This window comes from Neomonachus schauinslandi, chromosome 7 (assembly GCF_002201575.2).
Source record: "Neomonachus schauinslandi chromosome 7, ASM220157v2, whole genome shotgun sequence".
Lineage (NCBI taxonomy): Eukaryota > Metazoa > Chordata > Mammalia > Carnivora > Phocidae > Neomonachus > Neomonachus schauinslandi.
Genome location: NC_058409.1, coordinates 64,484,558 through 64,628,736, shown reverse-complemented (window position 1 = coordinate 64,628,736; position 144,179 = coordinate 64,484,558). Strand labels below are relative to the sequence as shown.

At 35.6% G+C, this 144,179-nt stretch overlaps 2 protein-coding genes and 1 long non-coding RNA gene across 4 annotated transcripts; 1 reads left to right on the top strand and 2 right to left on the bottom strand.

Annotated features, from left to right (window-relative positions):
- Positions 1 to 56,910: 56,910 nt before the first annotated feature.
- On the bottom strand, positions 56,911 to 57,409 carry LOC110589033. Its single transcript, XR_002480863.2, has 2 exons — positions 57,378 to 57,409; positions 56,911 to 57,183 (listed from the first exon to the last, which is right to left on the bottom strand). It is a non-coding gene; the product is annotated as an uncharacterized LOC110589033 (long non-coding RNA).
- A 235-nt stretch (positions 57,410 to 57,644) lies between these two features.
- Positions 57,645 to 125,644, top strand: TMEM161B (transmembrane protein 161B). 2 transcript variants are annotated; one of them, XM_021699420.1, is made up of 12 exons: positions 57,645 to 57,727; positions 80,259 to 80,362; positions 92,330 to 92,413; positions 94,448 to 94,545; positions 98,604 to 98,760; positions 115,411 to 115,562; positions 116,072 to 116,132; positions 116,636 to 116,776; positions 119,405 to 119,518; positions 121,617 to 121,791; positions 123,093 to 123,189; positions 124,558 to 125,644. In XM_021699420.1, the coding sequence occupies exons 1-12, from the start codon at positions 57,725 to 57,727 to the stop codon at positions 124,830 to 124,832; spliced, it is 1,461 nt and encodes a 486-aa protein (XP_021555095.1). In that variant the 5' UTR covers positions 57,645 to 57,724; the 3' UTR covers positions 124,833 to 125,644. The 2 variants fall into 2 exon arrangements, with proteins under 2 accessions (XP_021555095.1, XP_021555090.1); XM_021699415.1 differs by lacking the exons at positions 57,645 to 57,727; positions 80,259 to 80,362; positions 92,330 to 92,413; positions 94,448 to 94,545 and having other exon boundaries at positions 98,750 to 98,760; positions 115,449 to 115,562; positions 124,558 to 125,603.
- Positions 125,645 to 133,672: 8,028 nt separating this feature from the next.
- Positions 133,673 to 133,977, bottom strand: LOC110589053 (non-histone chromosomal protein HMG-14-like). The gene is given in 2 exon segments (XM_021699432.2): positions 133,673 to 133,713; positions 133,716 to 133,977. Coding segments are annotated over 2 exon segments (303 nt in total).
- Between the last annotated feature and the right edge of the window lie 10,202 nt (positions 133,978 to 144,179).

The window sequence follows — 144,179 nt, the reverse complement described above, 5'->3', positions numbered from 1 at the left end:
TGTACTTTTGTGTGCTGCCGCCCCGTTCTAGGAATGTACCACATAGTTCAGAAATGAAACATCTGGAAGCTATCTATACATTTTAATTAATTTTAAATGTAATCAAAGTAGTAAATGTACACAGTTTAGAAAGTCATTGTCCTGACCTCCCTCCTATTAACCTCTGTTTTCTTGCTCTACTCTGGATCCATACCTTAGTTCCCATTCTAGGACTTCTCTTTTGATGAATTCCATGTTTTTTGGATGAAATATCTCCTTTCTTGGTTTACTTTCTCATATAGATGCAGCACATTCTCTAGTATCTTTTTTCTCCCATTTTTTCTTTCTTTAAGATTCTATTTTAATGAACATCATGTATGCACCTAGTCAAAAAGAAATATAGCTTTATAGGTATGTTAAGAAAAACTATAATCTGTTGCTTGGGATCCATAGATAATAGGGTTCAAGGGAAAAACTTATGTTCTGTATATATATATATATAGGTGTGATCCCAGAAATCTAAGAGTGAGGGAAAAATGAAGTAAAGGAAAGGAAAGAAACATGGGGAACAAATAACAGTGTGTTCATTACCTAGCTGGTCTTGGCTTCGTGGTAAGTGCAGCAGTTGACTCCACTGAATATCAACTCCTCAGCATTTCCAGATTGTGCCATCCAGCAGCTGCTGGAGAAGCCAGAACCTAGGCATGCAGTGGTAACATTCAAGATTTAAGCCACAGTGCACAGTCAGCCAGTGAGTAGTTCTATGCTAATGGCACTTGCCTACCAGCAAACTGTACTTTGCAAGCCCTACCAAGCTGTAAGCTTCTGAGGACAGGTGGGTGCTGAGTAGATCCAGTGGATTTTTGCACTTCATTGGTGACAGAGATGAGTCCAGGGGAAAGAGGTTAGAGGCTCCTTCCCTCAAGGCATGAGGCAAGGAACTTTGAGGTTGCTCCTGTGTGCAACAAAAGGAACCAGGACTGAACACTGGCCCCAATTCTTAGAAGTGGAGTAGGCAGAATGGCACAATGACATGATTCTTGCCATGGAGCTCAACAGGAACTTCTCCGTCATCATCAAAATCTTCTCTCTGTGGCCTATAAGAATGCATTTGGTGTCAGATGATCTAACTAAAGCATCATCACCAGCATCAAGCAGACTGCTGGTGATCTATCTCATACCTGCATCCTAGCCTCTCTGTTGCCTCTCACAAAATGCTACCATTTTACCTTTTTAAGCTGATTAATTAATTTAGATATGTATGTGTACACATATTTATTTATTTATTAAAAGTTCTTGGTTTATTAATCCTCTCATGAAAAAACTGCACAATCACCACAGATAAGGTCACTGCAGAATCTTTACTCCTTCTGTTGTCCAATCTCCAGCTCACTTTTTGCCAGCATCAGCATTGGCTTTTGCAGTCCCTCTACTTTCTTCATTCTGTTCTTGTGTTTCTTTTGCTGTTTTCTTTTTTTTTTTTTTTAAGATTTTATTTATTTATTTGACCTAGAGAAACACAGCGAGAGAGGGAACACAAGCAGGGAAAGTGGGAGAGGGTGAAGCAAGCTTCCCACTGAGCAAGAAGCCCAATGCGGGGCTCGAACCCAGGACCCTGGGATCATGACCTGAGCTGAAGGCAGACGCTTAATGACTGAGCCACCCAGGCACCCTCTTTTGCTCTTTTGATCTTTTTCTTCTCATACAGGCCATGCCTTGCAAGTCTATGTTTGGGTTCTTTTTTCTTTTTTCTTTTTTTTTTTTTCATAATCCAAGGAATCATAAATCATGCCAAAGCCAGTTGTCTTGCCACCACCAAAATAGGTTCTGACTCCAAATACAAAGATGACATCTGGCTTGGTCTTGTACATTTTAGCAAGTTTTTCCTGAATTTCTGTCTTAGGTATTGTAGCCGTTCTGGTGTAATGAACATCAGTGATGTTTTACTACTTCTGCTGAAGTAGTTGGTTAGTCATGAACTTCCTGGCCCAGATAGTTACTGTGTCATTCATGACGGGGCCTGAGCTTCAAGCAGCCAGGGAGAAAAAGACTTAAGCTGGTCAATTTAGTATTTACTTGTGTTGTCTCTAAATGATGTTATTGAAATGCCAGCTTCTGGATTTTTTAGTTTGGGGCATTTTCTATTAACTTCCCACTGAAGAAGATGAAGATTGAGTTTTCTCTCTACCCCTGTTTGTATCACATTAAAGCACCCTTCAAACATTTATCCCCCTCCCCCCCCATCCTGCCAATACAATATAATTTTGGTTAAAACAACAATCAGTGTTTACCTTATCATTTAAACGCTTTTGGGGAGTGGGACTTCCAGAATGGTGGAGTTAAGGACCTCTGAAAATTCACTCCTCCATAAAAGCAATCAGAACACAGGCAAAAATTGTCAAAATCAACTTTTTCAGAACTTCGAAAATTAATTTGAAGGAATCCAAGGAGTGTTTCAAGAAACACTGCTGAAACTTGATAAGAACAGTGAGCATTTTAACTTGCCCTATTCCCATCCTTTTCTCATCATCTGCACAGTAGCCTTGAAAACCAGCATCCTAGCAGACATGGAAAGGGGCTGACCAGGTTTGAAGCCCCTTAAAATGTTCCATCCCCAAAGAATTGTCATTTTTTGACATGTCTGGAATTTGCTAGAAAATCCTTTTTCATAGGACTCATCATTATTTGACTAGACTTACAAGTTATTCAGTGGGAAAAGCCCTATTCTAAGAGTGTTTATCAAAAACAATCACAGGAAACTGTTTAACCTTGAAGCCACTTGAGGCAGGAATACCAGCTGGGGTAAACAAAATGATGGCCAAAAGACTTTAAAAGAATATCTGGGAAATGAGATGTTAACAGGGGAATGTGAAAAGCTCCAACATATCTCTGGGAATCTAGAGGGACATGCCTGTGCAGGACTATGTGCATGTCCAGAAAAAAAAAAAACCTGAGAACACCCTGATGTCTCATCTCTGTCTAACCAAGAGGCTCTGTGCAATCAGGAAGTGAAGGCTAAAGCAGGATGGTAACTGTCAGAGTCCCAATATATACCTAGAGATTTAGGCAAAAGGTGGAAGACATTTAAAAAAATCTGTGTCCAAACATTAGCTGACTACAAAGACAACCAAGGAAAGATAAAAGTAGCAAAACATAACAGGGCATACAGACTTCACAGAATTAGTCCAGAAAAGTCACTAAAAACAACAAAAAAGAGCAACAAAACAAAATTCAGCAATCATAGTAAGCCATGGATTGGGTAGGTACCTGACTTCCAGAATTGCCACATTATATCTTTTAAAATGTCCACGTTTCAATTAAAATTATGAGGCATGCAAAAAAACAAAACGAAACAAAAACCCCCAAAACAAAACAAAACAAAAACCAGAAAGTATGTCTATATATACAGCAGAAATATTCCTTGAAAAAGCCCAGATGTTGGGCACCTGGGTGGCTCAGTCAGTTAAGCATTCTGCCTTTGGCTCAGGTTATGATCCCAGGGTCCTGGGATCGAGTCCTGCACTGGGCTCCCTACTCAGTGGGGAGTCTTCTTCTCCCTCTGTTCCTCTCCCTGCTAATGCTCTCTCTCTCTCTCAAAAATAAATACAAATAAAATCTTAAAAAAAAAAAGAAAAAACCCCGATGTTGAACTACTAGACAAAGACTTTAAATCATCTATTATGAATATGTTTAAAGAACCAAAGGAAATCATGCCTAAATAATTAAAAGAAAGTCTGAGAATGATGTCTTGTCAAATAAAGACTATCAACAAAGGGAGAGAAATTATAAAAAGATCCAAATAGAGATTTTGGAGTTGAGAAATATAATAGATGGAATGAAAAATTCACTAGAGGGGCTCAACAGCAGATTGAATTTGCATAAGAAAGAATCAATGAACTTATAGATAAATCAGTTGAGATTATTTAGTCTAAGGAATAAGAAAAAAGAAGGAAGAAAAATTAATAGAGTCTAAGAGACCTATGGGACACCATCAAGCATCTAACATATGTATAATGGGAGTTTCAGAAGAAGAGGAGGAAGATAAAGAGGTAGAGGGAATATTTGAAGAAGGAATGACCAGAAATATCTTCATTAAATAAAAAAAAAAAGATTTTATTTATTTGAGGGAAAGGCAGAGAAAGGAGGGGGGGGGGGGGGGGGGGCATGCAGAAAGTGAGGGACAAGCAGACTCCCCGCTGAGTGGGGAGTCAGATGTGGAGCTTGATCCTAGGAACCTGAGATCATGACCTAAGCTGAAGTCAGATGCTTAACCAACTGAGCCACCCAGGCGCCCTGAAACATCTTCAATTTGATGAAAAGAATTAATTTTTACATCTGAGAAGCTCAACAAACTCCAAGGAGGATAAACCCAAATTTATGCACACTTAGATATAACATAGTCAAATTGTCAAAAGACAAAGACAAAAAGAGACTCTTGAATTCAGAAAGGAAAAACATAACTCATCATTTCAGGGGATCTTCAATAGGATATCTGATTTCTCACAGGAAACTATGGAAGCCAGAAGGGATTACATATTTAAAGTGCTGAAAGAAAAAGACTGTCATTTAAGAATTTTGTATGCAGCAATACCATCCTTCAAAAATGAAGGTGAAACTAAGACATTCCCAGATAAACAAAACCTAGAAGTATCTGTGAATAGAAGGCCTAAACTACAAGAAATAATAGAGTATTTCAGGCTGAAATGAAGGGACACTAGAGAGTAACTCAAGTTCACACACAAAAATAGAGACTTATAAAGGTAACTACATAAATAAATATGTTTTTGTCTGTAACCCTTTTCTTCTGACTTAATAGACAACTACAAAAGCAATAATTATAAAACTAGTGTTATGAGATTAAAATGTATAAAATGTAATTTATATAAAAATAAAAGCACAAAGAAGGGAGGAGGGAACAGAGTTATATTGGAGCAAAGTTTTTGTGTACTATTGAAATTAAATTGCTATTCAAGATGACACAAAGAAATGGAAAGACATTCCATGCTCATGGTTTAGAGGAAAAAATACTGTTAAAATGTCTATATTACCCAAAGCAGTCTACAGATTTAATGCACTCCCTATCAAAATACCAACACCATTTTTCACAGAACTAGAACAAACAATCCTAAAAATTTTATGGAACCACAAAAGACCCCAAATAGTCAAAGCAATCCTGAAAAAAAATAACAATACTGGATGTTTTACAGTTCTAGACTTCAAGTTATCTTACAAAGCTGTAGTAATCAAAACAGTATGGTACTGGCATAAAACTATACACATAGATCAATGGAACAGAATATAAAACCCGGAAATAAACCCACAGTTATATGGTCAATTAAAGGAGGAATGAATATATCAGGGGAAAATGCAGTGTCTTCAAGAAATGCTGTGGGGAAAACTGGATAGCTACATGCAAAAGAATGAAACTGGACCACTTTATTTCACCATATACAAAAATAAACTCAAAAAAGGATTAAAGACCTAAATGTGAGATCTGAAACCGTAAAAATCCTAGAAGAGAGCACAGGCCGTAATATGTCTGACATCAGCCATAGCAGCATTTTTCTAGGTATGTCTCCTGAAGCAAGAAAAATAAAAGCAAAAATAAACTATTGGGACTTCATCAAAATAAAAAGCTTCTGCACAGCAAAGGAAACAATCAATAGAACTAAAAGACAACCTACTGAATGGGAGAAGATATTTGCAAATGACATATCCAATAAAGGGTTAGTATCCAAAATTTATAAAGAATTTATACAACTCAATACCCAAAAAACAAATAATCCAATTAAAAAATGAGCAGAAGATATTAACAGAAGAAGAAGACATCCAGATGACCAACAGACACATGAAAAGATGCTCAACATCAACCATTATCAGGAAAATGCAAATCAAAACCACAGTGAGATATCACCTCACACCTGTCAGAATGGCTAACATCAAAACCACAAGAAAAAACAAGTTTTGGCAAGGATATGGAGAAATAGGAACCCTGGTGCACTGTTGGTAGGAATGCAAACTGGTGCAGCCACTGTGGAAAACAGTATGGAGTTAAAAAGAGAGCTACCCTACAATCCAGTAATCACATTACTGGGTACTTACCCCAAAAATACAAAAACACTAATTTAAAAGGATATATGCACCCCTATGTTCATTGCAAAATTATTTACAATAGCGAAACTATGGAAGCAGCCCAAGTATCTATCAAATAATGAATAGATAAAGATGTGATATATATATATATATATATATATATATATATATATACATACAATGGAATATTATTCAACCATAAAGAAGAAGGTAATTTTTGCATTTGCAACAACATGGATGGATCTAGAGGGTATAATACGAAGTGAAATAAGTCAGTCAGAGAAAGACAAATATATATCACTCATATGTGAAACTTAAGAAACAAGCAAAAGAAATGGAAAAAGGGAGAGACAAATCAAGAAACAGATTTTTAAGTATAGAGAAAAACTGAGGGTTACCAGAGGGAAGATGGGTAGGGAGATGTGTGAAATAGATGATGGGGATTAAAAGTACACTTAATCATGATGAACACTGAGTAATGTTTAGAATTGTTGAATCAACATATTGTATACTTGAAATCAATATAACATTGTATGTTAACTGTACTGGAGTTAAAATTAAAAACTTAGTAATAAAAAAGAGAATGGAGAAACTTAAAAAAATTAAATTGGTATTAATCCAAATTAGATTAAGTTGTTTATTGGAATCTTGAGGGCAACCACTAATAAAATAACTCAAAAAGAATAATAAATAAATGACAAATGAATAAAATGGTATACTAAAAAGATCTATTTAAGATACAAAATAAAGCTAGTAGTGGAAGAATAAAGGAACAAAGAAGACATAAAAAACAAATATCAAAGTAATAGACAAATCCTACCTTATCAGTAATTACATTAACTGTAAATGTATTAAATATTCTGATCAAAAGACAAAGATCAGTGGAATAGTTCAAAAAAATTTACTCATATGCTATATAAAGAGACACCCTCACAAAGATACCAATATGTTGAAAGTAAAATAATAGAAAACAGATACACCATGGAAACAATAACTAATAGAGAGCTGGAGTGGCTATATAAATATAATTGAACCCAGTTGAACCAGGGAAGGAAATCATGATTATTCTTTTGCTGCTTAAATCTATTTGTTTAGAACTAATAACTGTATTTTCTTACTTGCTTAACTTTCCATGTATTTATCAACAATTCCATCCAAACTTTTCACAGTTTATCTAAATCTCTCAAAATGCTCAAGTGTATCAGATATTCCATCATTTCATCTTCCTAATGGAGTTTCTTACAGAGCCTCTGCCATGTTCCACTATAGATGAATTATCCACTATGCCTGCATTTTTTTGTCCTGTGATCTCTCTTCATGAGCATCATGGTTATTAACTTTATCTCTCTGTTGGGTTGGAACTACTATTTTTGGTTTGTCAGTTCTTTCTTGAATTATTCCCTCATTTTAAAGAATTCAGCTTTCAGTAGCTTCTTGAGCAAAGGAACATGGAAAATATCTTTCTTAAAACTTGCCTGGCTAGAGTTTATTTATCCCACCCTAAATCTTGATTAAACTTTTTCTTGGTATAGAATTTTAGGTTGGAAGTAATTTTTCTTCAGAATTTTGAAGGTGAACCACAAATAACCTTGAATTCCTCTATTCCAGTGAGTAGTATGCAACAATTTTGACTTTTGATTCTGTTATGTAAACTGTTATTTTCTTTCTAGAACACCATTTCCAGTATACCAAAATTTTGCAATGGTATGTCTTGGTATGAGTCTATTCTATCTATTTTATGGGGCAACTGGGGCTCTTTTCTTTCTCACTTTCCTAAGGATATATGGTAAAGATTTAGCTTACATATAGTATTTAGTGACCAGTGCAAAGTACACAGGAATAAAATACAATTAGCAATTAGCAAAAACTAAGCAGTTCTTAATCACCTATCTACAGGCAGCATACCGTTGGTAATTCTTCTTAACTCATGAAAGAGAAGGCAGAGGTGTTTGAAGCAAATGAATGGGCTTTTTTTTTCCTTAACAACCCCAATTTAGTGACTAAGGCAATAAAACAGAGAGCATAGTGAAGTTTTTATGTGTAATGTTGGTAATTCTGGGTAATTGTAAAGAAAGGTTACCTCTGATCAAGATATAACAGACATTTTAGCTTTAATCAAATGTCCTAATGTGAGATAGTCTTTCAGACTCAGAATGCCTTTTATTTTTCTTATGTTTCAAACTTTGCCACTTTCACCTCGAACATATATAAACATATTTTTGTGAAGTGTAAATACTTTGTAAAATTATGTTAAATCTAAATAAGATTGGAATAAAATTTAAGGAAATGTGTTCTATTATCAAAATTCTATTGCTTGATTTTTTCTTCTTCTTTTTTTTTTTTTTTCTGAAGCTGAAATCAGAGCATTCATCCTAAGGTATACTACTATGAATACATAACACAGAGTGACTTTTAGAGGCTACACTGTAAAAGTAAAAGGAGATGATGGAGGAAGGGAAGGGGATATGTTTAACTTGAGAATGTGGCAAATATTTTGTTTGAATGTTATTTTATTTGCAGTATTTTATCTCTTTAAATCCTACAAATAAAGATAAATAAGGTGGGCAGTAAAATAATGTCAACTTTTCCAAAGTACACTTTCTCTTTTTCCAATCTGTGAAGATTGATAAAGTGCATTTAATAAAGAAGCTATTTTTTAATTTTTAAAAAATTATTATTAAGATATAATTGACATAACAAGTTTTATTCTTTCTTATCTTGGGAGATGAACCTGGTAGACACACTTATATTTAACTGTCCTATTCTCAAGTAACTTTAAATATTTAATTTATTTATTGAGAGAGAGAGTGAGCAAGTATGAGCAGGGGTAGGGGCAAAGAGAGAGGGAGAGAGAGAATCTTAAGCAGGCTCCATGCTCAGTGCGAGCCCAACATGGGGCTTGATCTCACAACCCTGAGATCATGACCTGAGCTGAAATCAAGAGTTGGACACCTAACCCAGGTGCCCCTCAAGTTACTTTAATTGTTTGGGTAAAAAATGTTAATTCCTAGAAACAGTAATACTTCAACAGCTTATTGAACTTCACCAGATGGAAAACACTTCTAAGGATATGGTTCATTAGGTCCATACTCTCAACCATTGAATTTAGACATTTATCTAGAAATTAGATAAATGACACAAACAAAAAAACTGTAAAGTGAGAAATTTAACATGTCTATGATTACCTTTCATTATCTTGATTTTATTAGTGAAAGCCTAGTAAATTCTGAGTGAGCCTTGTAAATTAGATCTTTAAAATCATATACTCTTTGAAAAATAATTTTTGGTTACAAGATTTAAGATGGTCATATTTCTGGACTCTCAAAAGATATTCTTGAACTCTCCCTTATTACTATTTAAAAATGTTATAATTGCATAATGAGTTGTTTGGTTGAAATAGGAAGGAAAAACAAAACAATAAAGTGGTAACTGCTACAGACATTTGAGAAAAAGGCAGAAATTACCAAATATTTGGGAATTGCATTTTAACACTGACCAACTCAAGGAACGGGTATGAGACTGGAAATCCGACTGAAAACTGTTTATCTGAATCACTAGTGGTAACAATGTGCTGTTTTGAATTGAGACAGTGCTCATCTCTTAAAATTCTGATGTAGTTTTATTAGTTATTCTCACATCTAAAAATTAAAAAGTCAAAAAAATAAAAATAAAAAAGTCAAGTTGTTCTGATCTTTTGAATATAGCATTTAAATCCTGTATTCTCACAAAAGGGTACATGTTCTTCCAAGTAGAATTTCTAAAGGTTTAAAGTTTTAATTCTATCAAAAAGCAAAACTCTGGTATTTTTCTTCCCACTTAATTCCACTTCTCCATTACAGGGTAGTCTGCCATGATGTGCTGAGTGACAAATAATGTACAACCTAAAGTAATGCATGAGCCTTTTATTTTTATTTTTTATTATTTTTGGGTTTTTATTTTTTTATTTTAAGTTCTATTAACATATAGTGTGTTAGTTTCAGAGGTAGAGTTCAGTGATTCATCAGTCTTATGTAATACCCAGTGCTCATTACATCATGTGCCCTCCTTAATGTCCATAACCCAGTTTCCCCATTCTCCCATCCCCTCCCCTCCAGCAACCCTCAGTTTGTTTCCTATGGTTAAGAGTTTCTTATGGTTTGTCTCCCTCTCTGATTTCATCTTGTTTTATTTTTCCCTCCCTTCCTCTATGATCCTCAGTTTTGTTTCTTAAATTCCACGTATGAATAAAATCATATGATAATTGTCTCTCTCTGACTGACTTATTTCACTTAGCATAGTACCCTCTAGTTCCATCCATGTCATTGCAAATGGCAAGATTTCTTTTTTTTTTAATGGTTGAATAATATTTCATTGTGTATATATACCACATCTTCTTTATCCATTCATCTGTCGATGGACATCTTGGCTCTTTCCGCAGTTTGGCTACTGTGGACATTGCTGCTATAAACATTGGGGTGCAGGTGCCCCTTCGGATCACTACATTTGTATCTTTGGGGTAAATACCCAGTAGTGCAATTGCTGGGTCATAGGGTAGCTCTATTTTCAACTTTTTGAGGAACCTCCATACTGTTTTCCAGAGTGGCTACACCAGCTTGCATTCCCACCAACAGTGTAAGAGGGTTCCCCTTTCTCCACATCCTTGCCAACATCTGTTTTTTCCTGACTTGTTAATTTTAGCTATTATGATTGATGTGAGGTGGTATCTCATTGTGGTTTTGATTTGAATTTCCCTGATGCCAAGTGATGTTGAGCATTTCTTCATGTGTCTGTTGGCCATTTGTATGTCTTTTTTGAGAAATGTCTGTTCATATCTTCTCCACAAGTGTTGATTAGATTATTTGTTTTTTGGGTGTTGAGTTTGATAAGTTCTTTATAGATTTTGGATACTAGCCCTTTATCTGGTAAGACATTTGCAAATATCTTCTCCCATTTTGTCAGTTGTCTTTTGGTTTGGTCAACTGTTTCCTTTGCTATGCAAAAGCTTTTTATTTTGATGGAGTCTCAAATAGTTCATTTTGTTTTTGTTTCCCTTGCCTTTGGAGACATGTCTAGCAAGTAGTTGCTGTGGCTAAGGTCACAGAGGTTGCTGCCTGTGTTTTCCTCTAGGATTTTGATGGATTCCTGTCTCATATTTAGGTCTTTCATCCATTTTGTCTATTTTTGTGTATGGTGTAAGAAAATGGTCCAGTTTCATTCTTCTGCATGTGGCTGTCCAATTTTCCCAACACCATGTGTTGAAGAGACTGTCTTTTTTTCCATTGGGTATTCTTTCCTGCTGGTTGAAGATTAGTTGACCATAGAGTTGAGGGTCTATTTCTGGGTTCTCTGTTCTGTTCATTGATCTATGTGTCTGTTTTTGTGCCAGTACCATACTGTCTTGATGATGACAGCTTTGTAATAGTGCTTGAAGTCCAGCATTATGATGCCACCAGCTTTGGTTTTCAACATTCCTCTGACTATTCAGGGTCTTTTCTGGTTCCATACAAATTTTAGGATTATTTGTTCCAGGTCTGTGAAAAAAGTTGATGGTATTTTGATAGGGATTGCATTGAATGTATAGATTGCTCTAGGTAGCATAGACATTTTAGCAATATTTGTTCTTCCAATCCATGAGCATGGAAAGTTTTTCCATTTCTTTGCACCTTCCTCATTTTTTTTCATGAGTATTCTATAGTTTTCTGAGTACAGATCCTTTGCCTCTCTTGTTAGGTTTATTCCTAGGCATCTTATGGTTTTTGGTGCAATTGTAAATGGGATTGACTCCTTAATTTCTCTTTCTTTTGTCTCATTGCCAGTGTATAGAAATGCAACTGATTTCTGTGCCTTGATTTTATATCCTGCCACTTTGCTGAATTCCTGTATGAATTCTAGCAATTTTGGGGTAGAGTTTTTTGGGTTTTCCACATAGAGTATCATGTACATGAGCCTTTTTCATGTTGACTTCTAACTCACAAAAGCACACTCTCATACAAGAGGATTATACTACCAGAGTTCAAATAAGCACCTGAATAACTCTATTGTGGTGACTGTATTAACATATGTAAGTGGTTTGAATGCCCACGTGCTTGTGAAGGTCATATACCTTGTGAGCATAAATTAGTTAAAAGAAAAAAATCTTCAAGGCTCCAATAGGAGTGGTCTTCCAAACTATTTCAAAACACGTAATTCCTTCCAGGTGGTATTCACCATGAAAGTAGTTCTCATCATGGCAAATGCCAAAGTCTTCCACAAAAATCTTCCCTTTACACATTCAAAGCAAAGAAGATGGAATGAGAGAGTACTCAAACTTATGTTGTTCTCACATTGTATGTAGTTTTCCAAACTTTACTATGAAAATCTTCAAACCTAAAAAAAAAAAAAAAAAGAAAGAAAATCTTCAAACCTATTGAAAAATTTAAAGAACAGCATGTTTATATTTATTTTAAAATGTTTTATAATTATATTTTTGATATTCTTTTAATCCAATAATTATGATATGTTATATATTCAAGTATTTGAATATTAATTTTACATTTTATTGCTTTATAACAAAAGAATATAAGATCTATATAATTTTCACTTTTTAAAATTGTCAGTGTTTTCTCTGTGGTCTAATTTATGATCAATTTGTACAGAGTACTCTAGATTCTTTTTTTTTTTAAGATTTTATTTATTCATTTGAGAGAGAGAGAGAGAGCACAAGCAGGGGCAGTGGCAGGCAGAGGGAGAAGCAGGCTCCCTGCTGAGCAAGAAGCCCAATGCAGGACTCAATGCCAGGACCCTGGCATTGTGACCTTAGCCAAAGGCAGACGCTTAGCCGACTGGGCCACCCAGGTGTCCCCAGAGTGCTCTAGATTCTTGAAAGATAATTTATCCTCTATTCATGGGGTACCAAGTTAAAAATATTTATATCTAACAATTAGGCCTTAAAAATTATGCTGTTGGGATACTATATAAACTTACTAATGTTTTACCAACTTAACATATCAAATACTAATAGAATTGTTAATGTCCATTACTTTTATAATTTTGTTTTATATATTTTGATATGTTATATACATAATCACTTATCTCTGTTTTAAAGTTACCTTTATAAAAATAAAATAATCATCATCTTTGTCCTGTTTAGTGCTCTTTCCTTGCCTTGGGTTCTACTCTAACCATCATCAATAATATACGTGTGCTTTTCTCCTTTATCCTTTTATTTTTTTTTTACTTTGAAATCGTTTAACTATCATACTTTAAAATACTCTTATTTTGTTTGACAATGTGTCTTTTTGTAAAGAACACATAAGTGACTTTGTATTTTGACATAGTCTGAGAATATTTATGTATTTTTTTAAAGATTTTATTTATTTATTTGACAGAGAGACACAGCGAGAGAGGGAACACAAGCAGAGGGAGTGGGAGAGGGAGAAGCAGGCTTCCCGCTGAGCAGGGAGCCCGATGTGGGACTCGATCTCAGAACCCTGGGATCATGACCTGAGCCAAAGGCAGATGCTTAACGCTGAGCCAGCCAGGTGCCCCAATATTTATGTGTTTTATTTGAAAATTTTAACCCACTGATAGTTATTGTCATAGCTGACATCTTCATGCATTTTAAAATGTGTCATTTTTGTTTTATGCTTCTTTGATAATTCTACTGATTTCTAGTTTTGCTGTAAGAAAACTGAAATTTAACTACTTATCCTAGTGATGTTGGTAATATCTGTTTTTATCATTCTACTAAAGATTACCATCATATTACATAAATAAATCCATGTTTCTTTAATGACTAATGTACCAAATAAAATAAAACAAAATATGTAGTACAAAAGAATTAGTACCCCCTGCATCCAACATCCAGATTATCGTTAAATATTTTTATACTGTGTCGTTTTAAAGTGATCTTTGCCTCTTGTTTTGAAATCATTCAAAAAAATCATTTTATTAATTTAACTCTACATTTCATTGTCTAAATTGTTTATAACTAATTAATTTGTAATGCATCATTGAGTTTTCTATTTGCTTTGTTTCTCATTTACCCGAAATAGGTCTTCACAGTTTATTTAAGGATAGATGAATGGCGCATGTTCTAAGGCCTTCCATACCTGAGACTTATTTCTGCTGCTTTCAAACATAAATGACAAATTTGGTTTTGGTTGAAATTCTTGAGTCTCAATCTTGTTTTCCCTTAGAACTATAGATGTTGCTCTATTTTCTTCTATTTATTGAGATGCTATTTTGTTTGTTATAAGTTGTCTAAGACAAGTTCAATTCTTATTCTAGGATAGGAACTGTTTTGTTTTGTTTTGTTTTGTTTTGTTTTGTTTTTCCCTAATGCCTCTAGGATCATTTCTTTTGCTTGTAATTCCCTACAGTCCTGGAGGTATATTTAAATAGTAGTGATGTCTTTTCATTAATTTTGACACCTACAGATGAGCCTGTTCCATCTATATAGACCAGTCTTTCCTCAGACTAGAAACTTTCTTCTGCTCAGTCTAAAGTTTCACTTTGCTTTCATTAGTCAACTCTCTGTTTTCTGCATTCTCTTTCTATGATCTTCTCTTTCAAAATTTCATTTTTTTCTTTTTTTATTATAATAGAATTATCCAAGTGTATCATCCTAATTGCCAAAATACTTTTCTACATCTGTAATTTATTACTTACGACAGTGTTTCCACTTTTGCAGATGACTTTTCTTTTTGTTTCTTTCTGATCTGTCTATAATTCACTTCATTTCGTTTTTAGCCAGCTCCCTTTCATCCAAGTCTGTTATCTCATCTTTTAGTTCTTGATCCATAGAATCTAAATTTTTCTGGATTTGGGGGGATACAGAGAAAAGCTCTCTAAAATTTCTCATGGTAAATGTTCTTTGAAACTGAGGTATCTATTCATATCATAAAAGTGAAATACTTGAATTTGACATCACAGAATATTTTCATAGGCTTCATATTGGTTTTTTTTTCTATACCTTTATGCATTAGGAAAAAATATCTATCCAGTTCAGTCTTTCCCCATTGACTACTTGGTTGTTCTTGGATCCATTGTCTTAGACATTAGGTTGGAGGGATAGTTGATATGTATTTTTTGCATACGGTTTTCTGGATATTTAAAACTGGAAGCAACCCAGATATTCTTCATCAGGTTTATGGTAGAACAAACCAATACACCCATACCATGGAATACTACTCAGCAATAAAAAGGAGAAAAGGCTTGATACACACAACACCCTGGAATAATATCATCAGAGAATTATGCTGAGTGAAAAAAAGAAAGCAAATGACAAAAGGCTACACACTATATGATTTCATTTATTACATAGTATTCTTGAAATGACAAAATTATAAAATGGAAAACCGATTAGTGGTTACTAGGGTTCAAGGAAGGGGTGGGAGTGAGTGCAAGATGAGGGCAGTTATAAAAGGGCAAAAGAGGGATCCTTGTTTTGATGGAAATGTTCTGTATCTCGACTGTATCAATGTCAATATTCTGGTTGTGATGCTGTATTATCCTGTACTAGTACTATGTTACCACTGGGGGAAATGATGGGTAAAGTGTACCCTGGATCTTTGTATTATTACTTACAACTGCATGCCAGTCTGCAATTACGTCAAAGCAAAAGGTTTAATTTAATTTTTATTTTTTTTATTTTTAAAGATTTTATTTATTTATTTTAGAGATAGAGAGAGGGAGAGAAAGCACGAGTGGGGGAAGGAGCAGAGGGAGACGGACAAGCAGACCCTGCGCTGACAGCGGAGCCCGTTGTGGGGCTTGATTTCAGGACCCCAAGATCATGACCTAAGCCGAAACCAAGAGTCACACGCTTAACCAACTGAGCCGCCAAGTGCCCCCGAAAGGCTTAATTTTAAAAGGATTTTTTATATGTTATACGCAAACAATGAATCATGGAACACTACATCAAAAACTAATGATGTAATGTATGGTGATGAACATAACATTAAACAAAAAGAATGAAAAAGGATTTTTTATAGAAAGGATATTTGGATATTTACCAAGAAACCACAAAAGTGACAAAGTGAAAAGATATTTGACAGGCATGAGGACAAAGCAACAAAAGAGAGAAAAGGAAGTGAACCTTCCAAAAATAAATACTCATGGGCAATATTCATGCTTACGCTATATATACATAAAGTACAGTCGAGTACTTGCTCAGGTGCAATGAGCTCGTGCGGATCCTCTGGCTGTGACCTACTAAAAGATTTTACCCTGAGAGAGGGAAGGAGAGAAAGTCAATCTCAAATTGATAAGCACTCTTTCTCCAAGGCATGGATTACTTACCTCAATATGAGAGCTTTGGAAAAAGACCCCATCCGAACCTTCTAGGATTTACCTTGACTGCAGTGCCATCTGATTTGCTCAGAGGTCATTTATTTTGGAGTTCTAAACATATAAACTGAAATTTGCTGTGATTTGGGAATGTTGCCTCTTTCACCTCTTAGTTGGTTGGTGCTAAGCAACTGTAACAAAGCAGAATTTTCTGTAATTATTCATATAGCTTAGTGGACAAATCGATGGCTTTTTCCTCCTCTGGCCTCTGCTGCTGTCTGTCTACATTTCACGTTATTTAATGCCCGCTCTGTCACTAAATTGCTACAGTCCTAATATGATAGTTTTAATATGATCATAATGGCTAATCCTCACTGAGTACTTACTACATGCCAGACACATGCCAGGCACTGTTTAAACACTTTACATTTAAACTCACTTAATCTTGCTAACAGTCCTGTGGTTGGCTTTTGTTATTATCACCATTTTACAGATGAGGCTCAGGGAGGTGATTTAATTTATCCTAGGTGACACCTGTGCTTCAAACCCTGAAGCCAAGAAACAAATCCAAGTGATTTTTAACTCTAGAGCTCATGCTTTCAACCACTGTGCTTTACTGCCTTCCATGAAACTGTACTATATAGTAAAGTATAAGAAAGTCCTCTAAAAATTGTGTGATACAAACATAAGGTGTGACAGATTCTGACTAGTTAGACCTTACATTTTGGTGCAGCAGGAGGACTGAATTTTGATACGTGAGCAGTAGTGATACACATCACTTCCAGGGCTGACCCATAAAACCTCCCTCCCATGATTTTCCATTTGCTTTTTCCATCCTTTGACTGAACAGTATAGACTTAAAGGACCTGGAGGACTCTGAATCCCTTCACTGCTGCTGATAGAAGAGCCGCCTAAGCAGGAATCCATGTTGGGCTCTTGCTTGAGTGAGAGAAAAAATTGTATTGTTTGAAACCACTTAAATTTGGCATTGTTTATTGTTAGCCAATATTGAGTAAATACAAGATGTTAGCAGTATTATTTCTATCCATGTTCTCTTCTGTCTTTCACTGTTTTTCTTGTCTCACCCCAAACCAAGCCCTTAACCCCCCAAGTTTTTGTTCTCAGCCCTCTTATCTTTTTTCTTTTTACTCACCCACCTGCTCGGCAATTTTGCACTTCACTGATTAGTTCCATATGAGTAAGTCCCAAGTTGCTTTCTTTTCCCATTCCTCTCTTTTATAGAGCAACAATACTTTCCTGTCTTTTGGTCACCTCTACGTAGACGCTCTCCTTCTTGACTGTCATAGCCAAAACCTACTTTGCCTTCTTCACTAATCTAGATCCTACCACCCCTGCTTCTGTGTGCCCAGACTGAAAACAAAATCTTGAATTTATCTTTGACTTTCTCTGTCCTCTTTCTCTCTCCTCACACTTCAAGCAATTGTTCCAGTATTCTCCCTGTTCCCTAGTCTTTCTTTTCCATGTCTAATGTCACCATTCTTTTCTAGATTACCTCTTCTGAACTTTGTACTGCCCTCCTAATTGGAATTTGGACTCAGATCTGCTTCATTCCAGTCTTTCTCTTTCCCCTGTAATCAGAGATTTAATCAAATCATGCTCAAGTCACCAATGGCTATTAACTGCAGTAATAATTTTAATCATCATAATTTAATATTTAGTCATCAAAACAGTAATAATACAAATAATTTTAGTTGTATCACATTTAGTTGTATCATACTACTTTAGTTGTATCACACTACTTTATGTTCTAAGTAGTACAGTTTTGAATCTAAATAGTCCCAGGCTTTTCAACTACATGTCGGGATCTTGCTGTTTCTACCCTCACTTCTTGGTTTATCAAAATAGTGCCCTTTTGTCAAGGTCTATCTTAAATGCCACTTCATTCATGAAGGCTTTTTTATTTAAGAGACTTTTTATTATGAAAAAAATTAAATGGACAAAATACTGTAATGAACCTTCATGCACCCATTATACAGCTTCAGTAGTTACCAATTTTTGCCCAGTCTAGTTTTATCTCTACCCCTACCTACTACCCTCCCTTTTATCGGGCATCAAGCTACATATAATCACTCTCTCCTCTTTTTGTAGCACTAACATTGCTGTGAGCGTTTTATAACTATTGAGATATATTTTATAACCTCTCCTAGATTTAAAGTCCCTTGAAGGTAAAATGTGTGTGTTGCTGCCCTTCAGCACCTATCCAGCACAACCCAGTGTCCTAAGACTACTAGGAAAAACAATAAAAATTTTTCATTTGAATTGAAATACCTAATGTTATTTGAAAAGGAGTTATTTTCCCCAGAGTTAATAATTGTGTCTTTTGACAAAATTATTTCTATCCAAAGCCAACATGAGTACCAATCTTATTTTTATATTTTCTGAGAAGGAGATCCATGTGCTTCTTTAGTAATCCAATGCCCTATTTAGATTATCTCAATAATCACTCAATTCTATGCTGAACCTTAGCTCAGGGTGACATTGGATAAATCATTTGGAATTAGCATAGTGAATATATTCTCTTTGCCTGTTTCCTTATTAGCAAATTGCATCTTCCCATTCTAGCTCACAAGAGAATTACAAGATTAAATAAGGTAGTCACCTATTTATTATACAAGTTATGAACCATTCAGAATTTCTTTTTTGTCCTTTCTAGATCTGTTGTCCAATTTTGTGTTTTTATTATTCATTAGCTCTCCCTTTAAAGGATGATGTAAAGGGAGAAAGAGGATGTTAGGCTTAAATTATTTAGCAGTAGGGTCAGTAAAAAATTTGGCAGGGTAGAAAATTAAAGCCATTAACTAAAATGAAGATCATCTGCCCTTCATTAACATGAATGACAAAGAATCATCTGTGAAGCATTTTGAATTCCTTAGAGAAAGTCTTTATTTATGCTTATTTATCTCTGTGCATTTTTATCATGGACATCCTTAATTTCCTCAATTCTGATATTTCATTGATTCAAGAATTTCATCATGCCTTAAGAGTATATATAGAATTGAAACATGAACTTCACAAAATCATTTACTATATTACCACAATAATTTCTAATGTTGAGAATGAGATTGTGGGTTGTATTTAGTTTCTGTTATGCTTACGTATACTTTGGACTGACATACTAAATCCAACATTAAACCAAAAAAATGGTATTATATGAAAGATGATGCAAAAGGCTCTATCTGAACAGTTAGATTATTTTGCAAGGTTGATGTGTGGGAACAAGTCATATAGGTAACAAGTGAGCCTGGGAATTACCCAGCCTGTCATTTCAGAATGTTTTTGTAGTTTTTTATGCAGTGCATGTGTGGTTACTCTGATTAAATTATGCCATATTGGGGAAGGTAGGGATAAGTATATACTTTAGTGGTATTAATTTGGAGATTTGCAAAAATCTAAGGATGCATCTTTATAAAGGCCAGGCTGTTTTATCATTGATCAAGGGATGTAGAGGACCTGGAGAAGTCATCTGGTCCTCTTTACTTTCGTTGGGTAGTGCCCTGAAATTGTGCAGAGAAGCCTCAGGCCCATACTGAGATGTGTTGAGTGCCCCTCTCTCCCATGCCCATCCCCACGTCAACCAGAGCAATTCTGCATTCATTGGTCTAAATGAAATGTAAATGGTTGCTTCTTTTTTATTTTTAAATTCAAGTACTCACTGTTAAAAAATGTTTGAAAACCATTGATCAGACTTACCACCACCCGCACTCACTGCTACATAAGATTTTACTTGCACCTAAAGAATCTCTGACATATCTGTTAGGATCCCATTTTTAAAGTCCAGTTATACATTATGTGATTATTAGTCCATGCCTGAGTTAGAGTCTGTCTTTTGAAATCTTCATTTCAAATTTTTTTAGTTATCAGATCTTTACATTAGGTAAATTACTGAGTTCTTTCCTTAAGAATTTGTTTTTAACTATAACCTTCCTCCACCCCTTACCTCTTAATCTCTAGTTGTTCTTTACTGCTTACCAAATTATGGGCAATCTCTGTATCCTGGCATTGTAGTCCTCAATCACAGGGCACCAGAACTGTCTACACTGCATACTTCCATGTGCCTTGAAGTACAGTAGAGCCGAGGGGCCAGAGCAAGGTCTCACACATGCTGGGTTGAATTCAGTCTCATAGCAACAACATCAAGCAACCAAATCTCTGCTATTTTTGGTTGTGCTTCTCATTGTTAGGCCCAAGTAACTAATTTTTTAAAAACTCTGGGAAAGAAAAATGTTTTATTTTTCTTCTCTCTCTAAATAGAAACTGCTGCTTAAGCTTTATGGCAAGTGAACATGTATTTTTCTTTCTTCTTTTTTTAAAAGATTTTATTTATTTATTTGACAGAGAGCACAAGTGGTGATTGCCTAGTGACTATATTTATGTATATTATATCTATATTTATGTATGTTATATATAAATACGTATATACAGATAAGCTGAATGATATGTGTCTTTAATTGTAGAATATGCTTTTCTTTTTTCTTAAATGGCTCTTCTCAGTTTTCTGTATGAATCAGCTCTACTAATCACAGTAAAACTTAAAAACTGCCATTGCTTTTACATTGTTTATACAGATTGGATTGGAGGAAGTGGCAGAAGGGAGGGAGGTGCAGAGGTTCTGGAAGCACTGAGAATAGTGAGGAAGTGCAGTGGCTGAGTCTAGTAGTTTCTTTACAAATTATAATCCAGTGCAATTCTCCTTAGCTTTGCATTTGCAATTATTTCAGCTTATGTAAATATTTTCATTTGTTCAACATAGTAACTTGTCTTTACCATGCTCATGTTCTCTATGAATGTGTTGAAATTAAATAAATATATATATATATATATATATATATATATATATATATATATATATAAATAATTTGGTGCTTTCACTTGGGGTTCCTGTCCCTTAGAAACCATCACTTGTTTACTGCTTCCATTGCATCTTGTTGCCTGTGGCATGCCTCTCCCAGTTGAGTAGTCACATGGGCTCCTGATTGTGCCTCAGTTTCAGCTGCCCTGAGGGATTATCAAGTTTTCCAATCTTTAGTTTCTGTCATACTATCCCAAACATAACCTCAAATTTAGTGACTTGTCAGTCCTGGACTTCCCACAAAAGGTGATAACAAACAAATAGAATGCCTTCCAGCACAGAGCTAAAGGTATATGACAGAAGAAAAGACAGTAGACATGTTTTATTTCAACATTAGCAAACTTAAATGCTGTGCTGTTTGTCACAAAATGGAAACATTTTATTTATGTTCTTTCATTCACTTTAGTTATTCCTTAGTACAACCCTATGAGGAAGGTATTCTTATTATTCCCATTTTACACAAGAAGAAACTGAAGCCTAGAGAGGTTCATCATTTTCTCAAGGGCTAGGAATCTCACTAGCTCTATCAACCTTCAACCTTCAGAGTTTAAGCTTTTAAGCAGTGCATGGTATTTATCGGGCCCTTGAGGTACTCAAAATCTAATTAAGAGATAAAGAAATAAAAAAATGAGAGAACATGGAACAATTAGAAAGCAGTTATACCCCATTACATAAAATTGTTACATGGTAATAACTAGCTGTCTTGTTTATAATCCAGGCCATTATTTTTAAAAATTATATACATTGGGGAAGTAGTGCCCATCTAACTATACTTCTAAGAGAAGAAGAGTAATTGCAGCCTCAAAATGTGGGTTTGCTCTATAACTGAAAAGCTGAAAGTTACCTAAAGATCATTTTTAAATGTTATTCATGAGTTTACTCCCCTTTGTCCAACAGTCCTTATTCTTTTTTTTTTTTAAGATTTTATTATTTATCTGTCAGAGAGAGAGAGAGTACATTAGCAGGGGGGCACCAGACAGAGGGAGAAGCAGGCTCCCCACTGAGCAGGGAGCCTGCTGAAGGACTCAATCCCAGGACTCTGGGATCATGACCTGAGCTGAAGGCAGACGCCCAACGGACTGAACCACTCAGGTACCCCAATGATTCTTCTTCTTCTCCCACAGGAGATTGTCTTTCTCATCCTAACCTTACCAGTCTAGGGACCACCCATCACTCAGACCTCAGCACTTGATCTCTTTCAGTTTTGCACATAGCTCATCCATTCAGCACTCTTACTGTGCAGATGATCTTACTGTGTTTGATTCAGTGTGACTGTCTCTCTTCAAGAGGGCACAAGAGTTCTTTCTTAAATCAGATATTGAAGTTACTACTCTTGTCTATATTTCTTTGTTTTTCTTCTTTCTTTTTCATCTTAAACTAACACTTGATAAATACTGTCTCATTGAACTTTGCTATTCTATACCACAGAGAAGGCTTCTCTGGAGGAAATCTGAGCCCAATGCAAGATTCCATACCCTATTCCAGATCTGGCATAGTCCACTTTCCCTGATGCCATTCAGCCAGTTCCTGAACTTGGAATGCCTTTCCTTGACCATTCTTCAGGCTGTCACCTCAGACTGCTGCTAGGAGGCCATTATGTTCTTTGTTGTCTATTTTTCTTGGTCTATCAGCATAGTTTTCCTGTGTAGCCCTGTATCATTTGCCTAGTTTCCTTTTAAGTCAACTGATAAAGAACCATGTCCCATTTTACTTATGTTCAGAATTTTGCATTGTGTTTCAGATACTTATATCTGCTTCTAGCTAATGAGACTCTCCAGGGGAAATTACAGTCTTCAGAGAGAAATGCTTCTTCTCAATTGTGGTATCAGTTTTATAGTTTTGTGTAAGTTTAACCACTGGAGGGAAAAGGATAGAGGTATTTTGAACCAATGATCCCATTTCTACAAGAGAATTTATTTTAGAATTTCCTGAGTAGGCAAAGTTACTTAAGTAAAGTTAAGAATTGAAGACTAGATACCAAGTGTCCTGCTTTTCTTTTGCTTTCAGGCAAATATCCCTAACATCAGATTCATTGTGACATCACATCTGCGGAATAAGTCTTTATTGTACATACTGAACATAAAGTAGTGCCTATGATTAAAACAGACCTTTTTTTTACCTCAAACTGTAAAATCTGCAGCAAGAAAACATTTATAGGTGTTAGAGTCAAGCTTTGCTACTATATATATATATATATATGCTCAAAATTACTATTCTAAGAAAGACCAATTAAAGTAAGATACAATCAAAAGTGAAAAATAGTAGTACCTCCCTTTTAAGTGAAAAAAGATCCCTGGTCCAACTAGGGAGTGCTGACTTGGAAAAATTGGTAGTTTGACACTGTGAAAGAAATAAAATTGTCATGAACAAAGGTGAAAAGGGATTATATTTGTCAAGAAGGGACTCCTACTGCATGAACTGTCTGAGGGCTGTGGCACGTCACATCTAGTCTTGGAGAGTTAATGACTGGTAATGTTGAAGGAATCGGTCTTTTGTCAGATCATTACAGCAGTCCTAGTTACAAAGGCCTCAAGATGTAATGACTGGTTCAGATAAGGGGCCAAAATACTTCAGGTGAAATATGACTCAATCCAACCACCTTTTCCCTGATTAGGAGAGGGAAGCCAAGGCAGTTTTACCTAGAAAGCACTGAGGGTAAGCCCTAGGGCAAGAACACAGAAGCTGCTTTTGGTCCTTAGGAAATGAGGGCTGAAGAGTTTGCTTCGCCTCCAATCCTGTGCTTGTTGTAGACTATACTTTGCTCAGTCTCGCTCTACTACAGAATATTCTCTTTTTACTTAATCATTCTGAAAGAGTGAGAATTAATAATTAAAACTGGTAAATTAAATGAGCCTGGATGAAAAATGTTATTGTTCCTTAGAAGAAGGACAAAATCCTACACAGTTAAGGTACCTCAAGAATATCAGGAAAACAAAGGGGAAATTGTCTCTTTCCAAGGTTGCAAGAGGTCAAATTTATGCCTGGTTATAATGAAGGAGCATTGGTTTTTCTCAACTATTACTACATCCCAGATATTGATGAGTTTCTAGAACTCATCTACTAATCTTAACCTAAGGAGGACACAGAAAGACTCCTAATGAAAAAGACACCAAAGGACATCATTAGGATGGGAAATAATCCTCTAAACTGCACACCTTAACAGTTAGTTTTGAAGATATTTTCTTATGGTTTAAAAAAATATCAAAGAAGTGTAAAATGGAAGAGTGCCTAGTTCACTACCCAGCTCATGGTAGGTGATCAGCAGATATTAGTGTCCTCTTATTCCCTTATTCAAAAAGAATTAATATCCTTCATTCCAATTATAGAGTAAGTCAGTTATAGAAATTTGGACAATTCTAAAGATCCTGAAGGAGAAAAAAATCACCTTATAATCCAACCATTCGAAGGTAAACACTTAAGATATTGTTTATTCATTTTCTTACCAACATTTTAAATACTTCACACACACACATAGAAATCATTGAGCAAATTTCTTTTTATGATTCCTCCAATAGTTAGATTTCAGGGCTAACAGTGATCCATTAAAGAAATACAGATCTACTAGTGAATTATTTCAACCCCTAGATTCATCAGACACTGTATAAGTGAAGGGCATTGTAACAGAGTTGATAAGAACTTTAAAAATTAGGTTCTACCCCTGGCAAAGGGAGAATATCTCCTATTAAGCAAACTGGGGATAACAATAATACATATGGAGAAAATATAAAAAACAATTATCTCAAGGGATGGGAATATGACCAAAAGCAGTAAAAAGCTGGAAGGGAGTGGAAACATTAATTGATAGAGTTAATGACACTAAGTGAATTTCCGGTTTCTGTGGGGTTTTTTGGCCATGTGACTAAAAACTAGATAGAAACCTGCTGTCTTACTGCCTTAAAGAACTAATATTCAATTAGCCTAAAATTTGTGAATAAGTAGATACAGAGGAACAAAAAAAGCTGATGGGACAAACAGAAAGCAAGAAGATCATAAAATTAAACACCACCAGAATAACAGTTACATTAAATATAAATTGGTTAAAAACTCCAGAAAAGCAGCAAACAAAACCCCAAAAAGCTCTTTGAAAGGATTAACAAAAGTGATAAACATCTAGCTAGACTGATCAAGCAAAAATAAAGAGAAAACACAAGTTATCAGTATCAAGAATAAAAGGTGTGTCACTACAGATTTTAAAGACAGTAAATGGATAGTAAGGAAATATATGAGTATCTTTTTGCCAACAAATATAACAATTTAGATGACATAGGCAAATTCTTTAAAATATAACTTATTCTAATAACAAAAAAATGAAGAAGGAAATCTGAATAGCTCTTCAATTAAAGAAATTGAATTTTTTTTATGAAAAACCCTCCCACAAAGAAAGCTCTAGGCTTAGATAATTTCATTGGTGAATCCTATCAAACGTTTAAAGAAGAAATAACACCGGTCATATATAAACTCTTAGAAAAGGTAGCAGGAGGGAGCACTTCCCAAATAAAATAAATGGTAGCTATTTTAAAAGCACTGCAATATAATTTTAAACAGAGAAAACATTAAACGTTTGAGCCTATAACAGTAAAAAAAAAGTATCTTAGTTCATTTGGGCTGCTATAACAAAGTACCACAGACTAAGTGTCCTATAAATAACAGAAACTTCTTATAGTTCTAGGGGCTAGGGAGTCCAACATCGAGACACCAGGATGGTTGCATTCTGGTGAAGATTCTCTTCCTGATTCAGAGCCAGTGCCTTCTCACTGTGCCCTCACAAGGTAGAAGGGGCAAGGAATCCCGTGGCATCTTTTATAAGAACACCAATTTCATTCATGAGGACTCCACCCTCATGATCTAGGCACCTCCCCAAAGACCTAGCTCCTAATTTGCAGGGGGGCGTTTGGGGGGGGCAGCTAGGATTTCAATATATGAATTTGTGGGGGAAACAAACATTCAGACCATAGCAGTATCAGCAACAGGTATAAGGAGAGTTCACTACATGGTTTAATAGTTTGTGTTTTCCTTCTGGATTTTAAAAGACAGACTTATTATTTTTTGTTTCATAAGTTGAATAAATAATAAATGTACATAGAAAAGAAAAACAAGCGGCGTCTGGGTAGCTCAGTCGGTTAAGCGTCTGATGCTTGATTTCAGCTCAGGTCATGATCTCAGGGTGATGAGATCCAGCCCTGTGTCGGGCTCTGTGCTGGGCATGGAGTCTGCTTAAGATTCTCTCTCTCCCTCTCCCTCTGCCCCTCCCCCTGCTCACGTGCTCTCTCTCTCTAAATAAAGAAAAGAAAAACAAAGTTACAAGAATGTAGACAGTGAAAGGGAAAATCTCCTTTTCCTTCACCTGCCATCTTCCCTTTCCCCAGAGGCAACCAGTTTTTAAATTTCTTCTCAGTTGTTATGATGATACCTGCTGCATACATAAGTATATATGTGTGTATTAATATATATATGCCTATGTTTTTAAGAAACTTCTTTAAAATATAAAAGAGTTGGAAATTTTAAAATATATTTGTTAAAATAATCATTGACCACTTTATTTTCTCTCTGTATTCTCTGCTAATCTTCTCAAGACAGGTGGCATTGGATAGTCCTGGATACTTTGGGAATTTGGCAAGGGGACAGTTGAGTTGAGGAAATTATTTGATTTGTATTTAGGGGAATATATTTGGGTAGTTCATAGTCAATTTGTGAAGTTAACTTTTCTTACTAGCATGCCCCCGTGTAGGAAGGGTCTTAGGAATTTTCCTTCTCACTGTCCTGACTCCAGGAAAACTGTAGAGCCTAGAGTTGTATCATGATGTGAGTATGTCCCATCTACCCAGCACTACAGGTTATATAGATGGGGGTGGAGGTGGTGGTAGGGGAATAAGCTTGATATATACATAGCTAGAAGATAATTTGTGGATTAGTCTTCCAATAATCAGAAATGCAAAATTATAAAAAAAGAAAATATAGGGGAAAAAGTACTCTAGAAATTCTAGGCAATTAATAAAACTATTATATTACTTTTCTGAATTCTGTTATGTTCGTAGAACTATCTTTATTTAAGATTTATAAATTTGAGGAGTGCCTGGGTGGCTCAGTCTGTTAAGTGTCCAACTCTTGATTGCGGCTCAGGTCATGATCTCAGTCAGGGTCGTGAGATCGAGCCCAGCCTCAGGCTCCATGCTCAGCATAGAGTTTGCTTGAGTTTCTCTCTCCCTCTGCCTCTGCCCCTCCCCCACTTGGGCATCCCACTCTCTCTCTCTCTCTCTTGAAATAAATAAATAAAGTCTTTAAAAAAATTTGTGGGGTGCCTTGCTGGCTTAGTTCATAGAGCATGTTGATCTTGGGGTCATGAATTTGAGCCTCACAATCGGTATAGAGATTACCTAAAAAAAGTTGAAGATTTATAAATTTGTAAAACTTAAAATTTTATAATTTGTTCTGATTTCTTTTCTCATCCTAAACATTCACTTTCTTATCCAACTTTTAATTTTAGAACTTCAAGTTGTTTTAAAGAGGAATCTCAAAATTTTATAAGCTACAGGCTGTACAAAAACTGGATCTGCCCTGTTTAAGTTGTAGGACAAACTGAAGGAGAAAGATGTGAAATTGATCAAGGGCAGGATACAGATGCTCCTTAATTCTAGACTTTAGGAGGGAAAAAAAAAAATATATATATGTATATATATATAATGGGGGTTAAAATTTAAATATCTAGGAGTAGAATAAAAGAAGATATATAATTTCTAAACTGCTAAAATGAGAATGCACAATGAATCATGGAACACTATATCAAAAACTAATGATGTAATGTATGGTGATTAACATAACATAATAAAATTTAAAAAAATAAATAAAAATAAAACGGGAATGCAAGCTTGATTAATTCCACAGAAGATACGAAAGAAAAAAAAGGTAGTAAATAATATAAAATAAAATGGCAGGAAGAAATATAATCACAGGGGTGCCTGGGTGGCTCAGTCAGTTAAGCATCTGCCTTTGGCTCAGGTCATGATCCCAGGGTCCTGGGATGGAGCCCCATGTTGGACTCTGCTCAGTGGGGAGCCTGCTTCTCCCTCTTCTTCTGTCTACCACTGTGCCTACTTGTGCTCTCTCTGTCAAGTAAATAAATAAAATCTTAAAAAAAAAATAATCACAATAAATATAAATAAGTTAAATCCTGCTAATAAAATAAAGCCCTTGTCTAATGGGGCTTTCAAAACTCCAGCTATATGCTTTTTAAAAGAGTGAAGGAAAATGGACTTTAAAATTATGTTGGAATATAATATCAGAACCACCTAGAAACTTTTTTTTTTAAAGATTTTAAATTTATTTGTCAGAGAGAGAGAGTACAAGCAGGGGAAGCGGCAAGCAGAGGGAGAGGCAGGCTCCCCACTGAGCAAGGAGCCCGATGCGGGACTTGATCCCAGGACTCTGGGATCATGACCTAAGCCAAAGGCAGATGCTTAACTGACTGAGCCACCCAGGTGTCCCCCACTTAGAAACTTACTATCAGAATCACATAGAGAAGTCTTTACATTAGAATCAGGGAGTAGACTTTGGGATAAAGGGATTTCTTTTTTCAGGATTCTAGGAATTAAGTAGATATGTTTGGTATATCTGGGCACTGACATGATGACTGCTTGTGGAGAAAGAAATGCGGTACTGGTGAGCAGGGTAGAAGGTACATTTACTTCTACTTTTCACCATATGCTTTTTTGGGCCCTTTTAAACTTAGTTTCTTCATTTATTTGGATTTAAAAAATTTTTTTTACCAGTTAAAAAATTGTTCACCAATCAAACAATCGTATTGTTCACTCAAATAATTAACAGGTTCAATAGAATATTTGGGGGAGGTCATCACCCAAATGCAATTATGTGCTTTGCAATTATGCAAAAATGTGATTTATGACAAAGGTGCAAGTCAGTGGTGGAAAGGATGATCTTTTGAATAAATGATTCTGGATCAATTGGTGACCCATATGAAAAATATGAACCCTGACCCCTTCCTCACATTATATATAAAATTAACTCAAAATGGATAAAAATCTAATGTGAAGGGTAAAACAAAGAAACTTCTAAAAGAAAATATAGGAGAATAGCTTCATGACCTTAAGGTAGGCAATGTTTTCTTAAATAGAAAAAGCACTAACCATAGAGGAAGAGACTGATAAAATAGACTTCATTAAAATGAAGACCCTGTGTTTATCAAAAGACACCTTTAATAAAATGCGAGAACAATCCACAGAGTTGAAGAAAAATGTAGAACAACTACTGACAAAGGACTTATATCCAAAATCAGCAAAAGAAAGACAACTCAATGTTTTGAAAAATATGCAAGACTTGAACAATCACTTCAAAAATGTAGATATCTAGGGGCACCTGGGTGGCTCAATCAGTTAAGCATCTGCTTTAGGCTCAGGTCATGATCCCAGGGTCTTGGGATTGAGCCCCAAGCCCCTCCCCCCCATACACTTTGTCGGGCTCCCTGCTCAGCTTCTCTCTCTCCCTCTGCCTCTCCCCACTGCTTGGCGCACTCTCTCTCAAATAAATAAATAAAATCTTTTTAAAAATGTAGATATCTAGGGGCGCCTGGGTGGCTCAGTCGTTAAGTGTCTGCCTTCGGCTCAGGTCATGATCCCAGAGTCCTGGGATCGAGCCCCGCATCGGGCTCCCTGCTCCGCGGGAAGCCTGCTTCTCCCTCTCCCACTCCCTCTGCTTGTGTTCCCTTTCTGGCTGTGTCTCTCTCTGTCAAATAAATAAAATCTTTAAAAAAAAAAGTAAAAAATAAAAATAAATAAATAAATAAATAAAAATGTAGATATCTAAATGGTCAATAAGCAGGTGAAAAATGTTGCAATATCATTATTTTTTAGGGAAATACAAATTAAAACCATAATCAGATACCGCTATACATGAAAGTTTTCAAAATCAGATACTATGACTCTTGTACATTGCTGGTGAGTTGTAAATCGGGGTACAGCCCCTCTGCTCCTACCATTTCTATCTCCCCTACACCCGCTAGCAAATTATCATGCCACAAAATTCCTTTGCTCATCACAAGGTGATAGTTTTTCCTTTATAGTTCAATTAGCAAATATCTGGCACATAAGAATAGTTAAGCGTATAAATCTGTACACCTTCCTTTCTTATTCATTCATCCTGCCTTTACTTTCTGCATGCTCCTTGGTTCCTTTTTATAAGACAAAGGGACCTGTGTGTCCTCACTTATTCATAGAGGGATTCTCAATCTATCATAGTCAGCTTAACAGGTAAATTGATGTTATTAGGAGAGAGGGCATGTGGAATAGCTCCTTAAAGACAGAAAACTTAAAATTTTGTATTACCCTCAAGGGGCTCTGTGTATACTAATCACCCTATAAGGAGGTAATAAATTTAGCATGATTATGGTCAGAAAAAAATGACCAGGATATTATGGAAGTGAGGTTGCTCTCACACTCTTGGCATGACAGTGGAATAACCCTCCTATTTTATCTGAGCATTACTTTCATTCTCATTATCTAGTAACATATTTTTTTCTTTTTTAAAAAACTTATTTACTTGTCAGAGAGAGAGAGAGCGAGAGAGCGCACAAGCAGGGGTGAGCTGCAGAGGGAGAGGGAGAAGCAGGCTTCCCGCTGTGCAAGGAGCCTGATGCAGGGCTCCATCCCAGGACCCTGGGATCATGACCTGAGCCAAAGGCAGACACTTAACCAACTGAGTTACTCAGGTGCCCCTCATATTTTTTTTTTCTATTGTAGATGCCCAGAGAAGCAAATGAAAACAAAAAAGCCCACTTCTTTTTCTTTCTCCTTATAGTCTTCACACATTTAAATCACTGTTTTCTGTGGCCAGAGATTTCCCTCTAGTCTCTCTTCAAATGTAGTCTGTGCTCTTCCAGCCTTTTCTCTCCACAGCACTCCTACAGTCAAATCAGAGCTTTCAGGAGCTAGTTTCTTCTTGATCCTAGTACTTTCAAAATTCACTTTCAGGAAAAGGAATTGATAGAGAATTCACTTTTTTCCACAGGTAACTGCTTCAAGGAATTATCTTTTAAAATACAAACAAATACATTTCTTTTTTTTTTTTTAAGATTTTATTTATTTGACAGAGAGAGACACAGCAAGAGAGGGAACACAAGCAGGGGGAGTGGGAGAGGGAGAAGCAGGCCTCTCATGGAGCAATCCCAGGGCCCCAGGACCACGACCTGAGCCGAAGGCAGACGCTTAACGACTGAGCCACCCAGGCACACCAAACAAATACATTTCTAATGGTGGAATTTTAAGGTCTAACAAACTGGTAAAGGGATGGAGGTTGGTTTTTTTCAGGCTAGTAATCTTCCCTCTAACCTTTCTTCTGCTCCTTATAACTATAAATGACCTCTTTTCCAGGAAGGCTAGTTCTGTTTTCAACAGACTATAAAGTATAGTATCTGATCTGCTGTTAGTCCCATGTAAATTTAATCTATTTTCTTTCAGAGGCATTTCCTCAAAAAGCCAGGAGGAACTGTCAATGAGTTGAAGTTGAAAAAAGTTTTGGTTTTTTTTTTTTTTTTTTTCCTTACCAGACTAAAACAACCTAAGCTGTAAGGACTAGGTGATCTCAGTTTTTTGGAAAGTGCAAAGTGTTCTTTTTCATGGTTGGTAGTAAACAAAGAACAGAATGCATCATTGGCAACACTTATCTAAATCGACCCTTTGGTTTATGGCAGCTTACAATGGACCTGTTTGTAGATAGGGCCCTGAATATAATAAAAGACCAGCATTCACAACTTCTGTACAAAACATCAGCAGCTAACCAAGGTCCAACCATTGCTGCCTTTGTACTGAGCATGCAAAATGCTTCCACTGTCAAAAAGAGATATCATTTCAATAGTTTATAAACATATGGTGTTTAAAAGTTACAGACCTGCAGCTTTAACATTTTAAAGTCAGTGCCTCAGAGTATGGGAGGTCCATAATCCAGAGTGATCAGTGGTATGTGTGTGTTATATATTACACACACACACACACAAACATATCCATATATATATATACTGTTAATAACTTGTCATTATTTGAAGTAAGTAAACAATGCAAAAACTCAGAAAAAGATTGTGGGCTCATTTCTTTTAAGTGTGTTAACTGTGCCCTAGTAAAGGGTATAGAACTCTTTGAGGTTCTCATTTAATTCAAACTCTTCTTCCTTGGTCTTTTTTATAAATAGTAAATATACATTTTTTTAATAAATAGTAAATTAATAAATAAACACCTGTGATATGGGAGTTAACATTAGTCTCCTCACACCTTATTTAAAACTTGATAATGCAAAAAAATTTATAAACTCTGCCTTTGATTTGTGTCTTTGACATAGCTTCTTGTTTTTACATAGACATTTGAAATTGGGTATCTATACAAAAAGAATGAAGTTATCCAAGGAACTAGTGGCTGTGGCCTACGGAACTAGCAGGACAAAATGATTAAATATATTAATGATAATAATAATTGCAGCTACCATATGTAGTACTTACCATGAAAGGAATGGCTTTAAGCCCTTAATGTATACTAACTCATTTAATCCTTGCAAAACACTATAAAGTAATTATTATTCCCAATTTACAGAGGATAAATCTAAGGCAAAATTGTTTCTAACATAAGCCTAGTTAGGAACTGTCAGATTTGAATCTAGGTGATCTGGCTCTGAAGCAACATTCATAACTATCCAAATTCATTCAATTAGCTAATCAGTTATTCAGTCTTTAATCAAATACTTATCAAATTTGTATTATATTCTCAGCACTGTGGTAGGCTCCAGGGCATACATGAATGAGAGTTTAAGCGGATATGGTACCTGTTCTTATGGAACATATGGTCTAGAAATAAACACAAACATTAATCAAACAATTATACAAACAAATGTAAAATTGCAAGGTGAGTGGTGTACAAAGGAGATGTGTATGATGCTATAAGGGTTAGGGAGATTGGGAAAAGTTTTGCTGCAGAACCGATATATGCACTAGATATGAAGGATAGGTAGACTTAAATTAGACAAAAAAGAAAAGGAAGAGATTTCAAGGCAGAGGGAAGACCACATACAAATCCTCTATGGTGAGGAGGAACAAGAAGAGTTCTAGTAATTGAAGAAAAACCAATGAGATGGGATCACAGTGGGTAAGAGGGAGAAGAGTGCAAGACAAGACTTGAAAGATTGGTAAGTCTAGACCTGGCATTGAAAGATGTTAAACCAGGGCAGGGATGGTGGTAGAATTACATGAATAGATTTGTGTTTTAAAAGGATCATTCTGACTTTAATATTGACAGTGGAGTAGAAGAGGACCAGTAGATAATGAATATGAATAAATGAGTAGGAAGATTATTGTAGTGGCCCAGGTGAGAGATGAAGGTAGCCCGGACTGGATTGATGGTGGTGATAAAGAGAAGTGGATAGAATCAAGTTAGGGTTGGCTATAGTAGGCAGAAAAATCAACAGGACTCTCTAGCAAAATGATCTAAGCCAATTTGGTCACACACAACTATTCTGTTCTCTCTCTTTTTTTTTTTTTAGGTAGGCTCCATGACCAATATGGAACCCGAACTCGCAATCCTGAGATCAAGAGCCACATGTTCCACTGACTGAGCCAGCCAGGTGCCCCTATTTTGTTCTTTTTGACAGAAAAAAGTACCCACCAATTTTTGAGATAAGTGTGTGGGGTACTTCGACACACCTTGATACTAAGTTAAAAGCAAGTCTCAGGGGGTGCCTGGGTGGCTCAGTCATTAAGCGTCTGCCTTTGGCTCAGGTCATGATCCCAGGGCCCTGGGATCGAGCCCCACATCAGGCTCCCTGCTCTGCGGGAAGCCTGTTTCTCCCTCTCCCTCTCCCCCTGCTTGTGTTCCTGCTTTCACTAACTCTCTCTCTGTCAAATAAATAAATAAAATCTTAAAAAAAAAAGCAAGTCTCAGACCAAATTCTGGCATATAAATAAACATTTTGAAAATAAACAGTTATTAGTAAGGAGGCTTTTATACAACAGTTCATACAGTCTCTTCTGTAAGCTCAGTTAAGTTTCAGCTCTCCATCCTTTTATGTACTGTCATGTTGCAGTTATCTGTTGCTCCATAATAAAGGACCCGCAAATTTAGTGACTTAACACAACAATAAATATTTATTATCTCATAGTTTCTATAGATCAAGGCTAAGTCAATTTGGCTGGGTTGTTTTGGTTCAGGGTTTCTCATGAGTCAAAAAGTTGGCTGGTGCTGTTATTACCTGAAGGCTTGACTAGGCCTGGAAGACCTACTTGTAAGATAGCTGACTCACATGCCTGGCAAGTTAGTGTGGGGTATTGGCAGGAGACCTGTGGACTTCCCCATATGCATCTCCATTAGGTTGCTTGAACGGCTTCACAACATGGTGGTTGTCTTCCTCCGAAATAGATAATCCAAGAGGACAAGGCAGAATTGCAATGTCTTTTTTTTTTTTTTTTAAAGATTTTATTTATTTGACAGAGAGAGACACAGCAAAAGAGGGAACACAAGCAGGGGGAGTGGAGAGGGAGAAGCAGGCTTCCCACGAAGCAGGGAGCCTGATGCAGGGCTTGGTACCAGGACCCTGGGATCATGACCTGAGCCGAAGGCAGACGTTTAACGACTGAGCCAGCCAGGTGCCCCAGAATTGCAATGTCTTTTAAGACTTAGCTTTGGAACAAGGGGGGTGAGGGGATGGGGTAACTGGGTGATGGACATTAAGGAGGGCAGGTGATGTAATGAGCAGTAGGTATTATATAAGACTGATGAATGAACTCTACTTGTAAAACTAATACTACATTATATGTTAATTGATTGAATTTAAATTTTTAAAAAAGCAAAAGAAAAGAAACTCTAAAAAAAAAAAACTTATGATGTCATTTAGGTATATACTCCCAATTGTAACCTACATTCTGTTTTACATATGATACACTTATAGCCTACTGAGTAAAGTAGGCAATTCTCTTAATTATGGATAAGATTTATGCTTGTAAATCTATTTAAATTAAACTGAAAAAAATACCTTTAAAGTGTTTTTTCTGATTGGAATATTTTGATTATCTTGCTAGAAAATAATCTTGAACGAATCATATTGAAAAATCTTAAATTATGGGTTAAAATGTGTTTTTTCAAAGCAGTGGTTAAGATCTTTTACATGAGTTACTATGTTTTTCTCTTTGGAAATTTAATAAAGCATTTCCAGAGCCAAAAAAAAAAAAAAAGAAGACTTAGCTTTGGAAGTCATGTATCTTCATTTACAGAATATCTTATTGGTTACACAGGTTACCTCTATTCAGTGTGGGAGGGAACTACACAAAAGGTTGAATAGTAAGGATTATTCGTATTAAGGTCAATGAGGGCCAATTTGAAGACTGGCTACCACATATGACTACAACATACATGAAACGTTCACTTAAGGTAGATGCAGCAATACTTAGAATCCTTTCAAGTGGCCAGAATCCATTGAATCAAGAGCTGGATACAGGATGTTTCAGGGATCAAATCTTGGTGCCTTTCCTAAGGATACAGATTATGGTGCTTGTTAGATTTTGATTGCCTATTCTGAAAAAGTGGAATGTCTAAAATATATTAGCCAATTCACATACCTAGACCAACTTCAATTTCATCAGTGAAAACCCACTGCTAATATTCATTATGTTAATTAGTAAAATTCTGGTGTTCAAGATAAGTATGACTAAAATGTGTGTCATAGCTTCCTCTGGATTGTGGCCTTTTGGACTAAATATTAGCTGGCCATACCTGGGAGTATGAGTTCCCAATGATGGCAAACAACAGCACTTATGATGTAGCCTAAGTTAACACACATATACAATCACAAATAATATCACATTGTCTATGTTCAATTATTTTAAAGTAAATTAGACATCATAATACATTCTATAATTTAGAGAGTGAAACCCATGAAAAAAGTAACTATATGGCCAATGAGTTACTGAATGGGGCTGCTTATACTGGATAAAGTAACTTACAGTGGAAATTACTAAATGATCATTAGCAAATCATTTCTGGCACTATGGGATGTTGTAGAAAGCACTTATATTGACTTTTATTTTCGAAGATGAATCATTTGAAAGTATATTATAGAGTTACTTTGAGATTTACATGAGTTAATAATTTCAAACACTTAGAACAAGTGCCTGGCACATAGTAAAGTTGTCGGTAAATGTGATGATGATGATGATGATGGTGGTGGTAGTGATCATCTAAAAATTTCAGATAGATACATGCCTCTATGATTAACAGGTGTACTGGATACTGAGGCAGATTCCACTGATACGAGATTCCTCTTCAGGACTAAAGGACTTGTTTATCCAACTGCTGGGAGTGCTGTTGGCTCAAGATGTCAGCTCTGTCCATGAATTGCCTTACCCAAGGTCATACCTACTCCCTGGGGGCAGTCTTTATCCAATGAATGGCCATTGATGAGTATAAAAAGGCCCAGGCCCTCTACCTCATGTAAATTTTCCTGCATGCAAATCTCTATCTCAGGTTCTGCTACCCAGGAAACATGACAAGAAATATCAATTGTTACTTAGTGAATTAAACATCTGCATTAACAGACATATCCTGGGGGATGCCTGGCTGGCTCAGTTAGTAGAATGTGTGACTCTTGATCTCAGGGTTTTAGGTTTGAGCCCCACATTGGGTGTAGAGATCACTTACAAAAAAAATCTTTGAAAAAAAAACCAAATGTATCCCTTTTTTATTGGTTGGTAATGATTAACACAAGGTGTATGTTCTATATATATATATATATATATATATATACACACACACACATATATATATACACATATATATGTAATTAAAAGTATTATTTAGAGTAGACATTTGAGATCTAAAATTGGTGGTAGAGGCTAGCAGAATAAGTTATCAATTGAAATGTTTATCATATTAAATATATTCTTATTAGAAAAGCTGGCAACTTACATATAATTATTTATCTGATATATAGAAAGCACAAAAGGCCATGAAAACTTTGTTTGTTTTGTTTTTTGAAAACTTTTAACACAGGCAATGTTACTATGCAGAATTTATTTGACAGGACAGGCTAGGTAATACTGTAGTAATAAACTATAACAAAATCTCAGGGGCTTATCACATAAAAGTTCTTACTCAGGCTAATCTGCTAAGAGTCTAGGAATTTCTCCATGGCAGCCCCTCGTGTAGTAGCTCAACATTCAAGATCACTTTCTTCTTCTGATATCTCCATCTCATTTTGATGCTTCATTCTTTGTGCCAGGATAGACAGCATAGTGAATCATGCACTGGAAGTGACACAGCAGCTCTGGCCATTGTCTATCAATAGAACTAAGAAATATAACATTTTACATATCCAGAAAAGGGAAGAGAATGGAAAGTATTGGTGACCATTGGTAGTATCAGTCACAGGGACAGTCTTAGATACTATCTAAGAGAGGCTAATATTTTAGTATCCATAAGGGTCATCTTATAAGAAAATTTCACTCCTGAGACAGACTCTATGTATAGATTTTATCCTAGCACAGGAATTAATTTTAAGCTCCTGTGTTTATCAGGAAATTTGAATGGAAATAAATTTAGTTAAGTATAAAAAGAATCAGCAGCGAAAATAGAACCTGGTAAGGTATGGATAGTCTCTTTAGTCATAAGATAAATAGTAAAAAAGTATATCACAATTGAGTGAGCTGTGAAAATTTATGTAAAAATCTTTTCCAGAGGCTTCTTTGAAAATGTGATTGTAAAATTTAAAAAACAAGAATAAAATATAAATAAAAATGGGCTTTGCCTGAATTTACTTTCGCATTGACCATTTACTCCTTTAAAGAAAAGGAGTAAAATTACCCTCAAGTAAGTACACCTCACACCCTTTTTGCTATGGCATTCTTCAACACGAAACATGTTTCGTATGAGAAACATTTCACAGTATTGATTACAAGACAGCTAAACATAAAAAAGTCAATGAAAACAAAAAGTGAATGTAGATACAAATTTCCTTGCTTTCCAGAAACTTGAAGATAAACATAGATTCCTGTGTTTGTCTAGTTCTATAAAATTTATCACATGTACTAGATTAATGTAGTGATCACCACAATTAGGATATAAAACTATCCCATTCCCCCAAAGTAACTCCCTCCTGCTATCCCTTTATAGTCACACCTTCCCTCCAACTCTAACCCCTGGCACCACTGATGTGTTCTACATCACTATAATTTTGCCATTTTGAGGATGTTGTAGAAATGGAATTATATCATATATATTCTTTTGATATTGGCTTTTTTTCAGTCGGTATAATGGCCTTGAGATACATGTAAGTTGTTTTGTGTGTGTTGATAGTTTGTTCCTTTTTATTGCTGAATAGTATTCCATGATATAGATGTACCACAGTGTATTCATTTACCCATCAGAGGACATCTGAGTGGTTTCCAGTTTTGGGCTGTCACATAGAGTTGATATGAAAATCTATACATAGATTTTTGTGCAAACTTACATTTTCATTTTTCTAGAATAAATACCCAGTAGTTAGATTACTGGGTCTTTTGGTAAATGTATGTTTAACTTTGTGAGAAACTGCCAAACTGTTTTCTAGAGTAACTGTATTATTTTACATTTCCACCAGCAAAGAGATACAGTTGCTCCACATCTTGTCAATACTTGGTATCATAAATATTTTGAATTTTAGCTGGCCATTCTAACAGGTGTGTGGTGGTATCTCATTTTGGTGTTAATTTGCGTTTTCCCAATGGCCAATGATGTTGGACTGTAAGGATGTCTTACATGGTGTTTTGCATTTTAACAAATATTCAATTAATTCTCACAAGTGTGGTGTGATGTATTTCAAGTGATAAAAGGCTGATATTATGTAAATCTGGAAAAGACAGACAAAATGTAATTACACCAATGGAGACTCAAACGATTTAAAACTCAAAAGGCACTGAAGGTATTTCAGTTGAACTTCTCCATTTTACAGAGAATGGTGTATCAGAGAGGTTAAATGATTTCTCACACAGCAGGAATCATACAAAAACCACACTTCTGATGTTTGAACCTCTTCTATAATGTCCAATCAAGTAGGTGACAATTTATGCTTGAATCCTTCAAGTGAATGTGAACTCACTCTCTCTCTCTCTCTTTTTTTTTGGCAGTTCTGTTACAAAGTTTCTTGACATTGGGCTGAAATGGTCTATAAACAAGTGAACAAGTCTGTAAATATTTTGACATTGAACTAAAATGGCTTATTATTGCTCCTGCCACTGGGTCTAGTTTCATCCTCTGAGACTTTCCTGAGGAAGTGTGGTCCCTTTTCTGCATACTTCAGATACTTGAAGACAGCCATCATGGTCTCTAGGCTAAACATTTACATTTTCCTCTAGCCATGTCTTACATGAGGTCCTTTATCATTCTTCTTGCTTGTATGTAAACTGGTTCTAGATTTCTTACAGTGCAAAATACTGAACAAAATATTTCTAGTAACACAGAGTGTATACATTTTCCAATTATACATATTCACTGCAGGGAGTAATGAAATTTCCTTACCTTTCACTTAGTGTGATTATTAAAAAAATTTAAGCCAAATAATTTATTTTTAAAATTGCATTTTTTTTTGGATGTGTTACATGCACATGGCACAAAATTCAAAACGTTCAAGAGAGTTTACAGTGAAAAGTCATGATCCTTAGTCTTCTGGTTTACTATAGTATAATATAATATAAAATATAGCAGAAATTCTCTTTTTAAGACACATAATACTGATTATGATTATGACATCCCATCAAATAGGCTGTACATATCTTTTAAATCATTCATCTTAAATTTTTTTGCTAATATACATAATCTGTTATGGACTTCCTTATGTATCCTTTTATGTATATGTTTTAGGTTATTTCTTAAAGCAGTTTCCTAGAAAAAAAATAGCTGCATTGCATAGTATGACTTGTATACAATAACTTTCCAAAAACTTACCATTTTATATTTACTCCAGTGGTAGGTAAGTGTCCATTTCACCACATCTTTGCAAACATGGAATACTATTATTTATTTTCTTTAAATTTGTTGTCTCAATTTGCTTGTAGTCGAGAATGCATTTTTAAAATTTGTTTTTATATCTTTATTGGCTATTTGTATTTCCTCCTTTGGGTGCTTAAGCCCTTGTTAATTTTTTGACAATTTATGAGCTAGAAGAAGAATATCAGCACACTGTCATATTCTTGAAAAAAATTTTTTTTCAGTTTATTAAGCTCCTGAAGGTGTTTTACACATGCTAGGGTCAGTCCATCCCAAGCAGTTGTATGTAGTTAATTTTTAAAAAATTTTTACTAAATATGAGGCTTTACAATGAACACTTATGTTGTGATATAGTTTATTTCTTTATAAGTCTGTTTCACTCACCAGATTTTAAACTGCTGCAATCCAAGGGCAATACTTTAATCATCTTTCTAAAGCCTAACATAGACATTTATACAGAGTAGATGTTCCATAAATTTGTGACATCTAAATGAGTGAATAAACTTTAAAATCCCTATTAGTTGGTTGGACTCTGCATTTATGGTTACAGACTCCCCAAATTTTATGAATTTTAATTATGACTCCATTCTTTATCATTGGAACCCCTTTAGTTGTCCATAATTGTTTCTATTTCTGAAGGTTTGTGATGCCAGGTAATATTGAAAAAGTACTTTTTCCAAGAGTAGTTTGGACAGGATTGAGTAAAGTATTGGCAGAGATGGCTACCGATACTGCTACAGATCAAGAGCGGGGGGAATGGAAAACATTTGTCAATCAAACAGAAGCTCTCTCTGATGACATAAAATACTCTTTGGGGAAACTGGCCTTGGCTTCCTGGTTTTGGCAATGCATAGGGTAACCCTGTCAAGTCTCTTTCAAACCCTGACGATCTCTGTCCAAGCAGAGACTGTATGATCTGTATTTTGCTAACGCCAGTCTGGTTCACATATTCCCTCCATGGAGTGAGTCCCTCAGACTTTCTCCACCGTACACCATCCATTTCACAACCACCACCCCCACCCCCTGTGCATTCCTTCCAACCCAAGAAAACCTAAGCTACGTAAAGTTGTTACTGGATTCTTTTAAAACTCTGTGCACTAACTTTATAGGGCTGCCATAACAAATTACCATAGATTGGTGGCTTAACACAACAGAAATTTATTATTTTATAGTTCTGAGGCCAGAAGTCTGAAATCAAGATGTTAGCAGGGCTGCACTTCTTCTGAAAGATCTAGGATAAAACCTAATTTTTTGCCTCTTCCAGCTTCTACTAGCTGTCACCATTCCTTCACTTGTGGCCACATTAGTCCAATCTTAAGCTCTGTGGTCACACTGCCTCCTCTTCTCTGTATCTTCTCTGTCACATAAAGATACTTGTCATTGAATTTACAGCCTGAGATAAGCCAGGGCAATTGATACCCTCATCTCAAGACTTTTAACTTAATTACATCTGCAAAAGACCCTTTTCCCAAAAAAAGGTGACATTCACAGTTTCCACAGATGTGGGACATGGACATCTTTTTCGGGTGCCACCATTCAGCTCACTACATCTTGCCTAAGGATACAATTTTTTCCTTCTTCTTTCAAGCTATACCTCTTGAAGCTTTGAAGAAATCCAAGAGGACTCTTCTTTCATCATCACCTTAGTTTTCAAGACTTGTGTCTTCACTTTAAGCACTTCTTTGGGAAATTCAGTCTATTTCTTTGTTTTAGTGGCTTTCTTTTGGAATTCTCCCTTCCCTGGGCAAATGAATACTACACCAGTGGAAGGAATATCACTAAGTCAAAAAGCAAATAATTCCAGGTTTTAAATTTCCACTTCTTACCTTGAAGGCAGACATTTGTCCATGTTTCGTGTTCTAGCACCTGTTGTTTCCCATAATTCCTCAATGATGGGGATAGTTGTTCTCAGGCCTCATTTGTGCTCCCCCACTAGCATTCTGCTCCAAAGCCTGGAATAAGCCCTGTTCATATCAGATGACATAATATAAATTGGAGCTGTTAGGTACTTTTTTAGAATTTCTTCCCCAATTTGGGAAGAGTATTGCTTCCTGCTCATATTTATACTACTCTTTTGAATATTAATAAATTGCTATTTATTGTCACTACTGTGAGCCTAGCTTAACGTTTTGAATGTGTTACTTCTGTTACTCAGAACAATGCTATGAAAAAGATATGGTTGTCTCCGTTTTACAGAAAATGGGCAGAAAAGGGGAAAAGGAGATGTAGGGTTATATAACTACAAAGTGTTGAAACAGAGAATTAAACTCGGATTTCCCTGACCCCACAAACACACATAATTCTTTCTACTACATCAACCTTCTTCTCATGTTTCCTTTGTAGAGAATGAAGCAAAATAATATTTAGGGAGTTCTGCTTTCTCTGTCAGCTCTAACCTTACACCAGAAGCTGCAAAGTGGGCTTTTCCCTTCCTTGATCATCTTCTGGCTCTGAATAGAATTTTAAAAAGCCCGTTCTTTGTCCTTTCTTAGCATTTTTTTGCAAGTCTCACCTCATTTGGGGGTTTCAGTTTCCTTGACACTATTCTTTTGGGCCATGTTACCTTCTTATAATTATCCTTGGTATGTGGTTGCTTTCTCCCAAGGTTTCTGTCACTTCCAATTAGCCAGGCAATTCCTCCTTGTTGGTCAGAATTAGGTTCTCCAGTTGCTCTGCTGGGACATCAAATCATGAGAAAGACAAATCAAAAACTTGTCAAATGTTTTGCTTTTAGCTCAATGAAGCTTTTAAAGGGTGTCCAGTATTTGAATTTTCTTTTTTGATTGGTGCATTGCTACACCTATTGACAAATAGTATATTATAGGGCACTGTGGTATCAATAATGAATTCTTTTATAAATAATTACATGTGGCAGTATATATTTGGAACCAGTTTTAAACCTCTCAAATAAAACATTCTAAAGCACTTCCAAGCTTCCCATATATACCTGGTTATTCTAACACATTCTTGTTTCTCATCCCCCACTCAAGTTCACCACATGGAGAAATATATATATTATTTTTAATGAACTGACTTTTTGTGCATCTCATTTTTACTATAATCCCAAACCAGAAACTGCAAGGTGGGGTAGGGGAAAATGACCTTTCTGAAGTGAAATATATGTCAGAAAGTCTATGAACTAGTTTTAACACAGAGGGCTATGAATTTCAATGGGAAAATATTATACCTTAATTGTTGCTACCCTCTAAGAGAAAGATAGCATTTCTTTCAATTGTAACATATACAATCAATGACAGTGTTATTAGAAGTACTGGTGACATTTTCACCAATAAAAATCACAGATATTTTCCCATCACATTACTATCGTAGTTTGGTGGGTTTTTTTTTTTTTTTTTGGTGTTTACTACTTTTAAATTTTAGACATTATTAGATCCTCTGCTAGATTTTGTTATTTGGTGCATTAATGAAGAAGAACATATATAGCACACTTTTTGTTGAATATCTTGATTATTGTATTTTAATATAATTTTTTCCATTAATGATTCTATGCATATATTATGCATTTAAAAACACAATTCTAAAAAGGGCTTTATAGACTTCACCAGACTGCCAAAGGGATCCATGACACAAAAAAGATTAAGAATATCTTTTATGGACTCTGGTATTGTGGTTAAGAGCATGGAGTTTGGTCTAACAGTGCTTGGGTTCAAATTCTGCTCTGTCACTTACGGTATGACTTTGGCTAAGCTATATATACTCTTTGTGCCTGAGATTCTTCATGTGTAAGATGGAGATAATACTTACCTAAAAGTCTTGCTGTGAAAATGAAGTAGTATCTATAAAGACCTAAACATGATGCCAGGCACACAGTATGTTATTTATTTTATATCCACCCAGATAAGGTTTCATTCAAATCCTATTTACATTTATCCTGTATACAGATTTTTTTTCACTATGTAGTCACTCTCTAAAATTTAAAATTATATTAGTAAATATTGGCTAGTTTCAAATGAATATTTGTAAAATATATGTGTGATATAAGGAAGAATGATACAATGAACATTAATATGCTTTCTACCCAGATTAAAAGGAAAAAAGTTGCTTTAGAAAGGATGAACGTATAATTTATTTCCTAAACCAGAGCACATTTGAGAGTGAAAGTGCTATTAATTATAACACCAGGAAAATAGGTAAACCAGGACTGTTTTGGCTAAACCAAAATGTAAAATCACACTACTTTTATGTTCTTGTGTGCCTTTCCTTATTCTATTCCCTTCCTTCTACAGCTAGAGAAAAATCACTATTTTGATTTTGTGGTTATCATTCATTCATTTTAATTTATAGATTTATGTCTTATGTTTGTACTCTCTGTCTCAAATGAATAAATAAAAAATTCTTTTTTTATTTACTTTATTTTATTTTATTATTTATTTGACAGAGAGAGAGAGACAGTGAGAGAGGGAACACGAGCAGGGGCAGTGGGAGAGGGAGAAGCAGGCTTCCCACTGAGCAGGGAGCCCGATGCGGGGCTCGATCCCAGGACCATGGGGTCATGACCTGAGCCGAAGGCAGACGCCCAATGACTGAGCCACCCAGGTGCCCCTAAATAAAAAATTCTTAAAAAAAAGTTTGTTTGAATCATGATCCAGACAAAATTCTGTGGTAGGTAGGCTCCAAAGTGGCACCCAATGATTCCCACTCCCTGGTATTCACACCCTTGGATAATTCCCTCTCACACTGTATCTTGGTTTATATGTGTGATCAACCTGTTGGTCACATATCTGTGTGATGGTATTGACATACCATGTTGAGGCTAGGTCAAAAGAGCCATAAAAGCCATGGTACCCTCTGCCCCTCTCTCTTGAATCACTTGCATTAGGGGAAGCCAGACAGCTCTTCGGTGTGCTAAGGAACTAAAGTATTATGCCAAGCAGCCAACAAAGAACTGAGGCATCTTGGCAGTGGCCACAAGAGTAAGCCATCTTGGAAGTGAATCCTCTAGCACCAGTTAAACCATCAGATGATTGTAGCCCGGCTGACAGTTTGATTGCTACTTCATGAGACACCCTGAGCTAGAACCATTCAGCTAAGCTGCTTCTGGATTTCTGACTCTCAGGCACTGCCTGAAATAAGAACTGTCTGTTGCTTTAAATATTATATTTTGAGGTAGTTTGTTATAAAGCAAAACAAATTAATAAAGATTTTGGTACCTGGAATAGGGGTACTGCCATAACAAATAAGCTAAAATGGAAGAGTGCCTCTGAAAGTGGCAGTGGGCAGAAGTGGAAGGACTTGGAGGAGAGTGTTAGCGAAAGTTTGAAAAGCCTTGAAGAAATTTGTTTGTAGATGCTTGATAACTTTGAGGAGGTGGCAGATGAGGTCTTAACAGATCAGAAAAGTCTTATTGAAAATTGGAGGAAAGTGGCAGAAAGTTTAGCAAATTTGTCAGCTGAAGTTATATGTAAAGTAGAAAATGTGCCTAATAAACTGGTGATTTCCAGCAAGAATGTTAAAGATGTCACCTAGTTTCTTCTTGTTGCCTATAGTAAAATGAGAGGAGGGAGATAAGTTAAAGGAAGGACTGATAAACAACAAGGAGCCAGAACTTGCAGAGTTGAAGATTCCCAACCTTTCCAGGTGATGAATGATGCTAAAATTAGAAAATGGCTCTGAACAAAGAACAAATCCAGGGAGTAACAGGAAAATATGAAGTTGAGGGTATAGTTAGTAAAGCCCTATACACCTCAGAAAGCTCTAACATGGCACCTCAGAGTAATTTCATACAGACAAAAAGGGTGTGCCTCATAGAACCTCTCAACCAAATTACAGGACTTCTAAGTTCAAGGGTGTGGTGCATCTTCCCAAGGCAGAGAAGGGTTTATATGGAAGAGAGTTATGGGTGTTGCTTTGTCTCATGGCATGAACTCAACTAAAATTCACAGGAAAGCCACAAAGTTTATAAGAGAATTATATTAGCAGAAGATACTTTTTTTTTTTTTAAGATTTTATTTATTTAGGGGCGCCTGGGTGGCTCAGTCGGTTGAGCGTCTGCCTTCGGCTCGGATTGTGATCCCAGAATCCTGGGATCGAGCCCCACGTCAGGCTCCCTGCTCTGCGGGAAGCCTGCTTCTCCCTCTCGCACTCCCTATTTGTGTTCCCTCTCTCGCTGTGTCTCTGTCAAATAAATAAATAAAATCTTTAAAAAAAAGATTTTATTTATTTATTTGACACAGAGAGAGAAAGCACAAGTAGGCAGAGCAGCAGGCAGAGGGAGAGGGAGAAGCAGGCTCTCCACCGAGCAGGGAGCCGGACGTGGGGCTCGATCCCAGGACCCAGGGATCATGACCTGAGCCGAAGGCAGCCGCCCAACCCACTGAGCCACCCAGGCGCCCCAGAATATACTTTTTTAAAAGAGACTTTTTATTTTTTTTTAAGATTTATTTATTATCAGAGAGAGAGACAGAGACAGAGAGAGCACAAACAGGGGGAGCTGCAGGCAGAGGGAGAAACAGGCTCCTCACTGAGCAGGGAGTCCGATGTGGGTCTCGATCCCAGGACCCTGGGATCATGACCTCAGCTGAAAGCATATGCTTAACCAACTGAGCCACCCAGGCATCCTTAAAAGAGACTTTTAAAAGAGAATTATATTGCCAGGCTGTTTTCCAGCCTATACTGAAAGGAACAGAATACCAAATGAAATGAGGTTTTTGGACATCCAACTTTCTATAGGCAGAAAGCAAGCAGACAACCATAGTGCTGTAAACATGGACAAAGAAGGATAACTCAGTGAGTGGATCCAAGAGACCATGAAGGCAGAGTGAAGAGTCATAGAAAATTACTCTCAGGCCTTGAATCCTTATCAAGGAACTGCCAACCTGTTCCCAGGTGGATTTTGTTATTTCTGTCAACCTGTGTGCTCATTTCCCTCCCTTTGAATACACATGTCTATAGTATAGGAGATAGTTATCCTATCCATTTTACATTACATGTGTGGAGCCAGATATTTTGAGTCTTTAGTTTACAGATCTTTAGATCAAGAGGAACTCCATTTAAGGAGCTGTGCTTAAGGAAGTATACCTGAAAAGCCTCATCCACTCCTGAACTTGATTTATATTTCTAGGATTTGAGCTAGTGCTGTAATGGAATGAGAGTTTTAAGGGATTTGGGGACAAGATGAGTGTATTTTGAATATTCGAAGAATGAATCTTTGGAGCCCAGATTGTGGTAGTTCCCTTCCACACTACATCAGGGATCATCTGTGGGATTAATAGAATACAGGAGAAGTAATGGTATATCATTTTGAGTGGCTTTGACTTCTTCTGTCTCTTTCTTGGATCACTTGCTCTGGGAAAAGCCAGGTGCCATGTTGTGAGGACACTTAGGCAGCCCTGTGAGTGAGCCATCTTGGGAGTGGATCTTCCATCACCAGTCAAGCCTTCAGAACACTGCAGCTCAGCCAACAGCTTGACTGCAAACTCATGAGAAACTCTGGGCCAGAACACCTAGCTAAGCCATTCCTGAATTCCTGACCCTTAGAAACTATAAGACATAAGTATTTTCAGTTTTAAGCTATTAAGTCTTGGGGTAATTTGTTGTACAGCAGTAGATAACTAATGGAAGTTCACATATTGCTTTATATGTCTTATTTTATTTTATTTTTAAATTATTTAAGTAAGCTCTATGCCCAACGTGGGGCTTAAACTCATGACCCTGAGATAAAAAATCATATGCTCTACCAGCTGAGCCAGCCAAACGCCCCACTTTATATGTCTTTTTGTTTTGTTTTACTTTTAAGTATGCTCCATGCCCAACATGGGGCTTGACTCATGACCCTGAGATTTAAGAGTCATGTGCTTTCCTGACTGAGCCAGTCAGGCACCACTTTATATGTCTTTTATTTATTTATTTTTTAAAAAAGATTCATTTATTTATTTGAGAGAGAAAGAGAGCACATGTGTGAGGACAAAGGGGGAGGGGCAGAGGGAGAGAGAGAGAGTCTCAAGCAGACTCCTCACTGAGTGCGGAGCCTGATGTGGGTTTTGATCTCACACCTCTGAGACCACAACTTGAGCTGAAATCAAGAGTCGGTGGCTCAACCAACTGTGCCACCCAAGCACCCCTATATGTCTTTTAAATAAGTCTCTTAATCTGTCATTTTCTCTATCCTCTCTCTTTCCTGCATAAAAAGTTAATTTGTCCCATGATTTTCCATAGATTGGATTTTCCTGATTGTATAGTCATGGTGTTTAACATGTTCTCTGTATTTCCCAGTACTAGGTTCAATTTTTTTTGTCAAGATTTTTTTAGTAGGTGATGATGTGTTTTTCCATTAAGAGGCATATAAAGCTTCCTTTTTCATCATGTTAGTAGCTGTTGATGTACAATGAATAAATCTATTTATTCATTAGGAATCTCAAAATGGCAACTTTCTAATTCCATCCTTCTATTGTCATTAATACATGTATATAGAGAAACTTAACCTCATTTATTATGTGGTTACCTGTGGTACATTGAACATCAAAAAGGCAGGACAAATGCTTGATTAATTTTATAATATATACTTTTTTTTATTGGTTTTTGAAATAATGGATTGATTTCAGAGCATCCCCCAGTGTCAACCAAGTAGATGTTTTTGTTAGTTTTTCTATCATTATGAAATCATGGATTTAAAGACATTTGATAACTTGATGTGTTCCAATCCACTGCTTTGATATGTTCCAACCTGTGCTCAGGGGGATATCAGAATTTCTATAAACCTGTATGTCCTTATTGACAGTAAAATTGTCCCATCTTTGGCCAGTGGGATGCTTTTCAGTTATCTCCTAAATCCATTTGACATGATTCTAGGATAGCTTACTTGCTATCTTGCAAAACAAAATGTTCCAGGCTCATCTTCTACATTTCCTGTGCTTAACTGAAATCAACTGCTACTCCATGAGCTTATAGTGTCTTTTAAACAGAGGTTTTAATGCATTTGAATATAATTTTTTTCTTTATTGAGTTTGCATTTCCCTACCATAAGATCATAAAGATAATCTTGCTATCTTATCTTCTGAAGGTTTAATAGGTTTTCCTTTCACATTTAAATTTTAATTCACCTTGAACTGATTTTTCTGCATGATGTTAAATAAGGAGTTCCAATTTCATTTTCTTCCATATAGATATCCGGCACCATTTATTGAATTGCTCTTGCTTTTCCTGCTGGACTGCAATGCCATCTCTGTCTTAAATCAAGGTTACTTATAAGAGTACATCTCTTTCCAGAGTTGTATTCCAGTATAAGTAATTTTTTCCATCCCTAAGACAGTGTCATATTATCCTAATTACTGTAGTTTTAACAGATTTATTGAGATATAATTCACATAGCATATAGTTCACCCATTTAAAGTATTAAGATGGGATGCTTTTTAGGATATATACAGATATGTGCAACAATCACCATAGTTAATTTTAGAACATTTTCATCACCTCAAAAAGAAACCCCATTTCCTTTAGCTATTACTACCCTGTGCTCCCATTTCCTTAAACCTCGTCATCCCTAATCAATTACTAATGTACTGTCTCTATAGATTGCCTATTACAGAAATGTCATATGAATGCAATCATATAATGTGGTCTTTTGTGATTGGCTTCTTTCACTTAGCATATTATTTACAAGCTTCATCCATGTTATAGCAGGTATCAGTACTTCATTTCTTTTCTATAGCCAAATAATATTCCACTGTATGGATATACCACATTTTGTTTCTCTTTTGGTAAGCTGATAGACATTTGTGTTGTTTCTACCTTTTGGCTATTATGAACACGTAACTAGTATAATTTTATAATTCTTGCTATCTGACAAGTTAACTCTCTCCATCTTAAATCTGCTCCTGGAGTATCTTGAAATTCTTGATCCTTTGTGCTTTCATAGAAACTTCAGAATTAGCTTATCAAGTTTCTAGAAAAACTCAGCTGGGATTTGTAATGCAATTGCTTTCATTGTAGGGGAGATTTGCCATCTTAACTCTAGAGTCTCTAAATACTTGAACATGGTATATTTTTCTTATTAGACATTCTTTGATGTCTTTTAATAATATTTTATGATTTTTTTTCCCTTGAAGGAAAAAAATTTAAAATCATAAATTTACTCCTATGTAATTCATATTTTCAAAATGATATGGTGAATGGTATCTTTAAAAAAAATCATTTTCTTTTTTTTTTTTTTTAAAGATTTTATTTATTTATTTGAGAGGGAGAGTGAGAGAGAGAAAGAGCACAAGAGGGGGGAGCGGGAGAGGGAGAAGCAGACTCCCTGCTGAGCAGGTAGCCCGATGCGGGACTCGATCCCGGGACTCCAGGATCATGACCTGAGCCGAAGGCAGTCGCTTAACCAACTGAGCCACCCAGGCGCCCTAAAAAAAATCATTTTCTAACAGTTCATTTCTGCTGGAGAGAAATGCAATTCACTTTTGGATATTAATATTATATCCAGAATCATTATAAAGTCTTATTTTAAAATTTATATGTAAATTGTTTCTTCATTTTCAATCTTTTTATCTTTTTATTTGCTTTTACTGTCATTCAATGTTGGCTGGGATCTCCAATATGGTACTTGTTCCTGATTCTAAGGGTCTGTTCCAAAAATTTCATTGTTAAATATATTTGTTGTAGGTTTTCTTCTAATTTGGCAGAAGGTTTTATCCATGTCTATGTTAATTTTTCCAAGTCTTTTTCTGGGCAATATGTTTTCTTTTTTGAAAAATTTCTACTGATTCAATCTCTTACATAGTAATCAGACCATATTTTCTATTTCTTTTTGAATAATTTTTGAAAAGTTACATTTTTCTGGGAACCATCTAGTTCAATTATATTTTCCCATTATGATATCTCCTCAATCTCTACAGCATTTGTAATAATGTCCCCATTTTCATTTCTAATATTCTTTGTGTTTGCTTTCTTTCTTGGGTAATCTTGTCCAAGATTTGTCAATATTATTATTAAAAGGTAAAACTTCTGACTTCGTTGCCTCTCTGTATTGAATATTTGCTTTTTGTTTTATTCATTAATTTTATTTCCATTACTCTTTTCCTAATCCCTCAGGTTTAGGACAGATTATTAGATCTATAATTTTTAGTCTTCCCTAATTTAGTATTTAAATTTTTCAATTTCCTTTTAAGTACTGTTTTAGCTACATTCTATAGGTGTTAATATGTAGTATTTCTGTAATTGATCAGTTCTGAATGTGCATTTTCTATTTTTCATTGAGAATCCTATTTGAATTTGATCCAGCTTATATAGGAATGAATTTATTTTCCAAATATATGAGGTTTCCTAGATTTCTGTAAAAATAACTATACTGTGATTAGAAAATGTGATCTAATAATACCAATTCTTTTAAAATTTAAAAGATTTTTGATGATTAAATTTCATAAATGTTTCATATGGACTTAAAATATTTTTTATTTCTACTTTTTGTAATGATGGACTTGGTAATTTAGAATAGTCCTTCTTCTGTAAACAACTAGAAAAGCTGGACATAATATAAAACAAACATCTGACAACATTAGAGAGCTAATGAGGCAGTGGAAAATCCAGAAGAAAAAAAGTTGTTGAATCCAGCATTCATGATAGCTTTTCCTCTGAGGTATCTGCTGATTCCTGAGAAGATGCCCAAGAAGCTTGAATAGAGCTTCTGACTAAATCATGGAGTTAAAAAGATGAAAATTGGGAGTTCAGGGCCTGCTCTGGTAAACTCTACAGGCTTCAAGTTGAGATCCCAAAGTTCTATACCCTGGGAAAAAGTATGAACTAGAGGTAGACCTGCTCAGAGTCCAATCATCTCAATCACTGACTCGATTAAAGTGATTTTAGCTTACTAGTGCCCAAAACCCCTGCCAAGAAACATAAATCCTTTCTGCCGAAAATATCATTTTAGATCTCAAAGTATAATTTCTTCCCATACTAGTTCTGGCATTCAATCAAAAATAACAACATAACTTAACAAAATGTTATAAATAAAAATAAACATAAATAAATAAAAGTCACATAAGTAATACAGAATAAAAAATACAACTAACAGAGGCACCTGGCTGGCTTAATCAGAAGAGCATGTGATGCCTGTTCTTGGGGTCGTGAGTTTGAGCCCCACGTTGAGTGTAGAGTACTTAAATAATTAAACTGAAAAATATATAGGAGACATATAACTAAATGAGACAATATGATAAACAACCACAACAAGAAACAAAGGAGCCTCACATAATAGCAGACCCCATAGTTACTAGACACAGGTTTTAAAATGATTAATGTGTTTGAGAAAATAAAAGATCAGACTGTAATAGATAACTGTTAGACAACTGGAAGCCATTAAAATAGAAACAAACAGGGGCGCCTGGGTGGCTCAGTCGTTAAACGTCTGCCTTCGGCTCAGGTCATGATCCCAGGGTCCTGGAATCGAGCCCCGCATCCGGCTCCCTGCTCAGCGGGAAGCCTGCTTCTCCCTCTCCTGCTCCCGCTGCTTGTGTTCCCTCTCTCGCTGTCTGTCAAATAAATAAATAAAATCTTAAAAAAACAAACAAACAAAAAAAACAAACAGAAATGCCCAAATTCACAACCAAAAAATAACTGAAATAAATGATTCAACAGATAGATTTAACAGGAGATTAGAGACTATTCAAAAGGAAACAGTAAAGTCAAAGAAAGGTAAGAATTATCCAGAATGAACCATGAGAGACAAATGAACGGATACCTAAGGGATAATGTAAAATGATCTAACATACATTTAAGTGGAGTATCAGAAGGAGAGAAAGGGGAAGAATGGGGGAGAAGCAGTATCTAAGAGCTGGGAATTTTCCAAAACAGAATAAGAACATCATACCCAGATTCAACAAGCATTACAAATCTCAAAAAGAAAACCAAGAAAACCCAAAGCATTTAGTTAGATCATAATAAAACTGCTTCAAATTTAAGACAAGCATCTTAAAAGCAGCCAGAGCCAAAAAGATTACTTTTATAGGGACAAAAATAAAACTGAAATTATTTCTCAAAAAAATTATGGAAGCCAGAAGCAATGAATGTATCTTCAAAATGATAAAATAGCTGCTCATTCAGTAAACATGTTCTTTGAAAATGAGGGTGAAATAAATAGTTTCAGGATACAAAAACTGAATTTATCACCAGCAGACATTTACAAAAGGAAACACTAAAGCATGACAGCAGCTCAGAAACTCAAGGAGTCATAAAGCACAAGAGACAAAGGTAAATGGTTGAATAAAGATAAATGCACAGTAATTGTATAAAAATGATGTCTTGAGGAATTTAAGACATTAAGTAAGAGATTAAGTATACATTATGTATATAACATGAAGTGGGGTGGTAAATGAAGTTGATGTGTTCTTAGGTTGTTGTATCATCCAGGAAGAGGTACAATACAAACTACTAAAAGAATATTTAACTCTCAAGCTGATGGGGTGGGAGAAATAAAGTAAAAATTAATCTAAAAGAATGCAAAAAAGGACAAAATCAACATAGGAGAGATAGGACAAATAAAGAGCAAATAATATCTTAATAGATTCAAATCCAACCATATTAGTAACTGTGTTACATGTAAGTAGATTAAATACTTCAATTAAAAAAATATTATCAGAGTAGATTTAAAAATATATATATTATTTCATCCCACTCCTCAGGTTAAATGCCTTTCTCATCACACTCCGAATAAAATCCAAATCCTTTCCTGGCTTTCAATGCCAATATAACTTAGCTCTTACATACCCCTCTAAACTTACTCTTAGTCACCATGCTCCAACAGGTAAGCTTCTTTGGTTCCTGAAATATTCCAAATTAGTTCACGCCTTAAGGTTTTGTGTTATTGTCCCCTCTGCAAGCATGATTTCCCCAATTTTTGCAAAGCTGGATTTTCCTGTCAAATAGGAGCTTAAGTGGCACTTTCTTAGAAGCTTTCCTTAGTCACCTAATCTAAAATAGTCATCTATTTTAATTTCCTGACTAAGACTATTACTATCTTATATTTTTATTTATGGTCTCTTACCACTAAAAAGTAAATTCCCTCATAGTAAGGACTATGTCTGCTTTATTTACCATTGTTTCTCCAAGTCTAGAACAGTGACTGGGACACAGTACATACTTAATATTTAATGAATGAAAAAAGTTAATTTAGGTTTTAAACAGGTATTTTCTTATGATTTTGTTTGTTTATTGCTCTTGGTGGTGGTTGTTTAAAGACTTTTCTAGTAGCAAAAGGTATCAAATGATACCGGGATCCCATTTATGTATGTTAGTGATCCTTGAAAATGTGCATTGTGTAATTTGTGTAAAATTTGCAGTAGTTATTCTAATTAATTAGGTATGTGGTATGGTCCTAGCTTTAACTATGGTAACATGTAAATAATGGAAGTTTCAGAGGAAGGTTACTGAATTATTAAAGGGTTGCAATATACTTCTGAAGAGCATGTCTGTTTTGTTTTTCCCAAATTAGGAAGATGAGAATTATAGAGAAGTTACAAAGCATAATTTTGGGAAAGAAAGAAAAGAAGCTCCTTTCATCCATTCTTAAATAAAAGGAAATAAATTTTTTAAAATTACACCCTTACAGAAAGGTTTAGAAGGTAATTCTAGGAATGGTGATTGATATATTTGGTTACTTCCTTTTTTACTCTTTGTTCTATGTTTAGGATTTTTTTTTTCACATCAAAGCAATCATGCTGGTCACAATTTTGTAGACTGCTCTTTTAACTTGGAAAATAAACTTTTCCATTAGAAAGACTAATCACTTTTAAAAAGTAGCTAAATAATATTCCAATTAAGTATACATGATAGAATTTGACCAATCTCTAATTGCTAACGATTGTTTCTAATTTTTTACCATTATAAGTATTGCTACAACTAACATTTTTGTCCATAAAGCATTTTAAGAGCAATGTAACCGAAGTGATTTTGTCCACAACATTCATTTAAATGGTATTTCTTAAGAAGAAGGAAGTGGTCAACACAAAAAGAAGGTCCCAGCTTTCCAGGCATTTGTGTCTAATTAGGAAAACAATATATATTGGGGAGAAATTACAAAGTACAAAGTACCATATAAGCACATAATAATCATATTTATTAAAGAAAAGAAAAAGTAATTGAAATTTCTCAGAAGGGGAGTTAATCAGGAAAACATTTTGCAAAGAATATGGAGCTGGCCTTTGAAACAGTGATTAATTAATTAACAGTGTTAATGGTTGAAAATGTTCCAGGTCAGTGTGGGTGTTGAAAGAAGACATAACTTTTTGCTGGTGTTCTAAAGCATTTGAGAACAGTTCTCACTCAGAACATTGCAACTCAAAACAAAGCCCTAATTAGCAAACAAGACTTTTATCAAAGATTGGACTCCTAATTCCCTTGCAAGACTACTGAATTTCTTCCTAATCTCCATTATGCACATATTTTATTCCCTTTCATAATTTCCCCCTTTCTTTGAATCTCTGTCAAAGACTCTCATCTACTTTAAGGAATGGAAATAGGTAAATCTCTCAACTTTAACACATGGAAACAATACAAAATATTACAATTCTGTGGGATAAAAAAGGGAGATCCTGCCTTCAAACATATATGGTATGCGTTTTAGTCTTTAAAAAAACGTTACTTGTAACAGATTTTTCACATTGTAATAGAAATTGGAATATTAAAGGATATTAACCAAGGGTTATTTATCAACTTGTCAAATACCAAATAAGGAACATAGAATCCATGATCTATTAAAAATGATAAGCAGAATACTGTGATTTCCTTTCGTGGTTTTACTCTGGCAGGAGTGGGTTCCATCCTGATAATAATTCCAGTCTTACTGTCACATAGGAGGAGATGCTTTGTGAACCTCAATGAGGCTGCCAGGTTTAGGACGGATGTAAGAACCAAAGTGTCTGAAATGAAAGAGTAAGACTTCATAGAATGTGTTGTCACTGACAGACTGATAGCCAGTTTCCTTCTCCACCTTTTCTTCCTCAAGGATAGCAGCTGCTTCCCACAGATACACAAGCAGAACGACTCCAGTCCTTCTCTACCACACTTAGCATCTGCAGATGCCCTGGGTCTTGTCTATTTACAATGTTGTCCCTATACAGCAGAGGTAGAACCCTCAGGGAAGTTCTGGATTGATTCTCAGCAGGTCTGTTTCACAAACTATTTCCCAGCCCCACCCACCTCCAACTGTTTCCAACGTTAGTACTTGTAATTCCTCTATCTTGTCTGCCACATTACTCATCTCCCCCCAAAAGAAAATTTAAAGTTAAAAACAACTCAAACATTCAGTCTCCAGCCCCCTTTTTAATATAAAGCAAATGCCCTGTGCATGCTGCTTCTGGATAGCTAACGAGTGGCTCCAAGGGTCTTCCGACCATTTATAGATTGGATATCATGCTCTCCAAATACTTTGAGAACAACATCCATAGCCACCCCTGCCTGCCCAAACTTAACCTCTTGTGAAGCTTCCTAGTTTAGCTCCCCAATTCCAGCTTTATGACAAAACTAGACAGTGGCAAAAAGAGATCCTATAAATGAAATTGTAGATACAGTCACGTCTTAAGCAAGGATCCCCAAATTGTGAGACTAATTTCTGGGTTAAAGGTGTTCTGTATATCCATTTCAATCCTGCCTCCAGTACTGTGACCAAATAAAAAGGCACAGAGTTGAAGGGTACAAATTTTGGGGGAAAAAAAACAAAAACAACACAAATTTAAGAGGTACATGGGAGTTTCACTTTTTTCCAGCTGATGATATATATATATATATTTTTTTTTTTTTTAAATAAAAGGAAACCGTCCATATTGGAATATTTTCCAACAGGCAGAATTCTCCTCTTCGTTTCTCTGATCTTGGTAGATGTTCTTCTGGTTTCCACTGGTATATATATATGAATAGTGAAGAAACGTCTCAGGATCAAATTCCACCGCCTTGAGGAAGGGAGAGCTTTAGTATGCACTAAAGCAGGTAAAAGAGACGATAGAGGGACAGACAGGTCTGTGGAGATCCGGCAAGTCTCCAAGGACGGTCAGCCTGGAAAAGGAAAAGGTAAAAAAAAAAAAGGCGTGGCTCAGCTGAAGCAACTACTGTTGTCCCTGCACGAGCACGGCCTGTGGTTTTTCTCCCTCACTTAATCCTCTGGGGTCGGCTCCCACCCGGTTCATCAACTTGCGCTTCCATCACCTCCCAGTGAGAGGACGCCCTCCGGGCCGAACCACCCAACCTACCTCCGGATCCTCACAGGCGCTGCAACCTCGCGCCGCCCGCCCACCTACCTGTGCTGCGCCTGCGCCTCCCTCGCGCGCTCTCAAGGTCAGCACCGCCCCAGCTTCTAACCTAGCACCCACGGAAGTGGCATTAGAGGACGTCCTGCGTATCCTCACCTCTGCGTGGCGTGGGGTCGCCGGCGTTCAAGAGAGGGGAGGGACTTCCTGTCCCGCGCGGGCAGAACTTCCGTCAGAGCCGGAAAACTCTCCCTCGCGTTAAGAGGCTCCTGGCTGCAGGGTGGGGAGGGAAGGTCCAGGACGGTCCCGGGGACTCCAGGGCGTCCGGCCCACGACCTGTCCTTGGCGCCATGGTGAGTCTTCCTGTGAAGGCTGGAGTAACAACAGTGGGAAGTTAGGGGCCAGCACGTTAGTCCTGTGAAGGTAGCCAGTCGGGTGCCTAGCTGAGGATGAAGCGGGCGAGAGCAATGGGATGAACCACGGGGGCAGGACTCCTCACCTGTCCCGGAGCTCCTGGGCCGCTGAGGAAGCGGCGTCCGTCCTGCCCAACCGCGAAATCTGTCCAGGAGTATGGAGTAGGTAGCCGGAATGTTCGTGGGCCATTCACTGTGTATGGCGTGTGGCGCCAGGTGGTCCCAGAGTTGACCTTTCCGGGTTGATCATCTCCGTCCCTCCCTTTTTCTCAGCTGCTTGGTAGTAGCCAAGAACTTAAGATCTTAGAAATCCCGTCAGCTTTTCCAGGTGGACACAACGGATCCCTTTGTAGAGGATCAGCGCCTGTCACCAAGAGAAAGGGCAAAGCCAGCTTATCTTTCAAACTCAGCCCATTTGTTTGTTTGTTTGTTTAAGTATTTATTTATTTGACAGAGAGATAGAGAGCACAAGTAGACAGAGCAGCAGGCAGGGGGAGAGGGAGAAAGCAGGCTCTCCACTGAGCAGGGAACCTGACGTGGGTCTCGATCCCAGGACCCTGGGATCATGACCTGAGCCGAAGGCAGCCGCTTAACCAACTGAGCCACCCAGGCGCCCCAAAACTCAGCCCGCTTGAAATTGGGAAGGGTGTCAAATGAAAAATTCAGACTTAGTAAGGAGAGATTTTATTGGAAAGGAATATTGCAAGGGCTTGGGGAAATAAGAAGAATGCCCTAACCGTAAGATAAGCAAGAGTCTAAAAGGTTAAGCAAAAGGTTTTTCTTTCTATTAGGGAGGAGTAAAGCAATCCTAGAGAGAACCAAGTGTGGGGAAGTGAGATGAAAGGGAAGTACCACTGAACAGTAGATCAGATTGTTTTACCCTCAGGCCAGAGAAGTTTATGCTGCTTCAGACAAGGGTGGGCCAAAATTCAGGAACCTGGGGAAAGAGGATCTTACCCAGAATTTGAGTAACAAATATTTTGTTCCAGTTGATCTATGGGGACATGCCATTCATCCAGTCATTTATGAAGCAAAGGGAATTTGCGGGCTTTGACCTTGTCATAGGTAAACAAGTGGGGCATCTTAGAGTCTTATCTAAGTCCTATGGGGACCCGTGGTTCATTGCAGTAAGCCCTTTCCAGAACACAGAAGGGCGTGGGGGCTATTTCTTAACCTTTGCTGTTTTCCAAGATCACAGGGGTCTGGTAAAGTTCAACATTGTCAATTATTTGATGATATAAAAGATTTCAAATTCTCATCCGGAGGGCAGTCTGTCTTAGAATTTAGCCTCAGTGTACCATGCTTTTTCAGGACCAAATGTTGACATTGTTCAGCTATTGTGTTTGATGTTGGACTTTTGAATGACTTTTAGAAACTTAATGTGAAAGAAAAGAACTTCAAAATAATGTGGTTTCTGGTGCACTCTACCAGCTAACGTAACCTATGACTCTTGGGCAGTGTGTGTGTGTTTAACCTCAGTGAATAATAATACTTTGTATTCATAAAGAGGTTTTTTCTTTTTCCCTTTGGATCAGTGAAATTAGACAAAGACAGGGAATAGATGAATGAGAAGGAGCGAAAGACAATAATTAGCCTAACCACCTCCACCCCCCCAACCCTCCCTATTTTACATAAGGAAGAATCTGAGGTCTAGAAATAAGCACTGGTTTATCTAAGGTAACAATAGTTTGGCATAGTCTGGACTAAAACTCAGATCTCCACTTCTTAAATTTAAGCTCTGTTTTTGACTTCTTGGTCTGAAAAGTTGAAGAAAGGTATAATAAAAATCCTTAAAATAGTCACAAAGAAGCCCAGTGTGAATTTATTCCTAGTATTCTGTAATACTAGAAGAACCCATCTCCTGCCATCTCAATATTGTAATTTTGTTTTAGGTTAAGGAAAACTAATGCTGTTTCTCAAAATGTCACTTAAGAGAATGTCACCTGGAGAATGTCAGCAACTACCACCATTCTGGTATTGCTTACATTTCTGTGTTAACTCCACTGTAGTGTTCCCAGTCATGAAATTGATGTCTGTATATGCAAGTTTGGTCAGTGCTTGGAATACCTCAAAAAAAAGAAAGGGTTTAGCCATTAAATGAAGTGAGGGGTTGAATTTATTTTGAATACAGCTTGGTTAAATTAAGAACCTTTGGACTGGGGTGCCTGGGTGGCTCAGTCAAGTGCTTGCCTTTGGCTCAGGTCAAGATCCCAGGGTCCTGGGATGGAGCCCCGCAGTGGGCTCCTTGCTCAGCGGAAAGCCTGCTTCTCCCTCCCACTCCCTCAGCTTGTGTTTCCTCTCTCGCTGTGTCTCTCTGTCAAATAAATAAATAAAATCTTAAAAAAAAAAAAAAAAAGAACCTTTGCCCTGCTTGGGCCTAATGATATGCAAGGCATGTAGTACTTGAACTCAGAAGACCCAGATTCTGCCCATTATTTGTTCTATGAATTTGACAGAATCACTCAACTTGGTAAGGGTTCCAGTTTCCTCTTAGATAAGAGAAGTGGGGCTTGGTGGAGATTAAAACACCTTCTGACTCTCACATTTCTGATTCTATGACTTCAGGACATTTTTCAGAATAGGTACATGTTTCTGATTAAATAAAATTTAGTCTGATTTCCACTTTTTCTTTATCCTTTTTCTTTTTTAAGATTTTATTTATTTGACAGAAAGCACAAGCAGGGGGAGCATTAGGCAGAGGGAGAGGGAGAAGCAGGCTTAAGCAAGGAGCCTGATGTGGGATTCAATCCCAGGACCCCGAGATCATGACCTGAGCCAAAGGCACTCTTTCTCTCAAAGAAATTAATAAATAAACAAAATCTTTAAAATAAATAAAACAGAAGTAAAATCAAGGTGTCCCACGGCTTCACTCTCCATTCTGGAGTGGTTGGGCTCTCTGTTCAGCAGGGATTCTGCTTCTCTCTCTCCCTCTGCCTCTTCCCCCTGCCTCATGCTTACACGCATGCTCTTTCTCTCTCAAATAAATAAAATCTTTAAAAAGTAAAATCAAATCAAATCTGTGGGCATAGAGTCATTCATAGTGCTTCTTTATTCTTTTACTGTCCACGGGGTCTGTAGTGATGTTCCCTCTTTCATTTCTGATATTAGTAATTTGTGTTCTCTCTTTTTTCCCTCAGTTAGCCTGGAGAGGGGCTTATTGATTTTATTGAATTTCTCAGAGAACCAGTTTTCGGTTTCATTGATTTTCTGTATTGATTTCTTTCCAGTTTTATTGATTTCTGCTCTAATATTTCCTTTGCTTCTGCTTACTTTGGATTTAATCTGCTCTTTTTTTGGTTTCCTAAGGTGGAACTTTAGGTGTTTGATTTTAGATCTTCTTTTCTAATATTTGCATTCAATCCTATAAATTTTCGTTTAAGCACTGCTTTTGCTGCATCCCATAAATTTTGATTAGTTGTATTTTCATTTGATTAAAAATATTTTGAATTTGTCTTGATTTTTTTTTCCTTTTTGACCCTTGTGTTATTTAAAAATGTATTGTTTAGTCTTGACATGTTTTGTGATTTTCCAGTTATCTTTCTGTTACTGATTTCCAGTTTAATTCCATTGTGATCTGAGGGCAGATATTGTATGGTTTCTGTTCTTTTAAATTTGTTAAGGTGTGTTTTATGACCCAGAATGTGGTTTTTCTTGGTGAATGAACATGTAGCTTGAGGGATAAATTCTCAGGTTTTATCCATTTGCCATACAGTGGCAGAGATGTGTGTTTCTTCTCAGTTCTCTTTTTCTGTGACTTCTCTTCTTTACTGCTTCTTTCCTAAAGAGGCTTAGCCTCTTTAGGTAATAATAATAGTAGAGACTGTTCAGGGTGCCTGGGTGGCTCTGTTGGTTAAGCATCCGACTCTTGATTTTGGCTCAGGTCATGATCTCATGGTTGTGAGATCTAGCCCCACATCAATCTTAAGATCTAAGAATCTCCCTCTCCCTACCCTTGTCTCACTTCCTCTCTTAAAAAAAAAAAAGTAGTGGGGCGCCTGGGTGGCTCAGTTGGTTAAGCGACTGCCTTCGGCTCAGGTCATGATCCTGGAGTCCCGGGATCGAGTCCCGCATCGGGCTCCCTGCTCAGCGGGAAGCCTGCTTCTCCCTGTCCCACTCCTCCTGCTTGAGTTCCTTCTCTTGCTTTGTCTCTCTCTGTCAAATAAATATAAAAAATCTTAAAAAAAAAAAAAAAAGGTAGAGACTGTTCTCTTGGTTAGCATTTGGTGGATCAAGATTAATTCTTAAAGACTAGCTTATACTGTGGACTATGGTCTACTTTTTAAATAATTTAGTTTGCTCTGGAGTAAAAGCATAAAACAAGTTTAGTTGATTTTAGAAAATCAGAAGATATTTGAAAGGGTTCATTTCTAAGAGTATTTTTTATTTTCTTAATATTGTGCTGTGGTTTTGCCCATGTTACCAAGTCAAGCATGAACACAACTTACTGCAAAGAAAGTTTGAAGAAATAAACTTGTCTGTAAATTGTCTTTCTGCTCTTTATGTACCACCTGCCCTTGAGTTAGGGAAAAAAAAATCTTTGAAGTTCTGGTAAAATGAACATTCTCTTGGTTTTAACTGGAATGATAATACTTTTTGTTTCACCAAACATTTAAAAATCATGCTCTTATCTCAAAAGTATTGATCAATCATTCATTATTTATTAAGCACTATCTGTATGTCTGTATTCTTGGCAACATGGATATAACTGTTTATTACACAGTGCTGCCCTTGTGGAGCTTATGTTTTTCTGGGAGATTCTGATGATAATCAAATGAGACATAATATATGTAGGTCATGATAAATGCAACAAAGAAAGATAAAGTAGGGTAAGGGATAGAAGATGATTAGGGTGGTTATTTTAGGTAGGGCATTCAGGGAAAGCCTCAATGAAGAGGTGACATTGGGGGGGGCGCCTTGGTGGCTCAGTCGTTAAGTGCCTGCCTTTGGCTCAGGTCATGAGCCGCATCTGGCTCCCTGCTTGGCCAGGAACCTGCTTCTCCCTCTCCTGATCCACCTGCTTGTGTTCCCTCTCTAGCTCTCTCTCTCTGTCTGTGTCAAATAAATAAATAAAATCTTAAAAAAAAAAAGGTGACATTGGAACAAATATGACTGTATATTTAGCATATATGCCTGGTATCTATGAGTACATATTTATGAACTGTACCCTAAAAAAATACTGTAATATTGGGCACAAAGCTTATAGTGTCTGTAGCTCTGTAATTCTTTCAATAAAGTTAAATATTAATAATTTTTCCGAATAGTGAACAGGAAAGTATGTTTCTTTTTTAAAAACAAAAACCTCTATAGTAGTAGGTGATACTTAATAGATTGATTTATGCCACCTATTTTTATTTATTTATTTATTTTAAAGATTATTTTAGAGAGAGAGCAAGAGAGAGTAGGGGCGGGAGGGGCAGAGGAAGAGAGCGAATCTCAAGCAGACTCCATGCTGAGTGTGGAGGTCGCCCCCGGGAGCTCAGGACCCTGAGATCATGACCTGAGCCAAAATCAAGAGTCGGATGCTTAACCATCTGAGCCACCCAGGTGCCCCTATGGTACCTATTTTTAGTCTTTTAACTATAGTTCTCGAGAGAATACAACTCATTCACTCAAAATATCCTGATTTTACATTCATGTCTTTCAGTTATATAAAACAGACTTAGTAATTCCATTGTTAAAGTAGATTAAAATATCTTTTGTGTTTTGCCCATAAACAAAAGATTTAGAAAAACCTGAAATCATTTCAGCTTTTGATACTTTGATATTGAGACTCAGGATCTTAATGTCTGATTATAAAGTTTTATTTTTAAAAAATCTTTAGGTAGTATGAAAAACCAATCTGCTCATACACATGTATTTTTTTTTAAGATTTTTTACTTTATGCATTTGACAGAGCGAGAGAGTGCATGAGAGCACAAGCAGGGGTGAGGGTTAGAGGGAGAGGGAGAAGCGAACTCTGCACCGAGCAGGGAGTATGATGCGGGGCTCGATCTCAGGACCCTGGAATTGCAACCCGAGCCAAAGGCAGGCACTTAACTGATTGAGCCACCCAGGCGCTCCCATACATATGTATTTTTAAAAATGACTGGAGAAAGTACAATAAATACATGGCATGGAAAGTGTGCTTGAACTAGAACTAGATGACCTCTGTGATGTTACTCAAGGTTCTGTGATTCTGAATATGTGAAACTGAATATTGTTGATATACATTTAGTTGAATGTACATTAAGGGACAAAGGAGGGTATATTCAGTTTGGAGTTAAAGAATAGTTTCACAAAGGATTAAAGGATTAAGTCTTTTAAGGGTAAGTAGAAGTTTGTTAGGTGGATAAGAAATTGAATTTTACTTTTCCTCAATAACAGTAATAGTGACATTTATTTAGGTATTAGTATTTACCTACTCTACTTAAATTAACTTATTTAAATCTTCATGAAATATTTAATCTTGGATTTTTTTTTAACCTCCACTTTTTACCTACTTTTTTTTTTAAACCTCTATTCTACAGGTTTAGAAATGGAGGCATAGCAAGATTGGAGTAACTCTTCCAAAATCATACAGCTAGTGGTGGTGGAATTTGACTTTAACCCAGGTGGTTTGGCCATTGTACTGTTGTGCCAGTCTTATTGTTTATATTTGATAGGTTTTAACTTATGAGAGGATTAATTTCTAAAACATTTTCCTTTAGAGATATTGTGTTCTTTTATTTCTAGAAAATCTATCCCAACCTAGTTAATAACTAATAGTACATCCTATATAGTATTAGAGAAATTGTTACTGACCTGCATAGCACTGACCATTTAGCCTGACTCAGGTGCCAAACACATCTGACACTGCTGCAGTCGTAAGGATTCAGTCCTTCATATTCCCTCCACCTTAACTGCATCCAGTTAACGCACTCCCTCTCATGCACTATTAGTTTCCATTGCACTTGGGGATGAACTTCTAGTAACACTGATCAGGTGAGGAGTAATTAGAGAACTGGTGATGAATTGAAATTTCATATCGTTTTAAGTATTTAGTATATCACACTTGTTGCAGGCCTGTCTCACAGTTAGCCCATTTCTTTTTCTGAGGGCTCTAAGGATTGGCTTGCTCCTTTTCTTTTCACTTGGACTATCTGTTTGCAACTAGAACTTAGTATTTTTTATTTTTTTATTTTTTTTTTAAGATTTTATTTATTTATTTGACAGAGAGAGAGACACAGCGAGAGAGGGAACACAAGGAGGGGGAGTGAAAGAGGGAGAAGCAGGCTTCCCGCCGAGCAGGGAGCCCGATGCGGGGCTCGGTCCCAGGACCCTGGGATCATGACCTGAGCCGAAGGCAGACGCTTAACGACTGAGCCACCCAGGCGCCCCGCAACTAGAACTTAGTATTTTCCCTGAGTTGCAAAAAAGAACATATTCGTATTGTAGGCTACCTTGCTTTCCCTCCCATATGTTCGCACACATGATAAAGGTTTTTACTGCTAGGAGAGTTTTAAAAGTACCTTCCTATGTTACTTCCCGCTGACCATAAACTATTTATCATAAAGATCTTTTAGGGAAAAAAGTAGAAGTTCTAGATGATATTGATGAGTCTTTGCAATAAATTCTTTGAAGTAGAGAGGTTTGGGTTGTGAAGAAAAGGTCAGATGGAAAATACTAAGCGACATTGGAGAGAAAAGGGAGACTTTTCTCCACCAGAAATTACTTATGAAGAAGGAACTTCAATAAGTTGTGCCCTGTATTATAAATATATGATTATAGACTGCCATCAGTTGATGTCACAAGGCATTATAAGCCTATCAAGGCTATGGCTGCTTTACTTTTTAAAATAAACGTAATACTTTTTATCTCTGTGATAAGTAGTAGAAGGCTTTTGAAATACTAATCTGATTGCTTATTTTTTTATGTAGTTATCTATGTCTGCCCTTTACGTAGGGCTTAGCTGATTTTTGTTATCTTTTAACTTTTGATTGCCACTGTTTGCCCAAATACAATGATCTACTTAGAAAAGCAATGCCACTTTTCCTGCCTTTTTTTCCTAAAGAGAAAATGTCACATTGGAGGATTCTGCTCCATCAGAATTCCACTAAGTTGAATGTTTATTAAATATTTTTATCATTTCAGAAGATTTTGGTCATTTTTATGATCAGTATAAATGATTGACTAAAAATGTTTCTTATGTATTCAAGTATGAGTGTTTATGACTAGAATCATTTGTTTCTGAATACAGTCTTTCTCAAAAGAGAAGCCATGACTTTTTTCCTGAAAAGTTCTGCTTTTATTAATAGTTAAATTATGTTTAAATTCATGCTTACTGTCTCTCCCCTCCCTTCCCCTATTAGACTAATTAACATTAGGACAAAGAAGCCTCAGTGTATCATTTATTACTAGACAGCTTAGTTGGTTGGGTAGGTCAAATGCTAACTAGAATTAGAATTAGTTGCAAACTAAATGTGTTTTTTTTTTTTTTTAAAGATTTTATTTATTTATTTGACAGAGAGAGAGAGAGAGAGCAGGAACACAAGCAGGGGGAGTGGGAAAGGGAGAAGCAGGCTTCCTGAGGAGCAGGGAGCCCGATGCGGGGCCCGATCCCACAACGCTGGGATCATGACCTGAGCCGAAGGCAGGCGCTTAACGACTAAGCCACCCAGGCGCCCCCTAAATGTGTTTTCTAATCAGGAGGGACAGACAAGAGAACTTGGGTAACATTCATTATAATGTTAAATCATAACTATAACTGAAACGTTAGTTCTTTAAGACTCACACTATTTTCTAACTTGATTTTAACTAATATTTATTGAGTGCTTATTCTTGGTTTTGATAGAGAGCTTCTCAATTGTAGCAGAAGTATTTAAGGTCTTCATAGTTCTCTTGATAAAAGAAAATGGCAGATCATAAAATGAATCATTTAATAAGAGAGAATTGGCTAAGTATCTGAGATAAACTTAAAAAAACAAAACAAAACTGTACGACTATTGGTATTCACAGATCTCTGAGAGAAATTCCTGCACACCACTGTTGAGGGGAGAATGCTGGGCAGTGGGCTAGGTTTACTCTTTCACATCAATTTGGAGCTCTGATTTACTTTCACTTCTTCTATAAATGTTAGCTCTTTTAATCCTTATGAAGAAGATAGTCCTACCAGCAGTAACTACACCTCACAGGCTTTGAAGGTGGTTTAGAAATGGTAAATATGTGAATGCCAACAATCCATTGTGTATTTAATTAAAATATTGCAGTCATCAACAATAAAATCTTTGAAGATTTTGGAGATCATTTGCCAACTCTTGTCATTTTGTAAATAAGGAATGAGTCCCAGAGAGGGCTTGTCTAACTGCTATTAGTGACAGAGAACTACTTTGATTCTAGTATGTTTAATTATTCAGTACATTAAAGTATTAACAATAAGTGCATCTTTCTAATAGTTACCATTAGTAGTGCACATTAAATTTTCTTGGCTTTTGTATATGGCTTAAAATTTAGAGTTAAGCTGAAATTTTTATTTTAAATTTGTTTGATGAATCTTTATTAGTGTACTTAACAAAGTTGTAATTTTTAGTTTGTTTAAAAGAATTTCTAACACGTACCTATTGTGTTAAATTGAGAGGATTATCTTGAAGAAATAGATAAATACCTTTCTCTGAGGTATAGTATGTTGTCTGTTGATCTTTAAGTGAATATTTTTCTTTATGTTAAAGTTCAGTGCTTAGCACATATTAGGAACTTTACAGTGAAGGACAGTGGGCAAATTTATGCTTTATCCTTTTATTTCATCTAAAAGGTAATATTCAACATATCTTGAAAGCCTGCCATGTTAGGCACTCTCTGGGGAGTGGGTTTAGGGCTGTAGAAATGAGATGAATACAATTTTCTCAAATTGTTGGTCACGGTTGAGCATGATAAAGGCAGCTTTGGAGTTGTGCATATGTTTTTTAACAAGGAAGATTTTATAAGTGAAGTGAATGTTGAAGAGTAGATAGGAATTGGTCTGAAGTAGATGATTTATAAATGTCAAATATAAATTTATTAGTTTTGACTAAGAGCTTTGGATATAGATCTGTAGGGATATTTTCTGTAATGTCAAAAAATACAGTTAAGGAAAAATACCAGATTTAGGGATGCCTTCTTCCATTGAACCTTTTATTTGTTACTTATCAGTACTATAATGAAACATGCACATGTAGAAAGAGGTGAAGTGGCTTGTTAACGTCTTTAAAAATAGTTCATTCTTCATCAGTATTTTAATTACTGCCTGGTATTGCTTTATATGAGATATTGCATAATTCACTCAACCTACTGTAACTGGAAAATTATCTTTTAAAATAAACAACTGTTAATTTCAGCACTAATAGTTGAAATAGTTAATGAGTTATATTTCATTAAAATGCCCTCTATTCTTGTGAAAAAGTATTCTTGTCCTGTTTGTTGTTGGTCTTCCACTTTGCCTTATCAATTTATATCAAAGAAAATGTCTTAAGTTTATTTCTATATTTATTCAAATTCCAAGGAATGGTTTTATATCATCATCTTAAGCAGGAAATCTGGAGCAGTTGTTTTTGAATATAGTTAGGTCAAATTGATGCATTCTCCTACCATGTTTGTCTAACTAAGATATTTAGGATGTACCAAGGCATTTTATTGAGGGTTTTTGATTTTTGACCTTAAAGTACATTAAATTTCTTATTCTGAGTTGGCAAATGGCAAAAATTTCTGCTCATATTTTTTACTTTAAAGAGTTAAAAACATTTTGTGCTGTGAAACGTGACGCTGGCACACCAAACAAATTCTGTAAGCAATTAAATTTGAAAACCTGTGTGCTTGAATTCAAATCAGAGCTGTTGATAATTGTGTTTTACAGTTTTCTTTCTCTTATTTTACCTTCTCATTTATATACTTCTTTTGGTAGTATTATTTCGAAGTATATGAAATTGCTGTTTTTTGTAGGTCAAAACAGTCAAATATCTGATTCATATAATTCAGTTAATAAATTTATATTAAATCAATAGGTGATCTTTAGCTTGTGTTCTCTCAAAACCTTTTGTTATTTTTATTTTATTTATTTAGCAAAGTTTTCCTTTTCTTATTTTCAGACCTGTTTACTGTCTGTAAGGGCTTGGAGCTATATTATAAAACCAGATAAAGGCCAGGGTAGACCACATAATGAACCCTAAGATTCTAGAAATGGTCTATGGGCAAGATTTTCCTTGCCTGTTCATGATTGTTTTATGCTGCTTTTACCTGCTTTGGCATTATATGGAAGGATTTCCCATCTCAATTAAATCTAGACAGCCCTCAATCCTATTAAAGACCCTCCTGGAAGTAATCATTTTTTAAAAAACCAGCTTGGGTCTGTCAGTCATCCACATGTATAAGTTTATCAGACCTTTCTTCCTGAGTTTCTAGACCTCTTCTCAGTCACATTGCCAAGATCCTGACCCTGATGTGATTATTCTTCAAGGTCTCTCAAACTTGGTCCACTCGGTTTTTAAATTTAATACATCTCTATACCTATTTGTGCTTCTCTTCAGTAGGACAAGGTCTCAAGTTTTTTCAGCTTACACCTTTAGTCTCAACTATTTCTGATTCTTAAGTGATTAAATTCCCACAAACTTCTTTCTAGAATATTCAGCACCCCCCCCAACATTGGTTCCTTCCCTTTTGCCTTAAGCATGTATATTTTCCCCATTATGAAGATATATTTTTTAATATATTTTTGTATGTCCGTCATTCTAGTATCCATCAGCTTTTCCTCTTATTGCTTATTTTCTCCAAAGAATAATTGTGTTCATTATTTTCATTTTATCTCTACATAATCACTTAAGTTTTATCCTTATCAGTGGATGATAATGTCTTTGCAGAGATAATTACTAATGGTACGCCTAATTCCCTTTTTTCTCTCAAACTCTTAATTTTTTTGTTTTGTTTTGTTTTTTTTTTTTTTTAAGTAAGCTCAATGCATAATGTGGGGCTTAAACTCACAACAATGTGTGTGTAGGAGTTGCACACTCCACTGACTGAGCCAGCCAGGCACCCCTGGTTTTGCTCTTGTTTTTGAAGCTGTTTTAGTTTAGGCTCTTATGGTGTTGGTTGGACTATTTCAGAGGACTTCTAATTTACCTCTTTGCTTCCAGTTACTTTTAACTTTTCACTTTAATTTTCCACCATAGTGGCAGTTACCTTCCCAAAATATATTTGATTTGTTTCATTCCAGTCTTAAGATCTTGGACTTATTTCTAAGTACCTGCAGAAAAGTCCATTGTGTGCAATCCATATCAAAGCCTACAGCATGTGGAATTGCTCATTATTTTGGATCATGCCATTTACTCTCTTTGTACGGGTGGGTATATCTGTCTGAACTTTTTTTTACTCTTCTGTGAGAGTGGGATACTTCTTTAACCTTGTAAGACTAGTTCAGATGTCACCTCTGTGAACTAGTCTTTCCCAGTTCTCCTGTTTAAATTTAATCACTGCCTTTCTTGGAGTGCTCCCATAACACCGCATTGACCTCTACCATAGCACTTATCACATATAATTTATAGGTGGCAGTTAGGGGTGGTTAACACTTAAAAGTTTGATAAAATTACATGATGAAAGGTACGAGTTGTTTCCTCACCTTGAACTTAGATTTGTCTAAAACCTAAGGCAGATTAGATTGTAGCTAAAGCAGTGGTATTTACATATCAAAAGATAGAATAATTTTTAGATAAGTTTTTATCTAAGGAAAGAGTGTGTCAATTGGAATGCAGTTTTATCGGTTGAAAATCTAGAAGTTTCAATAGCCAGAATTGAATGTATTTATCTAGAACTATTTAGGGTTGAGAGTATTTCACACTCTAGCTATTCTGTATATTTCTTCTTCTTTCCTTTTTTTTTTTTTTTAACTTTAGCACTGCCTGAAGGAGCTATCCCTCAGTGCTACCCTTTGATCTAAATCACTACCTCCCTTGAGGAGCCTGGGTGGCTCAGTTGGTTGAGTGTCTGACTTCTGATTTCGACTTTTGATTTCGGCTCACGTCATGATCTCGGGGTCATGGGATCGATCCTGGGGCTTTGTGCTCAGCACAGAGTCTGCTTGGGATTCTTTCTCTCCGTCCCTGCTGTGCCTCCCCCATGCCCCTTCCTCTGCTAGTTATTATGGGCTCACTCTCAAAGTAAATAAATAAAATCTTAAAAAATTTATTTTTATTTGTTTATGACTCACCAAGCAGCCTACTTAAAATTTGACCTCCAAAGGATCATTAAGACAGTAATCCAATGGAATACTTAATGAACTTGACCATTTGATCCACTTGATAGTTTGTTTCATTGTAAATTAGTTGATAAAATTGTTACAACTTGATTATTGTCAGTTTCATATAGATTGATTGTACCAGCAAAGCATGTATTTTTTGTGTTCTGAAAAGCTGAGGATGTAGCCAAGTTGCTGTCCTTGGGAGACCTACCTAAGGCTTGTTAGTCCACTTCTTGAGTTTCCTTCAGTCTACAGTTTTCCTGCCCAGTGGCTGTAGGATTCTACCAGTCACCCTGACTAAAACATCCTGAACTAATCTTTGAGATATTCCTCATTTTTATTCTACCGTTTTCTTTCATGTTCAGTCACACTCAAAGTTAATCTAATTGGTTTCCTTCTTACATACTTTTATCTTTTTTTCCCCCAGTTTCAACTGCTTCTACCTTAGTCTTAGGTTTTCTCTTTCATTGATTAATATATTGCTATATCTCATTTTTCATATATGTTACTTGCAGTATTTCATCCTCATACCTCTGCTTAAAAGTGTTCCAAGGTGATCTTTTTAAACACCTCAGCTAAATTTGTCCTCTTGGTTATAAAGACTCAACAATGTAAAATTTTGTTTTCATCTTATTTCTCACAGTTCTTTGCCATATGATACCAAAGTTTGTTTTGGTTGAGCTAGGATTTTCGCTATCCCATGGTTCCTCTATGTTCCTATTTGTCATTTAGCCTGGAATTCCCTTTTATTCTTCACCTCTGATTTCAGTTTTCATGTTAGGTTTCATCTACTCGAAACTTTCATATTCAGTTTTTTCAATTTTTATAAGTTTTGTTCATAGTACTATGCAGTTTTATGCTGCAATATTGCCTTAATATATTTGTTGTTACCTAGTATGATAATCTTGGATTTTAAGTTCTGTTAAGACTGATTCTTTTGTAGTGATGCCTTTCATTCAGTCGTTCAGCAAATATCAAATGCCCTGTTATGTGCCTTGAACTATTCTAAATGTCACTGTGCTAAGTATTTGGGATATAATAGTCAGTGAAACTCAAAATTACTTTGCCAAGTTCCTGATAACAGCCAGCAAGATATTGGATGTATGTTAGGCAGACAGCCTGTACTTGTAACTTAAATTTTTGTTTGCTTTTACTATATATAGATATAAATAATTTCTGTAGTGACATGAGTTGGACTTACATGATTTTAGCATTGTTTGAGTGAGACCCTAACTCATTTGTCACATGATATATAGTTCTTAGCACCAAAGTAAAAGACACTATGTACTGCTACTACGTTTAGCTATGCTAAACGTAGTAGCAGTACATGAGAGCTTCCTCTCATGCCTGAGCTTAACTGTCTTGAAGCTGCTGGGTTAGCCCTCATCCATTCTTTACATGCTATTCAGAGCGATTTTTCTTAAATACTGATTTGATACTACTTTTCATGGGTTTCCTGTAGCCTTCAGATTATATTCTAAACCCCTTTCGTTTTGATGGCTCACCAGACTGAGTTCATTGGGTCTTGACTTAGGCTTTACCTTTTTCCAAAATGTCCTTTCACAGCTTTTTCCTCTTAATAATTTTCTCTCTCTCTCTCTCTCTCATTTTGCTGTGTTCTTAGAATCTTCTGCCTATCCTCTCATCACTTTGTATCATAATGGTCCCATTTACTCTCCTAGTTCCCTGGCTGCTCATTAGTGGCAGGGACTGTGTTATTTCTCCATATTGCGTCTGAGTGATCCAATGATTAGCACGTGTACTTTGTTGCTCATCAAATGTTAATCGAATGCACTGAATTGATTTAGTGGAAAAAACATTAGGTTGGAAATTAAGGGTCTGAGTTTTGGATAAATCTATAACTTTGATCTTTGTTGTAAATTGTTCAGAGATAGTTTAAGTGCTCAAAGTGTGAATTCTAATTTTTATGTAAATCTAGGTTGAAATAAAACTTAGACCTTTAAATTATTTGAGCGTCGTTAAGAAGTCTATCTCAACACGTTTAGCTATCCCTAAAATGTAAACAGTCAAGAGACAAAAAATAGGAAGGTCATTAGGTAATGGGGTGCTCTGATTGGATGGTCCAGTGTCCAGATTGGATGGGAGCCGGCAGCACAGACCGTAAAAGAATTCACCAGTGGGCGAGACAGCAGAGCGGAGACTGTCTGTGACTAGGCTGTTGTGAGGGGCAGCATTTTTAGGGCAAAGTAAGGAAGTATCAGGACATACGGAATTTTCCCCCTTTTTGGGAATCTTAGGAACTGTGCTTGGTTGTAATTGGTCAGTTAGGGCTTGCAGTTGTTTTGAGGTGGGTGCTTAATGAGCCTGTTCTCATTCAGGTTGGTGGTCTCTCTGGACCCTTTTCCATTGCTCAAGCCTGTTGTCTAAAAGCAGCCTGTACAGGTAATATCCTCTTTCCTTTTTCTCCTTTCTAACTTATTCAGGGAGATTATACTTGAAATCATTTGGGCTGGTCTGAGTCCCAAGTATATATGCAAATATGCCTCCTAATGGTAAACAGTGTGTACTTTGTTTCAGTCTGTCAGCAGGAGAGCTAGTTTAATGAAACAAAACAAAATGTCATCTCCACTGAGTCTGACAAGGTATTCCAAGTTTGAATTTTAAAATTGTAGCACTTATATTTAAGTTTTGGTAGTTTTATTTTCAATATTGACAAGTAAGATAAAATGTTGATATCTGATATATTTTATTTCTTGGAGGATTGTTTAATCTTCCTTGATAAGAACTTTTTTAACCTACCCAGAAATGATTACTGACAAAAACTGAAATGATTATTCTCCTAGAGACTTAAAGGCAAATAACTTTATCTTGCTCTTCATGGCCTCAGGTTAATAGATATGGAAAGGTTGAAACCTAAGTTGCCCTAGTGTTTCACCCTTCTTGGGTGCTTATGAGCTATTTCATAAATGACTTTTCTCAGTTATAGTTATCAAGAGAATCAGGGCCTAGGGGCAATGAATCTAGACAGAAACCATCTCTTTGGTCAAGTTATTGTTTTGATACATTAATAAAAGCATTAAGGCTGCTTGAGTCAATGATCCATATGGTTATGTTTGAGTCTTCAGCCATGATGGACTTTGTAGCCTTGCTATATCTCTGCACAGTTTAACAGTTTCCTGTTGTGAAATATATGGTTGTTTATGGTCAAATTTATTTAATCATTCTCTTTAATTAAAAATGAAAAATATTTGGGGCACCTGGGTGACTCAGTCGGTTAAGTGGCTGTCTTTGGCTCAGGTCATGAACCCAGGGTCCTGGGATCAAGCCCCGTACCAGGCTCCCTGCTCCGTGGGGAGCCTGCTTCTCCCTCTCCCTCTGCTGCCACTCCCCCTGCTTGTGCGTGTGCTCCCTCTCTCTCTCTCTGTCAAATAAATAAATAAAATCCTTAAAAATTAAAAAAAAAGGGAAATATTCAGGGAATTTTATTTTTAAGTTAGACAATTCAAAATTTCTGCTTTTGTATAAACTTAGGCATTCGTAGGTTCTAAGTTGGGCAGTGAAGACAGGTTGTTAGAATGGTTTGTTTTTAAATTTCAAATTGTTGTGTCTCTTAGTTAATGAATACTTTTTATATTTTATTATTTTTATTTATTTATTTATTTTTATTTTTTTAAGATTTTATTTATTTGTGAGAGAGAGAGAATGAGAGACAGAGAGCATGAGAGGGAGGAGGGTCAGAGGGAGAAGCAGACTCCCTGCTGAGCAGGGAGCCCGATGTGGGACTCGATCCTAGGACTCCAGGATCATGACCGGAGCCGAAGGCAGTCGCTTAACCAACTGAGCCACCCAGGCGCCCCTACTTTTTATATTTTAATATGTTAATCCCTGGAATGTACACTGTAATTGCTAATTTCATAGTAATGTCTCAAAAGTTGGTCTAAATTTAGTATTCGTAGTCTATTAAATTGATAATATATAATTCTGTAAAATGATTGCCATTTTGAAAATCTATGGTCAGTATATACGAAAAGGGATAACTTTGGTGAAATAGTTTCCACATAATTTTACCTCTCTAAAAGATTAGATACATTCTAGAAAAGATTTATTGTCTTCTATTAGAAAGTCGGAAGAAGACTTATAATAATGTGTTTAGCACAGTATATAGATAAGGCTTTGAGAAAATGTTTCTAACTTTGTTTAAAAAGGTGGAAGTGGCATAATAAAGGAATGGTATGAGGTTACATTTTTGCTTTGAACAGTTTTTTAGTCAAACATTAACTACTACATTGAGATTGGTGTTTGCCTTTTTTGGGGTTGTTGTCATTAATTCCTCCTTTGCCTCCATATTTGATAAGCCTCTGAATGCTTTTCTCTTCTGAGTACCAAAGATACCACTGTAATTTATTTTATTATTTTTTAAAAAAGATTTTGTTACTTGAGAGAGTGCGAGCACAAGCAGGGGGAGCACAAGCAGGGGGAGTGGCAGGAAGAGGGAGAGGGAGAAGCAGTCTCCCTGCTGGGGCTCAATCCCAGGACCTTGGGATCAATCCCAGGACCTTGGGATCATGACCTGAGCTGAAGGCAGATGCTTAACCAACTGAGCCACCCAGGCGCCCAATACCACTGTAATTTAAAGCGTCATTATTTCTCTTATGGGTCATTGCAGAAACCTAGTTGATAGTCCTAATTTTAATCCAGTTTGCTTATTTTTGTTTTTTACTTTCACGTGATTTACATCTTCAATACTGTGTCTACCAGTGATAGGCTCAGGGATTTGGAGTAAGAGGAGAGAGTTGAGCAAAATATCTCTCTTCCCCCGTTCATCACATTCCATCATATATATTTTCTGTATTGGTCTTTCTGAAATGCCATTTAATACCTGTAACATTTATTAGATATGACTAAGATATGATTTCTGGTATTAAGGAGCTTATACTCTAATAAATTGGTGTATATGTTTGTGAGAGATTGTACTAGATGACTTGAAGATTCTGTGATACTATTACTTACTGCCTTAAAGACTAGATTGAGATTCACTTTGTCCACAAAACTTTCCCTGACTAAAAACTTATCTTCTGCTTTTAAGTCTATAATCTCAAATAAGCCAACCTTCTGACATACTTGTTAATATATTTCTTGGTCTTGTTCTGCCTGAAAGAGTTCTTTGTAATGGTATTCATTGTATGGAGATTGCAGAACTTCTATCACAAACTACACAGAAGATAGGATAGTAAATTCAAGTGATAGGAAATGTGAAAGTAGAAAGGTAAAAATGTAACCTTTGATGTTAGGTGAATACAAAAGTGGTCTGAACTTTAACCCAACTGGTAGAATATAAGGCAGTAAAATATCCACAGTAAAACCAGGGTTGAGACAAGTTTCAAAAGCATTTTAAAAGCAGTCCTGTTTAAGAGCCATTTTTTACTTTCTTTTTTTGGAGAACTGTCTGTTCATATTTTTTACTCATTTTTAAATTAGGCATTTGGTCTTTTAGTACAGTAGTTACCCTACTCCCTCCCCATTATCTGTGGTTTCACTTCCATGGTTTCAGTTACCTGTGGTCAACCGTGGTCTGGAAGCAGATGATTCTCCTTCTGACGTACCATCAGAAGGTCAGTAGTAACCTAATACTATGTCACAGTGCCTATGACATTCATCTCACTTCATCTAATCACGTAGGCATTTTATCATTTCACATCATCACAAGAAGGATGAGGATAGTATATAGTAAGATAACTTCTGAGAGAAAGAACACATTGATTTAACTTTTATTACGGTATGTTGTTTTAATTCTTCTATTTTGTTATTGACAATTGTTAGTCTCTTACTGAGCCTAATTTATAAATTAAACTTTGTTGTAGGTATGTATGTATAGAAAAAAAAAAACATTGTGTATGAGAAAATGCTTAATCACTCGGCATCAGGGAAATTCAAATCAAAACCACAATGAGATACCACCTCACACCAGTCATAATAGCTAAAATTTACAAGTCCGGAAACAACAGATGTTGGCGAGGATGTGGAGAAAGGGGAATCCTCTTACACTGTTGGTGGGAATGCAAGCTAGTGTAGCCACTCTGGAAAACAGTAAGGAGGTTCCTGAAAAAGTTAAAAAATAGAGCTACCCTACAACCCAGCATTTGCACTACGAGGTATTTACCCCAAAGATACAAATGTAGTGATCTGAAGAGGCACCTGCACCCCAATGTTTATAGCAGCAATGTCCACAATAGCCAAACGATGGAAAGAGCCCATAGTATATACAGTGGAATACTACTCAACCATCAAAAAAAATGAAATCTTAGCATTTGCAACTGGATGGAACTAGAGGGTATTATGCTAAGCGAAATAAGTCAATCAGAGAAAGACAGTTATCATATGATCTCACTCATTGTGGAATTTAAGAAACAAAACAGAGGATCATAGGGGAAGAGAGGGAAAAATAAAACAAGATGAAATCAGAGAGGGAGACAAACCATAACAGACTCAACCATAGGAAACAAACTGAGGGTTGCTGGAGGGGAGGGAGGTGGGGGGATGGGGAAACTGGGTGATGGACTTTAAGGAGGGCATGTGATGTGATGAGCACTGGGTGTTACATAAGACTGGTGAATCACTGACCTCTACCTCTGAAACCAATAATACATTATATGTTAATTAATTGAGTTTAAATTTTTTTAAAAAAGAAAAAGCTCAAAGGAAATAAAAAACATTGTGTATATAGGATTTGATACTATCCAAGGTTTTAGATATTCACAGGGGGTCTTGGAACATATCTCCTGCAGAATGGGGGTGGGGGAGACTACTGTTGTTGATTTATAAGAACTCTCGCTATTTATAATATAAGGAAATTATCCCTTTATGATGTGAGTTACAAATGCCTTTTCCCAGCTTCTTATTTGACATTATTTATATTCTCTATTACAGAAATTTGATTTTTTTTAATTAATGAAGTTATTTTTTAGAGCAGCTTTAGGTTCACAACAAAATTAATGGAAAGCACGAGAAAGTTCCTGTATACCCTTTCCTTGTACATGCTCAACCCGCGCCTCCCCGCCACTGCCTCCTCCTCCCCCCTGCATCACCGGTTCACTCCAGAGTAGTACATTTGTTACAGTGATGAACAGTCAGTTCAACAGTTTGTTATAATCAATGAAATTTGATTTTTTTCTACTTATTTTTTGGTCTTTTATCACTTAGGAGACGTCGTTTTTTGAAACTTCTTCTCTGTCTTGAAATTTAAAAACTTAAAGTAAAAACTTAAAAAAGTTATCTTACAATAGTAGTAATAACAATGACAATAACAACAAATAGTACTAATACATATTGAACTTACTCTGTATCAGGCATAATTCCTAACCAAGTTAGGTAGGTTGAATTAGTAGCTTTATTTTATAGGAGAGGTAATAGAGGTACAAAATGTTTAAATAACCTGTGAAAAGTCATGCAACTAGTAGATGGCTGATTCTTTCCCAGGCAGTTTGGGTCTAGAATCCATGCTCTTAAACCTGTACTCTATATTACTACTTTTTAAACACTTTTATATTTTTTTATGTACTTTTTTTGTGTGTTAGGTTTGAGGTAGGAATTCAACTTTATTTTTGGACTGCTTGGATAGAGGGAAGAGCTAGCAAAGAGGAGTATGAAGAATTGATCGTCATGGTATGAGTAAAGCAAGGCATGTGGTAGACCTTGTGGGATATTGCTGTGATTTAAGATAAAGGTTATTTGGCAAGATGAAGTGATCTTGATGGTAGATGTTTCAGTGGAATGGGCTGAAGCACAAGTCAAATGGGAACTGTGTGGGGGCATAAGAACATAGAAATAGTGGAAACAAGTCTTTTGTCAAGTAGCTATGAATATGAAGGAGGAGGGCTATGGAATGAGGGAAAATTACTGTTTTATTTCAGAAAGATGAGAGACTTACAAATGCTACAAAGCTGGTAGGAAGGATTCAGATACAGAAGAGATTAAAGAAAATATAGTAAGTAAACTATTCAGTGGTTGAGGTTCCTGAAAATCAAGAGAGGATGGACTCAGAAGCACAGATGCAGGGATTTGTGTAGAAGATGTTCCGTTATTTCTAGAGGGTGCAGGAAAAGATGGGTGCAGATACAAGTGATTGTGAGCTTGTTGGTAGCAAGTGAGAGTTCTCATTTGATGGTGTTTTTTTTTTTTTTTTTTTTTTTTTTTTAAGATTTATTTGAGAGTGGGGGGAGGGCCAGAGGGGGAGAGAGAATCTCAGGCAGACTCGCTGCTGAGCAGGGAGCCCCATGTGGGGCTCGATCTCACAACCCTGAGATCATGACTGGAGCTGAAATCAAGAGTCAGACGCTTAGCTGATTGAGCCACCCAGGCACCCTGATGCTGTATATTTTCTTTGTGAAGTACAAGATGTCCTCTACTGAGTGGAGAGTTAGAAGTTTGAGGGAGGTTGGAGGTGTGAGGAGATGGGAGAAGGTTTTGAATTAGTTATCATAGAGAACAGGGAGGGAATAATGAGAGTAAACTAAGGAGGTTTTTGGACATTGTTGAAGGCCTACCCACTGGAAGTTGGTGATGACATCATGAGTTAATTTTTTTTTTTTTTTTTTAAAGATTTTATTTATTTGACAGAGAGAGACACAGCGAGAGAGGGAACACAAGCAGAGGGACTGGTAGAGGGAGAAGCAGGCTTCCCACGGAGCAGGGAGCCCGATGCGGGGCTCGATCCCAGGACCCCGGGATCATGACCTGAGCCGAAGGCAGACGCTTAACGACTGAGCCACCCAGGCACCCCAATTTTTTTTTTCCTAATGACTTTCAGGCCAGTTCTGTCATCACACTTAATATAGTTAAAGTTCTTTAATCATTCACTTAATCATTGAATTATCAGTACCAACTTAGAAGTAAAAGGTAGGGCATAGTTTTAAAGCTTGCCAAACTAATGTTTTAAATGTGTTGAATAGAGTAAGTTTGGAGAAAGATGAAAAAGATCACTACTTTTCACTTCATTTTGATACCCTTAAATAATGGAGAACGTTTCTTGGGAATTGATTTTAAATGTGCATGCTAACTCATTTAACTTTTATTAAAATGTATGTTACCCTTGGGTAATTTGTAGAGGATTGTGAGATCAAATGTTTTAAGTTTAAACATGTGGTCTTGAAATGCTTAAATGCCAGAATAATATGTATTTTAATAGTAAACTCATTTTTTTTCAGGTATAATTTTCAGAATGCATAGAAAGTTTTCCACCAGTGTCCTCAAATCTAAATTCATTCATTGTTAAACTTGTTTGTTTGTTTTATACAGGGTGTGATAGGTATACAGCTGGTCGTTACCATGGTGATGGCCAGTGTCATGCAGAAGATTATACCTCACTATTCTCTTGCTCGATGGCTACTCTGTAATGGCAGGTAAGGCAAAGATAGGCTGATTATGTCTGGCACTTTCAAATCTCAGGCTGATTGATTTCCCAGAAGTTAAGTATGAATTCCTATTTTTTAAAAACATGACAAAAAGAAAGCTATGAGAAAAATCTAGCTTCCTTATTTTTCTTACTTGAGATATTAGTAGTTTATTTTTTTAGTATAAAGGTAATTGGATCTTGGTCAAGAATTCACTCCTCGCTCCTTCCTGTCCCCTTTTGTCCATGGCCAATGAAAATACCAAATAACTTTTCTGTAGTTACCTTCTTAAAAGGTTGGTCAACAAGGGTATGAGACTATAAATTGAAGTGTTTAAATATTTTCACCATTGCTGGAAAAAATGAGAGTATATGTTCTATTACTGGTGACTCAGTTGAGAGTTTATTATGAGAATTAGGGGTTCTTTGTTTTACTGCAAAGAATTTTAAACTTTAACTTGACAAGGAGGGGGCAAAGTTACTTTGTATGGTTTTAATTTTGTCTACTACACTATAAGCTTACTGCTATTCCTAATCGTTCCACAAAGGAGCTAAGTTTCCTTGCTGATATTTTTACAATAAAATAATAAAATCAAAAGTAAAGAAGTTGAATTTAGGGGATATGACACAAATGCAAGAAAATTGCATATAGAAATACTTGGCAAAATCTTGTGCAATTATGAAAGGTAAGTTGTAGATTTGATACCATGTCTATAGTTTTATTCTAATTATTCATCTCCAGTAAATAACCAAATTCTGTTTACTGATTTGTAGGTCCATTTTCTTTTGTTTAGACCTTTTGGACTTAGAAAACAATGGATAGCTCTTATCCTCCTAATGATTTTATACACTGCAAGATGAATAATAAGCCTTTATTATTAGTTCAAGGCCCTTCTATCCACAAAGCTAAATTTCCATTAGAATTTATTTTCAAGTTTAATATTCTTTATGCTTCATACTTTTTTCATATCGTTTAAATATAGAAAAATATTTGGATTGCTTAAAAACATTTTTGACCACTGATACACACACACACACGCACACGCATACATGTATGGAATATGAGAGAACAGCTGTTTAAAAACATGTTTTGTTTTGTTTTTAAAGATTTTATTTATTTGACCCAGAGAGATGGCAAGAGAGGGAACACAAGCAGGGGGAGTGGGAGAGGGAGAAGCAGGCTTCCCGCTGAGCAGGGAGCCCAATGTGGGGCTCCATCCCAGGACCCTGGGATCATGATCTGAGCTGAAGGCAGCCGCTTAACAACTGAGCCACCCACGCACCCCTAAAAACATATTTTATTAGCAAAGTAAATAATGACTAAAGTTTTAGTGAAGTTGAAAACCTCTATCAAGAGTATTTATAAGAGAAAAAAATTAGTCATATGCAACTAGTTTTTAACTGTGTAGTCTTATGCCCTATGTAGTCTTGTTTACTTTTTTGCTTATAAAGCCCCTTTCCATAGATCATGAAAGGATAAACATCAGGTAGGGAAATTATCATTCATTCTAAATAAATGGAATCTGAAGTAATAAATTAGATAAAAAATATGTTAAGGTAACTTGTTTTCTACTGAGAATTCTGTGTTTATAGACTATGATGAATCTCCAGGGAGACTTCCAGATCTCTTACTCTGGAAGAGTAAAGGTATAAGCAATTTCCATGTTCTTACATAATCTGCTTTCCATTTGTTTCTATAAAACTTACATTCACCAGTAAAAGCTAAACTTCAGAGATTGAAAACCTAATTCTTTTCTCTTTGTTAATATTAGAATTATGTATTATAATTAAAATCTCTACTTTTTTGACAAGACTTTCATAAATACTACTAATTTGAGGGGGAGGTAAAAATAAACACGAAGTTAATTTTTTGTGACCCTGATTTGCTTTTGTAAACAGATTAACTTTAGTGTTAATTAATGCTGTTTCTAATTCCAAATCAGGTTCCAAGGATAGCAATCCGAATTTTCTAGTAATAGTTAACTTTTCTGCTATAATTCATTTCTTCTCCTGTATTGTTTTGTTTTTAAGATCATCTATCTTTCTTTAATATTAATCCTGAAATTGTTAGGTCATGAAGTCAAATTGCTAAATGTTGTTGCCTAACTGTTGAATCAGATCATTGATTTTATCCTTTTGGCATAATTATTGTTATATCATCCTTTTATGATATGAAATTATACTGTTTTAATATTGATAAAATGTAAAATGCCTTCAAAATTGCTCATGTAATTTTGATCAGAAATGACTGTTTGCATTTTAAATCTTATGATGCTATTGAGTTTAAGAAAGAGAAAGATCTGAGGGCATTCTTTATCATCTATAAAATGTTTAAAGGAATTTAAGGGGTGAGGCTCATGGCTTGGTAGTGACTATATTGAGTGGAACTATTGATTAGAACTATTCAAGTGAATAGATGTGTAGATTCCATGATAGATTAATCATGAGTATGACAGAAGAGACATGTTTTTAGGTTCTGTATCTATCGTCCTAATATTTGGTCCCACCAGTATCATATCTTCGTATTGTAAATAAATATTCATATTTTTCTTAACAGTATGGCTTGTCTTTTTGTGTCATATAAATTTATGTCCATATCTCTCATCAATCTCTGTCTTTTTGGAATGGAAGGTTTAAAGTGCCGTCAGATTTTTTTTATGTTTACGTAATGAGTAAGCCTCCTGCCATTTACTTGAAGAAGTCATACCTTGAAGGAATCAACAGTTTTGCTTTTATATTAGCAGCCTGTTGATTTTTAATATAAATTAGTTTCCTAGCTCTTGTTAAATAATATATATTGCTGTTAGCGTTGTATATCTCTAGTTTTTTTTTCATTACCCTGGTTTAATTCCATTAATTTCTTTTACACTGTTATAAAACTTAATACTGATAAAAATTTTTATTTCTGTTATCCTGTTTGGATCCGTACACTGAACTAGGTAGCAGAGGAAATGGGTTTGTGGTATGTTAAGGCCTCAGAAATCTCTGTCTGAACTTAGTTTCTCATGCCAGTTCCCCAGGTGGGAATCAGGGTCAGATGGGAGAGTCAGGAAAGGGTTGGGTAGCTCTCCAGGTAGATTCTTCACAAAATGATATTTTTTTTTTTTTTTTTTTTTTTTAAAGATTTTATTTATTCATTTGACAGAGAGAGACACAGCGAGAGAGGGAACACAAGCAGGGGAGGGGGAGAGGGAGAAGCAGGCCTCCCGCGGAGCAGGGAGCCCAACGCGGGGCTCGATCCCAGGACTCCGGGACCATGACCTGAGCCGAAGGCAGTTGCTCAACAACTGAGCCACCCAGGTGCCCCGACACAAAATGATATTTTAAGGATTCAGCTGCCCTTGAAGTGGTGACTTAGGGAGTCTACGCTTCTTTGGACTTGTTGGCTCTTGTATTCCTCCTGCTGCCTTGGAATCTTGTGTTATAGATGCTGTGTCACTTGGCAGCCAAAGGGAGTAGGCTATGGATCTTTCAGGTGATTCAAGGGGCCAAGCTTAGAAATAGACCTATCAATTCTGCCCACATTCCATAGGCTGGGGCCCTGTGACTCTTCAGGCCAAAGTGCAGGGGAATCTGGGAATGTAGTTTTCATTGTACCTAGGAAGTAAAAACAAGATTGGTGAGTGTCTGGTCCTTCTCTGCTGTAGGTGATATGTTTACAGATGAGAAAACAAGTTTTAACTTTACTCATATTCACGTACTGAAAATGAAACAGATCTAGGCTTCTTATCCTGAAGTTCAGTTCACAGTATAGTATTTATTTAATGTATGGCTGCTCATCAACTCCAGATGTTGTCCTGGAACTGGCATACTTGAACAGAGTTTGGAATTTGGTGGTGGTGACAATTACTGTGACTTCTTATGGCAGTTAACAGAGTAATTTATTTAAGATTTTTTTTTTCTACCTTTCATTCTTAGTGGTACTTAGCCTTGTATAAACTATCGTTCTGGTTATATATAGTTAGTGTATGTTTGTCTTTGCTTATTGTATTCTTCTGGCTTTTCTATGACTACATAGCCACCTTTTATTCTGAATGAAAAGGCACCTCAGCATTGATTTTGATTACTATAAAATGTGCCAAGTGTGAAGTAGAGCTTAAGAAATATCATCTGTTCAAATTATACTTCTCACCTCACTATTGAAATTAAATTTATTCCACATTACTAAATTATAAATATTTTGTACTCCATTCTTCCAGTTTTCTTTAAGAGAAAAATATTTTTCTTCTCAAAAATGTTATTCTCCTTTTTTTACATGCCTTTTTATGTGACTATCAGATTTTGTTGAGGGATTCTGCTTTAACAAGAACTTAGGTAACAAAATCTCTTCTACCTGTAACCTGTGAGCATGTATTACTAACCTTGAAAAACTCAACTGTGAAGAGTCTAGTGCTCTCACTGCTCAATTCCTCCCTCTCTCCCCAAAGGGAGGAAAAACCATGGGAAGTTGGTTTCTTTGTACCTTTAGTATGAACTGCTTTCCCTAACATACACTTCTTTTTTAAAATTTTTTATTTTTTTTAAGATTTTATTTATTTGACAGAGACACAGTGAGAGGGAACACAAGCGGGGGGGGGGGGGAGTGGGAGAGGGAGAAGCAGGCTTCCTGCGGAGCAGGGAGCCCGATGTGGGGCTCCATCCCAGGACCCCGGGATCATGACCTGAGCCAAAGGCAGATGCTTAATGACTGAGCCACCCAGGCGCCCCTTCCCTAACATACACTTCTAGCAGTTGCTCAGATCATACAGAGGTGTTCTGTATCATGTCCAGCATACCACTTTATAGTAGCCAAATTATTCTCTACTTATTATTGTAATTAAAGTTCCTTTTTGTTTTGAAGTTTGCTTGGCCCCTCTTTTCATGGAGAGGTAAGTGATAGGTTACATTCTTTGTACATTTGAATAGTGGGTTTTGCATGAGGACGTAGGATTTTGCTTTTTTTTTTTTCATACTAGCTTCCTTGCTGACCTGCTTTCCATTTCCTTGATTGTTTAGCTTAAACTTTCTGCACTCTTCTCTGCCCCTTTATTTCCCGAGGCTCTCAACTTTGGTCTGCTTCATCTTACCATATGTTCCTCATTGAAAACATGTTCTGGTTGGATTTATTTTGATTTTCTCTCATCCTATATTGGGTAAAGAGCGTGTAACAACACCTTCATATTCAATTGCTGTAATTCTTTTTGCCTGTTCTCTTTTGCATGTTGCCTGATCCAAGTATCTGCAAGTTCCCTTTGGTGAGAGAAACCTACTATTCAAATGCACAGTAGGTGGGACCTAAGACCCAAGGGAAAGGTTTAAACTGTCAGCTACCACCCTGACGGAATGCCTCAGTCCTTGCTCTCCTTGCCTCTTAACTTTCAGTTCCAGAATGCCATGCTGTTCTATTAAAATTTCCAGTAACTAACAAGAGGATGTATATGTGTAATGATATCTTAGCTACTTGTGCTGAAAGGTTTTCTAGGTTTTAAGTGGTATTAGTTTTCTCTCATTTTTTTTTCACTTGTTAAAATTATTGAGATTTAGAATGAAGACTGAAAGTATAGTTCGTTGAACACTACATCAAAACTAATGCTGGCTAACTGAATATAATAAAAAATAAAAAATAAAAATAAAATAATAAAAAAAAGAAAGTATCTATAGTGACCTGTATTTTGAAGTAAGAGTTTTGTGTAATTATTTATGTATTAAAACCTTTTTTTCAGTACTAAACTTTTCTCTATTTGTTCATGTCTAGATTTCCATTTTAAATTTCTGAAATTTATACGTTTGGAAAATTTTAAGGTGGTTTGCTTTAAATGACATTGCTGTTTAATTTTTTTTTTTGAAGAATTTAGGTCAATACATTCTGTATTTTCTGATACCTATTTTTTCAGTGCTATTGAACTTTAGTAAGGAAAGTTATAGTCTGATGGTATTTTTATGTAAGAGGTTTATATAAGACAATTAGTAAAAAATTATTTCAGTGATTTAGTGAAGTGGAATACCAGGTTGGCTTTATTATCTGAGACACTGCTGACAATTTGAACATAGGTGAGAAAAGCCACTGAATAGCCAACGTAAATGTCATAAAATACACTGAGATTAATGCATTTAACTTAAATGTAAGAAGTTCAGTTTTTTAGTGAGATCCTATTAATACTTTTTATTTTAAAGGTTTTTTTCCCCTATTTCAAACATAATATATGCCTGTGATATAGAAAAAGATAATAAATTGATAAGAAGGAAAAATAAGAGGTAATGGACTGTATTCTCATCAGCTAAAGATAATCACTGTGTACATTTTTTTGTATTTCCTTTTAATCTTATCATATGTTCCTGTCATGGTTGTGATGATATTGTATGTGCAATTTTATAACATTAACACAAAACATTTTTTCTCTAATTGTATTTTTGTAACCATTCTTATTAACTGCTGCATAGAATCTGAAGCTAATTAGCTTTTACATGTCTTCCAAGCCCATATTAGAAAGGCATGGTTCAGCAGTTACAAGCAGATTGCAAGTTATTTTGCTCAGATAGACATACCAACTAGTAGCAAAAGAAAAGGCTAAAAACTGAGACCACAGCTTAAACTATCTATACATGGGAACCACATGGTATGGAATCCAACTATGTATGAAGCACTGTCTATTAAGGAAAACTGTACAACTGTCCTTCTAAGTTTTACTTTGAACTTTCAGACCTCAGCTGCTCCATGCTGCCTGGCAGTCTTTGTCTGCTCCACTTCTCAGGCAGCTTTCAACTCAAATCCTTTCTCCTCAAATACTGGGCATGCCTGCCTCAGCCTCAGCTCTTGAAACCAGAGCCCCGCAATCATTTTCTCACCACCAAACCCACAACCCTAGTTACATGTGCAACCCATCTCTATTTTTTAAAAAAATGTTTATAAATTCTAATTTTGGCCTGAGGAGGAGGTGTCCTGTCTGTCAGGGCTCAGTTCCTGCATTTGTGCTCTGTATCTCTTTCTCTCTTTCACCTAATTCTTCCTTTCTTCCTTGTCATTAATTGCTTCACTTCTTTTGGATTATTCCTGTTAGCACACACACAAATACAGATACTTTTTTTTTTTAAAGATCTCTTATGAAAAGTAACAGCAACAATAAATAGAGTCACAGCCCTGCCTCCCTTCTGCCTTAAAAAACAAAGCCCCTCCCATGTCCATTTCTTAGTTTTGGCCTATTTCCCTGTGTTCTGTTGTAGTAACATTTGTCACGTGAATTGTCTTCGTGAACTCTACTTTTCACTTCCTTTTTTTTTTTTAAGATTTTATTTATTTGAGGATAGAGAGGGCACAAGGGGGGGGTGGGCAGAGGGAGAGGGAGAAGCAGGCTCTCCACTAAGCCGGGAACCCGACACGGGGCTCACTCTCAGGACCCTGGGATCATGACCTGAGCCGAAGGCAGCCGTTTAATCCATTGAGCCACCCAGGTGCCCCTACTTTTCACTTCCTTATTAACTGTTTAGCCTTCTACCATGTTTTATTTTCTCCTTAGGTGATCTTACTGATTCCATAAATACCACAATTATGTAATGACCCCAGGTTATCTCTGAGCTCTAGATTCTAATATACAGTTGTCCTCTTGATGTTTTCACTTGATATTTCATAGGTACTTAAAAACTCAGCATGTTTAAATTCTTGATTCTTCCTGTTCTACTCCATCTCAGAAAATGTACTACTATCTTCTTCAAATCAGAAGGGTACATACCCTTCATTTTATTTCTACTTCTTTCATTTAATCCATCAACAAGACCTGTTGACTCAACGTCCAAAATATATCTGCTTTTCTTGCCTGCTTCTAATTCACAAAGCAGGAAAAGAGATCTTAAAAGGCAAATCAAGTTATTTCTCTCTCCTGTTTTGAGCATAAAATCTAAACTCCATACTGTGACCCAGGAGACTTTGCGTGATCTGTTAACTTTTTATCTCTTCAGCCTCCCTCAAAAGTTTCTCTTTGCATATGGTGCAAATGCCTCTTTGGCCTTTTGGTTACTGCAGTGTTCTGTGTTCTTTCATGCCTTTGTGCTTTTGGACATGCTCTTCCCTGCCTGGAATGCTCTTCCCCTCCATGGGTATGGTAGGTTAATGTCCTCTCAGATGGGTTTTCCTCACCTACAACCTAAGGCTTGTGTCTCTCATTTTCACCATTTGTTTGGTTCTTTTGTGTAGTATCCAATTTGTAATTTGTCATTTTTTAATTGGTTAAATTCAGCCTCAACTAGAATATAAGCATCAAGAAAGCAGGGACTTTGGCTTTATTGTATGTGATTATATCTCGATTGCCTAGCAGAGTACTTGGCTCTAGGGAACTCCATAAGTGTGTGATGAATGGATGGATGGATGGTACATGAGTGACAGACTAGAAGTGGCCCTAAGAGCATCCACCGTCCTTAGGTTCCAGCTTTGACCAATAATTATTACTGATGTAGATGACCTGAGTTGCCCAATAAAAAGTATAATTATAAGTGCAATCCATTTTAGAAAAATGGGTTCACAAAAATGAGATTAAACAAGTTCGAGTATATTTAAGAAGAAAAACCTAGAAAATGTAAGAATCTTAAAATATTTTGTCATTATAGTGTTCTAAAAGTAACTTAAATTTTCCTATACTAAGCATTCTTTCACTTATTAGCAATAATTAGTAATTTCTCAGAGCGAAACGACTAGTTTTAGTCTTTATAAGTGAGTTACTGCTTAAGTGTTCTTCTAAATGTTATGCACTCAATCCTCATCATTCATGCACTCCGTATTTGTGATTTATGTACTTGCTGAAGTTCATTTGTAACCCCCAAATTCATACTTGGGATGCTTTCAAGGTCATTCAAAGACATATCCAGAGTGGCAAAATATTTTAGTGGCCCAATGCCCATGTTCCCAGCTGAGGCCTCGTTTCACCTTTCATACTGTAAACGAGTGTGCTTTTCATGGTCTATTTAGCATCATGTTGTTCACATTTTAGCTTTTTTTGATTTTACTGCTTAAAATCGCCTCCAAGCATAGTGCTAAAGGGATGTCTAGTGTTCCTAAGCACAAGAAGGCCATGATATGCCTTATGGAGAAAATTTGCTAGAAAAACAGAACTCAGGAAAATACTATACTTAAGATTACAGTTATTAAGTAAGCTTTGTTTAGGCCTGGGTTATAGTGCTGTTGGCTGTGAATTAAATGTTTAATGAATCAACAGTATATGTTAAATAAGGTGTCTGTAAACATAAACACACATAAAACAAGGTTTTGTATTGATTGGTTGATGAAAATGTTGTGACCAGAGGCTCGCAGGAACCTAACCCTGTATTTCCCCTAGGAGCAATGTTCAGTGTTCGCGGCGACTTTATAGAACATAACTACCGCGAATAACAAGAATCGACTGTAAGTTAAAATTCTGGACTTAAATAGAAATTTCAGGAAGTGCCTCCTCACCCATGTTTAATTACAGTTTAGAGACTTTTTGGTTGGGATATATATTTTATTTTAAAACCTTTCAACTATGAGGAGAACTGAATTCATTTTGGTTCAGTGATTCTTTTTGAGCACTTACTATATGCCAGTAACTGTACTAGTTTTGAAGTATACAAAAACAAGTCATAAAATCTTCACTCCCAAGAATCTTTCAGTTAGGGGAGTATTTCATTTTAATCCAACTAGTCTGATACCAACTGCAATTTAATTTTGACACTGCCTGGAGTTAACATAGACTCCATGGGTTAAAGACAAAGTTCTCTGTAAGAATGCCTAGGCTTCCAGATGCCAGCTGCAAGTTCTTGGAATCCCCAGGCCACCCATACTTTTGAAAACTGGCTACTGGCTACAAATTGGGGCATTTCTATGACACCCCTCATGTTCAGTAATTTGCTAGAACAACTAGAACTCAGGAAAGTGCTATACTTATGATTACAGTTTTATTATAAAGATGGTAGAGGAAATAGGTTTGGGAAGAAGTGCAGTTTCCATGACCTCTCTGTGGAGTCAGGGCATGTCACCCTCCAAGCACATTAGTGTTTTGGCCAGCCAGGATGCCCCTCTGAGCTTCATTGTTGAGAGATATTATGGAGTTTCATTACATAGGTATGATTTTAAATAACTGGACAAACGATTGAACTTAATCTCTAGCCCCCATCTCCTTCCTGCAGATCAGGTGGCTAAAAATCCCAACTCTAATCACATGGTTGATATTTCTGGTGACCATCTACCATTCTGAAGCTATCTGGAGGTCCACCAGGAGTCCCCTTGTTAACATAACAAAGAAACCCCCTATCACTCAGGAAATTCAAAAGGCTTTTAAAACTCCTTGCCAAGAACTGGGGACAATGACCAGATACATTCCTTTTTTACACCACAGGGCAACTTGCCTTATAAATAGTAAAAGGTAAATTAGATGTTTGCCAGATAGGGGCATAGATGTTTATAAGCAGATAGAAGAATATATGCAGAAACATCAAGGGATGAACAAATTTGTGGAATAAAATGTCATTTAGTTAGAATGTCATGTTCAAAAAGGTAGTTGTTGAATGTGAGTCTGGTAAAGTAGATAATATTCAGATCATGAAAGTCTGTGGAAACAGGTCACAAATCCTATGCACATTTGGGCCTTATAGTGTGTGTTACAACTTTAATGGAAAATTTCAAACATATACAAAGAGTAGTCAGAATAATACAGTGAATATATAATGAATATAATGATCTCCTATGTATGTATCACAATTAACACCTGGTGGTCAACATGTTTCATCTGTGTTCCCCTTCATCTCTCCTCCCCCCAGCATATTTTGTAGCAAATATTACTTCATTCATAGATACTTCTGTGTATATCTTTAAAGTATGTGAGCTTTTATAAAAATAACTATAATCCTATTTTTACAGCTAAAAGTTTTTAACAGTAATTTTATAACATCATCAGATACCCAGTCATTATGCAAATTGCCAATTCTTCAGTGGTTTTAAAAACAGCAAATCAGTTGCTAACATTTTTTTAATTGAGATATTTTACTTTAAAAATTTAGATTTTTTTGTAATTGAAAAACTGGAAGGTTTAGCAATACTAGGTGTATGTTTCTCCTTTACAAAAACAGGGCCTTGATGAAAGTCTTTGCCTAGCTGCCTCCTCACTGCTTTACCTTGTGAAGACTCTTGGAAAGGATTTAAACAGGCATTTACCTTGATAAGATTTGCACTATGGAAAGATAACTAAAGTTGGGATCAGAATGCATTTAGGAGAGTGTCCAGGGAAGACAAGGACTCCAGTTAAAGAACAGAATTAATGATATGTGGAGAGGGTGCATTGAAGATTAAACTTGAATATCAAGTTTAGGTAGTTGGTAGATAGGAAATTCAGGTGAGACAGGGAATTGAGAATGAGCAGGTGCGTGCTTGGGAGGGAATAAGTGATTTCTTTGGGTCTTTTGACGGTGTGGTGGAGATGAATACACCCAGTTATTGGAGCCCTAACTTAAAGGGTTTTGTAAATATGATTTACTCTTATTTTTATATATATAAAGTTTTAGAATTCTCCAACTAAATTAAAGGAGGGGAGGATAGGAAAGCAAAGCAAAGACTACTTGTAGTTTTAGGGACATTCAAAGGACTCTCTTTAAGACAACTGTCAATTTCTTCTGTGTAAATGAAGGATGGGTGGAGAATTCTAATGTGCTTCCTGCCAGCTTGCCTGCAGAATTCAGTCCATTTACTTTTTTTAGTAGGCCTATATAGCCTTAGTATGTATTAATAATTGTCAGTTATAAGAAATACACCTATAAACAGCATTGCAGGGTCTGGCATCTAGTAAGTGCTTGGTAAGTGCTGGATTTGAATCGAAACCCTTTTAAGGCATAAGCAGTAGTATTTTAATTCAGATTAGAGTTTTTCACCTGATATTTCCCTTCAGTCTCTTCACGAATAGGAAACTAAATAAATATTTGTACAATAAATGAATAATTCTGGTGATTTTAATTCCTTTATTTAAAAGGATTCTTTTTTTCTTAGTTTGAGATGGTATCAACATCCTACAGAAGAAGAATTAAGAATTCTTGCAGGGAAGCAGCAAAAAGGGAAAAGCAGAAAAGATAGGTAAGTTACATTGTTGAGCTTATAAAGTGTTAAGTATTTGAAACAATTTATGTAAATATATTTTGTACGTTCGTTAAAGGAACATTTACTGATAATGCTATGCGCGTTTGGTAAATTGGAGATTAAAACCCATGATCTAAAATAATTTTGAATTGCCCTTTAAGAAAATCCTGTATTTAGTAATATAATATATGAGCACAGAAATGATTATTTTACTTAAGAATGGTTAATTTTATTCTTTGTGTTTAAAATTATGAAAACAATATAGCCATCATATTAAAACTTGCTGGGGGTTGTCTGGGGAGAAAACCAGAGCCCATCATTTTACCCTATAACTCATTTATCTGTTGATTTGAGTTCTTTTCCAGAATTTACTGTTATTCAGTATTATGAAATTGGGCAAATTTACCTGCTTTTGACCTCTTTTCTTCATTTTTCAAATAAAAAGGGTAGCCAGTTTAACTTCGTAGGTCCCATTCAGTTGCTATATATTATATTCGCATTTAAGGTTTATGAAGAAAACTGCCTGCTAATAAACCTCACTGAATGGACCACAGCAGCCTTATCTATGAAATGGAAGAACCAAACATAGTAATTTTGAAGGATCTTTCCAGCTTTAAAATTTTATATCTCTATTTAAATTGAATTCTCAAGTAAAGTACATGATAATTAGCCTCTCTGTATGGGCCTTAGTGTCCTCACCTGGGGAGGACTTCTTAGGACCTGAAACTATGATTCTAATATATTACAAAATGTCAGTGACAACAAATTGTCACCAGATTTCTCATGTGTATCATAAAAATGATATTAACCTGAGCTAATGCATTTGTAGGTGCTAAAGTTTTTTTTTAAGCATATTGATTATTTGGCATGAAATTGGAAATTTTAAAAAGACTTTTCTGATCTCGCTAACCATTCTCTTTCACACTTATCATTGCAAATACACCTTAAAGATCATTGGAATATTGAGTGTAAGCCCTCCTTCTCTGTTTTATTTTGAAAAGGCTTTACGTGTACAGAATGATGCCAAAATGGCACTGTCTTATTCCTGGTAGCAATAATTAATATTTGATTTATTGACATGAATTGATATTTTTACTGAAGTTTTTTCAGAATAAATGGAAATTGTTTCTTGGTATTGTAATTAATGCTATTGAAACTTAATTTATTACTTTCTATATATGTGTGAGTGTCTTTATTTATTTATTTATTTTTAAAGATTTTATTTATTTATTTGTGTGTGAGTGTCTTTAAAAATTAAATTTGGGAATGATAAATGTGCACCTAAAGAATTCTTCTATTTCCCCCATTTGTGATTCAGTAAAAGCAACTCCAAATTAGCCTTTCACATAACTGAATTTCTTATGCACATAAATCTTAATATATTTCTTCAACTCTGACTTGTTTATAGCTACAGGTCTCTTTATACATATGTGTGGACATGTATAATTTCAGAGAGAGATGCATTTTGGTTTAATTTGCTTTTATTCTTGTACCTAAAGAAATAGTTAAATTGTTTCAAAGTGAAATACAAGAAAGGATGCCAGTTCCTTGCCTTTGCTTTTTTATATGAATTTCATGTCACAGAGGAGCCACTTTATCCTCTTTTAGGTATTCTGAGGTTTTCTTCCATATGTTTAAATATTATGTGATAATGGCATTTCTTTAATTTTTTTATTTGCTTTTACTGTTGTACCTAAATGAAAAGATGTTAGTTGTCTTAAAATCTACAGGAGAGAGAGTAGGAGAAATAGGGTGAAATGTTAAGCTGGTAATCAAGATTTTGCCACTAATTTAGGTAAATCTTCCCCTGGTAATCTGCATATTCACATAATAATTTATATCCACATTTTGTAGTCTTCCCTTTAAAAACTACTTTTGTGACTTTTGACTGTTTTACCTCTTTTTTGATGAAATATTAGAAATTCTCCTTCCTTTGTGAAATTTAAAACCCCATTCGTGATTAGTTGATACAAGCACTTGGATAACAGTATAGGTAACTTGCTTTTTGTGTCACTTGTCTGATTTTTATAGGAAATATAATGGTCACATTGAAAGTAAGCCGTTGACCATTCCAAAGGATATTGACCTCCATCTAGAAACAAAGTCAGTTACAGAAGTGGATACTTTAGGTAAGGGAAATCTTGGTAAAGTGTTCTGTAAATCTTAGTTTTATACTATGCTAGTGAAAGTACTTTCATTTTACCTATTGTGGCTAAATTTTTTGTTTGGTTTTTAATCATTAAGTCCATTTTATGGAATCTTTTTCAGAACTTAGAAGCTCAAAATGACTTCATTTGAATTGAATTTCTTTTTCTATTCACCTAACCTGTACTAAGAATTATTTTTCCCATTTTTCAGAAAGGCTGATTTACATGTTTGTTACACACTTTCTGTTTCATGTCGATATCACAGTCATTTTTCATTATTTCGAATTCTAGACTTCTTGCCAGAAGTGCCATTCTGCTCCTTTTATGATGTGGCTTGCAGAAATGCTTTTGTGTGTTTGTTTTTAATTACCTGTACTTAACAGTGATTGAACTTTATGCTCATGCTTAGTAGACAGGGAAGTCGCTTTAGAGCAATGAACTGGATTAGGAATCAGAAAACTTATTTAAGATTTACTTTTACCCATGGGATATTTCTGATAAGTTATGTGGGTTTTCCCCCCTGTATATCAATGATTATAATTGTATAATAACTGTAATGATTTTATATTTAAAGTAAAATTTATGTGAAGTTATTTGAATCCTGTAAGAGAATGGCATCTAAGGTGATATTAAACACTGGTTTTCAGACCTGACTGCCCATCAGAATCCCTTGAGCAGCTCTTTTAGAAAGAAAGATTCTTCATATGTACCCCTGGAGATCCAGTAAATCTAGAGTGGGTTCTGGGAATTTGTATTTTTTAAAATGCTCTTAGTGGTTCTGACTTTGGACCAGGTTTGAAAACTAATGGTTTACATGAAAAATGAGGAATAAAAATAACATATTAAAAAAATAATAATTTTGGGGATGCCTGGGTGGCTCAGTCAGTTAAGCGTCTGCCTTCGGCTCAGGTCATGATCCCAGGGTCCTGGGATCGGGTCCCGCATTGGGCTCCCTGTTCCTCGGGGAGCCTGCTTCTCCCTCTCCCTCTGCTGCTCCCCCTCCTTGTGCTCTCTCTCTTTCTCTCTCTCTCTGTCAAATAAATGAATAAAATCTTTTTAAAAAATTAAAAAAAGTAATTTTGGTAATGTATAAATATCATATGTAATTTGGCCCTTCTTGGGTTAAATCATAGCTACCCCTGGAAAATCTTAGTAGATTCATGTAGCATCTCATATAGAATTATGTAGTGATACAAAATGGCTTCAAGATATTTGAAAGTTGATTCTATATTTACAAAGATTTTTACGTGTGTGTGTATTTTATATATATATATATTCTGTATTTATATATATATATAAAGGGTGGCCTAGAACCCCAAAATGTCAACGAGGAACAGTATAAATCAGTATCATTAAGACTGTTATGACTGGTTATGTTATCCTCTTTTTTTCTTTTTAACTATTTTTCGTGCAAAATCTAAAACATTTAAAAGCACTTTGACTTTTTGACTGGTTGTCACATTGGTTTTATTAATCTTTTATGTGTGCTTGCTTGTATAAAATGTTCACAGACATGTAAATATAAGAATATATACATAGTCTCCCTGATTTCTAGTACAGATTTTTGTCATTTTTACTAGTAACGTTAAATGATAATTACCAGCTTATTAACTTTAATAGTAGCTTAAATTTGAGTATTTATCAGGCATTGTTGTAAGTGCTTTACTTTTATTAACCTTCTTCCAGTTCTATGAGGTATGTAACTGTTATTGACCTTTTTTTGCCTTGAACTCGTTGAACTCATATAGTTAAATAACTTGGTGTGGCTTATTCACCAAATGTGGTAAAGCCAGTTAGAACAAGGCTATTTTAATGAACTTAAAAAGATTAAAATTAAGGCCTTATCACATAGCTTATTCAATATTTCGTTTCATTAGTACAGTTTTGAAACTAACTGCAAATGGTACTAGTTTAACAACTGGCCACATAATTTCAAGAGCAGAATAATGGGGAGATGTTTTATTTATGTTTATGTAATCATTTCTGAATGCATGCTGTGTGTGTGTGTTTAGGTAGAAGAAGAGGGTTTTCTCCCTGAATTTAACATACACTCATGAGCTTAAGGCAAACCACTAGGCTTGATGAGCTGTAAATTTTCTTTTGTTTCCAATAGCCTAATAAAAGACACATAGGTAATTATATTATTGAATACAAAAAGAATATAATATTTGGGTTAAATATGTAGCCAAGATTATGTATAATTTGTACTTAGGTTGAATGTATATATATTATTGGTATCCCAATAAGTATCTTGAAAGTCTGTCTTAATTTGTATTAGCTATCTATTACAAGAACCTCTTAAAGCACATAAAAATATTTGAAATGTCACTTGGCTGTTTGCTGTGAGTGGATTCCCTGCAGGAAGCCTCTGACTGTGGGCAGCATGGAGAATTAGAGCTTCAGTTATTAATAAAAATTGAAAGCCTTTAGATAAATGGATATTTGTCTACCCAAATGGATATTGTCTGTACTACCCATTTCCCTGTCACCTTCTGGAAAGTCTTTGAAAAGGGTGATTTTTAGAGGAGAAGTGAGGTGACTAACCCTTCGACTACTTGAGGGTAAATCTTTCAGACTGATATTTATAAGCTATTATATTTATCAGGAAAAAAGAAAAAAAAACCTAACACAGTTAAAATAACTTGAAGCAAATGAAAAATTTACCCAGTCATGAAAGGATTTGGAATTTTTGCTGTCTTATAGATATGTAAGTTTATTTGGTTTGTTTTAATATTTTAAATAAGTCTTACTTTGAGTGGTATTTTCAAAATACTTTTTCTATGGATGCATGATTTTAAAATATCCTCAGATATTACATTTTACAACTAAAATTTTTCCATAGTAATGTAGATCATTTTATTATGTACCAGTGGGAACATAGGAATTGATGTTTATATATGTGACTTATTCCCACATTTTTAGGAGGTCTTCTACAAAATGATGCTGATACTTTGGACTGTACTCAGGCAGTAGTAAACCAGAATATCTGAGATGAAAAGAGAGATAGAATCATATTTACTATCAGGATGCTAATTTTAATGTAAACCCTTTGTTGGAAGGGGTATGGTTTTATGGAAAATTGACAGGCATTTCATCAGCTTTTCTTGAAGGAACACAAGCAAGAATAGAAAGAATACTTATATGCTATTTTAGTCTGCATTAACTCACAAAATTATTAATCCTCTGTTAGTGCATGCAGTTAATAACCGTAGCAAAGCTTAACTCTCTTACTTCACAGAAATGAAAAATAAAAGTAAACTTATCTTTGTATACCAAGTTATATCCTCAAGTTAAAGTATCGTTCTTTAGAACCTTAAAAAAAAAAAGTCTTGTGGGGCACCTGTGTGGATCAGTCAGTTAAGTGTCTGGCTTCGGCTCAGGTCATGATCCCAGGGTCCTGGGATCGACCTCCTGTCTGCTCCCTGCTCAGTGGGGAGTCTGCTTCTTCCTCTCCCTCTGCCCCTCCCCCCTGCTCATTCTCTCTCAAATAAATAAATCATTTTTAAAAATTAAAATATATTTAAAAAAAATCTTGAGGGGCACCTGGCTGGCTCAGTTGGTTAAGCGTCCACCTCTTGGTTTCAGCTCAGGTCATGATCTCAGGGTGGTAGGATTGAGCCCTGCATCAGGCTCTGCACTCGGTGCAAGAGTCTACTGGAGATTATCTCCCTCTCCCTTTGTTCCTCCCCCTACTCCTGCTTTCTTAAAAAAAAAATTTAATTTCTGTAAAAAACAGCTAAATCAGCTGAGAAAATACCAACTCATTTTGCAATCATATATTTTTAACAACACTTTAAATAATATTTGGTAACATTCCAGGTTCTAAAAAATTATTTAATTTATGATGTATTAAAATTTAATTTTGAGTGTCAACATTCTCAATCTGTTTCCTGCATTTTTAGATTCATCAAACCTTACATTGCATATCAACAAATGAATAAAGCTTAGCATGGTTAAAGTTAACTATAGATAAATCCTCCTGAGCTATTTATTTATGAAAGTTTAAACTTTTTTTTTTTTTTTTGACCTTTATTTTTCAGCATTGCATTATTTTCCAGAATACCAGTGGCTGGTGGATTTCACAGTGGCTGCTACAGTTGTGTATCTAGTAACTGAAGTCTACTACAATTTTATGAAGCCTACACAGGAAATGAATATCAGCTTAGTCTGGTGCCTGCTTGTTTTATCTTTTGCAATGTATCCTTCAAACGTCATTAATACTAATTTATAAGTTTGTGTTCCGTTTGTAGCTAATACAATTAGATCTCATCTCTGATTTGAAAAAAAATTTAGATAATTAGAGAATTTTTCTTTGTTGAAATCTGTTTTATTTAATAGAAAAACCTTTCCAAGTAGAGGTAAATAGTTTAAAAAGTGAAATACAAGAAAAGATGCCAGTTCCTTGCCTTTGCTCTCTTACGTGAATTTCATGTCACAGAGGAGCCACCTTACCCTCTTTTAGGTATTCTGAGATTTTCTTCCATATGTTTAAATATTATGTGATAATGGTGTTTCTTTAATTTTAGATTATTGCACCTTTCTCCCCGTTCCTTTTCCTTCCTTTCACTTCTCCCAAAATAGTAAGGAAACAACTGTTTTACCAAATCAGTTTTAGTGATACCTATGAAAATATTATTTATAGCTAAGCATTATATGTTTTACCAACTTCTTTGAACAATTTTTTATTCTTGTATATAGACGCTAAACTTTTTACAGAATTCTAAACCTCAGTAGTTCAAATACATCATTTCTATTTTGTTTTCCTTTGGAAATATCCTCCTGGAGCTCTCAATTCTGTAAACTTACTGCATAGCTGTTAACCTGGGATTTTCTTCACTGTCTTCCTAAGAATTCTCTGTGCTTCTTTCTGGATCACATCATCTGCTCTTATTTGGTTTACTGTCCTTTGGCAGAGTGCATTCTACAGTATCCTGGAAAGGGGTGCTACAGTTTTTATTTTTGAAATCTTGCATGCCTGAAATGATTTTTTCCTCATACTCAGTTGATGGTTTGGCTCAGGACAAATTCTAAGAAAGAAATAGTTTTTCCTGGGAGTTTTGAAGGTTCTTGAGAAACTAGATGCCTTCTTGCTCTTGGCATATGCCTCCCTTTCCCCTCACATACACCCTCTCGATGCTTTTTCTCTTTTGGTATTCTGAAGTTTTCATCATTAATTGGGTTAAATTCTAGGTTTAGCTTTTTAAATCTGGGGACTCATCCTTTTTCACTAGGCTGTTTTTCCCCTTACTTTTATTAAAATTAAACATTTCCTCCTCCATTTCTACCTCTCCAGAGATAGCTCCTTTTTGTTTGATGTTTACATGCATATTTCCATGTGGGTACAAAGCTCCAGCTTGCTTTTAGTTTTAGGCTTTAACTGTTAACTGTTGCCATTTCACTCTGTAAATGAGGACTTGGCATATCTGCCTGGCTTGTCATCTATCACTAATCATTTCCCATTCACCTTGTCTTCTAAATATAGTAATGTCATTTTTTAGAGGAATTTTACTGCTTTTTTTCTTCTCATTCATTGTATTTATGTACTTAAAAACAAATTCCTTTATACTGCCATTTTGGTGGGGATTAGGGAGAGACCAGAGGTCAGTGGATGTACTCAATCTGCTTTTTTTTTATCCAGAAGTTTTATATTGACTCTATGATAAAAGTCTGTTTTCTGTCGTCTTTTCAGGGACTCTTCATAATGACTTGTTCTTCCTTTGAATGGTTCTTTAAAATTATCTCCCATTTTCCATTTATTTTATTTTATTTTCTTGATTTTTCTCTTAATTATCTCTTAACCTTTTGTTGAATTTTTTTATATCAACTTTAAAAAAAATTTTTAAGACTTTGGATGTTCTATTTCCATAACATTCTTGTGTCATGGATGTGTAATATCTTTTTAGTTCTAAGGATATTAGTATCTTTTAAGTTTTAATTTATGCCTTGTGTTGTTTATTTTCTGAGTATCCGCGCCCCCCCCCACCTTTTTAGTCATTGTCATGTTAGAGATTGTTCTTAAATGTCACATGATCTTTGATTATCTTTATATTCAAGAAGGAGGCATTTAAAAATTAGAAGCTTTGTACAAGTGGCTGGAACTTGTTGATTGGTGGCCTTTTTTGCGGATGACTGAGTGGGGACCTTACATTATCCTGGGGGGACCTCTTGATACAGTATCTGCAGGTTGTTGGATCTGTCATTTTCTCCAAGCATTGTCCATTCTCTCATCTTTGAGGTGTAAGTCTGACAGCCAGTGTTACGGGTACTGATTGGGGAAGAAGGCTCAGATATCCATCATTTAATGTATAGGCATTAATTTAAATGCATGTCTGTGGCCCCCCTGTGCTTCTTGTTTTCAGGTCTTCATTGTCACCTAAGTTTTGCATGGTACTCCCAAGCCCAGTCTTTGCTGATTTAATATCTTCAAATAGTATTTCTTCTGGGTTCTGCCAGAGTTGGGGAAGGCCCATCACCTAATCTGTATGATTAGGCAAGACAAGATCTGGCAAGTCTGATTACTGCTAATATAGTCATTCAACCTATCATCCTGTTTTCATTCATCCTGCAATCCTTCCTTCAAAGGTCCTCGCTATCTCCATTTCCTGGCTTTTCCAGAGCTTATGAATGAGTTGGCTTTCTTTTTACTGGGTTTCTCCCTTTGTTGACCCAGCGTAACAGAGAAAGCGGAAGCCTAAATCAGTTATTTCTTGTCCATCTGTAAGTCTTCCAAACTTTTGTTGACATTGCTTTTCTAGAAACTCATTTCTTCCTCTTCTTTGTTTTTGATGGCTTTTAGTTTCTTTGCTATATGGTTTATTTAGTCAGATTTTGGGAGTAAGCAGAATAAATGCATATCCTACATCTTTTATATTCAACTAGAGACTGCTGAACTGTCTTTTAAAACTATAAATGGATACTGTTTTTAAATATATGATATGATTTGACATTCAACTTCACTATGCTCCTTGTTGACTCTTTTGGATTGATTTAGGTATAATGTAGACCACAGGGGCCAGAACAAAGTCTTTAAGAGTTGACATCTTCACCAGGTGTATATTCTGCTGGATAGAAATACTGATCATATGTGTCAGTTGAGAAACATCCCCAGATATCTTGTGCTGTGCTCATTTCAAGAGGGGATTAAGTTGGGGCGCCTGCGTGGCTCAGTTGTTAAGCATCTGCCTTCGGCTCAGGTCACAATCCCGGGGTCCTGGGATCGAGCCCTGCATTGGGCTCCCTGCTCAGCAGGAAGCCTGCTTCTCCCTCTCCCACTCCCCCTGCTTGTGTTCCTGCTCTCTCTCCTCTCTCTCTGTCAAATAAATAAATAAAATCTTTAAAAAAAAAAAGATTAAGTTGATAAGCAATTAGAATATTACTTTTTAATTCTATAGTGTTAAATATGTAAAAATACTATGCAGTCAGAATAAAGACCGAGCCGTAAATGTCAAGTTACATAAACACACTAAAAATATCTTAACTTGATAATTAGCACTAGCTGACTACATGCCGTGTTATTTTTTTCATACTTTGAGTTCTCATATTCACTGAAATACTGCTTATTTAGGAATATTCCTCATTTTCATCATGGTTGGTGGTAGGATATTAAAGTGGTATTTGTGGTATTATGTGGAAATGCATACTTGATACCCAGTTTTATTTAATGTTCCTCAACCCTTAATACCTATTTACCAGAGAAATTACAAAAATGTACCTCTTAAGAGCTACTCAGATTATTGTTTATGTGAATAAATTTCATCTTTCATTTCATTCAGTAATGCCTAATAATGCAAGAGCAAAGGTCCCACACAGTCTTCAGCACTGAACTGGCTCTGCTTAGTTTTAAGTAGTGCACTCGTGAAATGCTCCAGACAATAGCATCTCTGCGGGAATCTGGTAGCTGGCTGTCTCGCGCCATCCTAGAGAAGACAGAAAGTGCTGAAGGGCTTCAGAATCCAAGCTATTTTCTGCCAACTTTAACCCTCCACAAAGGGGATAGGGAAGAAGGAGGAAAGGAGAATTGTGTATGTTTAGGTATGTGATTTTCCTTCAAACTTGTAGCATGTGAGAAAATGACCTACTGCCTTCAGTGGTATGCAGGAAACCAGAATTCACTGCCAGCTATCCAGATTTAATATCAGGGAGGAGTCTGTTTATAGCCTATCTTTTATCTTGGTTATAACATCTGGTTTGCCTTTCACACCGTATGCACAGTGTATAACTGCAGTGACCTCTGTCTGGCTTCTCTTTATTTCCTTATTGTATGTAGCCTACTTAATAGTCAAACACATGTCTCCATTGATTACATAGGACAATAGCTCCACTTAATTCCAGAGTCACACATACATCAGTTGATTCAGAAATTCTCTGCAGTTGTTACTGATAAAATGTCCTTTGTTAAAGTGGTCCCAAATTTAGACATGTATAACTTAAACAACTGGCTCACTTAAAAATGAAGAAGAAAACTGTTTCATTACATGGTCATTTTGTTTTTTTTTCTCCCCATCAGTTTTATTTGACATACTCATGCAGGACCACAATTATAACTTATACAGAATCTTGGAAGTTCTAAAAGCCCAGGAATGAGTTTTTTTTAAATGTGTGATGCTGAAATCTTCAACCCTGGTACCTAAAACTGGGCTGTCTCTTGTCATCAGCTCTGCTTTCTGTTTCAACAGAGTTGTACATGGATCTCAGCTATCACACCTTTTGGCCTCACTCCTAAACCCAACCTCATTCTCAGCTTTACTCCCTTGCCTATTTGTAATTCTAACCACCTCTTTGATCAAGTGTGTGTGTTCCATGTCCATTTATGCTGAGTTACATGGTATGGGGAAGATAAAGGGTAAAGAAAGCCTTAGAGTGAGGATGGAACAGTTGTATTAATTGTCTTTCCTGCATGATGGCATGAAGTCTTAGAGTCACTGGAGAAATGTCTACTGATTTTATAATATGAAGTATATCATTTTCATTTATGAATAAAGGAAAAGCAAAAGGTAAAAATGCTTACAAAAAATTCAGTTATCCTTTGGTGAAAGTAAAACTTTTAAAAATTAAAATACTCTACAATCTATGGATTTTTTTTTTCAAAGAACCTTTTCTTATGAATAAGCTGTATCACAGAGTAATATTGAGTCAATTACATGAATTTGAGTGAGAAGAAAGCTGTTCTACAAAGAATGATAAAGCTTCTCAGTAGTCCTATTATATTTGGTTAAAGGACTGGATCATTAGTCACATTTCCACACTGCTTGTATATTACAATGTGGATGGTTTAAGGTACAAAACCCTATTATGTATGTTTTAAGGCTATGTTTTAAAATTTTAATTTGTCTTGGTTGCCAGACATGCAGATTTCATACAATGCCAAAAGTTGGGAATGGTTTAAATGGAAATAAATTCTAAGGTTTTCTGTGTTAAATATTGAGTTCTGTATGTAGTTTTGTAAATTAAGGTGTGCAAATTAAATGCTGCATTTGTTTGCTGTAGGAAATAGACAACTATAGCAAACCAGCACAACTTGGTCACCTTTTCTAAATTCCTTAAAGGATTCTAAATTACTGTATTCGTTTTTATAAAATGTTCTGCTTTATATCAATAAGAAAAATGAAACACTAAACCCTGAAGTGAACTGCATAAGCTATCAAGTCTCCTGGTGAGAAAGGAACAGAGTAAAAGCTATTGAACCTAAGCCAAATTACTCGGTTAAGAATTTGTACATAGCATGGTGTGTCAAAGATTGTTTCTTTTACAACTTTTGGAGATCTTCTGTGATACCAGTGTTGCCACTTTATTTGCCTTTCAGGTCGGAAACCTAGAGTTACAAAGAGAACTTATTTTGGGAGATAAAACCAGTATTTCTGGTTTATTAATCTATAATTGAGACTTTTTTTTCCCTTTTAGCTAGGAAGTGATAGTTTTCCTTCTACACCTAAAAATTTAAGGATAATCTTCATTGTTTTGCTTTGTTTTAATCCAGAAGATTAGTTAATAGTTTTTTGTTTGCTTGCTCATACTGTTAAATAAAACCTATGTTTTATATGCTCTCAAAAATCATGACTATTATTTCCTTTCACAATCTGGCTAGGTTGAGGCTGGCTGTAAGCTCTTGTGGGACAAATTTTAAACATGCATAATAGTTTTTTTGCTTAATTCTGAGAGAAATTTAGGTTCTGTTTCTTTTCTCTTTAAAGTAATTGAATCTTCTTCTCTAAGAAAATATGAAAAAATATTTTAGTTTAAATTATCCACGTTGGTTGTTTTATTTTTTAAGTTGGAAGACAGGATCAATTCTTTTTAAAAGGATTTTACTTGATAGGTCATAAGGATTAATGTACTTGTTTTCAGTGTACGTACTGTAGCAGATTCTTGGTATAATTTTTAGGCTTCTTTGCAGTGACAGTGCAAAGTACAATGTGTTTTCAGTATTTTGGTTGCTTTTTCTTATATAAAAATAGATGTAGGAGGGTTAGCCATTTGAATAGAAAAAAACTTTTTATTGTTAGTGGTCACAAAAACAAGACTATAATCTGATGGAGTAGAAAACTTTCAGTTTACATGAAAATGACTTAGTTGAGTGGAAACATGTTATATTTTAAAAAGATAATATAAATTTTTTCAAAGAATTTTGAGAAACTTCTGTGAAAACCTTCATGTTTATTCTTAGGATAATGTCCATTAGATTTGTGTATTGGCAACAAAATACTTATTCTCATAATGTGATCTCTGTCTATTTCTATTGATAAATCTTTGAATAATTTCAAGATGTTAGGGTATAGAAGACATTTTCTTAATATGAGAATTGGGTCTTTAAAACAATGTAAGTACAAACTAAATTGAAACGGTATCTTGGTAAGTAGATGTTCTTTAAGTTGTTAACCTAGATCTGAGAGAAATTTGCCATTTTAGATCTAAAAATTAAGCCTATTCATCATTTAAAAGCTCTTTCTCCAGCTTGAAGATAAATATATTTAAAATATTTCCTACTGATTAAATCTTTCCACTTGTCCTTGATTTTTCTTACCTATTGAAAGTTTGGTATTTGCATGTATAGTTGCTTAATTCCAGTTGCAAAAAATGTTGACACTAAATTAGCACTTTAAAAATGTCAGCCATGTGGCAGAAAAAAGTTTATCCCATCCCTAACATTCTTTTTATTTCAAAGGTTGAGATTTTATAAAGTAAAATAAGTTAGCTTTAAAGTATGTGGTTCACTCAGCTGGGACTGAGGGGTTAAAAAGAAAAAAAATTATTAAAAGAAAATGACTGTTTGCATCAGTAGTTTTGCATATGCAATTTTGAATATTTACTAATATTCTTTATGAAAGTCTGATATACAGAATGATCTATGAAGATAATAGCAAGATAAAGGTAGTGGAAGAGTTTACTCATAAAGCACTTGACCATTATTTCCATTAAATTATAAATCAGGAAATGTCTGTCTTTACCTAGTGTTTTTTGCTATGCATGTCTGTAAATATAGAAGCCTAATTTTTTTGGTATAATAATGTTATTTACATTATCAGGTTGTATTATATATGAAAGGATAAAAGTAAGTATATCATACTTACTTGGAAATTGTGGACAATTTATGAAGAAAGAACAGATTTAAAGGAACTAAGTTAGAGAAATTCATTTTGAAAGCCATTCCTATAGTATTTCAGGTATAGTCTATTATGTATTTTTCTATATGAATAACTTATGGCTAAGAAGCATATCATGGGATTAGAGCTTAAAAGGAATTTTTTTCCTTATTTCAAAATATTTTGTTATATATAGGTATTAGAGAAATTTGGTAAGTAGCTCAACAAAAAACTTTACTATCTTAGCTAGTATAGACAGTCTGTGCAAGTGATCTCAAAATAAAAGTTACCATGGTTGTCAGGAACTCTAAATAGGGTACCACAGTGTAGTTATTTCTCCTGTCTCTTAAAAAATAAGCCAGTTTTATATTCTTATATGTCAAATGCTAATGAAAGTCTGTCTTCTTAGGAAGTTTTTCTTTAGTTTACTACTTTATACTATTTAATAACTTTGGGCTTATTATATATTAATTGAATAAAATACACATTGCTTCAAAAGTTTGGTAAAACAAGCAGTTGAGTTTTGAGTTGAAACATGGTGAAGATTTCTACAAAATAAAATCCCATGATAGACTTCAGTTCGTTCAGCAACTCTTTGCTAATTCTTTTGGCCAGGAATAAAGTTTTAGGCACATGTGTTATTGCTGGAAAATACTCAGATATTTTTCTTTTGGAGGGAGAATAGAACTCTTGGAAAAGCTGCTTGTTTACTTCTTTACTTCTAAAATAAGTTAAATATTTGTTCTGTTCTCTTCTGGGTTGTGTATACATCAGGTTTTTGCCAGTGGATGTTTAAATTGTATTGAAATCATACAGTTTTATGATGATAGTGTTTCATAGCATTGAAGCATTTCTAACAGTTGGTTAATATTAATTACCATTAACACTTCACTGTATTTTAATAGGACGTTGAAAGAATTTCAGTGCATGAGATTGAAAAGGTAGTAAAACATACATATGTGTTTTATGCTGTGAATTCATAGTTGTTTAGGTTCTGTTAAACTCCAGGACATAATGTACCTTTTTTCTGGAGTTGGGGGTATGTTGTAGATCAAGACTTTATTAAAACCTAGATTGAATTTCTTAAAATGTCAACTTTTGTCAAACAATATATACACATAGGTTATATAGACAAAAGTACTTAACATGTTGTCTTGAAAACCGAGTCTGCTTCCTGATCCCCTTTGCCACTTCTGTTCATGTTTTAGCTGGTTATTTTGGCTTTTAAAAATCTTTGTGTTTCTAAATATAATGCTTATACTTCTGTTAATTCGCCAGTTCTGATAGGTGAGGATTTTCCTTTCTTAAATTATGCCAACCTCTGCTTCCTCTCCTTTAGGTTCTTAATTACTTTATGTTTTTACTGAAAAGTGTCAATATTCAGTGATTATTACACGTATGTAAATACTACTCATATGTAAGCATTATAAGGTATTATAGCTTCTTTTATAATTTTTTCATTACTTTTTTAAAATTTACTTCTTTTTTCTTTGTATTTATTATTAATTCCACTAGCTTCTCCGTATTGTTTTCCACAGGGTTGCTTATAACTTCTATTAGTTCCCCCACCTTTTTACCCTTCCTGGAGACTTCCCTTCTCTAGCTTTTAGCTGGAGGGATTGCCCTCAGGCCTGCTAGACAGCCATCATTCTGGGACTTATTTTTGTTGTCATCTTGGAATTCTCTTTGCCTTTCTCCCAAGTTTAATTTACCATTTCCAGAATTCAGTGTTTTTCTCTTTCTTGGTTTGTTCAAATGTTTTGGTGGAGCTTTCTGCTGAAGTGTACATTCATGGTCACCAGTTTTAGACTACAGTCTGGAAAGTGTCTTAATTCTGTACTCTCATTAACCTGGATACAGAATTCCAGGTCATCAATATTTTTCTTCATAATTCTGAAGATGTTGCTTCATTGTTCTCAACAGACTTTGTTGTTAGAGTTGTTGTTGTTAGAAGTACAGTGTCATGATATGTAATCTTTTGCATATAATTTGTTTTATTTTTCTTCTCAGGAAGTTTTTACAATATTCTCTTTCTTTGTCTGGTTTCTGAAGATTCATGATCCCGTACCCTGTTGGAAATCTTTTTTTCATTCTTTGTGCTGGGCTTCTGGTAGGCTATTTTACTTTGGAAACTTTGAATTTGGAAATATCTTTTATGTTGTCTTTGACAACTTCTTCTCTTTTGTAATCTCCCCACCCCCTGTTCTCTTTCTGTCCCCTCCTTTTGTTAGTCAGATACTATACCTCCTAGATTGATCCTCTCATTTTGTCACCCTGTATGCTTGATGGAACTGTGCCTCAACTTTATCTTTCAAACCTATTTTTTAAAAATCTGTTTTGCCTAGGGTGCCTGGGTGGCTCAGTCAGTTAAGCATCTGCCTTCGGCTCAGGTCATGATCCCAGAGTCCTCGGATCGAGTCTCACGTCCAGCTCCTTGCTCAGTGGGGAGTTGCTTCTCTGCCCCTCCCCTGGCTCGTGCTTGCTCTCTCTCTTGCTCACTCTCTCTCAAATAACTAAAATCTTAAAAAAATTATTTTGCCTGTTCTATTGATTTTTGTTTAGCCTAATGAAATAGCTTTATGAAATATAGGTATATGTAGATATCTATGTATAAGAATGTATGTAAAAAATGTTTATTCTGCCTATATCATCTTTCGTTTCTCCAAGTTACTTTTTCCCCAATGCTTTTTTTTTCTCTTTTACATAAGATGCTATGCTCTAATACAGAGATTGATAAACTGGCTTGCTGCATCTAAGTTGCATCCTGTTTTTGTATAGCTCTTGAGCTGAGAATGGTTTTTAACATTTTTAAAGGGTTGTTTAAAAAGATTAAAGAGCCGACAGAAGAATATGCTACAGAGACTGTTGATGGTCCACAAAGCCTAAAATATTTACTATCGTACCTTAACAAAGTTTTCTGATCCTTGCTTTAATGTCTGTAGATTCCTGGCTTTTCTTTCATGTTTAAGCATCAGACGCTACAAGTGAGTTGGAAACTGTATGAACGTAGGGCTTGGTTAGCCTTCCTGGAGATTAAAACTTGGTAATGCTGAAGCTAGTTTTGTTCTGGGTAGACCGTAATGTCATTATCTATTGGACTTTTCTTTGGGGCCTTTTGGTTTCTCTAGAAGAGAGTCTAATCTCCTTGCCTGAGGGTGTGAGCCTGCTGCACAGGTTTTGAAGGTGAGAACACCTTTGAGTATGTAGGCTTTCATTTGTTCTGATTTCAGTACAGTTGCCTTAATCTAAATTCTGTACTTCAGAATCAGTTTCTTCAGAGGCTAAATCTTCATCTTCTGCTGGAGTCACAATGAACTTTGTAACCTGGCTGCACAGGGAGTGGAGAGTTGGGCATCCAATTTCTACTTAGAGAGGTCAGCTTATATCTCTGTTCTCAGCCTAACATGACACTGCTGTGTTTTGTAGAATATTGTACCTCCTAGATTAGATTTTCATGGAAAAGGTTAGAAGATTTAAGTATAACTGGGAATTGTATATGAAAGAAAATTAACTTAATTTTTTTTTTAACATTGTATAATCTCTTTGTCCTTGTAGACATTCTCATACTACTTTTTTGGTATTGGAAGTCCATTATTTTATTCCATTATGTAGAAAACATCATTATTGCTAAAAACTACAAAGAAATCTTTAATGTTCAAAACAGCCCTCTGAGGTGTATTAGTTGCTTTTTACAAAGGAAGAAATTGGAGACAGGTTAATTAACTTTTACATGGAGGATCACCTAGTAAGAGTAGAACCAAGATTCAGGCAGGCAGCCTAGATCTAGAGAATGCTTTCTTTCCATCTACGTTACACTATAGTTCAAGATAGCATAAGATAGGGGCGCCTGGCTGGCTCAGTCGCTTAAGCATCCAACTCTTAGCTCAGCTCAGATCTTGAGCTCAGGGTCATGAGTTCAAGCCCTGCGTTGGGCTCCACGGTGGGTATGGAGCCTACTTCAAAAAAAGAAATTAAAAAGATAGCATATGATATACATACCAGGTGAATTAGAGTAGTGATTGCTGTGAGTTCAGAAGAGGGAGAGAATGTCTGGGCCGGAGAGTTAATGGTAAGATAAAGGATGTGGAGCTTGAGTCTTTGAGTAGGTAGAGGGAGGGGAATAAGGTAGTTCAGATATCAGGTTGTGATCTCTAAGACAGTATAGCTGTTACCTTTAGGAAATGTTAACACACCATTCTGATTTAAGTAGAGGTTTGGGGACTGATGAATGAAACCTTGAAGATATGGGTGTAGCCAGATCATAATATTACATTTCAGAATATTGTATGTGTATTTTACACTGTGGGTTATGGGAAGGTTTTGTTCCAATATGGGATTCAAAAGATACTTGGTTTTAAGATTCATCCAGTATTCAATATGAATTGAGGATGCAGAGGTTATAACATTTTAGGTATTGGTGGTTAATATATTAAGGTAGTAGTGATATAAGGAAGATTATGCTTCCTGCCTGGATTAGATTACATCTAATTTTGTTATTTTCTTTCCTTTAGTGTTGACATATTTTGTAATTTAATTATTCTGTGGTAACAAAGTATTGCGGTGGGTGTAATATTTGAGAAATTTCATTTTGGTCATTTGATACCACTTTTGGCTAAGATGTTGTTTTGCTTTTCATTGTAAGTGAAGGAGTTGGAAATTGTCTTTAGATTCTCGTATCCGTTTTCAGTAAAACTGAAGCAGTGTTTTTCCAGCCTGGGCTTAGGGCCCTCAGGCAATGAGAGAGATCATAGCTAGATCTCAAAAGCAGTTACGTTGTGATTTGGCGGGGAGGGGAAGGTTGTATTTGTTTTTTAATCTTACTCCATTTTCCTTATTTTTTCCCAGTGTGTAAACTCTTCGTTATAATGCCAAGAAAGAGATGGACCTATAGTGTTTGATACTAGTAAAATGAACCACCAATGTTGTTTCTTTTATTTTCAAGTTTTGGAGAAGAGTTAAATGAGTAAGGAACACAGGATTCAGAATATCTTAGAGGGAAAAATTGGAGCATCTGTATTCTAGAATTTCATCATCACTCTTAAACTGTTTTTGTGTATCACTCCTTGAATGCTGAAAGTTAAGATGAAGTTTAAAAGACTTGTAAAATTGTTCCTAACTTGCTTTCTTAGAAAACTTGGTACTCAGAGAGAGATTCTCTACTTCATTATAAGAAAAACAATGATTTGCATGGGGAAAAGCTTCAGTAGTCCTATTTATTGAAAAAGTCAGATTTTTTTGTTGTTGTTATTTGCTTTCATAATCACACTTTAACCTGGGTTCAGCTCTTAATAAAGTGATTAATATCACTTAATCATAGATATAATGAGGTTATGCTTTTATAATTGCATTATTTTAAAAATAATTGTATAATAGGATCTTACATGTATAGTACTTTTCTTCTCTGAGAAGTTAGGAAGTTTTAAGCAGAGAAGTCTTAATTTTATAGTTTTCGTAATTGAACTACTAAAAACTAAATCAGAATGTAAATTTAAGCTACAATGTGTTTGTTACTTTTGTTAATTAGAAAACTGTCCGACAAGCTTTGATTATGCAAGGTGGTTTAGGTTAATGCTTTGTAGCTTTTTTTCTGTATGCACACATAGCTCCTCTCAGAAGCATCTTTCATTACAAACAATATATTTTCACCCAGGTTAATGGAACAGGTCTGCGTTGATGGTGGGGCAGATCCTGCCTTTATTTCCCCTCGCTGGAGACTCTTGATTTCTGTCAGGGCCCTGTGTTGGGTATATAGTCTTACTATTTTTTTTTTCCCTTAGAAAGTCTTTATACTTTAAGCAACTATAGACCACTAGTGTTTGTCTTTGATGTGAGAGCATAAATGCAAAAACTCTAAAATGAAGATATTCTTAGAGAAATGGAGAAAAATATAGTGGTAGGACGTATGTAATGATTAAGTTGTAGAAAAGTTAAAAATAATTCATATTACATCTTAAAATGATGTGGAACCTAAAAGTGCTTTGTTAAACCCTCATTAATCATTTTAATTGAAATTGACATCCTATCAATTTGACAGTCTTACTTAAGCTGAATATTACAAAATCATGCCAACTTCTGCAATGATGCGATACACTCTTATTGCTTATAAATGATTTAGTAGCTGTTAGCCAAGATAGGAAAAATATTGACAAATATGTTTAGGGAAAACTTGTACAATAATGTTGTCTGATTTTAGAATTGTGAAGGGATAACACATGGAATATCACAAAATACCACACTGCGAAATAAGAACTGCAGTGTAAATATCACTCTTGAAATTCTTACTGTAAATTGCAGAGATTGTCAGTTTTGCAGATTTATAAGACTTGAGGATTCATAAAAATAATTTAGCTTCCCCTTTCCCCCTTAGTGCTCAGTATCATAGAAACTGACATCTATTATTGTGTGGGTTAGCTTTTTTACTTCAGTAGAGTTTCAGATTTCTCTGTTGTTCTATAACCAGAGTACTACAGACTTAAATTGAGCAAGATAACTTTGTGATAGAGTGCTGTATATTTGCTGGAGGTAATAATTGCAAACTAATGGTGTTTGCTTGTTTATTAGTCTTATTTTTTTACATTAAAGAAGTAATTTGTTCAAATACTTAACCAGTAATATATTTAACCTGAGTTATGGTGGATATAAGAAGACATTTAAAATACCTGGTAAATGACTTCAGAAGTTGTATGCTGAAGTTCTATATGTGTATTCTGGTTATATGTATTCTAAAGCAGGTATTCACTATAGTAAATATGAAAACATGCAGAAGTCTTTTATTAAAAAAGTTCAGGGGTTATCATCTAGCTTTTCATTACCTGGTTTTTCTTATCTTAGAAGCAAATTGGGTATTTTTTTTATAGACTAGCATAAAAATATTACAGTCTATGAAGAAATACATTAAAAAGTTGAAATCAGTTTCTAGTACAGCGATTTGTAGATAGTATCTCCAAACTAATTTGTAGATTGTTCTAAAATGCTTAGAAGTAAAGTAATACTTTTTTAGGGAAATAATGCTATAAATGGCATTTCCCCTGGCAATATTAGCCCATGAAAGTTCATTTTGTTGGTAACATAGCATACAAGACCATAGTTCTCCAAAGAAAATAGCACTATTACTAATAAGTAATTAGGAAAACAGATTAGAGAAAGTATCTTGCATCATGGTATTTAAGAAAAAGAAGAGATTTATATGAAAAGGAGATTAGCTGGAGTGGAAATAACATGAGATGAGAAGAGATGAGAACAGTGAAAGGCAGGAAGGGGATGATACTCACTGAAAAATGAGCTGAGTAAAGGGTGTTAATAAAATACTTTCCATCACATACTGTTCTGGGGGCCTGGTTGCTCTGGAATAAGTGGGTAAAGATGAGCTATTCCTGTACTTTTTTTTTTACATTTTAAAGGGGAAACTATCCGCTAAATAAGCCTTAAGAAAACAAAGCCATAGCCTTTATAAAACCCAGGCAGTCCTTTACATTTATAACCATGGGTGGTAAATAATTTATATTTTTGTTATTACCAATAATAAAGACAGATCTGTGGACTAAAACTTTTTCTACATTGAGGTTTTTTTTTTTTTACTTTGAATATATTGTCCCAGGCAGTGTTGTTTTTTATATCATTCTTCAAAGATCTATTTACCTTGAAGCATAGAATTAATACTATTTCAGCTTACCTAAACTGCCATGTAAAAACATTTCTATGGCAGAATTCATTCACTGTTTGAGTACCTACTATGTGCCAGGCATTTTTCTTGGCACTGAACAACAGACAAGAATCCTTGATATAATGGACTTTACACTCCAGTAGAGATTTATTTCAAGTTCCATTTGAAAAAAGGCCAAAAAGTCATCTGTCTTTATTACCTTTAAGTTGTCTTACTTTAGGCTAGGGGACCTTAACTAAGAGCAGCTGGGAAGCAGCTGGAAAGCATTTATATCCAATATTCTTGGTAGTATCCAAAAAAAAAGAATGGGTAATAAGTTTATTAACCATTTTTAAGTAGGACAAAAAAGGACAGCTTTTTAAGCAGAAAGGATGAGAGAGTTCTTACCCTTTCCCAACTTTTCAAGAAGGAGTCTTCTGATCATGAGAATGTTTGAACTATTCACATCTTTCATGGCAACTCTATTTTTAGGTTTCTTGTGTTACTGCTAAACTACCACATAACTTAGGTGCTGTATACAGTTTAGAAGAGGCAGTATAATAAGTTAAGTGAACATTCTGGATCCAGACTGCCTAGATTTAAATCCTTACTTCCTTTAATTAAGCTATGTGCTCTTGGGCAAGTTACTTTTCTGTGCCACAGTTTTTTAAAATCTGTAAAGTAATGATGATAGTTAGCTAATGTGAGGATGAAATGAGTTAATTGGTAGTGCCTAGCACTTGCAAGTACTAAGTGACAGCTGTTATTATTTTCCATGCTTGACATATAGTTGATGTGAAAGTTGCTTTTCTAGATTTTTTTTTGCCAAGCACCTTATTTTGTTTGGCAGGTTTATGCTTTCAAGACAATTTGATATAATGGAAATCTGGGTTCTAGCTTTGCATCATCCACTGGTTTGATATTTATTTGATCACTTGTTTGGAGGAGTGGGGGAGTTCAAATAAAATAATCTAATATTTTTACATAAAAGTATTTATTTTTTTAAATAATTGAGCACGTTGAACCTTTGGTTGTTTTTGAGTACTCAGCTGGAACTTATTTTCTCTAGGTTTTTTTGTTTAATGGTAATCTGTGAAATGATACCAGCTTACCAGTGGCTATTAGTGATTCTCAAATTTTGAATTATTGGATGATTTACAGATGATTTCTGTGATGTGTGTGTGTTTCATTCTAAATATAATTTATTTGAAGAACATGCCAAAGAAAAGGTAGTTCCCTAAAATAATTTCTATCTTGGCTTTTCATGACACTGAGAACCTGTTTCATAAAATTATAATAACCTCCAAGTAAAATTTGAATCAGATAAAATAGAAATACATTCTTTCCCTAGTTACAGCTTAACATGTATATGTGCACTTTTCATTAATTTAAAAATGTTATAAACTTCGCTAAAATTTGCTTTGTTTTTATGTCCTATTTCCTGGAAGACTAATCAGATTTTCATTAGTTTTTCACTTCCTTCCAAAGGGCACCTTGTAGATAAGCATGTTGTAGAATCAAAATAAACGTTGTAGTCAGATTTTATTGGAGTTTAAGTCCTATAAAGATGGTTCTATTTAACTCCCACAGTTACTTGTGGTTTTTCCTGAACTTTTTCTTCTGCAGCAAAGTTCTATTTTCATTAACTACACACTATTTTAAAGTAGAAGATGGTGGTGAAAGATCAGTCTGTGTTACCTTTGGATTTTTTTTCTTTGTGAAAGCAATGGCAGTCTTGATTGTAACAGAAAACTATCTGGAATTTGGACTTGAAACAGGTAATCATTTTATATAAGTTTAAAAATCAGTTTTGCTTTATCAAGTGTTAATATTTTTTACTTCATTATTTAATTATGTTTTATATTTGATATGTTTTTAAAATTAGGTTTGAGATGTATATTCTGTAATGTTCTAAATAACCTTTATTATTCTTAATCTTCCTTTTTTGTTGTTTTAGCTAAACTTTTTGTTAGCTGCTTCTAAAAATGCTGCCCCCTCATTTTTTCCTTAGTTAAGTTTAAGTTTCTGCAATGCTGAAGTTTACTCACATAGATAAAGATGCAAATTTTGATGCAAATTTTATGCACACTTATGGAATGTACAGATATCAAAGGGATGTTTTCAAAGACTGTTCCTGCTAATAACCAAATTTTATTGCATTATGGCATACTAATTAGCACATGAAAGAGCCTAAGCTAGTCACTTCAAGATTTAAGATGTTCTGTTTCCTAACATTTTATTTCCAAAGAAAGATTCTGTATTAAGAATAATTTTTTTTTCCCTGCAGGGTTTACAAATTTTTCAGATAGTGCGATGCAGTTTCTTGAAAAGCAAGGTTTAGAATCTCAGTAAGTTTTTAAAAATACTAAGTATCACTTCACTTTAATTTTTTTCATTTTTTTGTAAAAAAGCATTTACTGTAAGTGGCTTTGTGTTTTTAATCCTTGAAAAGAGTCCTTTAAGTAGGACTTTTAGAAATATCCTCACTCGTAATTTTTACATATGTATAAAGTTAGTATGTTTGATGGAATTCTTATTTGGATTTGCTCTTATTTGATTTAATTCCTCTGCCACGAGAGATTAAATAACTTTATATCTGAGTCGTATATCAAATTCTATGTTGAATATGCAGGTTGGGTTGTTACCAGTGTGGCTAGAGATGCCTGATTTAGTTTACAGTGCACCAAAATCCATTATAGATAATTGAGTAAGAGCAGTCTTTTTGTAAAAGTTTACTTAGTTTTTGTTACTACCATTATTGTGGTTTGTAAAGTAATTGATTAGAGGAAAGGAAATTCCTAGAAAGTTAAAGAACTTACTGCCTTTTTTTTTTTTTTTTAATTTTATTTAGGGGTCCTGTTTCAAAACTTACTTTCAAATTTTTCCTGGCTATTTTCTGTTCACTCATTGGGGCTTTTTTGACATTTCCTGGATTACGACTGGCTCAAATGCATCTGGATGCCCTGAATTTGGCAACAGAAAAAATTACACAGTAAGCGGAAAATGTACATAAGCACATGCAGATAAATATATGTTTTCCATCTTAATGAAGGTATATTATTGTAATGAAATCATAAATTATTGTATTGAAAATTAATAAATAACCATTTGATGTCACACTACTTCTTCTTCTATAAGCAGGTTTCTTTTATTCACTTCTAAAGTTTGAGTCCTGTGATTAAAAACATACATCAATTACTAAATTTCTTTTTTACTTGTTAAAAAAAGGAAATATCAGTATTTATGTTAATTCTTTTTAACTCAGAAGTCAGTGTTTATAATACTGTAGTATCATCTACAGCTGAACTAAGGATCTATGGTAATTCTCTTAAATTAGACATTTTTATTAAAATATTTAAATTTTATGTAAATAATTTAAATAATTTAATTTTTTATTTAAAAGTGTTTTGAAAGTTAACTCTGTATACATAAGAAATGTATGTTTTTCCTAAATTACTGATCGGTTTATGAGACTCTTGTTAAAATAATATGTTATTTTATTTGGGGAGTGCTGATACTGTACAGTATTAAATATCATAGATTACTTTTAACTGCCAGTTTCTATTTTAGTTCTCAAATGGAGAAATCATATTTGAATCTCTACATATAGTTCAAAGCCCATTTACTATATTCTTTATGGTTGGTATAGATGTTTTTTGTTGATGTTAGACATCTTGGCAGAATGACAGGTTTATATCTTTCAATTCATATCCAGACCCAAATTTCCATCTTTATGTTTTACAGTAGAAGCCCAAGTTGAGAATATTCCACTGATATATGTATATATAATCTTTGAGTTTCTCTGATCATTTTTCTTAACATTTCTGCTCTTAAAACCCTGTATTTAATGATGCTGATTCTGTAGTCTTTTCACATTCTTATCTCTTATCTATGTCATTTTCCTTTATTTTAATTTTGAATCTTTTTTGTTTTTTCCTTAACCTCCATTTTTCTGCATATTTTATGTGTGTGTGTGTGCGCACATGTATGTGTACATGCCCATGCAGCACGCGTTTACCTATTCTCACCTCCCAGTACCCACTTCTTCATCCCTCTTTTTTCCCCTCCTTTTACTGAGCGTGCTCTTGGCTACATCCTGCCTTTCTCCCAACATCCATCCATCTTTCTAATGGCTTCTTTTAAAACAAAACCTGGTTCTCCCCCTCCTCTCTACACACACACTTCAGTCCACTAAACCCAGTGTTAGGATTTAAATAAGCTGAAAGGGTGGTTGGAGGGGAGCCCTTCACCAGCTACTGAAACCGCTGTGGGCTGCTCCTTGATACTAGAGTGTTCCCTAGCAACACTGCATACCTAATACTGCTGCTTTCTTCCCCCACACCGGTGGTTTACCCAGGCTGGGGGATGAAAGAATCACTTTATAAAAACATTTAAAGCATTTAGTGGTGGTTTAGGATTGGGAGGGAGCACATCTTAGTTTCCTTTTCAGTAAAATGTAGCTTCTTTTTAAGATTTTTTCCCCTTTGGGGTTTGGAGCTTTATTTTCAGTTCATTGCAGCCCCTGGTTGTATTGTAGCACTCTTGCCATGATACAGGAGTGTGGGCAGCCTTGTTCTGGTGTGAGAATAGCATGACTGGCACAAAGAGCAGCATTCTCCTCAGCCCCATGGCCAGGCACTAGTACTTGTTTTAATGCCAGAGCTTAGAACCAAAGTTCCACCTTTCCCTGTCAAGTGTTCTGACGCAGCCCTGTTTTCCTCACATAGATCACTGTCATTTTCACTGTAGTGAAGATTTTGAAATGTGTGTGTATGCATGTGTGTGTATTTAAAACCCTCCAGTTTAGCCCTTCACTGTGGTTGATCCTGAAAACAGGACATGGTAATAAAATAGAAAAGTTTGTCTTTTTTCTGAAATAAGAACAGTCTTTACGGTCATCTGTCTTTGTAGGATACAAACTTGGGACAATAATTAACAATGAAATTATAACTCAGACCTAAAACCTTTTCGTGTATTAGGTATATTGCCTTTGTGGAGTGATGTAAATTTTCTTGGTATGTATAGGATAGGGAAATTCATAATACTGCATGAAGAAATAAAAATATATGAATCATTTATGATTCTAACAGTGTTATTATTATGCCTTCTAGTATTATGGACCTTGCTAATCACTGACTCTTACTTGTAAATAATAAGGAGGCACTTTGTTTTGGCTTGCATTGAAAAAGTGTCAAAAGATGATGCCTCTATACTGAAAATCCATTGGATTCATTGACTGTATAAAGTTAGTCATTTAAGTACCTGTGTATTAAATCAGGGATATAGTAGGGGATAGTTAAAGAACACTAGGATAGAACCAAACAGATTTAGATTTTAGTGCTACATCTGCCTTTAACCTGTAATATTGCCATGAGCAAGTCATTTAACTTTCCTGAATCTAAATGTTCTCATTTGAGAAATTCAGATAATGAGGTAGTTTTGCAGGGGCTCAAATCAGTGTCAAGTGATAATGATAAATAGAAAATAATGATGACGGTGGTACCTTAATACAGAATACTGAAAATAAGTTTCCACCTTCATTTTATAAGTTCCAAGTTTCTGTAGGTTATTAGTGTATTTTGTTCCTGGGTTTTTATATTTATTTCTTACATACTTTCAGAACATTACTTCATATCAACTTCTTGGCTCCTTTATTTATGGTTCTGCTCTGGGTAAAACCAATCACCAAAGACTACATTATGAACCCACCATTGGGTAAAGAAAGTGTCCCTTTGTAAGTATGGGTATTTGAGGGCTAATTTTGTTTCCTTATAGAATCAAAACTGTTTTCCGAAATGGTATATACTGTATTTTAAGTTTTTTAATGATAATATTAGGATACTGTATTTTTAAAACATTAATAGAAATGCTAAAAGATGTGTTCTAAAACTGAAGCTACAAATCATCATGTAACTTTTTTATGATCTTCATTAATGAATGTGAATGATTGTTAATCCACATTAACAGTTATCTTGTGTACTTGTAAGTTTTTCTGCCTTCTCACTTAATGTCCAGTTGTTATCTGACATTTTTGTTTTTTTGGGCCTATTTTTAAGATAGTTTCTTCAGTTCTTTTTTCCTTAACTGTGAAAATTACAGAGGATAAAATAAGTAGTATAAATGGAAACTCGTATTTAGCCCCTATAAGAGTTGTTAATATTTTCCATATTTGCTTCACCCTTTTTTGTTTTGTTTTTTTAATGAAGTAGTTTTTCAAGTGAAGTAGAGATCTAACATTTTTACCCTTAAGTACATGAGTATGTACCTCTAAGAAACGACATTTTCCAACATAATATTATCATCATACCTATCACATTAAAAATAATGCCTTAACATTGTTATCTAATATTAGGTCATATTTCCCCTTTTAACAGAAGAAGATGGTAAGGAAACACAAACAATTTATTAAAAGGTACTGATAACTGTACTTATGATATATTAACTCAGTAGCCTTGTGGAACTATGTTAGAGTAATAGAAAGATTCAGACAAAGCTGGTTCAAACCCCAGTTCTGATCTTCACTAAAACTGTCACTTGAAGGAGATTATTTAACTTCACTGAGCCTCTGTTTCCCCATCTGGAAAATGAAGATAATAGTATCTACCTCACAAAGTTATCATTGGAATTAAATGAAAGAATGCATGTAATGCAACCAGCTGGAAGTAAATGCTTAATCAATGTTTCTTTCACTGCTCTGCCTCATCAGAATTAAAGTAGAAAACCTTGACAAGACATTGACTCCACAGTATACATTTTATATTATGTATTTCTTTTAGATCCTGGTACACATTTGTCTTGGAGTATGTAATCAGTGATGACCATGACTTTTTTTTTTTGAGTTAATCTTATTGAACTAGGGAAGTAGTCATTGAGGTTGTAATGTTTTTTCCCCCCACACAAGTAAGTCTTAATGGTAATTTTAACTTGACAGATTCACAATGTTTTTAAAAGTAATTTCACACATTTTAGCCATCCTATATTAAGCGCCTGATACATGCTAGAGTTTAGAATAGACAAGGAACATGGTATAGGTGTTACTTTCAAATTACTCACAGTGTTACCTTTTATCAAAGGAGAAACCATGGTCTTTTTTTTTTTTTTTTAATTTTATTATGTTACGGTAATCACCGGACATCAGAAATTACCTCTTCCTTCTAAAGTCCTTCAAGGAGCCCTCTGCAGTCAACTGAAAAAAACATCATGAGTACACCTTCTACCCGGAATCCTCATCTTAGTCTTGAGGAATTGCTCACAACTGAGCCAGCTCGAGCACATAGGTTAAATGACTTGTTGGAGAGGAATCTGAGACATCTGATTTCTTCATAATGTATCAGAATTTCTGGTTTTCCTATGATCCCAATCAGGAAGTCAGCAGAGTGAGAGATCCTGTTCAAATATCTATATAATCAGACAAAACTCTAGGCATGGGTTGTTGACTTGATAGTTCCCCAGGCAGGCTCCTGTTTCCTTCTTTCTCTTATTCTCCAGTTTAAGAGCACCCATCTTTTCTCTTCATTTCACAACCAGTTTTTTTTCCATGGAGGAGGGTAGATAGTGAAGAGGATCCCAGGTACTTCCTGCATTTTTCTTGTAGATACATATGTGTTACTACTATACTTTCATGATATGTTTATCTGTCTAGGTCTGTTATACAAGTCAAATTATTATATATAGGTAAGCCTGTAGTATAAGTGGGATACGTTTGTTTTATATCTCCAACTGTAATTAAGTGTAGATATCCTATATTTTATGTGGTGAATACTGACACACATAACTAGCATGCTAACGTATTTTGGTCTTTGAGAGCACCATGTCAACTTCTTGATCTGTAGAATGACAGAAGCTACATTTGATACTCTGCGACTCTGGTTAATAATCCTGCTGTGTGCTTTGCGGTTGGCCATGATGCGCAGTCACCTGCAAGCTTACTTAAACTTAGCCCAGAAATGTGTGGATCAGATGAAGAAAGAAGCAGGGCGAATAAGTACAGTTGAGCTACAGAAAATGGTAAGTTTCGTACTGTAGTCACAACGAAGACTAGCAAGCACTGTATTGTAAGAAAACAAAGCATTTAATTTACCTTAATAGTAATTTTATCCCACAGTACTCTTGCCATTAAATATATGGCATAATCTTAAATGGACAGATACTGAAGAGACCTCAATCTGATTTTGGTGCTAAGGGAAGAAAGAGTCTCAAGTCCTCTTCCTGCCTTAGTACTTGAAGTATCATACAGTTTGGGTTGCAATGCTGTGGTATATCTATTATTGCTAAATGGGACCCCCATTTGATTTGGAAGACATTACAATATGTTACCGTCTAGCCTTTAAGACTTATGGGGTAGGAAATACTAGTTCTAGTGGCTAAATTAATTCCGTGTAACATTATTCCAAGTATTTGAACATGAAATGTAAATATTTAACTTAATGGGAATTCCAGAGAAGGAAAGGGCTAGGAATCCATCCACCATTATAGTTAACTGGATCTGTATAACCGGATCATGTTTTTTTTATAGAAATTTGGTGTTGGGTGCTCTGTTTTTCACTTTCTTTCATGGTCAGGGTATTCATCAAGATTCAGGCAGTTTTTTTTTTTTTTTTTTTTTTTTTACATGTATTTGTTCTCTCTATGATAATTTTACCTCAAATTTTAGTTGTATATGTTCATATAGAATGGGGACTTGATGTTTTTATTTATGAGGGTTTTATGACTCAGTCTGTTATTTTTATTTAGCTTGATGTTTTTGGTGTCTGTCTAGAGATCCTAGCATTTTGTTTTATATTTGAAATGTAAGTGAATATACCATTTAAATTTAAGGGATTATTTTCTCCAATTTATATTAACCACTTAAGAACTATTTTCAAGGAGTTTAATATTTCCACATTTAAAACTTATCTTCAGGGGTGCCTGGGTGGCTCAGTCATTAAGTGTCTGCCTTCGGCTCAGGTCATGATCCCAGGGTCCTGGGACCAAGCCCCGCATCGGGCTCCCTGCTCTGCAGGAAGCCTGCTTCTCCCTCTCCCACTGCCCTTGCTTGTGTTCCCTCTCTCGTTGTGTCTCTCTCTGTCAAATAAATAAATAAAATCTTTAAAAAACAAACAAACCAAAAAAACTTATCTTTAAACTGAGCCTTTCTGAAGTCAGTTTGGGGGCATTTATAATGAAGTGCAAACTTAATAGCGTTTAGCTTCCTTCCCATGATGGGATTACTTATCTCTTAAGCAATTCATTTTGACAATTACATGAAAGTTTAATTCACTCATAATATGTCAGCCATATTAGACACTTAAGAATGTTGTTGGTTGCAGGTGGCTCGAGTCTTTTATTACCTTTGTGTCATTGCCCTGCAGTATGTGGCACCTCTGGTAATGCTGCTTCACACAACTCTGCTTTTGAAAACACTAGGTAGGCTTGCCCTGGCAACTGGGAAATGTGTTGTTTTACTTTCTGCCTATAATTAATAATGCTTTTTGTTACCTACAAAGAAATATGCTTCTTAAAATTGTTTTCTTTAAAAGTTTGACACGGGAAACTTTTAAAAGTTGATTCATCATCTTCAGATTCGTATAGTTTTATAATGTGCTTTACTTACAAGAATTGTTTGCTAAAGATTAATTCCCAGATGTACTGAGAAACTTGAATGAGCACTTAGTTATTTTGTGTTGTAAGGAGATGATGGAAGATTTTGTTAGTGCCTAACATTTCAGTTATTATAAGGTAGTTGTATACTTACATGAATCCAGGATCCTTTAGTGAGTTCTGCTTTAGATATTGATAGGATAAAGATTTCTCAGTGGAAGAACAAAGTTCTCCCATAAGTCTGTTCACTAAACTATCAAGTTCCTGTGTGGTGTTATTCGAGAACTATCCATTATTGTATTGATTATTTCCCTTTGCTTAGATCAGGCGGTCAGCCAGTGTGGGGGTTTAAGAAGCCCAAAGGAACTAAAAGTATTATTTGGGTGGCCTTTGTAGATACTATAGAGCTGATGATAGATGTAAATGGCCTTTAGGAATCTATGGAACATAAAGAAGTAGCTCAATTATAAATTATGTGACTCATACCCTATCCAACATAGGAAAATATACGATGAAAAAACTTTCTGGGAGCTATTAATAGTCTCTCACATTGAAATCATAGATAGTTTCTGAGAAAGAAATTTATTCTGATATTCTAGAGGTAGAAAAGATTTCTAAGAAGTTACTGAGTTTGTCCCTGTCACTCCAGTAGAGGTAGTTGATTAATGTATTATACAAGGAAAAAAATTTTTATTATTTCACCAGAATTTAGTGCAGTTAATTAAAAGTAAATTAGACTTGGGCGCCTGGGTGGCTCAGTTGGTTAAGCGACTGCCTTCGGCTCAGGTCATGATCCTGGAGTCCCAGGATCGAGTCCCACATTGGGCTCCCTGCTCAGCGGGGGGTCTGCTTCTCCCTCTGACCCTTGACCCTCTCCCCTCTCGTGCTCTCTGTCTCTCATTCTCTCTCTCAAATAAATAAATAAAATCTTTAAAAAAAAAAAAAAGTAAATTAGACTTTTAAGTGTACTTTTACTGGTAAGACCAGCTTGTCGTCTAATCAAGTTAAATAAATTTTTTACCAAATATGTAAAAAGGTTATTTCACTTTATTTTCAACGTGAAATAATCTGTTATGCCACTAAACTTCTTTTTCTTAATTTCAAGCATAAGTTAAAGATTTTTTTTTTTTTTTTTAATTAGAGGTCTTGGAATTAGTTAGTCTTCAAGTTTTACTTTTGTCTTGAATTTTCTAGGTAATCATTCCTGGGGGATTTATCCAGAATCTGTCTCTACCTTACCAGTGGATAATAGTCTACCCTCCAACTCTGTTTACTCTGAATTACCATCTGATGGGAAGATGAAGGTAACTGTTACACAAATAACAGTGGCACTGAGCAGCTTAAAAAATATTTTCACTCCTCTCCTTTTTCGAGGACTTCTGTCTTTTCTGACCTGGTGGATTGCTGCTTGTCTCTTTTCTACAAGCCTTTTTGGGCTTTTCTATCACCAGTATCTGACTGTGGCATGAATCTCAGTTAACAAAAAAGGATATCCAAGTCACACTTTGAATTGAAATATTTGTGCCCTTGAAGGGCTGTTGGAAACCAGAAGAAAGCAAATACAAAGGAAAAAAACATATCAGAATATCTTGTTTTAAATGCTTCCTCTGTGTTCTCAGGGTGAATCAATGGTATAATATTTAAAATTACAGAGTAGATTATTAACTGCTATATTGTGGCATTGGAATTTTAACTCCTTGTATTAACTGATGTGAGAGGGCTATCTACAGGGGTAATACTTTTGATTACCTTGGTTTACAGAAACCTCTAGCAGTCTTTGAAACTTCTCAGATGACTCCAGTTATTGATTGATTGCTCTTAATGGTATAAAGGTACTGTCAATATTCCTAGTGGCTGCCTGTAGAACAATCTTCAGACTGAGCCATGCTTTGGGGGAGGGAAAGGAGCTAGAGTCACTTCTGTTGGTAATATATTAGTCACTCTTCAAACAACAATAGCAAAATCCAACAGAAAGGAAGAAATAGCTACTGTATATTACAGTAAAGAAAGCTGCATAGTAATTTTAAATTTAATGGAGATGTACATGCTTAATATCTACAAGTACTGCTGCTTGAGAGTAGCAAGAGTATTGTTTTAAAATGTATTCTATCCAATTTGAGGGATCTTTTAAAATGATTGGCTATATGAACATTTGCAATCTTGCTAATAGGTTTGGAACTCCCATATTTTATTTTATTCTGTGATCCTAAATACAGTTCTTTTAATAGTCTAAAGATATTTATCAATATTGATCAGACTTTTAAAAAATTACTTTAATCCTGCTGACTACCTGTATGTATTGTATATATATTATATATTAAATATATAATATATTGAGATTATAAAAGGTGAAAATATTGGATCCTTATAATATTTTAAGTTGCTGAATGTATATTAAATGTGATTGAGATGTGTTTGTATCTAGAAATTTTCTTTCTTTTTGGAAAATGAGATTAAAATACATTTTGAAAGTTCATCAGATCAAGCAGTTTATTTGCATTGCCTAGGTGTGAGACTGTTAAAATTTTAAAAATACTTGGGTGATTTCTCCCAAATTAAAATTATTTTTCTGTCATTTTCAAACATCAGAACCTTTCCCACTAACCAAATCTACAGGAATAATTTAAACACATGTTAAATAGGATTTGTTTTAAGTATTAGTGTTTAGAATAAGAAATGTTAATATTTTCTTTTACAGAATGAAATTGAGGTAATTTGAACGATAAATTCATAGGAAGTGAAAAAAAGTAAAAATGTTTTTTGATGCTTTGTTTATGTAAAACCCCAATTTAAGAGTTTTCAGTTTTTAAGGTGAATGAATATAAGAGATAAATAAGGTTTGTTTTCTTTTTTAAACAAGTAGTAGAATTTATAGATAAACGTTCTTCCATAAAATGTTCTTGAGAGGCTGTATATTAGTGCTATTGTTTCAGTGCTATTGTCACTATTGAAAGCAGTTTTGAAGGTCTTTTGGACTTACTTTCGAGGCTTGTGGTTCACATTCATTTGAATAATCGCAATACAGACAAGTTCCTGTCTTTTGGTATAGATTAAACATTTTGGAATTAGCTGACATATTTAAATATGAGTAATAAGTGCTTAAGTTGGATAAAACTCTTCGGCTGATATGAATTGTTAATATAGCCTAATGATAGTTCATGTGTATTTCCAAAAGAAACATTCCAAATACATCTTGAGATAGCAGCATCCACTAAAATAAGTATCTTTTAACAAGATTATAGGAAAGTATGACATTTATTTTGTATGTGAACGTTCTCACATGTTGGACTTGAACCTCACCTGATACTTAAAACCATTTTTATTAAAGAGCAACATTTTAAAAACTATAATTTATTATTTTGAGTTTCAAAGATTGTACTGTGGAGTAATCTGGGGGGTGGGGTGGGGTGGGGAGAAGGCTTAGAATTTATTATTGGACGAAGTAACATGCATTTCTAAAATACTCTTGATTCACTCTTTTTAGACTTGAATTCTCCCTAAGTATACTGTGAACTTGTGCAAACTGCACATTAACTTAAGTAATGGGTTTGATTTAGGTTCTTTTAGCCTTTCTAAACAAATTTGAAGAGAGTGATGGTTATAACTACTGGTTTATTTAAGCATCTTGTCTCTGTACACAAATTCTGTTCCTGAGTGTAAAGGGTTTATACTTTATGTAAACCAAATAACATTTTTTTAATAGAGATATAATTGAAGTATTTGTTTTAGGTGTACAACATAATTTATAAATATGTGTATATATATATGTGTGTGTGTGTGCACACACACACACACATATATCCAAAATGATTCCTAATAATATTTTAATATTCTTAATTAGGCCAGTAGAATTCTTATATTTTTTTATATTGGGCTCTAGTCAATAGAAATGCTTCATAGGTCAGTTATTTTATATTTCTACTAAATTAACTAGGAATCCTTATAATCTTGCTTCCATATGATTTGTGGAATTGCATTTGACAATTTGTTGATTCCTCCCCCCCCACCCCCTACCCATTGCACTATAAAAATCAGAGCTGTATTCTCCCTTCTACCCCCATTGATATGTCTGAAATGAAAAGCATATAATTTTATCTTAATATCCGTATGCATTTTGATTATCTTTGGCATTTTCCCCAGAATTCCAATTGCTATGCATAAATGACCAACGCATCCAAGCAGAATGGGCTCATTGTCTTATTGTTTCTGATATAAATATCATTGGTAAAATAGTGACATTTCTTCTTGAGTTATGATTCAGAACAGATATTCATCCATTAATGGAATTGATAGGTCCAGGAAGCAATAAGTAGAATTCATTATGAAATCTATACTTGGAACTTCACTGGATAAATTTTATTCTTTCAAATGAAAGATTAAATTCTCAGTACTGAAAAGCATAGGGTCTCAACATTCTCTGAATTCAAACACACTTTCTGAGCCATCTCATAATTGAAAATGGTTTATCATGGTATATGGCTCTATTCACCAAAACAAAACTAAGTGATTTTTGAATGTGGATCATCCTGCATTTTCACAGACCTTTAGGTGACTTAAAGAATCCGATTTGAACACATTTATGATCCTAGACCATGAACCCAGTATCTCAGATATTTCTACAATATCTTTTAACTCCTACTTGTCTCATTATGTCTGTACCCTGGGTTCATAGCTGAGCTGGTTATATGCCATGAAAACTCTGACATGGACGCTAAGGATGATCACAAAGCTAACGTCAACCTTTCTCTCCTTTAAAATGGTAAACATTTTGGGGCACCTGGGTGGCTCAGTCATTAAGCGTCTGCCTTCGGCTGGGGTCATGATCCCAGGGTCCTGGGATCGAGCCCCGCATGGGGCTCCCTGCTCAGCGGGAAGCCTGCTTCTCCCTCTCCCACTCCCCCTGCTTGTGTTCCCTCTCTCGCTGTGTCTCTCTCTGTCAAATAAATAAATAAAATCTTAAAAAAAAAAAAAAAAAGGTAAACATTTTACTTTTTTTTCTTCCTAAGAAAAAAGAAAAACCAAATACAACCTGCCCATACGTTTGTCTTCTGTTAAAATTGAACTCCTTTTTTTAGCTACAGACTATTATGTTGGATGGGCTTACCTTCAATGATTCAGAGAATGTGTATTTTTCTATTTCATTGTTGTTCTTTCCTTTTTTTCCCCCTTATAACTCCCTATATGTGGTTACTCCCCTCCTTTCTTCCACTTGGCAAAAGACTATTCATTGTCTTAAATGAAGAAGCAGCATAATTCTGTGGAAAGAATGTTAATTTAACAATCAGGAAACATCCCATTACTGCCTTCAGGTAGCTATTTTTTTGCACTTAACTAGGCATTCAACCTATACTAAGGAAATAGAACTGAATTATCACTATTGACCTCAGTTTTATCATAAAATAAAATAAAATAAGGAATTTACATTAAAGTATAGCTATATATTTCTACAGCTGGTATCGATTTCTCTTTTTGTTAGCATGAGAAAAATGAATAGCAATTTTTGGCTTTAGGAATGGTCACAGATCACGTTAGAGGGCATTCACTTACCGTTCCTTGAAAATGACTTCACAAAGAGTGTTTTCTCCAGGAATATTTTGCTTTGTACTCCTTTAATTATTCAGTAAATCTTTATTGAGTACCTACAATATTCCAGAAACTGCTCTACATACAGCAGTGAACAAAACATCAAAATCCCTTCCCTCAAGGAGCTTAGAGTTCTGTGCGGGAATGAAGCAAAATGAATGAGTCACATGTAGGATATGTTAGATAGTGATAAGATCTAATGAGTGGGGAGGGTGGGGAGGAATCAGGGAAGGGAGAAAGAATATGAAGTTGCAGGGTAGGGATAAAGTTAAAATTTTAAGGAGAGCATGGAGAGAAAAAGGCTCACTGAAAAAGTAATTTCTGAGTAATGACTTGCAGGAAGTAAGACCTATCATAGTGTTTGTTTTTCTTTTTTCTTATTAGCAGTTTTCTTAGTAGTTTATTGGTTGACAAAACACCCAGATTGTTTGGACTTTGCTACTTGTGAGCTCACTAATGAAATTTTTGAAAAGATGGACAGTATTATTTATTCCCCTTTTCAGTTGGTGTATTGTACATAAAGGATTATGGGCATTGAATTTAAATGCTGCTTGTTTGCTAATGAACAGTAAAGCATGTAAGAAACATAATCTCCTGAGTCCGCTGGTTATAGTTTTTCTGTCAAGTGCTTTTTAACTTAATTCAAACATGTTTACATTTTATTTCAGTAGAACTTTTAAAGACTCAAAGGATTTCAAATGAATTGCAGGACCCTAGAGCAATATGATGTGTCCATTTGGCAGACAAATTTTACCCACCAGTTCTTTAATCTGTCAGATAATCTGTTACACAAAGATAATTATGCAGAGGGTAACATGGCTGAGGACAAATTTGATTAATAGCATCTTATCAAAATTTTAAATATCCTAACACAGTTTGAGTAAATCAAGTGTACCCACTGCTGAAGTATTAAAAATGAAAGAATGTATTTTTTTAAATAGTGCTGTATGAAAATTTGCTTTAACATCTATTATTTGGAATGCATTTTTCTTTCTGTAATTCTAGTGAAACAGTTTATATTTATGAGTAGAAAATTCCAAAAGACTAAAATAAATGAAACTATGTTAGTAGAATTACTTTAAATAAGGAGCTATGATAAGTTACAGGAATTACTGTGATTGTGTGTTTATGTGTATATTTACTTGTGCTATTTTTAACATTTCCTCAGAGCATGAAATGTAACTTTTTTCACATGTTTAAATTTCTAGTCCATGTACCAGTTTTGGTTAAGTGGCTTATGTCTAAAGTTAATAGTCTGGCAACTGAACAGTCTGTTGAAACTGAGTATCAACATCAGAGAAAAAAACTGAATTATAGGAATAAACCAAAATTTTATTTAACAAACTTTAATCATTAAAAGTTTTTTTTAATTTAGTAATGAAATTTTACAGTAATGGAGAAAGCAGAGGCATTTCAACTCTTGGCACTAGAACAATGAGATACCCACATTTTAGAAAATGAACCTCAGTCCTTCCATTTGTAGTATGTAGTACCTCAAGCTACACACAAAATTTAATTCAAGAGAGACCATATACCTCTTTGTAAAAGCTAAAACCATATAGTTTTTAGAGAAAATCATAACAGTTTGGTAATTTTAGGGGTGGGCAAAGGTTTCTTAGTATGTAAGCAATAATCATAAAATTTGTTTTAATGATAAAATAGATTTCATAGAAATTAAAAATTTCTCATCAAAAAACCTGTTAAGAAAATAGACATGTCATAGGTTGAGATAAAATATTTGGTGTTCAGGATATATAAACAACTACCAAAAAAAAAAAAAAAAGAAGTGGGCAAGAAATTTAAATAGACACTTCACAGTTGACCACAAAGCAGATGATAAAGTACTCAACCTCTAGCAGTTTTAATATGATTCTTCTTATAATTTTCTTAAATTTCCTATACTGAATTTGTTGAGGTTCTTAGATCACTAGGTTTTTATCTCAGGTCAAGTTAAAGACTAATTTTTCCATCTTGAGAAAAGAAGTAGAAATGCAGTTGCAATGCATTGTTGGATTTTATAATTTTTTAGACAGCTCTTTTGCAGAAGAATGTGTTGAAAGAAAAGAGTGCTCAGTTCTTAAAAGTTAGGACTGTTCAATAAAATGTTAAGTACTAGCACTATCTAGATCATGCATAAAAGGCTTTTCAATTATGTGATCAGACATATGTAATAAATTTGAGAATAGTTTCCTTTGCCTCTTAAGTATTGATTTTACTTTGAGAGTGTTAAATTCTTGGCAGAAGGAGTGGAGTTTAGTTTTCACAGTTTAAGTGGAAGAGCACTTTCTGGTCTTGTCACTTCATTTGAGTACCACTTAGAAGTACCATGTTTGTAATTATTAAGCTATATTTGTTGCTGATTGTAAAGCAATAAACATGTTTGTCTTTTTTTTTTTTAATTCTTTCCACAACTCATTGACACAGTTTGGTTTTGTTTAGGTGATTTTTCCTCTCTGTGTTTATTTTGTATAGCTTTTATGGCTATGTCTTGAAGTTCACTAACTTTTTTTTGTAGTTTCTAATTAATTTTTTTTGTAGTTTCGAAACTATACTAATCCAGTGTATTTTTAACCTCGGACCTTTTTTTTAATCTCTAGAAGTTCAATTTGGGTCTTTTTTATTTCCTTCATGTATCTTCTTAACAGGTTTACACTTCACTGTCTTGAACATAAAGAATATAAGTTTATAATAATAGATTCAATGTGTTGGTCTAGTAATTTTTTTTCATGTAGGTTCCCACACCCAGCGTGGATCCCGGTACAGGGCTTGAACTCATGACCCTGAGATCAAGACCTGAGCTGAGATTAAGAGTCGGATGCTTAACAGAGTGAGCCACCCAGGTGCCCCAATTAATTTTATCTTCTATCTCACTTTGGAACTGTGTCTGTTGATAGAGTTTTCTTATTTTGGTTCATATTTTCTAATTTGTTTGCCTTCCTGAAAATCTTTGGATGGCAAACACTGAATTTTGCCTTGTTGGGTATTGGATATTTTTGTATTTCTTTAAATATTCCTGAGCTTTGTTCTGGAATGTAGCTAAGTTCCTAGGACACCTAGGAGACAGTTTTCTTTTGAGGCTTGCTGTTAAGACAAGAGCAGCCTTTAAGTTGGTGCTAATTTTTACCCACTACTGGGGAAATACCCTTCTGAATACTCTACCAATGCCCACTTTGACTTCTGGGAACAGGAACTATCCCCACCCATTTGAGTCCCAAGGATTGTCTGCCTGTTCCTTTCTGGTGGTTCTTTCCCCCAACATTGGGTAATTTCCTCAAATGCATCCATTCATCAGAACTCAGCTGAAGACATGAAAGAACTCTCTGCCAATCTCTAGAGTTCCCCCTCTGCAACTCTCCTTTCTGATACTCTTCCCTGATTTTTAGTTGCCTTTTCCTCACCAGATTCTCAACTCAGGGAGATCAGTGGGTTTGGGTTTGGTTCTTCTTCCCTGTGCTGTGGCTTGAGTGCTTCAGTCAGTAAGCTGGAGCAGAGTTCACTCATAATTTTTTTCTTTCAGGGATTATGGTCCTGTGCTGCCCTTTGAATAGTTCTGTAAGATAGAGTGCATCTGATCCCTATTAATTTCACTGTGGCTGGAAGTAGCAGGCCCCAAATTCTGGGTTTTAATTTTTTATTAGAGACTTTCTGTTCCCCATGAACAGTCTGTTCAGAGACAGCCTTCCATTCACATAGTATTTTTATTATTTTTTTCTTTCTTTCTTAATTTTCATTGGTTGTTTTGAGGATCAGTACAGATATTTCAGTTTGTACACCATTCTTAACATACGTACCGAAAATCTAAAAAAACCACGTAGTTGTGATTCTTTTCTAAAAGTTATTCCATTGACCTTCTAGCTTAAAATTTGGAGGCAAATTTTCCTTAACAGTATATCAAGTACCAAGATCTTCAAATGCTGATACACTGTTACATTGTTAAGTCTCATTAATTCACAATTTAATATCATATACACTACATATTCAAATTCTCAATGTTGTACAGCACATTAACAGAGTTATTAGGAAAACTGGACTACCACGACCAAGATGTTACAGAGTGCACAAGAATTCTGACCGGGAGAGCCAAGATCTAGGAGTGGTTTTCTTTAGGAAACAATTCTACCAAAAACAACATGGGAATAGAAGTAATTTAAAATATTCAAGACAGGGCGCCTGGGTGGCTCAGTTGGTTAAGCGACTGCCTTCGGCTCAGGTCATGATCCTGGAGTCCGGGGATCGAGTCCCGCATCGGGCTCCCTGCTCAGCGGGTGGTCTCCTTCTCCCTCTGACCCTCTTCCCTCTTGTGCTGTCTCTCATTCTCTCTCTCAAATAAATAAATAAAATCTTTAAATAAAAAATAAATAAAATATTCAAGACATAGTAAATGCACAACTGACTCCAAATTGCCATTTAGTATGCTTGGTATTATAGGATATAAAAACTACCCCATCTATGGAATGTTGAGCTGACACCCAAGACAATCAAAGCCTCCCACATTCAATATCCCACTATTTCCTGGTTGTACCAAAAAATAAACAACCAGCAAATTATTTCACCTCTTAAAAAAAAAGCATTTACATGTAAAAAATGGGATGAGGTGGGATTCCCCCCTTTTTAATATTTCTAGAGCTACTAAAAAACTTGCATTTACAAAATAGTTGATAAAAATATTTCTCTGGATTGTACAAGAAGGGCGACAGGGACCACTGATAAGACATGGTTTATGGTATTAATCAGACTTGGCTTCTTTCTCTCCTGCTTCATCAGAGCTGGACTCTCCTCATTTTTAGTTTCTCCGTTTTCTGCAGGTAAGTCTTCTTTCGTTTCTTGGTTAGCCACTTCAGCCTGTTTTCCCTTTGTTCCCCTTTTCCCCTTTGTTTGCACTTTTTTGTCTGAAGATTTATCCTTTCCTGCCGCCTTTTTTGGCTTCGTTTCCACTTTTGCAGGAGCAGGTTTAGCTGACAACCTCGCCGACCTCCTCTTGGGCTCCTCCTTCGCCGCCCCCTCGGCGGAGCTGACCTTCCTCCTGGGCATCGTGGTGGCGGGGCGGGCGCCTGCCCGTGTGCCTGCGGGCCCTGGGGCGCCGAGAGCCTTTGCGAAGCTGGGCTGCCTGGCCACTGCTGCTCCTCCCGCCGCCCAAGCTGCTCCACATAGTATTTTAAAATATGTATCACTCAATATCGTTTGTCATCAGGGGAATGCAAATTTAAACCACAATAAGATACTGCTGTATACCTGCTGGAATGGCTAAAATTAAAAACTCTGGGTGGCTCAGTTGGCTAAGCGTCCAACTCTTGATCTCAGCTCAGTTCTTGATCTCAGGGTCATGAGCTCAAGGCTTGCGTTGGGCTCCACGCTGGACGTAGAGCCTACTTAAAAAAACGAAAAAACAAAAAAGCTTCTGACACCACTAAATGGTGACAAGGATATGAAGCACCTGGAACTCTCATGCTTTGTGCTACAGGCACACTGGAAATTATACAATCACTTTGTTAAAAGTTCTACTAGTTTTGTTTTTTTTTTTTATAAAACTAAGAATACACCTGCCTGACAACCCAACAATTCTATCCTTAAATGTTTACCCAAGAGAAATAAAAATATATTCACAGAAAGACTTAAGAATATTCATAGCAGCTTTATTCATAATAGCCCTAGACTGGAAACAGCCCAGGTGTCCATCATAGTTGAATAAATAAACACATCAGTGTATATGTTCAATGGAAGACTCAACATAGTAATCATAGTAATACACGCATAGTGACTTCATTACAAAGGGTACAGTATGGATGGAAAGGGGGGGGAAAAGCTAATTTTACACTGAAGAAACCTGATAAACCTCATCCTAACAAAGTGATCAAGGTTAATGTCAGTAAATTATGTTAATAATATGTACCTTTAATATGATGTAATGAGAATGGCACTTTTCCACTGGTTCCTCCCCAGAACCAATAACACCAGTATGTATAATCATGAGAAAAACATCAGAAAGAGGTCCCAATTGAAGGACATTTTATAAAATACCTGACCAGTGGTTCTCAGAACTTTCAAGAATATCAAAAAGAAGGAAATTCTGAGAAACTGTTAGAGCCAAGAGGAGGAGACTGAGGAGATATAATAAGTAGATGTAAATGTTGTATCCTAGATGGGATCCTGGGAGGGAAAAAAGGGCATTAGGTAAGAACTAAGGAAATCTGAGCCAAGAATGGACTTTAGATAATAATGTATCAGTATTGGTTCATTAGTTGTGATAAATGTGCCATAATAATATAGGATATTAATAAAAGGAACAACTGGTATGGAGCATATAGAGCTCTCTGTACTATCTCTGCAGTTTATTTTAAAAAATATATGAAGTTTACAGTTTATTAAAGTTAAACAAATCTTAGACTGCAGGAATGCTGAGTAAGAATGGAGCTCATAGTTAGGTTTCTGAATGCAATGGAGTGTTTATTCTTGTGTAGCAAGATAAGGAGAATAGGACAATGTATTATATTCTTCATGAAGCTAAGTTGATATAATTTTAAGGTTCTTTATTCTAAGATTGTTTCTAGAGTTTGTGATGTTAAAATATCTTTAGCTTTGAAATGACACTAATAAGTAGATTTGGTCTACTACTATACAATCATAATAAAAGTCGATTATTAGTCCTTGGAATTAAAAAAAAAAAATCTGAGAGCCATGGCCTTTATCAGTTCATTTCCTGAAAACTTTCAGAAAATGTATATTCCTGCTTCGTAGCACTAAAATACTATTGCTTTATGGTATTTCTCTTACATGTACTTTTACCTGGTTTAAGAGTCTAGATAGGTATCTAGACAGATAGGTATCTGATCCTTTCTGGCACCCTTCAGCAAAGGAAATAAAAGCAGAAGAGCCAAATAAAGTGAGAGTTCCCACAGTCTCATCTCACATCCATCCAGTGGTGAAAGGAAATTCCAGGATCTTCCGAAGTTCAGAATCCAAGAGAAGAATTCTTTCATCAATTCTTTCTTACCAGTGAGGTGGAAAATGGAGGCACCTTCATTTGGCACCCCAGGGCTATGCATTCAGAAAGTGGTGGGAATCTGTCCATAATGGAACCCAAAAAGATTAATCATGGGTTTTTATGTTTTAGGGTGGAGTGAGCTGGGGTTTTTTGTTCCTAGATTTATAAAAGTTGTAAATTCCATTGACCTTTTCACATTATCTGGAAATAATTTAAACCTTCATCAGCTTCTACAACTGCTATTACATTGTATGGTAGTACATTTAAAAAGCAAGGTGAAGTTTCAGGTGTTCTTGTTGATAGCTGTACCTTTGTACATTAAATGTATGTTTAAGTGATGTGTATCCTCCATTCAAATGTGCATTAGTTTGCCCAGCAAACATTTAGTGATTACTGTTGGCCACTATAATGTGTGCTGTGCGTATACATGTGAACAAGATCATCTTTGCCTTGAAGTGGCTCCTGATCTAGTTGAGAGACATGATTGCCATACAGTATGATAAGTACTTTATTAAAGATTAATGTGTATTTGATTTTTAGGGAAAACTTTATGAAGGACAAAAGCTGTCTTGGAAGGTGGAGTTTGTGTGGTTGAATCAGCTGAATGTCAAGAAAATCAAGATGTTAAGAGTAACCAATACTCTTAATGTTAAGAGTAATCAAGGTAGAAATTTCAAACTTAGTAATTGGAATAATATTGAAAGAAAAGATATATTCACCAATCACAGATATGGGGGGCAACAGTATGAACCATTATTTAAACCACTGTTTTAGAGAGGTCTGCAAATCTGAATTATAAACTTGATTTTAGTAGGATTCCTTATTTGTAAGATGAGAGGGAAAAAATAGTCTACCAAGGGAAAACAAAGAAACGGTTTATCTCGAATCCCTTGCCTTAATATCTTTTATCTTTGTAGCTGCTAATGGAACACAAAGCAGAAAACACTAAATGTATGAAGCATACACATATCCAGAGACAGAGACAAAGCTAGAACAGCCTAGAGGTGGAGTTTAGATTAGGGACAGTGGAAGAAGGGATGAGTTGTGTGCTGCAGAGAGGGGAGAGGTGGTTCTACAGCAGAATATCTTTTTGCACATTCAGTGCCAAGGCAAAGACCATGTGATAGTCTCAAATGAAGATAATTATTGGCTAGTAGGCAAAATGAAGAAAGTTGTAGCAACTATTTTCCTGGATCTCTTCAATTTTAATAATTTCTGGAAAATGTACAGTTTAAGATGGCTGACTCAAACTCACACTACCCCTGGTTGCGCTGCTCCTGATGTTGGATGGTGTTGAAGTGTATGGGGCATCCAGCTAAAGGGAAGTTGAGTTACAGATCTTTGTCATTCAAGTTTAGTGGGATATATTTATGTGGTTTTCTATCACTTCCATGTGTAGTTATTGTTGGCCATCCAAGTAAGGCATGGCTTATAACTCCCACTGTGCTGACTCACTCATCCAGCATCATGTCACGAGATGCTGGGCCAGAGATACGTCATTTAATAAAAATAGTTGTTTTTCTGGATTTTGTGACATAGTTGTTATTTTCAGTGTTTTAATAATTGTGATGTGATTTTTTTCATTGTAAGTAGCTATTCACTTTTTAACCTAATTCCGTATACATAATTACATATTTTTCTTGAAGAGAATTCCCTCAAATTATTTATGCTTCAGAACCCACAAAACCTGAATCTGCCCATTTTTAATTCATCTAATGAGACTTCAACTCATTTCTCCCTTCTGCTCCAATAACCAATCAATCAATCAAAGAAATGACAACAATAATTTGTCCATCTGCCTGCTGATGTGTATAAGTACAAGAAGGTAAAAGTTTATTTCAAATTTAGACTACAAATCTTTAAAAAGGAACTGCTTAGTTGAGGTAGTGTTTTCACCTGCCTGAGTTTGTTACGTGTAATCAGTTCCAAAACTCTGACTACCATATAGTTCCTTCTTTAATACTGCGAGAGGATGAAAGGCACAGAATTGGTTCTAGAGATGAGGATACATTGTCACCGAAGAGGTAAACCAGCCAGAAGGAGGAGGCTGAGAATTTAGAAAGCCAAGACGAGCCACATCCCTGTTTATCATTATCCTGGGAGTTACAAACAGAAGCTTTGGACAAAGGAACCATTCCTCACTGGGGGAACTTTTAAAAATAGTTTGCAGTGACCCTAAAAGCTGGGCTGGTTTTTAGGAAGCTGCCTTCAGAGACCACTTAGCAAGAAGATGCTATTAAAATAATTTTATAAACCTGAGAGGTTTGGCAGCTTTGGTAGGCTTGATTTTTCCTTGAGTGGGAAAATGGTCAAAAGATTTGGCATGTGGAGAAAGCTGATTGGACAGATGAAGGCTAAACATAGGACTCTAGATTTAGTTGGGTGACTTTTGAGGGCTATTCTGTAGGTAAGAATACGTAAGTGGAAGGATCTAGGGAAGGAGGACACATGGATTCAAATCCTAGCATATTTATACTACTTGATAGGGCCTACTTCCCTCTGCAGTATTATGAGGGTAACGGTACCTTCCAGGGTATTCAGGGTTGTCATGAAAATAAATCAGTGACTGAGACATAGAAGATCAGGGGTTCATCATCAGGGGGTACACAAATGACCATGAAAAAGGAAAGTAAACTTTAAAATAGCTCAGCAAACTCAAGATTTCATTAAAATATTTGTGTGTGTGAACATTTGGAAGAGAAAGTGGTTCGTAATATCAAATTCTCAAGAGATTTGTGACAAAAGGTTAAGAATCATTGAAGTAGGAGCTCATTTATGTTTGAGAATGAATTGCTAAGGGAAAGGTCTGAAGTCTCTAGAATAGTCACCAAGAAGTAAAGGCTGGGACGGAAGAGAAATAGGTAATAGTGGGAAAAATGATCAAATTGACACTGATGAAATAAAATAATTCTGTATTTGTACTCAGTACTAGTCTTTGTAAGTATATTTCTGTTTATATAATGAAAAGAATGTAAAATATTTTCTTTTTTTCATGCCACAAGAACATGGTTGATTTTTTTTCAATGCAAGTAAATTTAAAAAGCATTGGGATGCTCTCAAATAAATAAAATCTTAAAAAAAAATTGACTAGTAAATGAGAATATGTTGAATTTCTTTTAGGAAGTAGCTACTTAAATTCAAGGTGTTATAGCATACTTTTTCTTTCAAAATTCAATCCCTTTACAAATTTTAACAGGAATGATACCTTGGTTCATTTTATTTTTTTATTTTTATTTTTTTTTTAAGATTTTATTTATTTATTTGACAGAGAGAGATAGCGGGAGCAGGAACACAAGCAGGGGGAATGGGAGAGGGAGAAGCAGGCTTCTTGCCAAGCAGGGAGCCCTATGTGGGACTCAATCCCAGGACCCTGGGATCATGACCTGAGCCGAAGGCAGACGCTTAACTACTGAGCCACCCAGGCGCCCTACCTTGGTTCATTTTAATAATTTATTGAGGAGCTTAAACTATTGGTATCTGCACTTTACAGGCCTATCATATTGATGGTGGATACCATAAATAATCAATTTCTTGGCATGTCTAGTTTTTACACAGCTTTATCATACCACTGATACCCTGTAGCCGAAGTCTAAAATCCCCTCGCCCCACAGCACACAGACTCGTACTCATTCACCCATCATCCAACTAAACCTATACATCATTACATCCTTAGCATAAAGATCACCTTCTTGGCAGGGAGGGGGTGGGCTTTCTTCAATCTACAGTTGAACAGCTTCCTTTCTTGCACTTTAGTTACTTGTTCAACTCTTGTTTTTGCTGCCAGACTATATATAAGGACTGGGTGGCAAGAACTGAGGGTTCTCCGCCCCACTACTATCTCTCTAGGGTTTAGCAGACAGCCTGATTTATAACAAGCCCTTAAAAAAATGATTATTATTACTTTAGTTATTTTAAAACTATCTTAATTTGTAAGTAGGCTCCACACAAATCTTGAACTCAAAACTTGAGCCAAGATCAAGAGTCAGATGTTTAACCGATTGAACCACCCAGACACCCTAAAACTATCTTAAATTTACATCTAAGTTTCAAATACATTACAAAGGACTTTTTTTTTTAATTTGCTGAACTATTTGATAGTAAGCTGCTCACAAAATGCCCTTTCACTCTCTAATCCTATAGTGTTTTCTTGCGAAAGACCTTCTCCTATATAATCAGAGTATAACAATCAAAATCAGAAATTTGATATTGATACATAACTTCTATCTAAATTTTAAGCCACAGTCAGGATTTGCCAATTTTGTTGTTAATATCCTTTATGTAATCCAGTATAGAATTTCACTCAATTTAGTTGTCAGGCTCTTCAGTCTGAAATAGCTTTTTAATCTTTTCTTGGTTTTCATGGCCTTAACCGTGTTGAAGATTTTAGGCGGGTTATTTTCTGGGATGACCCTCAGTTAGGCTTTTTCTGATTTTTATGAGTAAATTCAGGTTATTCAACTTTGGGAGGATTATCACTTAAGTGACATCTTGCTTTTCTCATTGTATCCTATCAGCTGGCACACAATTACTGTTCACTTTAATCCCTTGATTAAGGTGGTGTCTGCCACTCTGAAGATTTTTTTTTTTAATCTCTTTGTAATAAGTATTTTGTGGAGAGGTACTTTGAAAAAATGTAAATATCTTGGTCCTCACCAAATGTACAGTTAATTAACTTAAATCATATAGACTCATGTTTATTAAATGGGTCATAACCTGTTACTATTGTTATTTATTGTGATGCTCATATTGTCCCAGATAATGCCAGTGGAAGTTCCTTCAAGCTGGCTTCTATGACCTTTGGACATGTCTCCATTGTTCTCTGAGATCTTATTTTCTGGCACCGCAAAGTATTCCAGACTCCTCTTGCACTTTCCTTACTCTGGAATCAATCATTTCTCTAAGAAACCCAGTTTTCTCGGGACTCCTGGGTGGCTCAGTTGGTTAGGCGACTGCCTTCGGCTCAGGTCATGATCCTGGAGTCCCGGGATCGAGTCCCACATCGGGCTCTCTGCTCAGCAGGGAGTCTGCTTCTCCCTCTGACCCTCCCCCCTCTCATGCTCTCTCTATCTCATTCTCTCTCTCAAATAAATAAACAAAATCTTAAAAAAAAAAAAAGAAACCCAGTTTTCTTCTAGTGGAGAATGATAATTAGACACCATGAATTGAGCATTCAGGTGTGTTGATTGCTTTTGGATCATCCTTGTTCCCAGACTTTCTCAGTGGACAGAACTATGGAATAGATAAGTCTGATTGCACGTACACACGCACACATGCTTGTGCAAATATGCAGATATTCATTTACAATGATGTTTTTTTTCATATTCCGTCTCTGTATGTTGACAACCATCGCAGTGCCATCTCTCCACCACCCCCCATGGATGCCCACCTGAAGCCTTTAAGTACTGCATTGTTAAAGAGGAAGAAGGGGTCAAAGTACTTTTTAAATATCTGAATAAAAACTAACTTGAGATGTTACCTTTGTGTCAAGTTCCTCCAACTTCTTGATGTATTTTATCTCCTTTTTCAGACTAATCTGCATTTCTCTGGGTATATGATAGGGAGAGCTCTTGCCTCATCGAAAGAGGAGTATAAAGAGTCAGTGCTTTTCTACCTTTATCTTAAGTTTTTTGTATTTGTATTTGTTTAGCTCAGTATTTCTCACTTAGTATTTTTAGCAAGAAATGCTTTATTGTAGGATTGTCGCATACACTGCAAGATATTTTGTTCCCTGACTCTACATTCACTATTGCCACCTGAGGCCCCCCACTTAAAATGGGGTAACTAAAAAGCAAAAACAAAGTACTTTTACACATTTCCAGCTGCCTTGTAGGAAGGCAACCTTCCCCTAGTTGAAAACCCCTGGAGCTCTTTGCAATTGTATAATAACTGTTCCCTTAATACATTCTTAGGTTCACACCAATTCACATGGAAACACACACAGAACAGTTTAACTACCTCAGTCTATTCTCCATCAAGTGGGTTAGCCTTGTAAAATCAATGCTCTCTCTTTTGATTAAAAAAAAAAAAATGCATGATTTTTGGCTTGGTAAATGTCCCCTCTTGATCCTATTTTGGGCACCTAGGCCCAAAACCAGATGCCGCTTTGTAAGAAAATTTTCTTCCATCATTGAAATGTCCCTTAAATTAAGTTCCCAATGCCATGTATGAAATGTGTGTTGTTAGCTTTTGAGCTATATATTTTGATAGAAATGGTAGATTGGGTTTAGTCAAGTCAGCTTCTAGGTAACAGTCAAGGCTAGGCTCATAAAAATAGGAACTGAGGACTGTCTCTCTTGGGTGTCCCTCCTGCTGATGTGCTGAAGACTGTTTCTCTTTCCCTGATTAGATCAGGAAGGGCCACGTTTTCTCTGGGCCAGCAGGCTACTGGAACAAGTTCATCCCCCTTCTTCACTGTTGGTGTGTATAGTAAGTAGCCTACTTGCATTGAGAAGATAGCACAGTCTCCAGCTAGAGATGTTTCTTTCCCACTGTGTCTTAGTCCTTTTAAGCTGCTATAATAGAATACTATAGACTAGGTGGCTTACATATAAACAATAGAAATTGATTTCTCGTGGTTCTGTAGGCTAAAAGTTCAGATCAGAGTGTTGGCATGGTTGGGTTCGGATGAGGGCCCTCTTCTGGGTTGTAGACAGCTATCTTTTCACTTCGTCCTCCTGTGATGGAAAGGGATAGAGAAATCTCTGGGGTCTCTTTTAAAAAAAGGGCACAAATCCATTCAGGTGGGCTCCATCCCATGACCTAATCTCCTGCTAAAGGCCTCACCCTAATAACTATCACATTGGGGGTTGGGATTTCAACAGATGAATTTGGTTCAGTCCATTGCACACTGGGATTTAAGAGCTTGTTTGTGTTCATCCCTTAAGAATTTGAGTTCTTGGGGCGCCTGGCTGGCTCAGTCGGTTAAGTGTCTGACTCTTGATTTCAGCTCAGGTCATGATCTCAGGGTCATGAGCTCGAGCCCTGCATTGGGCTCTGTGCTAAGCGCAGAGCCTGCTTGGAATTCTTTCTCTCTCTCCCTTTGCCCCTCTTCCCGCTTCTGTGTGTGTGTGCGGGTGCGTGCGCTCTCTCTCTCTCTCAAATCTTAAAGAGGGAAAAAAAAAGGAATTTGAGTTATTGTTGGAGGAGAAGAAATCTGCCCCTAGTTTCACCAACTATTCAAATATAGGAAGAGGAAATAAGGTTCAATCTATGTTATGTTTGAAAAAAATTATACCTTAGACTTGAGAATAAGCTTTGTGCGAGTACATGGTATGATTTAAAAACTTAGTGGGGTGGCACTGCTCTTTTGGGTAGAACCCATGACAGAGATGTTTACTGCTTAACAAATATGTGAATGTTCCCTCATACTTCCCAGCTCTTTTGCAGTTAGGTGGGGCCATGTGACTAGTTCTACCGACTAGGGTGCGTAGACCTGTGAGAGATGTGTGTCACCCAGCCTCAAATTTGTAAGCATGTATTAATTTTTATGAATGCTTTCAAGTGAGCTAAATTTGAGCTGTACTAAAACTGGTCATAGAATGTTTCTAATTTCCAGCTATCCTAGGAAATGAAAGACATTATTACGTTATCTAACACCTTCATTTAGAAACTGATGGTTTGGTTTTATTTGGTTTGGTTGTAAACAAGTCTGGACGAGGCTTGATAACTCATTACCTGAAAGGACCTAATCCGAATGGGATGAATTCAGTAATTTAAAGAAAAAAGCAAATTAGAAAATTGTGTCAACATGACAATATTTTAGTGCTGTTTAGTTAGTGGTTTAAGCCACAAGAAATTTATTTATTTATTTATTATTTTTTTTTTAAAGATTTTATTTATTTATTTGAGACAGAGAATGAGAGACAGAGAGCATCAGAGGGAGGAGGGTCAGAGGGAGAAGCAGACTCCCCGCCGAGCAGGGAGCCCAATGCGGGACTCGATCCCGGGACTCCAGGATCATGACCTGAGCCGAAGGCAGTCGCTTAACCAACTGAGCCACCCAGGCGCCCAAGAAATTTATTTTAACTCAAAAAGAAACTTAGACACTGTAAAGTGCCTTAATTCACTTCCTTTGCCTTCCCTTCCCTTACTTTCCCTGGCAACCTGGTACATCTTATTTCAAGGGCATTCCCAAATTGCATCAGCAATTTTTGTGCTAATGAATGACCTCTTTCAGTTCATTAGGATCCTGGACAGCTCTCTCTCTCTCTCTCTCTCTCACACACACACACCCCTACCATAGGGTATCTAA

Bases quoted from the DNA above. Each gene is read 5' to 3' on its own strand.
- TMEM161B (XM_021699420.1), top strand. The intron at 80,363-92,329 runs GTAAGGCAAAGA...TTTTTTTCTTAG, and splicing joins TGGCTACTCTGTAATGGCAG to TTTGAGATGGTATCAACATC. The intron at 116,777-119,404 runs GTAAGCGGAAAA...ACATACTTTCAG, and splicing joins GCAACAGAAAAAATTACACA to AACATTACTTCATATCAACT.